Here is a 144,179-nt window from a genome sequence, read left to right on the forward strand (position 1 = left end):
TACCAGGTGTTTGTATTCATGATCCCTCCTTCAAACCACATATCCAAGCCCTTTCCACTTCCTGCCGACTTCAACTCACACACCACCTCATTTACACCTTTGGCCTGGGACAGCTCATAGAATAGATATCACCTCCCTACTAACCAGAATCCCTCAATGTCTGTCCACTATTTCATCCTTCTTGTCCGCTAGATTTCTGAAACTTAACATGGACAAAACAGAATTCATCATCTTTCCCCCCATCTCACGTGACCCCCCCAACGAACCTATCCATTACAGTAAATGGCTGCCCACTCTCCCCAGTCCCACAAGCTTGCTGCCTCGGGGTAATCATTGACGCTGATCTCTCCTTCAAACCACATATCAAAGCCCTTTCCACTTCCTGCCGACTTCAACTCAAAAATATTTCACAAATCCGTTCATTCCTCAAGCAAGAATCTGCAAAAACCCTAGTCCATGCCCTCATCATCTCTCGCCTTGACTACTGCAACCTCCTGCTCTGTGACCTCCCCTCGAACACTCTCGCACCCCTCCAATCTATTCTAAACTCTGCTGCCCGACTAATCCACCTGTCCCCCTGCTATTCCCCAGCTTCTCCCCTCTATCAATCCCTTCACTGGCTCCCCATTGCCCAGAGACTCCAGTACAAAACCCTTACCATGACGTACAAAGCCATCCACAACCTGTCTCCTCCATACATCTGTGACCTTGTCTCCCGGTACTTACCTGCACGCAACCTCCAATCCTCACAAGACCTCCTTCTCTACTCCCCTCTTATCTCCTCTTCCCACAATCGTATACAAGATTTCTCTCGCGTATCACCCCTACTCTGGAACCCTCTACCACAACACATCAGACTCTCGCCTACCATCGAAACCTTCAAAAAGAGCCTGAAGACCTACCTCTTCCGACAAGCCTACAACCTGCAGTAACCACCGATCAACCAAACCGCTGCATGACCAGCTCTATCCTCACCTACTGTATTCTCACCCATCCCTTGTAGATTGTGAGCCTTCGCGGGCAGGGTCCTCTCTCCTCCTGTACCAGTTATGACTTGTATTGTTTAAGATTATTGTACTTGTTTTTTTATGCATACCCCTCCTCACATGTAAAGCGCCATGGAATAAATGGCGCTATAACAATAAATAATAATAATAATTCATGAGTCCAGTAGGTGGTCCTGCTCGGTGACTGTCAGCTGTCTCTGCATGCACGGAAGGCTGTCAGTCATTGAAGACTCATTCACAAACAGTAGGGATTTCAATAGATAAAATGCAGTTTTAGGGTATGTGCACACGACCGGATTTCTTGCAGAAATTTCCTGAAGAAAAACGGAAATTTTCTGCAAGAAATCCGCATTTTTTTTTTTGCGTTTTTTTAGCATTCTGCAAGCGTAATTAGCTTGCAGAATGCTAAAGTTTTCCAAGCGATCTGTAGCATCGCTTGGAAAACTGACTGACAAGTTGGTCACACTTGTCAAACATACTGTTTGACAAGTGTGACCAACTTTTACTATAGATGCTGCTTATGCAGCATCTATAGTAAAAGATAGAATGTTTAAAAATAATAAAAAAAATAAAAAAATGGTTATACTCACCCTCTGCAGACAGCCGATCTCAGCGGCGTCCGTTCCTATAGATGCCGGTGTGGTTCAGGACCTTCGATGACGTCGCGGCTTGTGATTGGTCGCGTGAGTCACATGAGCGGTCACGTGACCAATCACAAGACAGCGACGTCACCACAGGTCCTGAACTATCTATAGGAACGGAAGAGAGATCATGCACCGGAGAAGCGGGAACACTTCGGGGGCCATCAGAGGGTGAGTATATCACTATTTTTTATTTTAATTCTTTTTTTTTACCAATTATATGGTGCCTAGTCCGTGGAGGAGAGTCTCCTCTCCTCCACCCTGGGTACCAACCGCACATAATCTGCTTACTTCCCGCATGATGTGCACAGCCCCGTGCGGGAAGTAAGCAGATCAATGCACTCCTAGGTGTGCGGAATCCCCGCAATTCTGCATTTTTAATGAACATGTTGCTTTTTTTTCCGCGATGCGATCTTTTCGCGGAAAAAAATGCAACATTTGCACAAAAAATGCGGAATACCCTGTAAATAATAGGAGGCATATGTTAGTGTTTTTTTCGCGTTTTTATCACGTTTTTATAGCGAAAAAACGCGAAAAAAACGCGAAAAAAAACGCGAAAAATCCTGAACGTGTGCACATGGCCTAACAAACTTTTCCCACAAAAATTTATATCAATTTGATCAGTGCTCACTGCTCTGTAGCATCCTGGCTGCAGATCAGATACCATTTTCAACATGACACGTTCCCTTTGACCTTGTTAGTCCTTATGCTGATACAGACGGCCCTGGGTTCCTCCTGGTGCAGAACAATGCCCAGGCTCATGTGGCCATTGTATGTAGTTTTTGGGTGACGTACACTGATGCCATTGACTGGCTAGCATTCCCCAGACCAGAATAACAGAACCTCTGGGACATAATGAGGCAGTAAATCCAACACTACCATGTACTGCCAAAGACTGTCTTGGAGTCTTGTATGAGTTGTCGTGATGAAATTAACCAATAGAAACCAATCACAGACGGATCCAGTTTGAAGTTATTGATTCGCTAATTGTTGTTATTTTCAACTTTAATTTTTTGCTTTCTTAAAAAATTATTATTTTTTTATATTAGGAAATTTTTTCCAGCATAGACCATTACGAAACATTGCCAGTTGCTTTATAAGGGGAGTACAGATGATGCCAGTGAAAGGGTCAGCTCAGCACCTGTGTTTAACTAACTCTGGAGACAAGTTGTTGCAGATTGTTGTGATAAGAACACCACTCAGGAGGACACATTCTGACCATTTCACTGCCATCATCTGTACTCCAAATGAATATTCATTTAATCAGATCTATTTAATAAATTCAATAAACTGACATCTGTATAGAAGCTAAATATTCAATTGTTGTTGTTCAAGGCATTCACATATGAGAAACAAAAACCCTCCCCTTCTGCCCCATAAACCCCCTTTAATAGCCCCTCCCCTAATATGGCTTCTGCCTCTTAATCCATTTTCTTTCATACATACATCAAACTTGGAGAGCATTTTTACCTGCGTGCCATTTAAGTATCTTACTTGTTTTTTGCTTTACACCACACTATAGTAGCACACCCATTTACCATACATTTTCAAAATGTTTATGTTCTGACTAGATGGCAGCCCGATTCTAAAGAATCGGGAGTCTAGAATCCATATATACTTTATTTATTCAAATGTAAGAATAATACAATTAATAAATAATAGTAAGAAAGAACAAAAAATGGCTGCACTCACCAGCTCTTGACAATTCTTGTTATTTAAGGTACAGTTACACAGGATCCATGAACATGCTTATGAGGGGAGTGATGAAAGACATCAGTCAACAACTTTGCGTGTTGTGGCAAATGCCACAACAACGGTTCTTTGCTTAAGAACAATAATGTAAATAATAAATAATATGTATCAATAACTATGTATATTGGTATGTTCTATGACATTTTAAAATATTTCATTATTATGTGGAAAAGCTCTTAGTACCCATACTGGCGCATACTTGTGTGCCCATCAGGTATTTTCACAGTAAAATTTTCACAGGTGGGGCCCCTCGTCCTCCGATTTGGTGGGCGGAGACCCTCGGCCTCCGATTTGGTGGGCGGGGACCCTCGGCCTCCGATTTGGTGGGCGGGGACCCTCGGCCTCCGATTTGGTGGGCGGGGCCCCTCGGCCTCTGATTTGGTGGGCGGGGCCCCTCGGCCTCCGATTTGGTGGGCGGGGCCCCTCGGCCTCCGATGTGGTGGGCGGGGCCCCTCGGCCTCCGATGTGGTGGGCGGGGCCCCTCGGCCTCCGATGTGGTGGTCGGGGCCCCTCGGCCTCCGCTTTGGTGGGCGGGGCCCCTCGGCCTCCGCTTTGGTGGGCGGGGCCGCTCGGCCTTCGATTTGTTGGGCGGGGCTCCTCGGCCTCCGATTTGGTTGGCGGGGCCCCTCGGCCTCCGATTTGGTTGGCGGGGCCCCTTATCCTCCGATTTGGTGGGCGGGGACCCTTGGCCTCCGATTTGGTGGGCGGGGACCCTCGGCCTCCGATTTGGTGGGCGGGGACCCTCGGCCTCCGATGTGGTGGGCGGGGCCCCTCGGCCTTCGATTTGGTGGGCGGGGCTCCTCGGCCTCCGATTTGGTTGGCGGGGCCCCTCGGCCTCCGATTTGGTGTGTGCTCTGCCTGGGGCCACTGTGCTCTGCCTGGGGCCCCATATGCTGCCTGGGGCCCCTGTGCTCTGCCTGGGGCCCCATATGCTGCCTGGGGCCCCTGTGCTCTGCCTGGGGCCCCATGTTCTGCCTGGGGCCCCTGTGCTCTGCCTGGGGCCACTGTGCTCTGCCTGGGGCCCCTGTGCTCTGCCTGGGGCCACTGTGCTCTGCCTGGGGCCCCTGTGCTCTGCCTGGGACCACTGTGCTCTGCCTGGGGCCCCATATGCTGCCTGGGGCCCCTGTGCTCTGCCTGGGGCCACTGTGCTCTGCCTGGGGCCCCATATGCTGCCTGGGGCCACTGTGCTCTGCCTGGGGCCCCATATGCTGCCTGGGGCCACTGTGCTCTGCCTGGGGCCCCATATGCTGCCTGGGGCCCCTGTGCTCTGCCTGGGGCCCCATATGCTGCCTGGGGCCCCTGTGCTCTGCCTGGGGCCCCATGTTCTGCCTGGGGCCCCTGTGCTCTGCCTGGGGCCCCATATGCTGCCTGGGGCCCCTGTGCTCTGCCTGGGGCCCCATGTTCTGCCTGGGGCCCCTGTGCTCTGCCTGGGGCCACCGTGCTCTGCCTGGGGCCCCATATGCTGCCTGGGGCCCCTGTGCTCTGCCTGGGGCCCCATATGTGCCTGGGGCCCCTGTGCTCTGCCTGGGGCCCCATATGCTGCCTGGGGCCCCTGTGCTCTGCCTGGGGCCCCATGTTCTGCCTGGGGCCCCTGTGCTCTGCCTGGGGCCCCATATGCTGCCTGGGGCCCCTGTGCTCTGCCTGGGGCCACTGTGCTCTGCCTGGGGCCCCATAGGCTGCCTGGGGCCCCTGTGCTCTGCCTGGGACCACTGTGCTCTGCCTGGGGCCCCATATGCTGCCTGGGGCCCCTGTGCTCTGCCTGGGTGTAGGACACTGGTGACGTCACTTATCTCCGGACATTAGCTCCGGACATTAGCTCCGGACAAAGCCACGGAAGTTGGCACAAATTGCAGGAAGTAGTATTCTAGGCAATTATATATTAGATATCAATGCAGCTAAAAGGAGGCAAATAGACTGGGGAAAAAGCAATGGTCTGGCACCCACCTACATGCAGTGTGTTACACAAATGAAGACACATTCCCTAATAAAGTGATTTGCAAAGTTACAGAACTCTCTACTCTGGAGAAGTTAAAGAAAAGTTTAGTTACTTATTTTTTTGAGTAGTGTATGACTAAATACACCCATACATTTGGTCAGCACCCCATTCTAGGTTTTCTAGTGTCCATTGCTTAGTAGGCAACACATTATTACACTTCCATGGCAGGTACAATGCAGTACTATTCGTGTAGTGCAGTGTCAGAAGTAATCTGATCATAGTGACATGATGCTAGTACAGAAAAAGAACCATAACTGTGAAAACTGGAAACTTGGGCCGAAAGGTGGCAGATGCGTTTTAACAATGATAAATGTAAGGTTATGCACATGGGAAGAAGGAATCAATATCACCATTACACAGTGAACGGGAAACCACTGCGTAAATCTGACATGGAGAAGGACTTGCTGCTCCAGGTAAGTTTATCTTTAACTAGGAGCCCCTAGTGCCAGGCAGCGGCTGCCAAGGCAAACAGGATCATGGGGTGCATTAAAGGGAACCTGTCACCCCGTTTTTTTCGATATGAGATAAAAATATGGTTCAATAGGGCCTGAGCTCTGCTTTACATCAGTACCTTTCATATCCCAGATTCCCCACCTTTGCTGAGAAAATGCCTTAGTAATCTCTCCGTTTTCGTATGTGTCCCTTAGTGACGGAGCCAAATTTTTTCAAATTTGACCAGTGTCCCTTTATGTAGTAATAACTCTGGAACGCTTCAACAAATCCCAGTGATTTTCAGAAGGTTTTTTCGTGGCACATTATACTTTAACCCCATCGGCACCCCAAAATCATGATTGTGTTGACCTGATGTTTGCCATGGCAATTCATGGCCAAGTAATGGCCTTAAGAGTCTGCAGGCTATAGCGACATGTTCAGAAGTTAGGCTACTTTCACACTAGCGTCGGTACGGGGCCGTCGCGCTGCGTCGGCCCGACGTACCGACGCATACTGTGCAAGCGCCGCACAACGGGGGCAGCGGATGCTGTTTTTCCACGCATCCGCTGCCCCATTGTGAGCTCCGGGGAGGTGGGGGCGGAGTTCCGGCTGCGCATGCGCGGTCGGAAATGGCGGACCGTCGGCACAAAAAAAGTTACATGTAACGTTTTTTGCTGCCGGCGGTCCGCCACACCACGACGCAACCGTCGCAGGACGGTTGCAACGTGTGTGCATACGTCGCAATGCGTCGCCAATGTAAATCTATGGGGGAAAAAACGCATCCTGCAGACAACTTTGCAGGATGCGTTTTTTCGCCAAAACGACGCATTGCGATGTTTGCAAAAAAACGCTAGTGTGAAAGTAGCCTTAGCAACATTTAGGAGGTAAAAAAATTTACATTTTTGCTTCCTGTTATTTCACTTTGTTTTAATTTCTGAAAAGCACCTGAATGGTTAATAAACTACCTGACAGCAGTTTTGAATACGCTGAGGGGTGCCGATTTTAAACTGATCTAATTTTTGGGGGATTTTACAACATATAGGTCCCTAAAAAAGTAAGTTTTGTAAATTTCCTTGAAAATATTAAAAATTGCTGCTACAGTTTTAAACATTCTAGCGTCCTAACAAAATAAAAGGATGTTTTAAAAATGGCTGATGTAAAGCAGACATGAGGGACATGTTATTTAATGACTATTTTCTGTGATATGACTATGTAGATCAAAGGGATAATCAAAGTTTGAAAATTGCTAAATTTTGAAATTTTTTGACAAATTTCTGATATTTTCTGCCTTTATTTATAAAAATATCGACAAATTTATGAATAACAAAGTAAAATTTGTCACGAAAAAACAGTCTCCTAATCAATGAGATGTGTTGAAGCGTTCCAGTTATTACCACATAAAGTGACACTGGTCAGACTAGAAAAATTTGGCCCTGTCATTAAGGGGTTAGTGGACACGGAGGTACACTATGAACATCACAAAAAGTACTACTGTAATAAACAAGTAGTTTGAAAGAAAATGCTAGAAATGCGTGTCTAAGAACATTTTCTGTAACTTTAAGCTGTAAACATTAAGGATATGATTACATCACAGCGCTCACTGGTTAGCCACGTCATGCCTCGGTGGCTGTGAAAAGAACCCATAAGGAAATGTGTGATTACAAGCAAGTTGATTACTTTTTATTAATGGATGTGAGGTTTTGCCACTAAAATGAAATGTGTGGACAACCGTAAGTAATCTTTTATTTATTTGAACTAAACTGATCTGGAGAGATCAAAATCACCTCTGGAAGTGAAATTTGCAGAACTTTGCAGTTAGAGCTTCATGAAATGGGTTGCCATGTATGTGCTGATGCGCACAATACCAAGATCACCATGTGCAATGAAAGCATCAGCTGAAGAGGTGGAAAAAGTCTTTATTACTTACCGGTAAAGGGATTTTTCGGAACCCATGACAGCACCACGAGAGAGGGGACCCTCCCACCAAGGACAGGAAACCCACATGCTAAAAAAAGGCAGTACCTCTTCCTCAAATCAGTTAGAGTACAGAGCATGAGAGGACCCCCAATGGTTATTACAGTAAAAATAACAAAACAACTAACCCCACCTAAACCACTAAAGGTGCGGAAACAATGCAGCGAAAGGAGTGTTCACCCACTTGTGATGGGAGGGAATATAAGGGTGCTGTCAAGGGTTCAAAAAAATCCCGTTACAAGTAAGACTTCATTCAATCACCCATGACAGCACCACAGGAGATTTACAGAGAACTATAATAATTTATGGAGGGATCAGGTCGGAAGACACATCCATATACAATCTATAGTGCCTATAGACATGTACCTTACTACAGATCTCCTAACATCCAAAGTATGCAGTTTTTCTCCTTCTGGTTCTTTGGGTTGAAACAAAAGGAGGGGAGGATGATTTCTTGTAGCCTATGGAACCGCAAAATTACTTTGGGAAGGTAGGTTGGGTTAAGCTTAAAGGCTACCACTATCATATAGGACCTGGGTGAGTAGTGGGACTATAGAAAGAGCCTGAATATCACTGACTTCTGGCTGATGTTAATACCATTAGCAAAGCTGTTTTAGGTGACTAAACCTTCAGAGATGTAGATTCCACGGGTTCAGAGGGAATGTCTGTTATGGCTGTCAGGACCAAATTTAAGTCCCATGGTACTAAATTTACTTTAGAAAAGGGCCTAAATCTTAATGAAGCGCTTATAAATCGTGAAACCCAGTAATTACTAGCTAGATCACAGCTGTACAGTGCCCCGCAAGATGCCACCTGCACTTTTTAAGTACTGGTGGACATGCCTAAACTCCAGGCCTTTCGCAAAAATTCCAAGATCTTCTCCACTGGAGTCCTCTCTTCAACCCTAGAACCTGAAGAGGACAAACATTTTCTCCAAGTCCTATCATATGTCCTGGTCGTGACATAGCAGAGTGGATACGAGATTTGGGGGAAAAAAAAACCTCTCAATTAACAGAACCTTTTCAAATTCCACGCCGTCAAATCGAGACTGGCTGCTTCCGTATGGAACACTGGCCCCTAAGAAAGCAGATTCGGCACCTCCGGAAAAACCCATGGATTGGACACAGACATCATTCTTAGGGTACCGTCACACAGTGCCATTTTCATCGCTACGACGGCACGATTCGTGACGTTGCAGCGTCGTATAAGTATCGCTCCAGCGTCGTATACTGCGGTCACACGTTGCAATACACGGCGCTGGAGCGATAATTTCATGACGTATTTGCGATGTAGAACCCGTTGGTTACTGTGCGCACATCGTATACAACCTGTGTCACACAATGCAATCATGCCGCTACAGCGGGACACTAGACGACGAAAGAAAGTTTCAAACGATCTGCTACGACGTACGATTCTCAGCGGGGATCCGGATCGCAGTAGCGTGTCAGACACAGCGATATCGTAAATGCATCGCTGGAATGTCACGAATCGTGCCGTCGTAGCGATCAAAATTGCACTGTGTGACGGTACCCTTAGCCACGAGAACCATGCTCTTTTTGGCCAGAAGGGGGCAATTGACACAATCCTTGCCCTGTTCTCCCCAATCTTCTTTATGACTAGCAGGATCAGGGCTTTTGGAGAGAAGACGTTCACCAAGCACAGGGGGCCAGAAATGTGTCTACTACTAGGGGATTCTCCATGGGGTCCAGGGAAAAAAAACAAACATCTTTACTTTCCTGCTTAATCTGTTTGCAAAAAAAAAAAAAGTCTACATCTGGGAAAACACCACATCCAAACTATCTGACAGAAGATGTACTGACTCAGCTCCCACTCCCCTTGTTTAAAAGGATTGTGGCTTAAGAAGTCCGCTCTGGTGTTTTCTTTCATTTTTATATGCAGAGCTGTGAGTGAGAGAGGACATGACCCGCCTCCAGCTGAAGTAACGACTGTCAACGCCATCAAAGTTCTGGAACGAGTTCTCCCTGGCAATTTATATAAGCCACTGATACTTGATTGTCAGAAAGGATCCAGATATGCTGACACTATAGCGACACAAGGAATTTACTCACAGCCCGCTCTACTGCCAGCAATTCCTTTGCATTATATGACAGTGATTTCTCACTCCTGGTCAAAATTCATTGGACCACCTCCCTTCCAAAATGATTCCCCCATCCCGTGGGGCTTGCATCTGTGGTGACAATCCGTGTGATATCCACAACCCAGGGAACTCCCCTGCACAGGTTTGATTAATTCTTCCACCACCAAAGGGACTGTACCGCCTGAGGGGATAGTGTCATCCTGCCTTCCAGGTGCCCCCTAAGGGAAGATGCGCCTTGCAACACATCCCACTGCAAACTGCTGGAATGGAATTGAGCCCCCAGAAAGCATGGGGTCAGGGTACCCAAGAGGGACATTGCCCTTCTAAGGGAAATGGAGGGGACTTCTATTGCTTTCTCCACCAGGTACTGGATCTTTTTTATCTTAGACACCGGGAGGTGACGCTCCTGCACTTCCGAGGTCAAAAAATGCCCCAGAAACTCTTGAGCTGTCTGGGGAACTTATCTAGATTTGTTTAAATTCAGTAACAAGCCCAGGCGCTCTACGGTAGCCATCATCACTTCTACCTGATTACTACACTGGTGGGTAGAATTACCTACCACCAGGAAATCAACCAGATATGGAATAATTTTGATATATTTTTCCCTAGATATGAGCCATTATCTCCGTGACTACCTTCGTGAAGACCCTAGGGGCTACTGCCAGCCCAAATGGGAGAGTAATAAACTGAAAGTGCCTAACCACCCCGTTCATGGCTAATGTGACTCAAAGGTATCTCTAATATTCCATATGTATGGACACATAATACGCATCCTTCAAATCCAGTGCTGCCATGAAACAACCAGGAAAAAGCTATTTTATTGCCGATTTAACGGATTCCATTTTAAAAGGACTGCATTTTCAGGAACTTGTTTAGGGCCTTTATATTAACTATAGTGCTGAAGGAGTTGTCTCGGTTGGTTATCAGAAAAAGAGTGGAGTAGAACACCCCCTCCCTGTTTCAGATTCCGGGACTTCCAGAAAGACGGTTTTCTGAACTAACGGACGGACCTGTCTGTAGAGCCAATTGCTCCTTCCATGAAGAATGAGGAGGGGTCAACACAAATCTTTCATGTGGGAGTGACAGGAACTCTAATCTAAATCCTTATCTAATCGGGTTGAGGATCCAGACACTGACCAAAATACCCTCCGAGGCAGGGAAAAAGGAAGAAACCGTTCCCCCTACCTGGGAGGGAGTCACAGACCTGTTTTTCTGGCTTCTTGGGATAAGGATGCGAACATGAGGCCTCTAACTTTTCTTCTATGATCTTCCCACTTGTCCTACTCCTTGAAAGGCCTCCTCCGGACAAACTTCCTTATTCGGAAGGATCGTTTGTAGTTCAGCGTTCTCCAGGATCTCATCCATTGCAGGGTCAAAGAGATACTCCCCCTTACAAGGTATCAAACACAGCCTCGACCTGGCCTGGCTATCCCCCAACCAGTATTTCAGCCATAAAGCCCTACGGGGTGCATTGGAAAGGGCGGCTGACCTTGCAGCCAACCTTACAGAGTCATCCGATAGGAAGCCAGCTGCACCCTGCATAAGCAGAATGGTGGCTAAGATGTCATCCCTTGCCACCCTGTCTTAACTGGGATTCTAGCCTATCCAGCCAGATCATCAAGGACCTGGCCGTGCACGTTGCTGTTACAGACTGCTTTAGAGCACCAGCAGATTTCTCCCGAATCCCCTTAAGAAAGGTGTCCGCTTTCCTATCCAGGGCATCTCTAAGAGCCCCCATATCATCCAAGGGCAGACAAGATCTTTTGGAAGCCTTGATATCGCAACATCCAGCTGAGGCTTTGTCCCATAAAGACGAAGACGGCTTGTCAAAGGGGTATTTTCTCTTGAAAGAAAGGGGTAGGAAGCCCTAGCTTTCCGGATGTCAGGAAATAGAAAGAAGTTCTGACTACTTCAATTACACATACAGAGCTCTCAGATGCAGTTTCCTGTGCATTCGTGTGTAATCTTAAACCCCTCATTTCCCCCTCCTTCAAGAATTTTTATGGCTTTGAGCTGCGAAAGCAGGCCTCCTTAAACTCCTCATTCCCCTCTCCCACCGAATACCAGCCAAAACTGGTACAGAAAGTATGGGATTCTATTGTCTATTGTTCTCTTAAAGTTATATATATTGGCACCGATCAGGGCTAGAGATATAAGGGTTATATATTCCGGATGTCCATCGAGAGATCTATAGCTCACGGAAATCGTTAGGAGCTAGACCCAAACGAGTGTAAGGGTACCGTCTCACAGTGGCACTTTTGTCGCTACGACGGTACGATCCGTGACGTTCCAGCGATATCCATACGATATCGCTGTGTCTGACACGCAGCAGCAATCAGGGACCCTGCTGAGAATCGTACGTCGTAGCAGATCGTTTGGAACTTTATTTCGTCACTGGATCTCCCGCTGTCATCGCTGGATCGGTGTGTGTGACACCGATCCAGCGATGCGTTCGCTTGTAACCAGGGTAAACATCGGGTTACTAAGCGCAGGGCCGCGCTTAGTAACCCGATGTTTACCCTGGTTACCATCGTAAATGTAAAAAAAAAAAAAAAAAACCGTACATACTCACATTCCGGTGTCCGTCAGGTCCCTAGCCGTCTGCTTCCCGCACTGACTGACTGCCGGCCGGAAAGTAAAAGCAGAGCACAGCGGTGACGTCACCGCTGTGCTCTGCTTTCACTTTACGGCTGGCACTCAGTCAGTGCGGGAAGCAGACGGCTAGGGACCTGACGGACACCGGAATGTGAGTATGTACGGTTTGTTTTTTTTACATTTACGATGGTAACCAGGGTAAACATCGGGTTACTAAGCGCGGCCCTGCGCTTAGTAACCCGATGTTTACCCTGGTTACCCGGGGACTTCGGCATCGTTGGTCGCTGGAGAGCTGTCTGTGTGACAGCTCCCCAGCGACCACACAACGACTTACCAACGATCACGGCCAGATCGTATCGCTGGTCGTGATCGTTGGTAAATCGTTTTGTGTAACGGTACCCTAAGGAGCAGGTTTCTCCGCCAGCGGGTCATGTAACTACGCCGCGTTTACACTTAAAAGAATCCCCCCGACGGGGTGCACATCCTGATCATTGTATCTTTCGTATACGAGGTTCATACAGCGAGCTATGTATAAAAATGGTTGCCGTAACTAAGAAAAGGGGATGATTCATCCTCTAAGTGATGTCACCACAGGGGGAGTGCCTTGGTTTTAGTCTGAGAAATAAGTGAGTGAAGCAGCAGTCTTCATGTGTCTTGTCTGGGGCTAGCTGAGAGACAGGGGTGATAAATCCGGATATATGCTTGCCCATCCCCCACAGCACACGGCCAGCCATGAGATGAAATGACATAACGCAATGTAAGTGTTCTCTTCAACTTTAATCCTATTTTATTTGTAATTGTACTGTACATACGATACTTGTCTTCTTTATAATCTCTTTTTATACTTCTGTAAACACTGCCTACTTTTTTTGGAGTAAAATATAAAATTACTAGCTTTGTCTCTCCTTGCTCTATAACGACGTCCTCTGAGGTGAATTACGCTACTAATCTGGGTTGGCTCCGGACCTGTTAATAATTAAGAAATCGGAGCTGGTTGCAGTGGGATTTGTCCTGTGCGTTTGGGAGGCTTTGCAGCGACGGCGGCGTTGATAATTATTGTTCCCGCCTGAGTGTGCAGTGTGCCCATTAGCTAGTACAAAGTAAGGCAGCCTTTCTGGCAACTAATTATCCTAGGTGCAGTATCGTGTCTGACCTGAGGGTAGGAGGGGCGCCAGAGAGCTGCAAGTTCCAAACCGGAACTGGGAAGTGGGATATAGATAAATCTCCTTCAGAAAGGAACCATGGGCAACCAAACAACCCCGGTTCACGGCAAATTGGTGTGAGTGGTGGGGATGATAAAGGTATCCTCCCCGTGACACCGGCTTTTTCCATTCTTTTGTATTAGGGCCCTGATCTTTTCGTTCAGTGGCAAAGACCTTCATTTTCTCTGGTCTAGGCCTCAGAACATTATATCCTGTACTGATTTCTCAAGCCTAGTGTCCATAATGCCCACAGTGGATCTGACCAATTTCACTAGCCTATCCACTTCCTCAAGAGGAAAACAATGGTGCCCTGGACCCACTATCTGATGATGAGGAAGGTGGGGAGGCACCCAAGTCATTGCTGTAGTCAGATTTAGAGGAAACGTCAGACGTCGGGGAGGCCTCCCTAACTCTTCTTCTCTTATCTAACTCTTTCTTGGAGAGGGATCTAAGGGACTCTTTAATTTCTGCCCATAGGATGGCCCTTAAGCCGGTGGTGAAGCTAGGGGTGTCTTCCGTAACTGTCTGCTCTATAAAAGATTGGCAGAGCCTCTTCTGGACAAGAGTCGGGTAACAAGGTCTTACACAAAGCATATTTTGTGCTTGTTTTTAGCCACATACTTCTTTCCCTGGCAATAAATGACAAGAAAGAAGGGGAACCGCATTACCTGTGCTGACCAGAACCCCAAGCATTTCTGGACCGACTGGCTATTATCTTGATACACCTGGTGTTTCTTCATTAGTCATGCCCCCTCTAGTAGGGAGTGTATAACCACATCATCCCCACACCTTCCGGTGTGAATTTTCTTGGTGCAGTCACACCCTGTGAGTCACCGGAGCCATCCCAGGAGAAGTCATCAGGCACACCTCCCCTGTCTCCACCCACCTCTGGCTCCAGGCGCACGACACGTCTAATTTCAGTGACGCAATGCAGGGAGCTCAGAAAGGGGAAGACACTGCTACGCTTGCTGGAGCCACGCCAGAGACACCCATCCTCAGTCAGGGAACACCGCTAATGAATGCAGTCCCACTGAAGCCACCGTGGAGCTTCCAGGCATCCTGCACAGGTAAGCCTACACAGGTTCCGACATCAAGGACAGGAAACCAACTTAAGCAAGGGAGAGGTACCGCCCATTTTAGCATGTAGGTTTTCTGTCCTTGGTGGGCATCTCATGATGCCGTCATGGGTGGTCGCATAAATTTACCATTACTGGACTCTGGAGCGGTGGAAACATGTTCTCTGAAGTAATGAATCCCATTTTACTGGAAGTGTCAATCAGAGCTAGTGGTTTGGCAGAAGTGTAGAGAATGCCAACTACCAGAATGCATAGTGTCTTATGGAAAAAACAAATACGGGGCCACTTTTCACTCCAAAATGCTGTAGAAAGTCTTACCAGAATCACCTATATGGACTCCATACCATCACAACTATGAGCTCAATGGACATCACCTTCCTAAGCCATAAACAATTGCTCCCCTTATAATACTATAGCTGTATATGTGAATTCACTGATTAGGACTTTGGAATGGGGATGTCCAATGAGCTCATAGTTGTGATGGTAAGGTGTCCACCTGTTTCACACCCAGCACATAACACTGGCCATGACCTAGTGTTAAAGGTATACTTGCTCAAGATTCTCTTGAATGAAAACTAATGTTTATGGAAAAAGTAAGCCATCTCCTCATTACATAAACTTTAATACCAAAAGCGTAGTCAAGTGCTTGAAAGGAAATGGATGTAGACTTAAAAGTCAAAATGAATTAAATGACTAATGTTTGGTTATAGATGAATTATAATGAATACTACTGAATAAACCAGTAGAACAAAACGAGCAGTCTTTATGGCTTTAATATGTTTTATTTACAATACCAGGGGACTAATCAGAAGAGAATATGATAAAATTATTTTCTGCTGAAAAGCCTCAGCTATAATTTAAAGTTTGCACATTAAAAACATTACATGTAAAAAAAAAAGATGGATAAAAGAAAAGCTCATATACATGGAGAAGAGTGTGACAGAACACAAGGGTCCACTTGAGAAACATTTCCTAGAAAGAGAAATTACAGGTTACCATATGTTTGCTGCAATGTATAAATAATAATAATAAAAAAAAAAAAAAAAATATATATATATATATATATATATATATATATATATATATATATATATATATATATATATATACACATATACATATACACATACATACATACACACGCACACACATATATACACACACACAGTACAGACCAAAAGTTTGGACACACCTTCTCATTTAAAGATTTTTCTGTATTTTCAGGACTATGAAAATTGTACATTCACACTGAAGGCATCAAAACTATGAATTAACACATTTGGAATTATGTCCTTAACAAAAAAGTGTGGAACAACTGAAAATAGGTCTTATACTCTAGGTTCTTCAAAGTAGCCACCTTTTGCTTTGATGCCTGCTTTGCACACTCTTGGCATTCTCTTGATGAGCTTCAAAAGGTAGTCACCGGGAATGGTTTTCACTTCACAGGTGTGCCCTGTCAGGTTTAATAAGTGGGATTTCTTGCCTTATAAATGGTGTTGGGACAATCAGTTGTGTTGAGCAGAAGTCTGGTGGATACACAGCTGATAGTCCTACTGAATAGACTGTTAGGCTGTCATCACACTAGCAGTATTTGGTCAGTATTTTACATCAGTATTTGTAAGCCAAAACCAGGAGTGGGTGATAAATGCAGGAGTGGTGCATATGTTTCTATTATACTTTTCCTCTAATTGTTCCACTCCTGGTTTTGGCTTACAAATACTGATGTAAAATACTGACCAAATGCTGCTAGTGTGACGACAGCCTTAGACTCTTGATGAGCTTCAAGAGGTAGTCACTGGGAATGGTCTTCCAACAATCTTGAAGGAGTTCCCAGAGATGCTTAACACTTGTTGGCCCTTTTGCCTTCACTCTGCGGTCCAGCTCACCCCAAACCATCTCGATTGGGTTCAGGTCTGGTGACTGTGGAGGCCAGGTAATCTGGCGTAGCACCCCACCACTCTCCTTCTTGGTCAAATAGCCCTTACACAGCCTGGAGGTGTGTTTGGGGTCATTGTCCTGTTGAAAAATAAATGATGGTCCAACTAAACGCAAACTGGATGGAATAGCATGCCACTGCATGATGCTGTGGTAGCCATGCTGGTTCAGTATGCCTTCAATTTTGAATAAATCCCCAACAGTGTCACCAGCAAAGCACCCCCACACCATCACACCTCCTCCTCCATGCTTCACAGTGGGAACCAGGCATGTAGAGTCCATCCGTTCACCTTTTCTGCGTTGCACAAAGACACGGTGGTTTGATCCAAAGATCTCAAATTTGGACTCATCAGACCAAAGCACAGATTTCCACTGGTCTAATGTCCATTCCTTGCGTTCTTTAGCCCAAACAAATCTCTTCTGCTTGTTGCCTGTCCTTAGCAGTGGTTTCCTAGCAGCTATTTTACCATGAAGGCCTGCTGCACAAAGTCTCCTCTTAACAGTTGTTGTAGAGATGTGTCTGCTGCTAGAACTCTGTGTGGCATTGACCTGGTCTCTAATCTGAGCTGCTGTTAACCTGCGATTTCTGAGGCTGGTGACTCGAATACACTTATCCTCAGAAGCAGAGGTGACTCTTGGTCTTCCTTTCCTGGGGCGGTCCTCATGTGAGCCGGTTTCTTTGTAGCGCTTGATGGTTTTTGCCACTGCACTTGGGGACACTTTCAAAGTTTTCCCAATTTTTCGGACTGACTGACCTTCATTTCTTAAAGTAATGATGGCCACTCGTTTTTCTTTACTTAGCTGCTTTTTTCTTGCCATAATACAAATTCTAACAGTCTATTCAGTAGGACTATCAGCTGTGTATCCACCAGACGTCTGCACAACACAACTGATGGTACCAACCCCATTTATAAGGCAAGAAATCCCACTTATTAAACCTGACAGGGCACACCTGTGAAGTGAAAACCATTCCCGGTCATCAAAGCAAAAGGTGGCTATCTTGAAGAACCTAGAATATAAGACATAATTTCAGTTGTTTCACACTTTTTTGTTACGTATATAATTCCACATGTGTTAATTCATAGTTTTGATGCCTTCAGTGTGAATGTGCAATTTTCATAGTCATGAAAATACAAAAAAAATCTTTAAATGAGAAGGTGTGTCCAAACTTTTGGTCTGTACTACACACACACACACACACACACACACACACACACACACACACACACACACACACACACACACATTTATTTTGTTTTAATGCCTCTAAAGAATATAATAAGTGGCTGTAAAGGTCAGTCCGCTCTATAACATAGGTACAAATATGAACCATTAAATAGTTGGGTAAGATATAATTATTACAATCACATGTAAAGAAAACCATAAAGAGTTTAGTTAAATTAAGCAATTATGGGTAAAATCTCCAACAATTGAGAAAATATGTAAATTCTGAATTTAACATACCTTATGAGAGGAGAGAAATGAGAGCATCTAGAAATTTGCTTCGGTCTTCCGTCCTTAATTCAATTACTAAAAACGATGTAAACAAAAAAAAAATCATCATCATTAACCTGCAACTCCTAAAGTCCAAATTCACTATGAGCTTGAAAATACATTATTAGTTATCATCAGATCTATTCACATGCTCAGGGATGAAAAGCAACTTCTCCAGAAGTCAACCCCCCACTACTTCCTCTCGGCTATTTTGCTGGTAAAATTCCAACCACTCAAAACATGTTAAGAGGGACATGGGTCATACTGAACTAACAGTCTGACCTCATTAAAGCAACTGCAGCAGCTACTGTGCAGCCAGCCGCAATGCTTAATCTCAAAAGTTTGATTTAGAGCTCATAATTCATCAAGAATGGTCTTCACTCACTTGACATATCAAACTGATTGTGAAGTGTTCGAGAACTTGTACTCTCCGCAGCTTTCTCAAAGGCTCGACCAAAGAAACTAGAGATAAAAAGGTTTAAAAAAAAAAAAAAGAAAAGAAAAAGGTAGATGAGTATTCCAGTAGCATTATGCATTTAGGACCTTAAAAATGAAAACGATAAATTTAAATTTTACACAAACTCAAAGCCTACAGTATAGTGTATTAAAAAGTTACTAAACCATAAAATGCGAAAATTAGTTACAAAAAAAGAAAAATTACAGTCAGAAGACTAACATATACAATTGTTCTGTATTGAAAATGTTCATGATTAAGGATGCTTCATAATTGAAACATGTAGATCTACATTGTCTTTTGCAGAATTTTTTACAGGATATTCAATGTCGGAATTTTAACAAAGCTGGGATTTTGCCTTGCTTACTGAAAAGTCCTGCATATAATGCCAGTTACTTGAGCGAGTGGTGAAGGCTGCTGCCGATTGGCTGCAGCGGTTACGTGATACAGATGTTGAGTGCAGAGGCGCAAGGCTGTTGCAGTAGGTAAGTATCTGGTGGTGGACACCCCCTTTTAAAAAGATAAGGAAACAAATCCTGTGTTCACAAAGGCTAATCTGTACCCCAAATAAAAGGATCTTACTTCTTTTTGTCAGAACTCTCAACTTCTGGAGGAATTCCCACCATAATCACTGTCCCCTTCTCAATATCTAGCGGAGCAGCCAAGACCAGAGGGAGAAGCTTACATCGTTTGTTTTTAGTCTAATATTAAGAAAATAAAAATAGAACAGTCATTTCAGACATGGATATCACAACATATTTGGCAAACCATTCATCTTTTAAAACCAAAACTGAACATCCAGGGTGTGGAGACTCAAACAAATATGCTAAATAGTCAATATTTTTTCCAAAGAGAACTTTTGAACCCTTTTCAAGTGCAATTGACAGGAGGATATCCCTCAAGATTGGAGGAAGCATGGTTTCCCAGTCAACGGAAAGAAGTCTTTACAGTAAGCACAGCCAAGGAAAAGCTCACAATTGAAGGAGAGCAGTGCACAGCCTTAAATTGGACAGTTTTAGAAAAGAACACATTTAAAGAGCTGGAAATGCAGCAATCAGTCATGAAGTCAGGAAAGACCTCATCCTCTTTCTGACAGTCAACCGGCAATTGTCTTTCAAAGTTTATTTCGATTCAAATTCTGTTTGTCCTTCCCTCGCAGTTAGCGCAAAATTCTAATTCTTTTATGAAATAGCTTTGTACTCTTGCCCTTAACAGAACATTGTGGACAGGGTTATCTCCGTCTCCGTACTAGCCAGTCACACATTCAGCTATGTTTATTGTACTTGTAGTTTGTGTTATGTATTAGGTTTGAAATAATAATAAAAATATTCGAGGTTAGAGTGAATCAGAGCCAGTAACTAAACAATGGCTATATGGTCACCTAGTATCTTTGCAATCTACAGGCATACAAAAGGGCGACTATGGATTTTCAGTTTGCGAGAATGTTTGGACCTGCAAACAGTCAATGAGCGGGTTAGCTGCTGTTTAGACTTTACCTGACCAAAAATATTTGAAGGAAAAAAAATATATATAGTCAACAAATGCTATACTCATTGTCACAGATGTGACATACATAACGTGCAAGTTAAAAACCAATTAGCCATATTTTTACATAATATTTGAAGTAACATCAAATATATACTCACAGAACTGACAAAGGATTTCAGCAAGTATTTGCAAAGCAGACTCAATGACACAGGTTTTGAAAACATCTTGACATCTGGAGTTCCCTAAACATAACAAATAAACAAATTTTGAGCTCATTTTAAAGATTAAAGGGCTATTACCCAAAATAATTTACGGATTTTTTTTTTTGTTGTTTACATAGAAACTGTGTGCCCAATTCAAAGCTTTTCCGCCAGACAGCGTTGGACTGGAGTAGTTTGGGCCCACCAGAGAAAATCATTCTAAGGGCCCACCATGCTTAAGGGGTACTAGCTGCAGAGTCTTCCCTTAGTTTCCATCTAGTTAAGCACCCTTATTGGCAGCAGATCATTTTGTGTAAACAAGACAAGTGCTGCCGAGAACAATGATATTCTATAAGCACAAAAAGATTTTATTATTTAGACATGTGCCACATACACACAATAGACACGACACATACACACCAGTCACACACTAGACACAGGATTAGAGATGAGCGAACCCCTAGATGTCCGGGTCCGGCCGAACAGTTAAAAATGAGTCCAGGTTCGGGTACCAGAACAGTACCTGGACCCCAATTATTTGAATGGGTGGCCCATACATCCAGTGTTTACCACTCTGTCAGATGCAAGACAGAGCGGCAAACACTGCTTCTGATCGTTACCTAACAAACACCATACTGGTAGTAGGTGAAAAAGAGGCATAGGCAAATATAAAAACATATATACTTTATTGACAATTAATAAAACAGACAAGACAAGGATATTCATGCAAGACTGATTACAGGCAGAACAGGACAATATATCAACATACTAATGGGTAATTAGAGCCGTTGGACTAACTTACTATATAATATCAAATCAGCCAATTAAGAGGTAAATATGCACAACTTTAATGCACTCTATATGGATTATTACAAAAAAGGGGGATTTCTATATAAAGCTTCCCATAAAAAGAATTATTACTTATTTCTAATGGGGGCCAAAAAATCTCCAGATTAAATCTCCAGCATCACAATATTAGAAAGTGTCTAGTGCATCTGAGATAAGGTGCTCTATCATATCCTCATTCCTAATGGCAAGAATAAACTCTCCCAAGCAGCATAACAATATTGGAAAGTGGCTAGTGCATCTGAAGTAAAGTGCTATGACCTATCGTTATTACCAATGGCAGGTAGCAATAATATAATTAACGAAATCCTAAACGGCATATTACTTACATAAGTATGTTTTCCAGCCTGCGTGCTCCTCAGTCACCCCGACAGCGCCGTTTCGCCTCTGTGGCTTCCTCAAAATAGGGGCATATGTGTACGCTGTAAAAGGCATATGCCTTTATACCCCCACCCACAGCTGAATCTCATGTCGGCGTGCCCGGCATGTAGTTGCGCATGCGCTGATGACGGACTTCCCTAGAGACAAATAGTGACCTCCTATCCTCCGCGCCTGGAACGCAAAGCGTGACACGCTCTGCGTCGCCTAATTTGAGCGGAGGAGGAGAGCACGGGGTCGTCCCCAATAGCGCATGCGTCAGCCGGGCAGCGAGATCTTTGAATATGCTTCAGGTAATACTAAAAACGCATGGACAGTGGGCATTTTGTAATATTAACAAACAATACATAGATCCCTAGCATAGAAATAAACAAATAGACAAAAGATATATATATATATATAATATTAAAAATAAATAGTGAACTGTGCTTAATCCAATAAATTACAAACCACATCAATGTTATAAATAAAACACACAATTAAATAACAGTGACAGAGTAATAAATATATATAGTATATAAACAATAAAGTGATACCGTGCCTATAATTCATGTCAGTTATATACCCAATACAAGGTACCATAATCTGACATCTATAATAATATAATACAATAGAATGCATCAGTGAAATATAAATTAAATAAAATCAATGAAGTGATATTATGATACTGAAAAATAAATACCCAGATTATACACCCTGAAACAACATGCCATAATATGACAAAGAATAATATTTAAAAACAACATGTCCCACTGGATTTATAATACACAAAATTAATAATAAAAATGTCTTCTTATGCAAATAGGATATCGATTCAGGGAAGAATTAATTTCAATTAATCTTCACATTATTGTTTCTTTATTTTACAGAAGTCCCTTTCATCTATACGTATTACTTCCTTCCGATACGAATCCTCCTAAAGCTAGGAATAAAATCAATACAATAATTAAAAACAACATACACACAAACAATTTAAAAACAGGAAAGACAGGGGAAAAAAGAAAAGTAACAGATAAAATTACCTATAATATATTAAAGATCTCTCTTTACAGGAATGCGTTGAACCCTAGACTCTCATTCAGACCATTAGGGGCCATAGTACCTAGTAGGTAGATCCACCTACTCTCCTTTTGAGCAAGGATCCTTCCAAGATTACCTCCCCTAGGGCCGAGGCATACTTGATCAATGGCCCGAATCTCGAGCCCTGTTGGATCACTCCTGTGATACACTCTAAAGTGCTTTGGCAGTGTTTTAAGGGACTTAATATCCTCTATTGCTGCTGACTTCTCAATGTCCCTTATGTGCTCTCTTGTCCTCACTCTTAGTTCTCGTGTAGTCAATCCTATATAAATTTTCTTACAAGGACAGCGTGCGTGATATATGTATGTAATATGTAGATATGTAAAGTAATTACAAATGTCTTCAGAAAGCCAACAGCCACGAATACGTTGTTATCTGCATCCTCTGCTCATCATAGGTCCACTTTGAATGGGATCCCCACTGGACAATTTATGAGGATAAAAAGGATTTGCACTACTGAAGAAGCCTTCCTTGAACAAGCGGAGGACCTTACTCGCAGACTGCAGGACCGAGGATATAGCAATAGACAAATAAAAAGAGGCTTCAAAAAAGCATCAAAATGCACCAGAGAAGATTTGTTATATCATCAAAAGAGGAAAAACACAACAGGGACAGCCAATCAGGTGAGATTTATCACGGAGTATAATAAGCAATGGCCTGAGCTTGTCACTATTATGAATAAATACTGGGGAGTATTACAGTCAGACCCAATACTTAAAAAGGTGCTGTCAAATTATCCGTTAATGACACCAAAACGGTCAAGGAACCTGAATGACATGTTGGTACATAGTCATTATTCAGGTCCAGCAGCTTTCAGTACGAGGAGTGAAGTAAGGGGTTTCTTTCCATGTTCCTCATGTAGGGCCTGTAGGAATCATGTCAAAAGCACTATTTTTGAGAATTTTGATGGATCTAAAGTGTATAAAATTTGGAAGTCCCTTACATGTGCATCAAAGGGCGTGATATATCATGCACGCTGTCCTTGTAAGAAAATTTATATAGGATTGACTACACGAGAACTAAGAGTGAGGACAAGAGAGCACATAAGGGACATTGAGAAGTCAGCAGCAATAGAGGATATTAAGTCCCTTAAAACACTGCCAAAGCACTTTAGAGTGTATCACAGGAGTGATCCAACAGGGCTCGAGATTCGGGCCATTGATCAAGTATGCCTCGGCCCTAGGGGAGGTAATCTTGGAAGGATCCTGGCTCAAAAGGAGAGTAGGTGGATCTACCTACTAGGTACTATGGCCCCTAATGGTCTGAATGAGAGTCTAGGGTTCAACTCATTCCTGTAAAGAGAGATCTTTAATATATTATAGGTAATTTTATCTGTTACTTTTCTTTTTTTCCCCTGTCTTTCCTGTTTTTAAATGGTTTGTGTGTATGTTGTTTTTAATTATTGTATTGATTTTATTCCTAGCTTTAGGAGGATTCGTATCGGAAGGAAGTAATACGTATAGATGAAAGGGACTTCTGTAAAATAAAGAAACAATAATGTGAAGATTAATTGAAATTAATTCTTCCCTGAATCGATATCCTATTTGCATAAGAAGACATTTTTATTATTAATTTTGTGTATTATAAATCCAGTGGGACATGTTGTTTTTAAATATTATTCTTTGTCATATTATGGCATGTTGTTTCAGGGTGTATAATCTGGGTATTTATTTTTCAGTATCATAATATCACTTCATTGATTTTATTTAATTTATATTTCACTGATGCATTCTATTGTATTATATTACTATAGATGTCAGATTATGGTACCTTGTATTGGGTATATAACTGACATGAATTATAGGCACGGTATCACTTTATTGTTTATATACTATATATATTTATTACTCTGTCACTGTTATTTAATTGTGTGTTTTATTTATAACATTGATGTGGTTTGTAATTTATTGGATTAAGCACAGTTCACTATTTATTTTTAATATTATATATATATCTTTTGTCTATTTGTTTATTTCTATGCTAGGGATCTATGTATTGTTTGTTAATATTACAAAATGCCCACTGTCCATGCGTTTTTAGTATTACCTGAAGCATATTCAAAGATCTCGCTGCCCGGCTGACGCATGCGCTATTGGGGACGACCCCGTGCTCTCCTCCTCCGCTCAAATTAGGCGACGCAGAGCGTGTCACGCTTTGCGTTCCAGGCGCGGAGGATAGGAGGTCACTATTTGTCTCTAGGGAAGTCCGTCATCGGCGCATGCGCAACTACATGCCGGGCACGCCGACATGAGATTCAGCTGTGGGTGGGGGTATAAAGGCATATGCCTTTTACAGCGTACACATATGCCCCTATTTTGAGGAAGCCACAGAGGCGAAACGGCGCTGTCGGGGTGACTGAGGAGCACGCAGGCTGGAAAACATACTTATGTAAGTAATATGCCGTTTAGGATTTCGTTAATTATATTATTGCTACCTGCCATTGGTAATAACGATAGGTCATAGCACTTTACTTCAGATGCACTAGCCACTTTCCAATATTGTTATGCTGCTTGGGAGAGTTTATTCTTGCCATTAGGAATGAGGATATGATAGAGCACCTTATCTCAGATGCACTAGACACTTTCTAATATTGTGATGCTGGAGATTTAATCTGGAGATTTTTTGGCCCCCATTAGAAATAAGTAATAATTCTTTTTATGGGAAGCTTTATATAGAAATCCCCCTTTTTTGTAATAATCCATATAGAGTGCATTAAAGTTGTGCATATTTACCTCTTAATTGGCTGATTTGATATTATATAGTAAGTTAGTCCAACGGCTCTAATTACCCATTAGTATGTCGATATATTGTCCTGTTCTGCCTGTAATCAGTCTTGCATGAATATCCTTGTCTTGTCTGTTTTATTAATTGTCAATAAAGTATATATGTTTTTATATTTGCCTATGCCTCTTTTTCACCTACTACCAGTATGGTGTTTGTTAGGTAATGTTGTTTTTTGAGGTGGTGAATCCACTATTGGATTGTGTTTATGTATAAAACTGCTTCTGATCGGCGGTAAAATCATTACCACCAGTCAGACAGCTGATGTTCACACGCTGTTAAATGATGCGAGCCCGCAGCTGTGATCGGAGGTATAAAGTTTACCTCTGGTCACTGGCGTTGGCTAACCTCATTGAGGTTACGGCAAGTCACTTAAGCTTGTGTTCCCAGCCAGGCCCCTGAACTGTGGTGACCTTGGTGAGATCGTCCCACGGTGCAGAGGCGGTGAACACACCAATGGGCTTTTTCTCACTCCCCCTCTTCTCCACACAGCCCCTGATCACCCTCTTTTTCCCACAAAGCTCATCATCCCCCCTTTTCCACACAGCCCCTTCATCACCCCCCTTTTCCACAAAGCTCATCATCCCTCCTTCTCCACACAGCCCCTCATCATCCTTCCTTCTACACTTAGCCCCCCTCATCATCCCTCCTTCTCCACACAGCCCCCTCATCATCCCTCCTTCTCCACAGCCCCTTCAGCATCCCTCCTTCTCCACACAGCCCCCATCATCATCCCTCCTCCACACAGCCCCCTCATCATCCCTCCATCACACAGCCCCTCATCTCTCCTTCTCCACACAGCCCCTTCATCATCCCTCCTTCTCCACAGCCCCCTCATCATCTCTCCTTCTCCACACAGCCCCATCATCCCTCCTTCATGACACAGCCCCTCATCATCTCTCCTTCTCCACACAGCCCCTCATCATCCCTCCTTCATCACACAGCCCCTCATCATCTCTCCTTCTCCACACAGCCCCTCATCATCCCTCCTTCTCCACACAGCCCTCTCATCATCCCTCCTTCTCCACACAGCCCCCTCATCATCCCTCCTTCTCCACACAGCGCCCTCATCATCCCTCCTCCACACAGCCCCTCATCATCCCTCCTTCATCACACAGCCCCTCATCATCTCTCCTCCTCCACACAGCCCCCTCATCATCTCTCCTTCTCCACACAGTCCCTCATCATCCCTCCTTCTCCACACAGCCCCTCATCCTCTCTCCTTCTCCACACAGCCCCCTCATCATCCCTCCTTCTCCACACAGCCCCCTCACCTCTCCTTCTCCACACAGCCCCCTCATCATCCCTCCATCATCACACAGCCCCTCATCATCTCTCCTCCTCCACACAGCCCCCTCATCATCTCTCCTTCTCCACACAGTCCCTCATCATCCCTCCTTCTCCACAGCCCCTCATCATCCCTCCTTTTCCACACAGCCCCTCATCATCTCTCCTTCTCCACCCAGCCCCCTCATCATCCTTCCTTCTCCACACAGCCCCCTCATCATCTCTCCTTCTCCACACAGCCCCTTTCAAGTTACATCAAATAAATACATCCTCTGACCACTCACACTGAATTCTGAGCAAGGATCCATTGTGCAGACCCTCATTCCTCTCCTCACACAGTTCCATAGTGCAGCCCCCTCGGTCCCCTACTCACAGGGCTCCAGCAGCCTCAGTCAGCACAGCGCTGCTTCCTGCTATCAGGTCACTGGTCTGATGGACGCCCAAAAATCAACTCCGTTCTAGACGCTGTGTGCAGTGTCTCACAGCCTGTGGCTCTGTGCTGTGCGTGGTGCGTTATTATATACCCGGTGCTGGCTGTCTGCACTGCTCAGCACCAAGTGATGTGAGAGCTTTCTATCACCTGCTGCTGCCGCTTCTTTTGATCTCATGAGCACTGCGCAGCTGAGAGAGCAGCGCCACGACATCAGTAGAAGCCGCAGCAGGTGATGAGAAAGCTCTCACCTCACATCACTTGTTACTGAGCAGTGCAGGCGGCCAGCACTGGGTATGGAATAACCCACTCACTACTGGGTGCATGCAATCATAATACACTAAAATACAGGAGAGAGCAGGAGTCTGCTGAGGGCCCACTGGGGGGGCAGGCCCACCAGAGGATTCTCAGATCTCCCGGTGGGCCAGTCCGACCCTGCCGCCAGAATTCTGGCCTAAAAAGCTTTGAAAAGCTTCCTCACAGGTCGTGTACTCTTCATACACACCCCCTGAGGAAGCAGGGTGAAACGTGCTTTATGTCTCAGCACACATGGGTCAGCAACACTGTAAAGGTATTTTGCATTCTAATGTCTACTATTGATGTCATTTTATAGGATATCTCACAATGATTATTATCATTGGGATTTTGAGGATATATCCACTTGCACTTTATTTTCACATCACTACATGTTCTAATAAATTAGGGATTTTTTTTAGGCAATTTATTCTTTTTTACCATTAGTTTGTATATTTAATTATTATACTTGTATACTTACCAGCAGCTCTCAGTCCCATACACAAGAGCGCTCAACTCTGCTGCAGGTTCGTCTGTTCGCTATGAGAGCGCTGCTACCAGACCCCTCTGGCTGTGGTTTCTCTCACTGTAATCCACAGCCAGAAATCAGACATGTCTATCTTAAACTTCCCAACATCAACTGTCGGGAAGTGTTGGAAGGTCCCTACAGATGTTAGACTCTTGGCTGAACCCACCAATATTAAAAAGATCGGCTGATGTTAATTTTAGCGGTAATACTCAGTTGAACCCTGCAGGTGAGCATGGCTTTCATCTGCATGCGGTACCGTAGAATAAGGATGTATCCCAAAATTTGTGCGTGTAAATGAACAAGTGAGCAAATTAAAATCAGTCTCATTTGCCTGAAAACTGATCTGCCTGACAATTACAGCAGTTTTTAGAGCGTAAAACAGGATCTGATGAGAATTGGTTCTCGTCTACATTAAATTTCGGTGGTTGTAATCGAGAAACCAATTTTTATCATTGCCAGGTCAGTCAGATTGGTCAGAAAACTGTGTGAAAACTCAGAGTGGCCCTGAATGTTTGATACCAACCTCCATAAGATAACAATACAGGAAAGGGCCCTGCGATAGAATAAGATTGGTGCAAATACAACTGGCTACAGTCTGTTGAATGGCACGTAATAGCTTCTTAGAGAGCTCCAGGCCATTGTGCAGCTTATCAAGGTTGCTCCTGTAAAACAATTAAAAATGTTACAAACGATAATTTTCTCTGCTCCCAACATACAGAAACCGTTAATAATGGTGCAGGTGCCACAAATCGTTTTAGTTAAATCATTTTGGTAATTGTCACATAACCCATTATGCCTTGGACACATTCTACGGGGCTATAAAAAAAATTTTTGTAATGTGTTATGTAAAAAAAAAAAAAAAAAGCGCAGCATACATATTCCACAGGTCGCTCAGGTCTGAGCAGATAGCTGTAACAGCAGTGGTCGGCACTAGCTCTGATCGCTGTTAACCATTTAGTTTGCACTGTCAATCACTGACAGTGGCATTTGATCGGCATTTGCTCCCAGCAGACCTCTGCAATGAAATTGTGGGTAGGCGATCGGTTACCATAAAAGCTGGGGATAGCATCGTCACGTTCAAGGAAATTCTAACAAAAACATAAAATTATTTTTACTTTAAAAATATAATTAATCAAAACACTAGAACTGATGTTCTTTTGATTGGCACATTTCCCCAAACAAATGTAATATAAAGCAGTCAAATTTGTTGGATGCACCCCAAAATTGTGCCAAAATCGTATAGCTTAGTGCTGGAGAAAAAAAAAAAACTCACAGCACCATGGACAGAATAATAAAAATGTTACAAGTCACATAAAATGGTGCGAAATTTTTTTTGGGGGAGGTTCAAAATGTTTTTAACCAGTGAAATACGAAACAAAAAAAAGTATAAAGTTAGAATTACCTGAATTGCACTGACCTGGAGAAACCCATTGCCATTTCAATTCTACTATACAGTGAACTCCGCAAAAAAAAAAAGGCAGAGTTTCACCATTCAGGCACCTTGAATTTTTTTTCTGTTTTTCACTGCATTATATGGTACAAATCGCCTCTGCAGAGAGGACGATGACTTGAACTCTAGTGCCATCTATTGGGGAAGCCATCCTAAAAGTCAAGATCAACCCTTTAAACGAGGCAAAGGCGAAATGTTCCCCTTATACGCTATAAAATTAATGAATGTTGTTCAAACTATAACTAGTACTGCAAAAAAAGGCTCTTGGAACAAAGGGAGGAAAATGAAAGCGCAAAAATGAAAAATGCCTGGAACCTGAAAAGGATTAAAAAGTAAAAAAGCATACCCTGCAGCATACATTTTAAGGATGGTGGCCCTTGCATGGCATGGCTTTACATTCACCGCATACATTTGCCAGATTCTCCACTAGATAAAGCCTGAATGCTGCAGTATAATGAAAGGATTATACCATTTTCTTCTTGGGTATAAGTGCGGTAAGATGTAAACATTATCTACCTGGACAGGCTGTCTAAAGCCTTGATGAAGTTATCCGTCCCATGCTCGTCTTTCTCCGGGTTTTCCAAAAGAGAAATGACAGCAAACACGATGTCAGTGGCCAGAAACCTATTCTTAAATCCAAACTGCACACTGAAGGTCTGCACCCTGATGTCCTTCATCCTGTCAGTAAAAGAACAAGATTTTTAGCTCATTTTCTTACTGATGAAATAGCTTGCTGTTCTCAATAATATGGTCTCTGTATAATTAGGGGAGTCTCAGAGTTTGGTATTCCTACAATAAACAGCGACACCTACAGGCGTGGCACTGAGCCTACATATCTAAGAGTTCAAGAACTGACTTTGTAGCTAAAGAATTTGCCAACTCTTATTTTTGTGCATTCTACACTAAGAATTGGATCAGCTACAATTCTTCGCCATTCACACAAAGTACAGTAGTAGTAGTAGTAGTAGCCTCGTCTTCACATTCACATGGATAAGCTTATAGCTCCCTTTTCCGTACTTAAAATTGTTGTGGATAGAAGAGGTTACATGGCAGATTTATCAACAGCGTCTTACACACGGCTCTTTTACATTGAGATGTTTGCAGCATGATGCATAAACCTTTACGACAGATCGTTCAAAGGGCGTCAGGTTTGCAAGAGTCTGAGATCGGGTTCAGAAATTTCATCCAGAAAAACGTCCAATTCCTATTCCTGTTTTTTCTAATACACCCTTTACCCTTGTATGGGTTAAGGATGAAGTTACACTGTGCAGTCAGACTGGAATATTTGCTGCGATTTTGCAAACGTAAACGCTGAAAAGAAATGTAATATGAAGGCATCATCTAAAGAAGCCCAATCATGAAGGAGGGGAATTACAACCGTTACCTCCCAGAATTGGGAGTTAGATCCCACTCTGGACACAAGATGGAAACTAAACTCCTGCTTTTATTTAGAACGATCTAAACGCTAATCTAAAGAGGTCTTGTTACTGGCGCCCCCAATCAAGGCGGCGAACCTGACAAGTGCTCCCCTCCTACCTACAGAAACTGATGTACTGTCATGTTGTCTGACTAATGTGAATAATTAAACAAGACAAAAAAAATACTAATGTCATTTACCCAAATTTGTTGGCAGATTCTTCAATCATTTCCCGCAGATTTTCCTTTAGGGAAATGTCCATGGAGTGAAACTTCTGTTTCACTTGCTTTAAAGGAAGCCTGAAAGACAGCACACAGATTTTACTTTACTTTTCAGAAGACAATGAAAAGTAAAGGGTGGAAAACGCAGATTTAAGCATGGGAAATGCAAGAAATACCCGAGCACTCAGATGAATCAAGTGAGGCAACATAGCAAGCGGCAAAGATGGTTAAAGGGAATCTATCAGCAGGTTTTAGCTACCCCATCTCAGAGTGTGATTTAGAGGCAGACCCGGATTCCAGTGATTTCTCACTTACTGGGCTGCTTACTTGTAGTTTTTTTTTTAAATCACAACTTCCCCTGCTGCAGATCTACAAGTTCTCTGAATGCTGAGCTCAGAATAACCCTGCCATTAGCACTGTAACAGCTTTTTAGCCGCTACTACATTTCAGATTATTGCTCATCTAAACCCCTTCTCCTCCACATTACCCCATGCTGTATTAACACCCACTTACTTTCCTTTTTGCGCTCTCTGGAACTGTTAATCAGAAATTGTTGTGACCTTTGGTTTATTCCAGAAATCTTTCATTAAAAACCATCGGAGTTAAAAAAAAAAATAAATAAAAAATAATAATAAAAAAAAAAAATTCCCATATGGTCATTTACCCCATGTCTGCCAAGAATTCTTGAAGCTTTTTTTGTCCTTGCACAGACCAGAGCTTGAGACTGGAAGACGTATAGCTCGAGTTGCAGATGCTTTCATATAACGACCAGTGCTGGTATAAAGAAAGACGCATACTAACACCACAAATGTTAAAGAAAACTAAATTGACCAATCAGGCGTGAAAAACTAGGCAGTCCATATCAATTTCCACATCAGCATTTGACAAAATTTATCCAATGTCAGATTTACAATGCAATCATTCAGTTAGGATGCAAAATTTTTTAGACAAAAAAAAGGAAACTTGAGAAAATCTTAGCTGAGCTTGGTCTTAACATTTACAACAAACGAAGCATACTTCTGACAAAACGTTCAATATTTTGAAGTTTTTCGGAAATAGTGATTGCTGTTGCATATACCAACAAGCAAATTAAAGAGGTTCTTCTGTTGCAGCAAAAAATGGTCATTTTTTATATAATGAAAAGGTAAAACATTTTCTGTATCAATACATGACAGATTTCAACATCTCTGCTTGCAGTAATTTAATAGGTCCCCTTACGATTTATTCTTCAGGGGTACAAATTTGTGTTGGGTGTAACGTACTAGCACAATGGCAGTGTGTCCATCACAGGAACAATTATTAAAGAATAACTGGGAAAGTTCCAATTGAAGAACAGCAAGGAGTTCTTGAAAGTTGTGGTATTGGTACAAAAAAGTAAGTAGAATAATTTAGTATGAGCAAGTTTAAAAGCTGTAAATTATCTTGTCCGGATATTCAAATACTTTTGGCATTTTGATACACAGAGCTTTAAGTTTGATGCCAATTTAATACTCTTCGCTATTTGGCAATATCAGAAAGAAGTTATATATACATTTTTAATATTCTCTTGACTATTTTGCTTTTATTTGTTTGCTGAAATATCACTGGGTGGAAGAAACTGGTAACACACACTGTAGAGCTAATTAGGTTCTAATAAGTTCCAGCACTCATGTTATTGCCAGGACTTGAGCAGCACAGCCACTAAATGAACCCTGTGCCATGTATATTATTGAGTGCCATGTATATTATTGAGTGCCATGTATAGCGATCATTGTCTATGACAGTAGAGTAATGTGTGGAACGACTCAACATGTAAATGTCTGACAGTGAGCAGGAGACTAAAACGTAAAGGATACTCATACTCAAAGGCTATCCTCATGCAGTCGATAGAAAGGGAGTTCTCCTCATCCTCATTGCGGTGGTTGTGTCTAGAAACATGGCGCTGGAGTGTGCCCACATCAGTCACATATTTCATCCTGCAAAACAACATTATGCGTATTTGTACAAAACATATCGAACACTGGTAAATTATTATTCCAGCTCAAGTTGGTGTCGTTAATATATACATACACAATATGTGTGTGTACACATATATATATATATATATAGATACACATTATTATATACCCATCTATCTATCTATATATATATATAGCAGTAACATACATGGGCGTGTTTGTTTATGTGTATAATATCTATATCTCTCTAATAAATGTAAAAATAAGGTAAAATATAGAATTATAGAATGGTAGAGTTGGAAGGGACCTCCAGGGTCATCGTGTCCAACCCCCTCCTCAATGCAGCATTCACTACACCATCTCCGGTGTCTGTCCAGCCTCTGTTTGAAGACTTCAATTCTAGAATCATACATATGTGTAAATATAATACCTAGGAATCACTATTCAAATTTGTTATATTTTAAAATCAATACATCTTAATGGTTAACATATATTTTATAGAGACCGATATAGTAAACTTACTGAGTAATTCTGTCTTGTACCCACTGGTCAGTCAGACCAACAATAGACCACCTAAGTGAGGGAATGGAAAAAATGAAAGCTGATGTTTTTATTGATACCATTTTGATGCAGATACGATTGGGCGATTCTGAATGCGGAGATACCAAATATGTGTATGTTTGGTTTTTCATTATTGTTTTATTTTGAATGGGGTGAAATTAATCTTTATAATAATCTTTATTTTTATATAGCGCTAACATATTCCGCAGCGCTTTACAGTTTGCACACATTATCATCACTGTCCCCGATGGGGCTCACAATCTAAATTCCCCATCAGTATGTCTTTGAAATTGAACTTTTTTATTTTTTTAAATATTTTTATCCAAGAAGTATCGTTTCTCCTTGCGGAGATTGACATGTTAAGTGCAGCGCCCCAGAGTCCTGGTCGTTGCAGTACTGTCGCTCTGCCACTAAGGGGAGTGATGGTACGTCTGATGGCACTTAAGGAGCTCACCTGACCAGGTATCACAGACACCAATACACGTCACATTCTGGCCACCAGGGGAAGCAAAGGGTTCTATGTATTAGGCCACTCCTCACAATCTGGTAAAACTGGGGGCCGATAGGAAGTTAGTCAGAAGCTGACTGGGTTGGATCCAGGCAACATCCTGTGGCAGAGGGTGTTGCAGGGGAAGATTCAGGGGGGTCTCTGTCAGGGGTGGGATCCTGACAGTGGCCTAGCGAACAGAACAGAACGTTACGGAGCCACGCCTGCACTTGAATGCGGTGGCATCCTAAGGAAGGAAACGAAGCGAGGTTTACTGTGGAGAAGTGAGAAACGAGATCGCAGCAAAAAGGAGATAAAGCCAGTAGGAGTCGTGCCTTAAGATCATGGCAACATCCTACTGAGGTGCGTAGCCGGAACGCCGAGGAAGTATTTGGCTCCAAGCATTACTTCAAACAGCGGCAGGGCAGTTAATTATAAGTTGGCTGCCTCACCTAAATCACCTAAGCAGACATAGGGGGCAATTTTGGGAGAGGGGCGACGCTAGGGTCCCGGAAGAACTCCAGGCCTACCCGTCATACGGGTGCGTCCTATCCATATCATCTGGGGGACAGAGAAAGAACATCAGAATAGATACGAGTTGTGAGAGAAGAACATCAGAAACAGACACAACAGTTGTGAGGACTATCCCGTGGTGCTCAGCAGGGAAGTACAACACACAGGCGCTAGAAGGTAGGCACTGATTTCCACCTGCAAAGGAAACTCTGGAGGTGCCATCGGACCGGCCGGTCTCAGCCAGCCCTGTTAGCAGTGCTCTGGATTGTGGATCCTGAAGCCTTCAGTAAAGAGACTGCAACCCTGTGTCCTCGTTATTCATCGCGACTTGCACCACGCACCACCATCACACCTTTCATTGGATGCCCCTTAGCAGGGTCACGGACCGGGTCTAGCCACCGTGACAACCCCAGGACCGAGACAGAGAGGCCCGGTATCGAGTACCCCGCGGCCCTGCGTCTGGGGGCGCTCCACTAAGCATGCCGAGATGAGGAGACAAAGCCGCAATGCTCCTCTGGGAAATATGCTCATTATGCAAATTGTCTCTTCAGAGAGTAGAACTAGAACTCTAGTGCCACCTATTGGAAGTAGCAATCCTAACAGTCAATGTCGACCCTTTAAAGAGCCTTGTCACATGACTTAGGATAAAAGCCAAACCAGAATCTCAATTTGCAGACACTGTTTCGGGGTACTGCCCCTCGTCAGTGCAAAGTGGAGATCTGGTTTGGCTGACACTCAGACTAGAAGCAGCACTTGTCTGATCTGCTCTGCTAGATACAGGCGATGATCAGATCGCATAGAGGTCTGATGGAGAACTCTGGTTGTCATGCCAACCCATTAGTGACCAGCGATCAAGAGAAATGGTCACCGATAGGCAGGATGTCTGGCGTGCTCGCCGGAAGCGCGAGTTTAATGACACCGTCAGAAATAGACAGCGGCATTTAACAGGTTAACAGCTGTGGTTGGATCACGATTCCACCCGCAGCTGTTAGAGGCACATGTCAGCTGTTCAAAACAGCTGACATATGCCAGAAAAGATTTGGGCTCAGAGTCGAAGCCCACATCAAAGGGAGGGAGTCTGACGTGGGCGTATTATTACGCCTAACGTCGGAAAGGGGTTAAATTAAAAGCATCCTTCAACAAAAGAGTGTGCGGTGAATTCCTCCGTATATGGAGTAAGGTTTATTGTGTAACGCATACAGCACTCGTCAGACACTTGACATTTATGAAGAGGTGTGCACCTCTTCATGGATAAGGTGTGTGACTGTGCAACACCCCCACACTCTCACATCAAGGCCATCCAGAAAAAAAAATGCTGGTCTTGATGAATCAGGGCCTATATCTGGCCATTATGTGACTAATATCCTGCATTCTCACCAGTTTTCCCCTTTGCATGTCATATCTGTAACCCGTAATCTGTTCGGAGCAGAAAGCAGTAAATGAGTTGCATTGATTTTTCCCATAGACAACGTAGCACAGAGGGAAATAATGCCTGCCCTTCATTCACATTTTAGCTCCCAGAGAATAGCTGCAGCACCAAGGAGAATATTATACAGCAGAGCTGAGCTGTGTTGGTCTGAATCAACCTCTGACGTATGTTTTACTGCCTACCTCTGTTCCCTTCCCTGCTCCTCACCACTCTCCTGTGTCACATAACATCTGCAGTCTGTCAACTCGGATCAAGATGGAGCTGCTATTCCACAATGAATTCACAAATGAGTTCAGGAGGCAAGGGGAGGGTAAGAAGTGCCTGAAAATTCATGAAGGTGGCCAATTCTGATAAGATACAAAGTTTCTTACAAATCTCCTGTACTATTGATCTATGCAAAGTTTGTTGAAAGTACAGGTCTGCTTGAAGCCTGACCTAACTGCAACTCTCACTTTTCTTTTGCAGTAGTAGTTCCACATTTCCTATGTACGAGCTACTGTACATCACTTACCACAACATGTCATTAGAATCCTTTGACATGATCCAGGCCAATTCAAACATCATCATAGCGGACTAGCAAAGCAAGAAGTAAACACAAGATATAAGCACAGAATGATCACACAGTCAAAAATAATAACTAATAGTTACATAAAAGCTTTAAAGGGGATTTCCCATCTCCAAGATCATATCCCAATATGTAGCAGGTGTAATAATATTAGAAAATATCTCCAATTATCAGGACTAGAAATACCAACAGAGTATGAATATAAAACTATGAATACCAAATAAAATCTATTACCCAAAAAAAGTATTCAAGAAAAACTATAAAATAATGAATAATTATAATTTTATTAATAATTATAAAATCATGATTACACAAAAATCAGTTAAAAATATTGTAATAATATTATGCACATGCAAAAAACAATTGATGAGATAAAAAGAATTTATTAAAATTAATTTAAAAATTACAATTAAAAAAACCAACAATAGGTATATAACAAAAGTGTAGCAGGGGACAAGGAACACCAGACTGTATGGTAGACAATAACAAATAAGGTATCAGTTTTTCTGATTCGTTGTTGCTTACACCATGTTCAGGCATTGCAGAAGCTTAGGTATCCATGGATACAACCACTTACAGCTAACTAACTACATGAATAGTCGTAACCATAATATTAACAAATACCTGCAATTACCTGGTGTTTCGAATTTTTTTCTCGCTACGCTGTTTAGCGATCAGGTTAATCCTATTTTTTTATTGATAGATCGGGCAATTCTGAATGCGGCGATACCAGATATGTGTAGGTTTGATTTTTTTTCAATGTTTTATTTTGAATGGGGCAAAAGGGGGGGTGATTTAAACTTTTATATTTTTATACATTTTTTTTTTTTTTTTACTTTTGCCATGCTTCAATAGCCTCCATGGGAGGCTAGAAGCTGGCATAGCCTGATCGGCTCTGCTACATATGAGCGATCGTCAGATTGCCCCTATGTAGTAGATTTACTGCGTTGCTATGAGCGCCGACCACAGGGTGGCGCTCACAGCAATCCGTCATCAACAACCATAGAGGTCTTTAAGGAGACCTCTGGTTGTCATGCCGACACATCACTGACCCCCGATCACGTGATGCGTTTCACAGCGGCATTTAACTAGTTAATAGCGGCGGGTGGATCGTGATTCACATCTCAAAGATCCGATCCCAACATATAGTAAGTCTAATAATAATATTAACAAATACCTACAATTAGAAATGTAATATAGTTTTTCTGATTCGTTATGTCTCTTTCCTCATGTGCAGGCATTGCATGACCTTAGGTATCCATAGGTACGACCACTGATATACTGAGTTAGCTAGTTGCTAGTGGTTGTAACCATGGATACCAGAGTTCCTGCAATGCCTGCACATGAGAAAGGGGACATTAGGGAATCAGAAAAACCATACTACATTTCTAATTGAAGGAATTTACTAATATTATTACACCTACTACATCTTGTGATAACATCTTGGAGATGGAAATACCCCTTTAAGTGAAAAAGAATTGTTTACAAAAAAATATATACTGTGCCTAGCAACCCTCACCCCACTCCTATGCCCTCCTGCCATCCCGAAATAAGGGTGCAAAAAGATTATATAAGAGGGTCAGGATGTGGACAAACCACTACTCACAGATGTTCCATGGTATTCATACTGCTCATAGTCAAAAAGGATCTCCCTCCTGTAAGTTAGAAATAAAATTATAAGTGTTTAAGACGAAGTACCGGTCAAACAATTGGACACACCTGTTCCTGCAATGGTTTTCCTCGTTTTTATTGGAATGTGCACATTGTAGATTCTGACTGAGGGCCGCAAAACCACAAAGGAATACATATAACCACAAAGGAATACATATAGAAATACGTGTGAAAATAACCCATAATATGCATTCAAGGAAATCTGTCAGGTGATTTTTGTGTAGTATACTAATAGCATCCTTAAAAACTTAGTTACTTACCGGTAATGGGAATTTTTGGAACCCATGACTAGAGAAGAGCGATCCTTTCAAGGTTCGGTGAATGTCCCAAGGTTCGCCGAACATACCCGAACCCAATTGAATTCAATGAGGCAAAACAAAATGCATACAAAACACCTTCAAGGGGTCAAAACAGCTCCAATTAGGGGCGTACACCAGGAAAATCAACTGATGAAGAGTATAAATAGTATAATTGCGCAGCAAGGATGCATTGGACAGGGCTTGGACCAGCATTTGTAGCTTAAACATTGATCAGTAACAGGTGGATGAGTGACAGGCCTTGGTCTACCCTATCATCTAGGATTTGGGTGAATGGTGGGGCCATAGATTGAGCCTCAATATCACTGACTCTTCTGGCTGACGTCAATGCTACTATCAGAGCCGTTATAAGTGAAAGAACCTTCAGGGATGCAGATTCCATGGGTTCAAAAAGAAAGTCTGTTAAGGCTGTCAGGACCAAATTTAACCCCTTCATGACCCAGCCTATTTTGGCCTTAATGACCTTGCCGTTTTTTGCAATTCTGACCAGTGTCCCTTTATGAGGTAATAACTCAGGAACGCTTCAACGGATCCTAGCGATTCTGAGATTGTTTTTTCGTGACATATTGGGCTTCATGTTAGTGGTAAATTTAGGTCGATAATTTCTGAGTTTATTTGTGAAAAAAATGGAAATTTGGCGAAGATTTTGAAAATTTCGCAATTTTCACATTTTGAATTTTTATTCTGTTAAACCAGAGAGTTATGTGACACAAAATAGTTAATAAATAACATTTCCCACATGTCTACTTTACATCAGCACAATTTTGGAAACAAATTTTTTTTTTGCTAGGAAGTTATAAGGGTTAAAATTTGACCAGTGATTTCTCATTTTTACAACAAAATTTACAAAACCATTTTTTTTAGGGACCACCTCACATTTGAAGTCAGTTGGAGGGTTCTATATGGCTGAAAATACCCAAAAGTGACCCCATTCTAAAAACTTCACCCCTCAAGGTGCTCAAAACCACATTCAAGAAGTTTATTAACCCTTCAGGTGTTTCACAGCAGCAGAAGCAACATGGAAGTAAAAAATGAACATTTAACTTTTTAGTCACAAAAATGATCTTTTAGCGAAAATTTTTTTATTTTCCCAAGGGTAAAAGGAGAAACTGGACCACGAACGTTGTTGTCCAATTTGTCCTGAGTACGCTGATACCTCATATGTGGGAGTAAACCACTGTTTGGGCGCACGGCAGGGCTCGGAAGGGAAGGAGCGCCATTTGACTTTTTCAATGAAAAATTGGCTCCAATCTTTAGCGGACACCATGTCGCGTTTGGAGAGCCCCCGTGTGCCTAAACATTGGAGCTCCCCCACAAGTGACCCCATTTTGGAAACTAGACCCCCCAAGGAACTTATCTAGAAGCATAGTGAGCACTTTAAACCCCCAGGTGCTTCACAAATTGATCCGTAAAAATGAAACAGTACTTTTTTTTTTTCACAAAAAAATTATTTTAGCCTCAATTTTTTCATTTTCACATGGGCAACAGGATAAAATGGATCCTAAAATTTTTTGGACAATTTCTCCTGAGTACACCGATACCTCACATGTGGGGGTAAACCACTGTTTGGGCACATGGTAAGGCTCGGAAGGGAAGGAGCGCCATTTGACTTTTTGAATGAAAAATTATCTCCATCGCTAGCCGACACCATGTCGCGTTTGGAGAGCCCCTGTGTGCCTAAACATTGGAGCTCCCCTACAAGTGACCCCATTTTGGAAACTAGACCCCCCAAGGAACTTATCTAGATGCATAGTGAGCACTTATAACCCCCAGGTGCTTCACAGAAGTTTATAACGCAGAGCCGTGAAAATAAAAAATAATTTTTCTTTCCTCAAAAATGTTTAGCCCAGAATTTTTTATTTTCCCAAGGGTAATAGGAGAAATTGGACCCCAAATGTTGTTGTCCAGTTTGTCCTGATTACGATGATACCCCATATGTGGGGGTAAACCACTGTTTGGGCGCACGGCAGGGCTCGGAAGGGAAGGCACGCCATTTGGCTTTTTGAATGGAAAATTAGCTCCAATCATTAGCGGACACCATGTCGCGTTTGGAGAGCCCCTGTGTGCCTAAACATTGGAGCTCCCGCACAAGTGACCCCATTTTGGAAACTAGACCTCCCAAGGAACTAATCTAGATGCGTGGTGAGCACTTTGAACCCCCAAGTGCTTCACAGAAGTTTATAACGCAGAGCCATGAAAATAAAAAATAAATTTTCTTTTCTCAAAAATGATTTTTTAGCCCACAATTTTTTATTTTCCCAAGGGTAACAGGAGAAATTGGACCCCAAAAGTTGTTGTCCAGTTTCTCCTGAGTACGCTGATACCCCATATGTGGGGGTAAACCACTGTTTTGGCACACATCGGGGTTCGGAAGGGAAGTAGTGACGTTTTGAAATGCACTTTGATGTAATGCTCTGCGGGCGTCAGGTTGCGTTTGCAGAGCCCCTGATGTGCCTAAACAGTAGAAACACCCCACAAGTGACCCCATTTTGGAAACTAGACCCCTGAAGGAACTTATCTAGATGTGTGGTGAGCACTTTCAACCCCCAAGTGCTTCACAGAAGTTTATAACGCAGAGCCGTGAAAATAAAAAATAATTGTTCTTTCCTCAAAAATTATGTTTTAGCAAGTAATTTTTTATTTTTGCAAGGGTAACAGGAGAAATTGGACCCCAACAGTTGTTGCCCAGTTTGTCCTGAGTACGCTGGTACCCCAAATGTGGGGGTAAACCACTATTTGGGCGCATGTCGGGGCTTGGAAGGGAGGGAGCACCATTTGACTTTTTGAACGCAAGATTGGCTGGAATCAATGGTGGCGCCATGTTGCGTTTGGAGACCCCTGATGTGCCTAAACAGTGGAAACCCCTCAATTCTAACTTCAACACTAACCCCAACACACCCCTAATCCTAATCCCAACTGTAGCCATAACCCTAATCACAACCCTAACCCCAACACACCCCTAACCACAACCCTAACCCCAACACACCCGTAACCCTAATTCCAACCCTATCCCTAATCCTAACCCTAATCCCAACCCTAACCCTAATCCCAACCCTAACCACAACTGTAACCCCAACACACCCCTAACCCTATCCGTAACCCTAACCACAAGCCTAATCTTAACCCTATTTCCAACCCTAGCCCTAATTCCAACCCTAACTCTAATTCCAACCCTAAGGCTATGTGCCCACGTTGCGGATTCGTGTGAGATTCTTCCGCACGATTTTTGAAAAATCTGCAGGTAAAAGGCACTGCGTTTTACCTGCGGATTTACAGTGTTTTTTTGTGCGGATTTCACCTGCGGATTCCTATTGAGGAACAGGTGTAAAACGCTGCGGAATCCGCACAAAGAATTGACATGCTGCAGAAAATACAACGCAGCGTTTCTGCACGGAATTTTCCGCACCATGGGCACAGCGGATTTGGTTTTCCATAGGTGTACATGGTACTGTAAACCTGATGGAAAACTGCTACGAATTTGCAGCGGCCAATCCGCTGCGGATCCGCGGCCAATCCGCTGCGGATCCGCGGCCAAATCCGCACTGTGTGCACATGCCATAACCCTAACCCTACCCCTAACCCTACCCGTAACCCTAACCCTACCCCTAACCCTACCCCTAGTTCTAACCCTAACCCTAGTGGAAAAGGAAAAAAAAATATTTTCTTTATTTTATTATTGTCCCTACCTATGGGGGTGATAAAGGGGGGGTTTATTTATTATTTTTTTTATTTTGATCGCTGTGATAGAACCTACCACAGCGATCAAAATGTACTTGTAACGAATCTGCCGGCCGATTCGGCGGGCGCACTGAGCATGCGCCCGCCATTTTGGAAGATGACGGCGCCCATGGAGAAGACGGACCGACACCGGGAGCCTCGGTAAGTATAAGGGGGGGGGGGGAGATCGGGGCACGGGGGGGGGGGCGTCGAAGCACGGGGGGGTGACATAGGAGCACGGGGGGAGCGGACAGGAGGACGGGGGAGTGGAGCACAGGACGGAGGGGACTACGGGACAGATTGGTGGCTTGGGGGGGCGATCGGTGGCTTGGGGGGGCGATCGGTGGGGAGGGGTCACTTCAGTATTTCCAGCCATGGCCGATGATATTGCAGCATCGGCCATGGCTGGATTGTAATATTTCACCAGTTTTTTAGGTGAAATATTACAAATCGCTCTGATTGGCAGTTTCACTTTCAACAGCCAATCAGAGCGATCGTAGCCACGGGGGGGTGAAGCCACCCCCCCTGGGCTGAAGCACCACTCCCCCTGTCCCTGCAGATCGGGTGAAATTGGAGTTAACCCTTTCACCCGATCTGCAGGGACGCGATCATTCCATGACGCATACGCTGCGTCACAGTTCGGATTGGCACCGGCTTTCATGACGCAGCGTATGCGTCAAAGGTCGGGAAGGGGTTAAGTGCCACGGTATTAAATTTACTTTAGAAATGGGCCTATATCTTAATGATACTGTTTTAAATAGTGAAACTCAATAATTACTAACCAGATCACAGCTGTACAGCGCCCCACGTGCCGCCACCTACACTTTTAGGGTACTGGTGGAAAACCCCTATCTCAAGGCCTTTCTGCAAAAATTCCAAGAAATTCCCCACTGGAGCTCCCTCTTTGACCCTGAAGAGGATAAACATTTTCTCCAAGTCCTAGCATATATCCTGGCCGTGACTGCTGGCACCTGCCTGCAGAAAGTTTTTTTTTTCCCTTCAGTATATACAGATATTCATTATGCAAACTAGGGGGCGGGTCAGTGAGGGATCAGTGACCTGTCAGCAGTCTGCATTATGAATACCTAATCAGAGCACCACATGAAGACCCCCCACAGGCCCGCCCCGGGGCACGAGCATATCATTAACACAAAACTGAAAATAAAGATAGAAAAAGAACCACAAAACGGATTTGATCAACCAAGGTATCATTTTAATCAGTATAACGGCGCCAACCTGACATGACACTGTGTGTAGGTTACTGCGCACAATCCTGTTGACAGGTTCCCTTTAAGAAATGTGTCTGCTTCTCTTTCCCGGGGATCTCTCAATGCCCCCATATCATGAAAGGGGAGAGAAGCTCTTTTGGAAGCCTTGGCTATTGCAATGTCCAGCTTAGGGGCTTTCTCCCTTAACGACTAAGATGACTCGTCAAAGGGGTATTTTCTCTTGAAAGAAGGTGGTAGGGAGCCCTTCCTTTCAATCTTCTTCCATTCTTTTTGCACTAAAGCCCTGATATTTTCATTCAATGGGAAGGACCTTCGTTTCCTCTGGTCTAGGACTCGGAACATTATATTCTGCACTGACTTCTCAGGTCTAGTATCCATAATGCCCATAGTGGATCTAATTTCACTAGCCTGTCCACTTCCTCAAGAGGAAAACAATGGCGCCCTGACTCACTATCTGATGCGGAGTTCAGTAAGGAAGAAGCACCAAGTCATCACCGAAGTCAGATTTAGTGGAAACGTCAGATGTCGGGGATGCCTCCCTAAGGCTTCTTTCACACTTGCGTCGGTACGGCTCCGTCGCTAAGCGTTGGCGCGATGTACCGACGCACGTTGTGAAAATTTGGCACGACGTGGGCAGCGGTTGCAGTTTTTCAACGCATCCGCTGCCCATTCTGAAGTCCGGGGAGGAGGGGACGGAGTTCCGGCCGCGCATGCGCGGTAGAAAATGGCAGACATGACATATATGAAAAAACGTTCCCTTGAACGTTTTTTCGTGCCGACGGTATGCCAAAACACGACGGATCCAGTGCACGATGGACGCGACGTATGGCCATACGTCACGATGCGTCGGCAATACAAGTCAATGGGCAAAAAATGCATCCTTCGGGAAAATTTGCAGGATCCGTTTTTTTGCCCAAAACAACGAATTGCGACGGATTAAAAAAAAAAGCAAGTGTGAAAGTAGCCTAACCCTTCTATCCTTCTTCCCTTTCTGTACCTCTTTCTGGGAAAGGGATCTAAGGGACTCTAATCTCTGCTCTTATGATGGACCTTAAACCGGTGGTAAAGCTAGGGGTCTTCTTCCACCACTGTCTGCTCTGTACAGGACTAACAGAGCCTCTTCTGGCTTATCGGGCAATAAGGTCTTACGCAGAGCATATTCTTTGTGCTTGGTTTTAGCCACATACTTCTTTACCTGGCAATAAATGACAAGAAAGAAGGGGAACCACCTTACAAAGTGAACTTTCACAAAGATCAGTTACCATCTTGCCGTAATCAATTGGTACCTCTGATTATAGGACAGACATCTCACCCGGGAGATCATCCATGGAGGCTGTGGATTTGTCCACTTTGCTGGAGCTTCCCTGACTGGATCTGCTCTCCCTAGACAACTCCCGTCTCTCTGTGGTTCGACTGCCCCCTCTACTGACACGGGAATGACGATGCTCCACTCGCTCCTGGAGCTTCCCATGCGGCTGCTCCAAATCTGTCTCAAATCTTACAAGTGATATAGGAAGCCCTGAGCAGAGGCGCCACCTTACCTTTATATTAGTATCTGTGCTCACAGGTACCTCCGGCTCAAGTCTGACACCTCCTCATGCCGTCATCATCACATCTCCCACAGGGAGCATCTTCCCGCATCCTCCACACACCTACCGGTGTAACACTCTGGTGCAGTCACCCCCTGGGCACGTCACTGGACAACGTCATCAGCTGCGCCCCCTGGCCGCGTCACCACTCATCACTTCTGGTTTCAGCCACGCGTCGCGGGGAGGCCATAACAGGGCAAGCCACTGCTACACTCGCCTGCGCCATGCCAGAGCCGTCCATCCCCAGTCAGGGAATGCCGCTCACCTTGCGCCATCTCACGTGTGAAGTAGCCTTGGACCCACCATAGTGCTTCTAGACATCCTGCACCAGCTGAGGCAGAGAAGGGATCCCTGCCTGAGACGGCCGGGCCAGATCTGGGAAGGTACTTTCGTCTTCTAAGTCTTCACAGGTAAGCCTGCACAGGTTCCCCCATCAAGAACAGGAATCCAACTGATGCGAGGGAGAGGTGCTGCCTTTTTAGTCTATAGGTTTCCGGTCCTTGGTGGTGAGATCCCGTCTCATGTTGCTGTCAACGGTGATTGATAAATAGGGCTTGGGCAGCATTTTCAAGATATGCAACTTGTTTCTCTACGTGGCCCCGTTGTGTTCCTGTAAGCCCCAGACAAATTTATTGTCATACACCTCTCTGCACTGGCATCACTGATTCAGTCAGACTGCTGTGCTACTCGCCCGAGGATCGCATTGCAATCCTCCGACTGGCTGTATGCTCTCCTGACCTGAGAGTGGCAGCTGAATAGAAATACATGCTGTCACGCTCACGTCATGAGAGCAAATGGCCAGTCCGAGGATTGCTTTGTGATCCTCGGGAGAATAAGACGGCAATCTGACTAAATCAGTGAAACCGGCTGGGAGGGGTGAACATTTATTTGGCATTTACATACGCTTCACTTGCCAGAGCGGATTTAAATGTGAAATGAATATTCACTTCTTCACCCGCCGATAATCTAGCCCACCCATCCCAGCCAGCGTCACTGATTAGGAGCAGTCAAACTGCCGAGTTACTCGCCCGGGGATCATATCGCAATCCTTGGACTGGCCGTCTGCTCTCCTAACCTCAGCGTGACAGCATGTATTTCTATGCAGCTGTAACCCTCAGGTCAGGAGAGCTGATGGCCTGTCAAAGGATTGTGATGTGATCCTCAGGCATACAGCAGTGCAGAATGGTGGGCGGCATTATGGTTGAGGGAAAGGGTGAATATTCATTTTCCATTTACATATGATTGACTTGCCAGCGCACGATAATAAATTTGCCCGGGGCTTACATGAACACAATGGGGCAACATAGATAAATAAAGGTTAAATATCCTGAAATAGGATTTGGATAGCCCTTTCAGGATACCATTAGTATACTACACAAATATCCATTGACAGATTCCCTATAAACCTTAGATTTCCCAAAGCACATCTCTTATACTCTTTTACAACCTCTTGCTATTCTCTAAAACCGCTTCATCAGATCTTCACCTAGAATGGTTTTCCAATAGTTATGAAGGAATTCCCAGAGGTGCAAAGCATTAGCAATATTAAACTGAATTTAATTGGTCTTTAACCCCTTCACCCCCAAGGGTGGTTTGCACGTTATGGACCGGGCCAATTTTTACAATTCTGACCACTGTCCCTTTATGAGGTTATAACTCTGGAACGCTTCAACGGATCCCGGTGATTCTGACATTGTTTTCTCGTGACATATTGTACTTCATGATAGTGGTAAAATTTCTTTGATATTGCCTGCGTTTATTTGTGAAAAAAACGGATATTTGGCGAAAATTTTGCAATTTTTCAACTTTGAATTTTTATGCAATTAAATCACAGTGATATGTCACACAAAATACTAATAAGTAACATTTCCCACATGTCTACTTTACATCAGCCCAATTTTGGAACCAAAATTTTTTTTTGTTAGGGAGTTATAAGGGTTAAAATTTGACCAGCAATTTCTCATTTTCACAACACCATTTTTTTTTTAGGGACCACATCTCATTTGAAGTAATTTTGAGGGGTCTATATGATAGAAAATACCCACGTGTGACACCATTCTAAAAACTGCACCCCTCAAGGTGCTCAAAACCACATTCAAGAAGTTTATTAACCCTTCAGGTGTTTCACAGGTATTTTTGGAATGTTTAAATAAAAATGAGCATTTAACTTTTTTTTCACACAAAATTTACTTCAGCTCCAATTTGTTTTATTTTACCAAGGGTAACAGGAGAAAATGGACGCCAAAAGATGTTGTACAATTTGTCCTGAGTACGCCAATACCCCATATGTGGGGGTAAACCACTGTTTGGGCGCATGACAGAGCTCGGAAGCGAAGGAGCGCCATTTGACTTTTCAATGCAAAATTGACTGGAATTGAGATGGGACACCATGTTGCGTTTGGAGAGCCCCTGATATGCCTAAACATTGAAACCCCCCACAAGTGACACCATTTTGGAAAGTAGACCCCCTAAGGAGCTTATCTAGAGGTTTGGTGAGCACTTTGACCCACCAAGTGCTTCACAGAAGTTTATAATGCAGAACCGTAAAAATAAAAAATCATATTTTTTCACAAAAATTATCTTTTCACCCCCAATTTTTTATTTTCCCAAGAGTAAGAGAAGAAATTGGACCCCAAAAGATGTTTTACAATTTGTCCTGAGTACGCTGATACCCCATATGTGGGGGTAAACCACTGTTTGGGCGCATGGCAGAGCTCGGAAGGGAAGGAGCGCCATTTGACTTTTCACTGCAAAATTGACAGGAATTGAGATGGGACGCCATGTTGCGTTTGGAGAGCCACTGATGTGCCTAAACATTGAAACCCCCCCACAAGTGACACCATTTTGGAAAGTAAACCCCCTAAGGAACTTATCTAGAGGTGTAGTGAGCACTTTGACCCACCAACTGCTTCACAGAAGTTTATAATGCAGAGCCGTAAAAATAAAACAAACATTTTTTTCCCACAAAAATTATTTTTTAGCCCCCAGTTTTGTATTTTCCTGAGGGTAACAGGAGAAATTGGACCCCAAAAGTTGTTGTCCAATTTGTCCTGAGTACGCTGATACCCCATATGTGGGGGGGAACCACTGTTTGGGTGCATGGGAGGGCTCGGAAGGGATGGAGCGCCATTTTGAATGCAGACTTAGATGGAATGGTCTGCAGGCGTCACATTGCGTTTGCAGAGCCCTAATGTACCTAAACAGTAAAAAAAAAAACACAAGTGACACCATTTTGGAAAGTAGACCCCCTAAGCAACTCATCTAGATGTGTTGTGAGAGTTTTGAACCCTCAAGTGTTTCACTACAGTTTATAACGCATAGCCGTGAAAAAAAAAAAAAAACATTTTCACCCCAAAATTATTTTTTAGCCCCCAGTTTTGTATTTTCCCAAGGGTAACAGGAGAAATTGGACCCCAAAAGTTGTTGTCCAATTTGTCCCGAGTACGCTGATACCCCATATGTGGGGGGGAACCACTGTTTGGACGCATGGGAGGGCTCGGAAGGGAAGGAGCGCCATTTGGAATGCAGACTTAGATGGAATGGTTTGCAGGCGTCAGATTGCATTTGCAGAGGCCCTAATGTACCTAAACAGTAGAAACCCACCACAAGTGACACCATTTTGGAAAGTAGACCCCCTAAGGAACTCATCTAGATGTGTTGTGAGAGCTTTGAACCCCCAATTGTTTCACTACAGTTTATAACGCAGAGCCATGCAAATAAAAAATATTTTTTTTCCACAAAAATTATTTTTTAGCCTCCAGTTTTGTATTTTCCCAAGGGTAACAGGAGAAATTGGACCCCAAAAGTTGTTCTCCAATGTGTTCCGAGTACGCTGATACCCCGTTTACTTTTTCAACGCAGAATTGGCTGAAATTGAGATCGGACGCCATGTCGCGTTTGGAGAGCCCCTGATGTGCCTAAACAGTGGAAACCCCCCAATTATAACTGAAACCCTAATCCAAACACACCCCTAACCCTAATTCCAACGGTAACCGTAACCACACCTCTAACCCAGACACACCCCTAACCCTAATCCCAACCCTATTCCCAACCGTAGATGTAGTCCAAACCCTAACCCTAACTTTAGCCCCAACCCTTAACCCTAACTTTAGCCCCAACCCTAACTGTAGCCTTAACCCTAACCCTAGCCCCAACCCTAACCCTAGCCCCAACCCTAACCCCAACCCTAACCCTAGCCCCAACCCTAACCCTAACCCTAATGGTAAAATGGAAATAAATACATTTTTTTAATTTTTTTATTTTTCCCTAACTAAGGGGGTGATGAAAGGGGGTTTGATTTACTTTTATAGCGGGTTTTTTAGCGGATTTTTATGATTGGCGGCTGTCACACACTGAAAGAAGCTTTTTATTGCAAAAAATATTTTTTGCGTTACCACATTTTGAGAGCTATAATTTTTTCATATTTGAGTCCACAGAGTCATGTGAGGTCTTGTTTTTTGCGGAACGAGTTGACGTTTTTATTGATAACATGTTCAGGCACGGGAGATTTTTTGATCGCTTTTTATTCCGATTTTTGTGAGGCAGAATGATCAAAAACCAGCTATTCATGAATTTCTTTTGGGGGAGGCGTTTATACCGTTCCGCGTTTGGTAAAATTGATAAAGCAGTTTTACTCTTCGGGTCAGTACGATTACAGCAATACCTCATTTACATCATTTTTTTTATGTTTTGGCGCTTCTATACGATAAAAACTATTTTATAGAAAAAATAATTATTTTGGCATCGCTTTATTCTGAGGACTATAACTTTTTTATTTTTTCGCTGATGATGCTGTATGGCGGCTCGTTTTTTGCGGGACAAGATGACGTTTGCAGCGGTACCATGTTTATTTATATCCGTCTTTTTGATCGCGTGTTATTCCACTTTTTGTTTGGCGGTATGAGAATAAAGCGTTGTTTTTTGCCTCGTTTTTTTTTATTTATTTTTTTTTTACGGTGTTTACTGCAGGGGTTAACTAGTGATATGGTTTTATAGGTGGGGTCGTTACGGACGCGGCGATACTAAATATGTGTACTTTTATTGTTTGGTTTTTTTTATTTAGATAAAGGAATGTATTTATGGGAATATTATTTTTTTTTTTTCTTTATTTAGGAATTTTTTTTTTTATTTTTTTTTTTACACATGTGGGAATTTTTTTTACTTTTTTACTTTGTCCCAGGGGGGGACATTACAGATCTCCGATCTCACTTACAGCCGTGCAGGCTGCAGCTTTCATCTGCAGCCTGCTCGGCACCCGGAAGTGATCCCTGCAGGACCCGGATGCAGCCCCGCGGCCATTTTGGATCCGGGGCCTGCAGGGATAGGAGGTAGGAGACCCCCGGAGCAACGCTATCACATCGTGTTGCTCCGGGGGTCTCAGGGAAGCACGCAGGGAGCCCCCTCCCTGCGCGATGCTTCCCTGTACCGCCGGCACACCGCGATCATGTTTGATCGCGGTGTGCCGGGGGTTAATGTGCCGGGGGCGGTCCGTGACCGCTCCTGGCACATAGTGCCGGATGTCAGCTGCGATAGGCAGCTGACACCCGGCCGCGATCGGCCGCGCTCCCCCCGTGAGCGCGGCCGATCGTGCTGGACGTACTATTCCGTCCTTGGGAATTAGGGCCCACCCCACATGGACGGAATAGTACGTCCGATGACAGAAAGGGGTTAATATTTACGAACTATAGAGCATCACAATATATAAATCTAATCATCCTCATCTTACCTACGTGCCTCCCACTCTCTTCTCTGACGTCTTCTCTCAATTCGTCTTTCTACAGCTCCCTTTGAAAGAAAAGTAAAAGTAAATGAATCATTTTAGAGGTTTTGCAATCACATCCAACATGCTTAGAATTTAGTTACATAGCATACCATGTGCATGACTGGTGGGTATCAGCGAACACATCATCTGCACCATTCACTCCCTGATGCTGAAGTGAGTGGCGCCAGAGAACACCTTTAATCCCTTGATGCATATTTACGTTGCATATGTTGTGTTCCCGACTTTGATCTGGTTTTATTGCCACATCTTTGCAATAAGATGCATTAAGAGGCGATCAAAACTTCTACACCAAAATGGTATCAATAAATACCATCAGGTCAGGGGACAAAAAAAAGCCAACACCCAGCCCCAGAGACTGAAAAATGAAAACGCTACGGGTCTTGGAAAATGACCTCAAACGCAAAAAGTTTTTCATACAAATTTCAGATTTTTTTTTCACCACTTAAATGAAAAACAAACTATTCATGTTTGGTATCTTTGTACCTGTACTGACCTGGAGAATCATATTACCAGGTCAGTTTTACCATACAGGTAACATGGCAAATAAAAATTGTGTAATTCAAAAGTACAACTCATCCTGCAAAAAACAAGCTTTCATATGGCTATGTTGACAGAAATATAAAAAAAAGTTATGGCTCTTGGAAGAAGAGGTCGCAAAAGCAAAAACCAACGTGCTGAAGGTGTTATCAAAAAGATCCAAATGCATAATGTGTGATTAACTATTTAATTTTACGGTACCTCATCAAAGCGCCTGCGCTTTCCAGATGGCTCGGAGCCTTCACTTTCATTCCCAGAATCGTCTTCCTCCTCTTCATCTTCATCATCCCGGAAAATGTCATCATAGGCAGGTATTTCAAGATCATCATCCTGTTTAATAAGTAACTTTATCTGTGTAACACATAAATAATTATTCTCAATGTACTCCTGATTGCAAAACAAAAATAAAATATTAATTCTATTAATTATCATACATTCCAGACATACCTGGGTATCATTGTATACATTTACTACATCTATTGGTCGGTGGGTGTCACATATGAAAAAAACGGTCTCTTCCTGAGGTTGCAGAGTTTCCAAAAGATCAACGTTTGCACCACAATTTAACAGGACAAAGTACTGGAACTAAAAAAAAAAAATAAAAAAATTAAAAAAAAAAAAGAAAAGATTACAGTGGAAGCTGTTATACATTTTTTATTTTTTTTTTACAATGTTGATCAGAATAACAAGAGGAAACTTATGAATGAAGTCTGCAAACAAGGATTTAAAGTTAAACTGTCAGATCCTATAACTGTTCAAACCTGCTATGGAGAAAGATGTTCAGAATCCTGTATCCCAATATCGTCTTTTAAGTGGCTCTTTACAACAGCATTTGTCTAAAAATCTAAGTTTCTTACCGGTAATGGGATTTTCCAGAGCCCATGACAGCACCACCTGAGAGAGGATCCTCCCATCCAGGGCAGGAAACCTAATGAAATGAAAGGGTGGCACCTCTACTGCACATCAGTTAATTTACAGAGCACGAGAGGACCTCCAAACAATTAATACATGCCTTCACCAAGTTATCACCACACTCTATAACTCTAAATGTAATCACTCCACCTGAAAAGTGCACCCACAACCGGTGATGGGGGGGGGGGGGGGGGATTGGTAATTAGCAGTGCTGTCATGGGCTCTGGAAAATCCCATTACCAATAAGTAACAGATTTTTCCTTCACCCATGACACCACCACCTGAGAGATTTATATAGAATTAACAATCCAGCTTAGGGGGAGGGAGCACCGCTTGTACATCCAGCCTGAAGTGCCTATAGAAGGTTGAAGGAGAGGATCAAGTTGCTGCCTTACATATCTGGTTGATACCCCCACCTTCTCTGCCCAAGAAGTCACAATCGCTCGAGTACAGTGATGCCTTCTGGTATTGACACACTACTGGCCACATAAGCTATACTAATAGCCTCCCCAATCCACCTTGCTAAGGTACTCAGACTTTAAACCCTTTCCTAGCTCCCTGAAAGGACATGAACAACGATTGGGTTTCCTCCACTTAGTAGCTTCTATATATTTAACTAGCTGAAGAGCCCGGCGTTGCCTGGGCATAGTAAATATCTGTGGTTAGTTATAGCACCTCACTTCTCTTATTTTCCCATCACGCCTCTCATTTTCCCCCTCACATCTCTCATTTTCTCCCTCACACCTCTCACTTTCTCCCTCACACCTCTCATTTTCCCCCTCACACCTCTCATTTTCCCCCTCACACCTCTCATTTTCCCCCTCACACCTCTCATTCCCCCCTAACACTTGTCATTTCGACCTCACATCTGTCATTTTCCGATCACTCCACTATTTTCCCTCACTCCTCTCATTTTGCACTCACACCTTTTCATTTTCACCTCACACCTCTCATTTTCACCTCAGTATATACATGTTTGTCATCTCCCTTATATATAGTATACACCTGTATGTCATCTCCTGTATGTAGTATATACCTGTATGTCATCTCCCCTGTATATAGTATATACCTGCTGTGTGTCATCTCCCCTGTATACAGTATATACCTGTATGTCATCTCCTCCTATATATAGTATATACCTGTATGTAATCTCCTTCTGTATATAGTATATACCTGTGTGTCATCTCACCTATATATAGTATATATCTGTGTGTCATCTCCTCCTGTATATAGTATATACCTGTATGTCATCTCCTCCTATACATAGCATATACCTGTATGTCATCTCCTCCTGTATATACTATATACCTGTAGGTAATCTGCTCCTGTATATAGTATATACCTGTGTGTCATCTCCTCCTGTATATAGTATATACCTGTATGTCATCTCCTCCTGTATGTAGTATGTACCTGTATGTCATCTCCTCTATATAGTATATACATGGGTGTCATCTCTCCTGTATATAGTATATATCTGTGTGTCATCTCCTCCTGTATATAGCATATACCTGTGTGTCATCTCCCCTGTAAATAGTATATACCTGTGTGTCATCTCCTCCTGTATATAGTATATATCTGTATGTCATCTCCTCCTGTATTAGACCTCGTTCACACGTTATTTGGTCAGTATTTTTACCTCAGTATTTGTAGGCTAAATTGGCAGCCTGATAAATCAGCAGTATATATTAGCCCACACATACACATAATAGACTGGTCATGTGACTGAGAGCTGCCGGATTCCTATATGGTACATTTGTTGCTCTTGTAGTTTGTCTGCTTATTAATCAGATTTTTATTTTTGAAGGATAATACCAGACTTGTGTGTGTTTTAGGGCGAGTTTCGTGTGTCAAGTTGTGTGTGTTGAGTTGCATGTGGCGACATGCATGTAGCGACTTTTGTGAGATGAGTTTTGTGTGGCGACATGCGTGTAGCAACTTTTTGTGTGTCGAGTTGCATGTGACAGGTTAGTGTAGCAAGTTGTGTGCAGCAAGTTTTGCGCATGGCGAGTTTTATGTGTGGTGCCTTTTGAGTATGTGCAAGTTTTGTGTGAGGCAACTTTTGCATGTGTTGGAACTTTTGTGCATGTGGCAATTTTTCCGCGTGTGCAAGTTTTGCATGTGGCGAGTTTTCCATGAGGTGAGTTTTGCACGTGTGGCGAGTTTTGCATGTGGAGAGTTTTGCGCTGCGACTTTTGTGTTTCGACTTTTATGTGGCGAGGTTGGTGTATGTGTGGTGAAATGTGTGCTGAGGGTGGTATATGTGTTCGAGCACGTGGTAGTGTGTGGCGCATTTTGTGTGTGTGTTCATATCCCCGTGGTGGTGTGGTGATTATCCCATGTCGGGGCCCCACCTTAGCAACTGTACAGTATATACTCTTTGGCGCCATCGCTCTCATTCTTTAAGTCCCCCTTGTTCACATCTGGCAGATGTTAATTTGCCTCCAACACTTTTCCTTTCATTTTTTCCCCATTATGTAGATAGGGGCAAAATTGTTTGGTGAATTGGAAAGCGAGGGGTTAAAATTTCACCTCACAACATAGCTTTGACGCTCTCGGGGTCCAGACGTGTGACTGTGCAAAATTTTGTGCCTGTAGCTGCGACGGTTCAGATGCCAATCCCGGACATACACACACACATACATACACACATTCAGCTTTATATATTAGACTAGCTGTACTACCCGGCTTCGCCCGGGTTAATGACTGCTGTTAGCAAAATAGAATGTGTTAACAAAAATTTATTCTGCACACAAAAACCACAAAACAAATAGATAGAAATGTAATTATTAAAAGGCAAAAACCAAGCTAATAGAAGAATTTCACAACATATATTAGCTTTGTGATACTGAGAATGTCTTTGTTGCCTATATTAACCAATCAGAGCTCAGGTTAATTAACTGTAGCAAAATAGAAGCTGAGCTGTGATTGGTTGCTATTGGCAGCCTGATAAATCCCCAGCCAACAGGAAGCCCTCCCCCCTGGCAGTATATATTAGCTCACACATACACATAATAGACAGGTCATGTGACTGACAGCTGCCGTATTTCCTATATGGTACATTTGTTGCTCTTGTAGTTTGTCTGCTTATTAATCAGATTTTTATTTTTGAAGGACAATACCAGACTTGTGTGTGTTTTAGGGCGAGTTTCATGTGTCAAGTTGTGTGTGTTGAGTTGCGTGTGGCGACATGCATGTAGCGACTTTTGTGAGATGAGTTTTGTGTGGCGACATGCGTGTAGCAACATTTTGTGTGTCGAGTTGCATGTGACAGGTTAGTGTAGCAAGTTGTGTGCAGCAAGATTTGTGCATGGCGAGTTTTGCGCGTGGCGAGTTTTATGTGTGGTGCGTTTTGAGTATGTGCAAGTTTTGTGTGAGGCAACTTTTGCATGTGGTGCAACTTTTGTACATGTGGCAATTTTTCTGTGTGTGCAAGTTTTGCATGAGGTGAGTTTTCCATGAGGTGAGTTTTGCGCGTTGCGAGTTTTGAGTGGTGACTTTTGTGTTTCGACTTTTATGTGGCGAGGTTGGTGTGTGTGTGGTGAATTGTGTGCTGAGGGTCGTATATGTGTTCAAGCACGTGGTAGTGTGTGGTGCATTTTGTGTTTGTGTTCATATCCCCGTGTGTGGTGAGTATCCCATGTCAGGGCTCCACCTTAGCAACTGTACGGTATATACTCTTTGTCGCCATCGCTCTCATTCTTTAAGTCCTCATTGTTCACATCTGGCAGCTGTCAATTTTCCTCCAACACTTTTCCCTTCACTTTTTCCCCATTATGTAGATAGGGGCAAAATTGTTTGGTGAATTGGAACGCGCGGGGTTAAAATTTCACCTCACAACATAGCCTATGACGCTCCCGGGGTCCAGACGTGTGACTGTGCAAAATTTTGTGGCTGTAGCTGCGACGGTGCAGATGCCAATCCCGGACATACACACATACATACATACACACATTCAGCTTTATATATTAGATATACCTGTATGTAATCTCCTGTATATAGTATATATCTGTGTGTCATCTCCTCCTGTATATAGTATATACCTGTATGTCATCTCCTCCTATACATAGCATATACCTGTATGTCATCTCCTCCTGTATATACTATATACCTGTAGGTAATCTGCTCCTGTATATAGTATATACCTGTGTGTCATCTCCTCCTGTATGTAGTATGTACCTGCATGTCATCTCCTCCTCTATATAGTATATACCTGTGTGTCATCTCCTCCTGTATATAGTATATACCTGTGTGTTATCTCCCCTGTAAATAGTATATACCTGTGTGTCATCTCCTCCTGTATATAGTATATAGCTGTATGTCATCTCCTCCTGTATTAGCCCTCGTTCACACGTTATTTGGTCAGTATTTTTACCTCAGTATTTTTAAGCTAAAATGGCAGCCTGATAAATCCCCAGCCAACAGTAAGCCCACCCCCTGGCAGTATATATTAGCTCACACATACACATAATAGACTGGTCATGTGACTGACAGCTGCCGGGTTCCTATATGGTACATTTGTTGCTCTTGTAGTTTGTCTGCTTATTAATCAGATTTTTATTTTTGAAGGATAATACCAGACTTGTGTGTGTTTTAGGGCGAGTTTCGTGTGTCAAGTTGTGTGTGTTGAGTTGCGTGTGGCGACATGCATGTAGGGACTTTTGTGAGATGAGTTTTGTGTGGCGACATGCGTGTAGCAACTTTTTGTGTGTCGAGTTGCATGTGACAGGTTAGTGTAGCAAGTTGTGTGCAGCAAGTTTTGCGCATGGCGAGTTTTGCGCGTGGCGAGTTTTATGTGTGGTGCCTTTTGAGTATGTGCAAGTTTTGTGTGAGGCAACTTTTGCATGTGTTGCAACTTTTGTGCATGTGGCAATTTTTCTGCGTGTGCAAGATTTGCGTGTGGCGAGTTTCCCATGAGGTGAGTTTTGCACGTGTGGCGAGTTTTGCATGTGGAGAGTTTTGCGCGTGGCGAGTTTTGAGCGGCGACTTTTGTGTTTCTACTTTTATGTGGCGAGGTTGGTGTATGTGTGGTGAAATGTGCGCTGAGGGTGGTATATGTGTTTGAGCACGTGGTAGTCTGTGGCGCATTTTGTGTGTGTGTTCATATCCCCGTGGTGGTGTGGCGATTATCCCATGTTGGGGCACCACCTTAGCAACTGTACAGTATATACTCTTTGGCGCCATCGCTGTCATTCTTTAAGTCCCCCTTGTTCACATCTGGCAGCTGTTAATTTGCCTCCAACACTTTTCCTTTCATTTTTTCCCCATTATGTAGATAGGGGCAAAATTGTTTGGTGAATTGGAAAGCGCGGGGTTAAAATTTCACCTCACAACATAGCTTTGACGCTCTCGGGGCCCAGACGTGTGACTGTGCAAAATTTTGTGCCTGTAGCTGCGACGCCTCCAACACTTTTCCTTTCACTTTTTCCCCATTATGTAGATAGGGGCAAAATTGTTTGGTGAATTGGAAAGCGCGGGGTTAAAATTTCACCTCACAACATAGCCTATGACGCTCTCGGGGTCCAGACGTGTGACTGTGCAAAATTTTGTGGCTGTAGCTGCGACGGTTCAGATGCCAATCCCGGACATACATACATACATACATACACACACACACACACACATTCAGCTTTATATATTAGACTAGCTGAAGAGCCTGGCGTTGCATGGGCATAGTAAATATCTGTGGTTAGTTATAGCATAAAGGAACAAAGTCCAGCTCACCATACCGACATTCCCCAGGTCTCGGAGCACGGAACCGCTGTGTCAGGGCGTGAACAACAGGAAAAAGGAAGGAGATCCAGCTCAACGATATAGTGAAAAGTCCATAGTTTTATTTCACCTCGAAAATAGCATCGTGTAAGGACAAAACATCAGCATACAAAAGAGTTAAAAGCCAAGATCAACGCGTTTCCGGTGACTAAGCACCCTTAATCATGATTAAGGGTGCTTAGTCACCGGAAACGCGTTGATCTTGGCTTTTAACTCTTTTGTATGCTGATGTTTTGTCCTTACACGATGCTATTTTCGAGGTGAAATAAAACTATGGACTTTTCACTATATCGTTGAGCTGGATCTCCTTCCTTTTTCCGGTTAGTTATAGCACCTCACTTCTCTTATTTTCCCATCACGCCTCTCATTTTCTCCCTCACACCTCTCATTTTCCCCCTCACTCCTCTCATTCCCCCCTAACACTTGTCATTTCGACCTCACATCTGTCATTTTCCGATCACTCCACTATTGTCCCTCACTCCTCTCATTTTGCACTCACACCTTTTCATTTTCACCTCACACCTCTCATTTTCACCTCAGTATATACATGTTTGTCATCTCCCTTATATATAGTATCCACCTGTATGTCATCTCCTGTATATAGTATATACCTGTATGTCATCTCCCCTGTATATAGTATATACCTGCTGTGTGTCATCTCCCCTGTATATAGTATATACCTGTATGTCATCTCCTCCTATATATAGTATATACCTGTATGTAATCTCCTTCTGTATATAGTATATACCTGTATGTCATCTCCTCCTATACATAGCATATACCTGTATGTCATCTCCTCCTGTATATACTATATACCTGTAGGTAATCTGCTCCTGTATATAGTATATACCTGTGTGTCATCTCCTCCTGTATATAGTATATACCTGTATGTCATCTCCCCTGTATGTAGTATATACCAGTGTGTCATCTCCCCTGTATATAGTATATATGTGTGTGTCATCTCCTCTTGTATATAGTATATACCTGTGTGTCATCTCCCCTGTAAATAGTATATATCTGTATGTCATCTCCTCCTGTATTAGACCTCGTTCACACGTTATTTGGTCAGTATTTTTACCTCAGTATTTGTAGGCTAAATTGGCAGCCTGATAAATCCCCAGCCAACAGTAAGCCCACCCCCTGGCAGTATATATTAGCTCACACATACACATAATAGACAGGTCATGTGACTGACAGCTGCCGGATTCCTATATGGTACATTTGTTGCTCTTGTAGTTTGTCTGCTTATTAATCAGATTTTTATTTTTGAAGGATAATACCAGACTTGTGTGTGTTTTAGGGCGAGTTTCGTGTGTCAAGTTGTGTGTGTTGAGTTGCGTGTGGCGACATGCATGTAGCGACTTTTGTGAGATGATTTTTGTGTGGCGACATGCGTGTAGCAACTTTTTGTGTGTCGAGTTGCATGTGACAGGTTAGTGTAGCAAGTTGTGTGCAGCAAGTTTTGCGCATGGCGAGTTTTGCGCGTGGTGAGTTTTATGTGTGGTGCCTTTTGAGCATGTGCAAGTTTTGTGTGAGGCAACTTTTGCATGTGTTGCAACTTTTGTGCATGTGGCAATTTTTCCACGTGTGCAAGTTTTGCGTGTGGCGAGTTTTCCATGAGGTGAGTTTTGCACGTGTGGCGAGTTTTGCATGTGGAGAGTTTTGCGCGTGGCGAGTTTTGAGCGGCGACTTTTGTGTTTCGACTTTTATGTGGCGAGGTTGGTGTATGTGTGGTGAAATGTGCGCTGAGGGTGGTATATGTGTTCGAGCACGTGGTAGTGTGTGGCACATTTTGTGTGTGTGTTCATATCCCCGTGGTGGTGTGGTGATTATCCCATGTCGGGGCCCCACCTTAGCAACTGTACAGTATATACTCTTTGGCGCCATCGCTCTCATTCTTTAAGTCCCCCTTGTTCACATCTGGCAGCTGTTAATTTGCCTCCAACACTTTTCCTTTCATTTTTTCCCTATTATGTAGATAGGGGCAAAATTGTTTGGTGAATTGGAAAGCGCGGGGTTAAAATTTCACCTCACAACATAGCTTTGACGCTCTCGGGGTCCAGACGTGTGACTGTGCAAAATTTTGTGCCTGTAGCTGCGATGGTTCAGATGCCAATCCCGGACATACACACACACAGCTTTATATATTAGATTAGGGCTCTTCTGACATCTAATGTATGGAACTACTCTTCTTTGGGTTTTGGTGTAAGTTACAAACAGAGGAAAGAACAATCTCCTCAGTCCCATGGATCCTCTTAGCCATCTTTGGTAGGTAGACCAGGTTAGGTCTCAAGACCACTCTATCTTCCAGCATCTGAGTGTATGAGGGATTTTCTGTTTTACTGTCAAGGCCTGAATATCACTGACCCTATGACCCGATGTAAATGCTACGAGTATTATGACGTCAAGGGTGAGATTCTTGATGGAGGCTTACTGTAAAGGCTCAAAGGGGCTTTTAGTCGGAGCTTCTAGAACTAGGATTTAAATCCCAAAGGAGGAATCTTTGGACTAGGGATCGGTCTAGATCGATTACCGGATTTATTAAACCGCACAATCCAATTACTGGCTGCTAGATTACAATTGTACAGCGCCCCCAAGGCCGAAACCTGAACCTTAAGGGTGTTGGTGGACAACCCCAGCTCTAATCCTTTTTGGAGAAACTAGTATAGATCTTACTGGAACTTCTAGTTTCTCCACTTAACTAGATAGAAACGTCTTCCATGTTCTACCATATATTTTAGTGGTTACAGGCTTTCTGCTTTTTAAAATGGTAGATACTAAACCTTGAGAGAACCCTTGCCCTGTCAACAACTCCATCTCAAAATCCAGGCTGTTAAATGGAGACCTGAAACCTGTGAGTGAGACTGGGCCCTGGGAGACTAGATCCGTGACTTCCGGCAGAATCCAGTCATCTGAAACAGACATCTGCCTCATCCAATAAAACCATGGTCTTGGGCTAGAATAGAGCTATTAATATCTCCTTTGCCCGATCTTCCCCAGAACTGAGGAATGGTATCCTCACTATGGGATGAAAGATATAGACTAGGCCAGGTTTCTGGAAGGTGTCCACCGCATAAGGCTCCTTCCTTGGTTCTAGACAGCAGAATCTGTCCACTTTCCTTGTCTCCTCCACACTTATTCGCTCCTCACCCAACTGCCTCCAAGACTTCTCCCGCATATCCCCCATCCTTTGCCCCAACACGTCTGACTGTCAACCACATTCGGATCCTTTAGACGGAACCTGAAAACCCACCTCTTCAGGAAAGCTTACAGCCTGCACTGACCCCGCTGCCTCCTCACCACTACCGGAGCTACCGCCTCACCAACACCGGAGCTCCTGCAACCCTCAACCTACTGTCTCCTTCCCCACCCTGTAGAATGTAAGCACGCAAGAGCAGGGTCCTCGCCCCTCTGTATCAGTCTGTAATTGTTAGTTTGCTTACTGTAAGTGATATCTGTAATTTGCATGTAACCCCTTCTCATGTACAGCACCATGGAATCAATGGTGCTATATAAATAAATAATAATAATAAATAACTTTCCTGTTCCCCGTTGGCGAACAAGTCTATTTCTGGAACCCCCTCACAGAACTATAACCTGTTTGAACACTACAGGGTATAGGAACCATTCTCCCTGCCTTATCTGGTTACGACTCAGGAAATTTGGATCATCATTTTTCTTTCCCTTTAAGGCTAGGTTCACATTGAGTTAATGGCAATCCGCTGACGGCATCCGTTACATAGCGGCACTAACGCTATGTAACGGATGCGTTAGCACACCCATTGACTGCCATTATGTGGCGCATCGCTGACGCATGTCATAATCGGCATGCGTTAGCGATGTGCCGTCATTCGGTGATGGACACTCGGACGCGGTCTGCAGCGTTTTCGGGTCCGTCACCGCTAGCACAGATGGAGCATCTGCGCTAGCGCGATCGCATATGCGATCTTTAAAAGGCACTTGCGTTGCGCAGTCCGTTTAACGCATGCGTTGAACGGACTGCATTAACGCAATGTGAACCTAGCCTAAGTGAAGTGGAGTCAGGGAAGAGAGGTTATTCTGCCATACACAAAAAGGTCTCCAGTTGGCCTCATCAAGGAGCGAAATCTTGTTTCCCCTTGATGGTTTAAATATGCCACCATCACTCGGTTGTCTGACAATATCCAAACACGACAGCCCCTAAGGATAGGGAGAAACTTCTCTAATGCCATTCTCATGGCTAATAGCTTTCTCATATTGGAAGAATCCCTTCCTTCCTGGTTCATCCACACACCCTGGACAACACACTGTTAGATGTGTTCCCCATCCAGCCGTACTTGCACCTGGTGATATAACATTACTGGAGTTACCCATAGGTCCCCTGCTGATAGAAAATCTCTCTAACCACCACAGCAGAGAGTCTGTTCCAAATGCTCTACTAATCGTACTTGCCCTTTCAACAATGTAGGTGCCAGGAATGGAGCTGGGCCCATAATACTGCAGGGATGCATGAGGCCAGGGTTCCCACTAATGACATAGCCCTCCTGAGAGATATGATCCGGCTGCTGTTCACTGAGTAAGCTAAGGACATTATCTTGTACTACTTCTCTTCTGGAAGAAAATACATCTGGACTGTTGAGTCTAGTATGAGACCTAGAAAGGTATGCTTCTTTAATGGTTTCAACCTTCATTTTTCCAGATTTAAAAGCCATCTCAACTCGGCTGAGATATCCTGACTCTTAGAAGCTGGGTGTCCCAGTACTCTACTGACCTTCCTATGATGAAAAAAAAAAATAAAAATAATCGACCAGATAAGGAATGATCAGTGTTGTTTGCTCCCTAAGAGGAGTCATCTCCGCCACAATTTTGGTATATACCCTTGGTGCTATAAAGGTCAAAGGGAAGGGCTCTGAAAAGGTCTTAGGCTATGTGCACACATTAACATTGGTGGTGCACTACACTGCGGATTTTGTTGCGTTTCCGCAGCGTTTTTGGATGCGCGGAATTGCATCAAATCCGCAGTGTAGTGCACCACCAACGTTAATCAACGGGAAATTGAGAATTGGTGTGCACATGCTGCAGAAAAATCCACACGGATTTGCAGCGTTTTATTTTCCGCAGCATTTCAATCCTTTTTGAGGATCTGCAGCGTTTAAGCACCCGTTGACTACCACTGAGTCAGGCAAATCCGCAGGTTTAAAAAGATCTGTGGTTTTGCTGTGGGGTTGCGTGCGAAAAACGCTGCAGATCAGGAGGAGGAAGAGTGTGTGGGCGGAGACTGTGTATGTGAGATGAATGTGTGTGTGTGTGTATGTGAGATGAATGTGTATGTGAGATGAATGTGTGCGTGTGTGTGTGTGTGCGTGCGTGTGTGTGTGTACAGGCATCATCTGATGGGACTACTAGTCCCATCCGGCTGTGCCTGCTACAGTGACAGCTAGCTGGATAATGGGAGTAATCCCATCATCCGGCTACTGTATTCAAGTGTACAAAACAAACAAAAAAAACAAACAAACCCCAAAAAAACAAACACATGTGCAGCACATAAATATACACATACAGTACACACATACACATACAGCACATGCATATACACACATACAGTACATACTCACCACACAGCTAATCCCCGACGCCCTCAACCTGTAAAAAAAATAAATAAACCAACAGTATACTCCCTGTTCTGACATAATCCATTTGATAAGGAGTGTCCCATGATGATCTCCCGTGTAGAGCTGTCACATCGACAGATGTGACCGCTCTCCAGGGGCTCCGGTGATACAATGACGGCAGGTATCCTCCCGCAGTGGATCACTCCGCCGTCTGACGGCACTGGAGTTCATGCTGTCTCCTGCAACACTGTGTGAGAAAATTCTTACGCAGCAGTGCCATTAAGTGAGAGCATGATCTCCAGTGAACCCTCAGTGATAACACTGCAGGAGCAATTATCTCCTGTCAGTGTGTCACTGGAGGCCCTGTAGAGCGGTCACATCTCCTGATGTGACAGCTCTATAGGGGGGAGATCGTGGTGGAACACTCCTTATTAAATGGACTATGTAGGACCAGGGAGTATTTGTGTTAATATTTTATTTTTATTACAGGAGACAAAGGGCGTCGCATGGATTAGCTGCTTAATAAAGATGGCAAACTGTGTAGTGTTTTATTTCATTAAAATACTTTATTCTGGCTGTGTGTTTATTTAACCCCTTAACAACTATAGGATTAGTAATGGATAGGTATCTTATTGACGCTTCTCCATTACTAAGCCGGATTGATGTCACCTTACAATACAAAGGTGACATCAACCCCACAAATTTTACCCCATATGCCACCACTACAGGGCAGTGGGAAGAGAGAGGCTAAGTGTCGGAATTGGTGTATCTTAGAGATGCGCCGTTTCTGAGGTGGCTGAGAGTTGATGTTTGTAGCTGGGAGAGCCAATATCCATGGCCCCTATCTAGGCTATTAATATCAGCCTGCAGCTGTCTGCGTAGCCTTTTCTGGCTATTATAGGGGGACTCCCCCATCATTTTTTTTTTCGGGGGTCCCCCTATTGTAATAACCAGTAAAGGCTAAATATACAGCTGCGGGCTGATATTCATAGCCTGGGAAGATCCATGGGTATTACCCCCTTCCTAGGCTATAAACATAGGCCCCCAGTCACTGGCTTTCCCTCTCTGGTGCAGAAAATTGTGCAGGAGCCCAAGCCATTTTTTCCAATTTTTTAAAAAATTAAACAGATATTACTTTTAAGGCCAGGGCCGGGTGCGGAGGTGCAAGACTCGTGCGAGTTTCTCGCAACTGTAACCTAGGCCTAACGCAGATTTTGTGTGTGTGTCTTTATTTAACTCTATGCTTATTACTAAACATCGGGCTTGGTATTATCCATCTATCTATAGATCTATCTATCTATCTGTGTGTGTAAACATTCTTCAATGGAGTATGTAAAAGAAGAGGTTACACAAAGAAAGGACATCACAATTCTTTTTTTTTTAAATAACAGATCTTTATTTAGCTTACAAAAATGCACACAAATCCGCATAAAAAAAAAAACACGCATGACAATATGCATCAAAAACGCGCAGATTTTAACTACTTTTTCTGCCAAGAGATGCAGAATCTAAATTCCACAGGCAAATCTGCAACGGGTGCACATACCCTTCGTTTCCCTTCCATAGGTTGGTCCATTAGAAATTTTTGAGTATGGCTCTCATGAATTGGTACGTGGTAGTATGCATCCTTCAAATCCAATACTACCATGTAGTAGACTGGGAATAGAAGTTTTATTGCAGTCCTTATAGATGCCATCTTGAAGGGACGATGAATCAAAAAACTGTTTATGCTTTTTAATTTGATAAATATAATGAACGTTTCTTCCGTTTTTTAATCAAAAAAAGAGGGGGGAATAGAATCCCTTGCTGCCGCCTTCTTTTGCCACTTCTGCAAGGACTTCCCTTCTGGACTAGATTCAGAACCTCCGTTTCCAAGGCCAACTGTACTTCGTATGACCTCTTGGCGGATATTGTTACTAGGGACCATTAAGGAATCGAGAGAAATTCCAGCTTCAAACTGTCTTATTATATTTAAAATCCAGCCACAGGACGAAATTCTCCTTTCAGGCCGGAAGAAAGGAGGAGAGCCTTCCTCCCACTTGGATGATGGTGTCACTTCTCTCCTCTTATTTTCCCAATTCCCCTAACTTTTGGGAGGCTTTCTTTTGATGTATTTCATCCCCTGAAAGGACCTATTTCTGAATATGGTCACTGGCAAATTGGAGAAACCCTTCTTTTTGTCAAAAGCCTTCTCTTGGATGACATCTGTTTGACCAAAGAGGAATTCTCCTTCACAGAGAATGAAGCATAATTCGGATTTTCACTGCACATCTCGTGGCCAGTATTTTAACCATAATGCTCTTCTAGCTGAGTTAGGGAGCGCAGCAGATCTTGCTGCCACAATCTCATTGAGTCCGTTGAGGCGTCTCCTCGAAAGGCTGCTACCCTCTGTACTGAGGGCAGATTAGGCAGGATCCTTTCCCTAGGTACATTGTCCTTAAGTTGTTCCCCTATCTACTGAAGCCAGACCATCATAGATCTTGCTGCACAAGTCCCTGCTATGAGGGGTCTCACAGTGCCCGCTGATGTCTTCTAGGTGCCTCTCAGGTAGCTATCTGCCTTGCTATCTAATTGGTCCCTAAGAATACCTACGTCTTCAAAAAAGGAGATTTTTTTTTTTTTTTTTGAAGATTCAGCTACTGCTATATCAGTCTTTTTGCTTTTATCCCAGAATGAGGTAGCCTCCTACTCAAATGGATATTCCCTTTTCAAGGATGAAGTCAAAGAGGCCTTCTCATCTGGACTTTTAATCTTCTTGTTAACCGGGAATGCATGTGTCCTTCTAAGTTGCAGGCCCCCGACCATAATATCCTCAATTGATTTAGGGTATTTTGTATCTACAAGCCCCATGGTGGTTCTAATTGCTTTAGTTAACCTGTGTCTCCAACGGGGAAGCACCGACATCATCTTCAGATGATGAAGAGGATACTGAATCAGAGTCGCCCACTACTCTAGGCGATTCATCTGAATCTGACGATAATCGTCTAGGCCTCTTTTTTTTTTTTTCTTTCTTTTCATTTGTCTGCATCAGTGTTTTGATTGAGTCTTTAACCTGTGCTTTAATGATCGACTTTAGATTTAATGCAAATCAAGGGCCTCCTCATAGATTGTTTTTTGAACGCAAGACGTACACATGCATTTCTGCCAATTGGATGGTAATAGGGACTTACAAAGCGCAAATTCTTTATTTTTACACTTTGCAACAGCTTTCCGAGGCCACCATTTAGAAAAAAATCAAGGGGGCCCCCATAAGAAAAGTGAACTGTCTCGAAGGTCACTGACCACCTGTTGTTACTCAATTATACTGGATCTGGAGGATGGAGCAGGTCACAGGGTTGTTTCTCCCTAGGAGTCTCTGGACCTCTGGCTACTCTTACTGATGCGACTGCCACTGGTGTGTTTGCTTCTATGGCTATGCTGACAACGCTTCTGTTGGTCTTGCTGCTGCTCCTCTATCATAGATGAGAGCTGGAGCTTCACTACCTCCACCTCAGCTTGCACTGCTCTTTTAAATGTGGTGTCTACAGAATCTTCCTGTCTTCACCTGCCCACGGAAGTGAAATCACTTCCTGCATGTCACCTAACAACATCATCCAGATGCGCCACCCTAAGTGGAGCTCTCTAACCTGACCAGCATGCAGGGTGACAGGCAGGGAGCGCCATATTGCAGCGGGTTGTGCACATGTGCCAAGTAGTTCCCAGTGCCATAGTCATCAGGGCGCACCATGTGACGCGCCGTGTTGAATTCCTGCATTCACTAGGTGTGCAGCATGACAGAGTCTACAATTTCGTGGATAGCCGTTCGCACGAGCAGACCCGGTGTGTTGGCAGAGAATCCTGCCAGACCCCTTGCTACCCACGTTCGTCTACCGCATCGGCCATTGAAAGAGCTGGGATGGTGATTCCAGACCCGACTCACCGGTGTCAAAGAGAGATAAGCCACTCTTCCAGCTATCAGGTCAGTCCTGGGACATTCTTCCAGCTGCAGCGACGTTCTTCCAAGTTCCAGCTGCATCTTTTTCTTGAGGTCTCCCATCAAGGACAGGAAACCGAACTGATGCGGAGGAGAGGTGCCTCCCTTTTAGTTCAGTAGGTTTCCTGTCCTGGATGGCCGGATCCTCTCTCAGGTGGTGCTGTCATGGGTGAAGGAAAAAAATGAAGTTTTAGTCTGCAGTGTCACATATGCTAAGGAGGCAGACCTAGTTCAGCGGTGCAAGGCATTGCTTCTTCTAGAAGAGTCCTGCCTGAGACCCACAGGCATGATCGACATCCTTGATGCAATCCCCATTTTGATAAGACAGCCAAAAATCTTGTGCGATATGCTGGCGACTCTACTAAGATAAGGATCATTTTGAAGATGTCAATTGCATCCAAGGAGGCATGATTAGAAGATCCAAGACAATATAAGTGGTGGCCCACTGGACTAGACCTGACGCCATGGCATATGCAACTATTAGAATACAGGATTTGATATATCTACCACTATAGTAGTAGTTTGGGGAATTGACAGGTTCACTTTAAAAGTTTTCCAGTCAAAACACAATAAATTACAAAATATTAAATACTAACCAACTTAAGCAATTTTCACAAAAAATTATGCTGCTCTCAGATTAGGTGGCAAAAACCTGGTGACATTTTAGGTGTAATTTTTGCTACAGACAACTTTTTTTATGTCTTGCATAAGAGACAGACTTTTTAAAAAAATAAATAAATAAATAAAACTGCATAGCTGGTAAGACACATTATGTATTCGCTAATCGAAAATTATGGGTTTGCCATAGAAGGCAAGAGGCAGAAGAACTTATTAAACATCAGTAAGCAAACAATTAAAATTGATAGACATCAAAAGAAGCATTGTAAATGCAGACAGCTTATGGAGGCATTTACTATACAGAAGAAAAAAAATGTAACGGAAAGTGAAGGAAAATAACACTGTATCCATGAATTTTACCTGTTCTTTATGTTCAAGGAAAATAACTTCAAGTTCTTGCCATCCAGAAATCGGAATTAATGTATACTGGACATGATCACACTGAAATAAAGACTGATAAAACAGTATATTATTATTTACAGTATATTTATATTATATTTATTTATAGTATAATGAATATAATATTTAGGATAGTCATCTGAGCTGATCCAGATGTACTGTACAGCAGAAGAGCAGACACGGAGCATTCAGATCAGTGCCACCTGCACATGTCTACACAGAAGTCACCAGAGTTTATAGAGACTTCTGCCTAATGAATAGATCAGTTTCGAAAAGGCTCAAGCAACTAATCAACGTATATAGAGAATTTGTATAGTGGCATGAAGACACAGGAATATAGGAAAGCTGTAGACTGAGAAAACACACTTCTAAAGGTTCTGTTTATACAGTAGTATTAAATAGGGTTAGTGTTAAGTTTTAAACGGCCCTAGTACCAACATATTGATGAAAGTCGCCCTGATAAGGTCAAGGGACCATAGAAAATGTTGCACTGGTGTAGTTTTCTTGCATCTTCGCCTGCTGGAATCTGACCCAGGAGTTAGATGCTAATTATTTGGCTTTTAGCTAGAGATGTAATGTGGCTTAGCACATACAAACTAAACATATATAATAAGGAAAATGCCCTTACCTGCAATATTTTACATGCACACAAAGCATCAACATCAGGAGCGACAATGAGAAGCACCCGCTGTGTAAAAGAAATGCAAAGTTACAAAAATGGTAAGATAACTGTACGTCATTTCCAATATCACAGTAGAGACCATAACTGTGCACGATAGATCCTAACAGATGGAACCAACAGGGTGAACATCACAATCATGCACCCACCCTAGATCCTCTTATATACATATACCGTATGTTTTGGGGGGTTGTTCTCAGCAAAAACAATAAAGACAATCTGTGTGTGAAAAACCGCTATAAACCTGCAGATATAGGTTTAATCTGCAGGTTAATAGCGTTCTGAACAGGGCTGTGGAGTCGCAGTCGTGGAGTCGGAGTTAGTTTTGGTTGGAGTCGGAGTCGGTAGAAATGTACCGACTCCAGCTTTAAAAAAAAATGTATTAATATTTCATAATTGAACTTTCATATGAATTTTATAAATGTTACTCAAATATATATGTTCTATCAATCTATGAACAACAGTGATAAGCAGTTCTGCTGGAGATAGACACATTTCTTACTTCTTGTGTGTCACTGTTCTCCAAGTGCTGCCCTTATCTAATCTTATACTTGGTTAACCTCATGCTGCCCCAACCCCCCTACTTACAATGTATGAAACTGAAAGTGAAAATGTGTTGCAAATTCTTAGTAGTAAAGCTCCTCCTCTAGACTAGATGTTTACTAGGTGTGCTTCTTCCAAGCATCTCACAGCTGCTACTCAGAAGAGGAAGACTGTAAGAAGTATTATCCTTTCAACAAACTTTGCATCAGTTAACTGAGTACATGAGGAATAACAGTATTACTGACCACTATATCAGTTGTACGACCTGGCAATAATTTTGTACAATTGTTTTTAGGAAAAACAATTGTCATTTGGATTGTGAATGCAGAATTAAAAACCTGAGAATGTCAAAGAAGCGTCACTTTAAATCAACTGTATTTGAACATTTCACCATCACTCAAGATAGAAAACATTATGTCAGTGTATGACAAATGATCCAGACGAAAACAAATGCTGTGAAGCCAAGATCAGTGCATATTCAGGCAAAGATAAAAATGCTCCTACCAGAGCTTCTAATCTAAAGAGACATTTACAGCACTTTCATCCAGAAGTACTGAAAGCAGTGGATGAGAAAGACTGCATCCAAACCAATGAACCAGTGCCCAGCTCTTCCAGCCAAACAAAGGAGCAGAGAACTTTGCAGCCATCAGTTGCATAATATTTTGTCAGTGACAAAGTTACTGTGACAATGACAGTAGATATATTTAAAAAACAGATCATAGAGCTTGTTGTAAAGGATAGTGTGCCTATTTCATTATTTTCACGACCAGCTTTTGTGTGTCTGAATTGGGAAATGGCCCGCAAGCTTGGTGTTTCTCTGGAGAGAGAGAGTATTAGAAAATTAGTAATCGAAGAAGCTTTTAAACAAAAGGAAGAACTTAAAAAAACTCTCAAGGGACGCTTTCTGTTTCTTAAAATGGATGCCTGCACACGTCACAGAGTGAACTATTTTGCCATCAATGTCCGATTTGTTTGTGACAAAAATGAAATAGTTACCAAGACATTGGCAGTAAAAGACACCAAAGCTCATCACACCAGTGAGTTTCTCCAGGTCTTGGTGGAAAAGGTTCTGCAAGACTATGAACTTAAAAAAGAGCAAGTTCTTTTTTATTATTATTATTATTCATTTTTATAGCGCCATTTATTCCATGGCGCTTTACATGTGAAGTACGGGGCAAATATAGACAAACATTAAACATGAGCAAAAACAAGGCACACGGGTACATAAGGAGGGAGGACCCTGCCCGCGAGGGCTCACAGTTTGCAGGGGATGGGTGATGATACACTAGGAGAGGGTAGAGCTGGTTGTGCGGCAGTTCAGTAGGTTCAGGATCACTGCAGGCTGTAGGCTTGTCGGAAGAGGTGAGTCTTCAGGCTCTTTTTGAAAGTTTCTATGGTAGGCGAGAGTCTGATGTGCTGGGGTAGAGAGTTCCAGAGTATGGGGGAAGCACGGGAGAAGTCTTTCTGTCGTAACTGACAATGCTTCAAATATGATAAGTACTATTAAGCTAATGAATGAGAGTAATGATGGTGACCAGCAGCTAGAAGAACATTCTGGGTCCACAGACACAGAAATGTTTGAAATAGAGGAACACAGTATTGTAACTGAGGAGCAAACTGAAGTTGCTTCAGATGAACAGCAACATGATAGTTTAGATGATCTTGTTGAAACTGTGTCAATACGTTCTTTCATTCATCACATGCGCTGTGTTGTGCATACGCTACAGCTGGCTATAAGAGACAGTCTGCAAGAAGGACATGCTGCTGCACTGATTGGCAAGGTGAGAAAATTGGCTACTGATGCCAGAACCCCTAAAGTTGACTCAATTTTGAATAGACGTGCTGGAAAAGGGGCAATTATTGATCAAGCCACACGATGGGGCAGTACTTACTTAATGATTCAGAGCTTGGTTGAACTGAAAACCTTTCTTGTAGATATGGCTAACCCTCAACTGACGCTAAATGAAAGTCAGTGGAATCAGGTGACTGAGCTGGAAAAATTGCTAGAGCACCCATTTACAGTGACTAAAAAATTACAAGCAGAGGACTTAACTCCAGGTATTTTCTTAAAGGAGTGGAAGAACCTGATGTTTCGCCTGTCCCAAAGAGGGTTAATTGCAAGTGGCATTGCTACATCAATGAAACGGAGAGAGGAGCTACTATTACAAAATATCATTTTTTTGGCAGCTGTTTATGTAGACCCAATGCATCGGATTCTTCTAGATGATCAACAGCTAACTAAAGGAAAAGAAGCTCTGTATGACATAGCAGTAAGGATGAAAGGGTTTTAGAACAGTCAGGAGGAACAAGAAGAATTTGGTCGTCCTGCCACATCTTCACCCTCCTCAACTGATGAAGAATTTAATTTCGAAAAATATTTGGATCACAAGGACCGTGCAAAGCATTCCCGCATAGAGGAGTCATCCCCATCAATGAACACAGCCAGTACATTTCAGCAGAATTTTTCATGTGCACTAAAAGAAATTGAGAAATTTGACCATTCATCAAAAATAACAGTGCAGCAAGTGATTCCTCTGTATCGTGACATTGTCAGAGATGTTGCCCGAGTGGTTACTGCTTTGCCACCAACCCAAGTTAGTGTAGAGAGGTTGTTCTCTGCTCTCAAAATAATTAGATCAGATTTGAGGGCATCCACGAAGGAGGATCTGACAGAGGCAATACTTTTTCTGAGGACAAATTTATAGATTTCTTCTTATTAACTGCATAACAGTGTTTATTGCATATTTACTTACAAGAGTTTAGAAAAGTTTATAAAAGTTATTTGCTATATTCTAATTGTATTCTAATAAATATAGTTTTTGCTCTAAGTGGTCTGATTACTTATATGATGGTGAGAAACTGAATAAGCACGATGTTAATATTTTACAACAGTAAATTTATTGTTATGAACTGGCCTTTTATGAAGGAGTCGGAGTCGGAGCCGGAGTCGGAACCTGATAAAATCCAGGAGTCGGAGTCGCAACTGTGGCTTACCGACTCCACAGCCCTGGTTCTGAAGACATACTGCTGCTACACTGAGAGCCTCACTGCCAGGAGGAAATTAACTTTACTCTTCCCGGCAGCCTCAGGCTTTCGGTCATACGACTGTATTTTTGGTCCGGGTGCTCACAGTATAAAAAAATATGCCGCACTCAAACCAATGTTATTCAGTGGGACAGAGCGGATGAAAAAACAAAACAAACAAAAAAACAAAACGGATGATGGGACTCGCCCATTCAAGTTGAAAACAGTGTAGCATGCATTTTTTTGGATACATTACAATTCTGTAACATCGGAAACTGTACATGGTCCTGTAAATGATTAATTGCTACTGCTGTAAAAACAAGGACTGCATAAGTGAGAAAAAAAAAAAAATCATCCGACTTTTCTGGATTAAATTCTGAATGATTTTCTATACACTGGTATCATCTGTACCTATACCTACCCATAAACTCAAAGTCACAGACTGAAAGCCCACAAGGGCAGGTTCCTCTCCCCTCTGTACCACTCTGTCTCTGTAAATTATCTGTATTTTGTATGCAATCCCTTTTTACACGTACAGCACCGTGGAGTCAATGGTGCTTTAAAAATAAATAATAATAATAATAATAAAAGAAGTGACCTAACCATTCTTCAGGTGGCTTCTGCATGGAAGACGCTCACTATTTTACAGTGGGGCAAAAAAGTATTTAGTCAGTCAGCAATAGTGCAAGTTCCACCACTTAAAAAGATGAGAGGCGTCTGTAATTTACATCATAGGTAGACCTCAACTATGGGAGACAAACTGAGACAAAAAAATCCAGAAAATAACATTGTCTGTTTTTTTATCATTTTATTTGCATATTATGGTGGAAAATAAGTATTTGGTCAGAAACAAACAATCAAGATTTCTGGCTCTCACAGACCTGTAACTTCTTCTTTAAGAGTCTCCTCTTTCCTCCACTCATTACCTGTAGTAATGGCACCTGTTTAAACTTGTTATCAGTATAAAAAGACACCTGTGCACACCCTCAAACAGTCTGACTCCAAACTCCACTATGGTGAAGACCAAAGAGCTGTCAAAGGACACCAGAAACAAAATTGTAGCCCTGCACCAGGCTGGGAAGACTGAATCTGCAATAGCCAACCAGCTTGGAGTGAAGAAATCAACAGTGGGAGCAATAATTAGAAAATGGAAGACATTCAAGACCACTGATAATCTCCCTCGATCTGGGGCTCCACGCAAAATCCCACCCCGTGGGGTCAGAATGATCACAAGAACGGTGAGCAAAAATCCCAGAACCACGCGGGGGGACCTAGTGAATGAACTGCAGAGAGCTGGGACCAATGTAACAAGGCCTACCATAAGTAACACACTACGCCACCATGGACTCAGATCCTGCAGTGCCAGACGTGTCCCACTGCTTAAGCCAGTACATGTCCGGGCCCGTCTGAAGTTTGCTAGAGAGCATTTGGATGATCCAGAGGAGTTTTGGGAGAATGTCCTATGGTCTGATGAAACCAAACTGGAACTGTTTGGTAGAAACACAACTTGTCGTGTTTGGAGGAAAAAGAATACTGAGTTGCATCCATCAAACACCATACCTACTGTAAAGCATGGTGGTGGAAACATCATGCTTTGGGGCTGTTTCTCTGCAAAGGGGCCAGGACGACTGATCCGGGTACATGAAAGAATGAATGGGGCCATGTATCGTGAGATTTTGAGTGCAAACCTCCTTCCATCAGCAAGGGCATTGAAGATGAAACGTGGCTGGGTCTTTCAACATGACAATGATCCAAAGCACACCGCCAGGGCAACGAAGGAGTGGCTTCGTAAGAAGCATTTCAAGGTCCTGGAGTGGCCTAGCCAGTCTCCAGATCTCAACCCTATTGAAAACCTTTGGAGGGAGTTGAAAGTCCGTGTTGCCAAGCGAAAAGCCAAAAACATCACTGCTCTAGAGGAGATCTGCATGGAGGAATGGGCCAACATACCAACAACAGTGTGTGGCAACCTTGTGAAGACTTACAGAAAACGTTTGACCTCTGTCATTGCCAACAAAGGATATATTACAAAGTATTGAGATGAAATTTTGTTTCTGACCAAATACTTATTTTCCACCATAATATGCAAATAAAATGATAAAAAAAACAGACAATGTGATTTTCTGGATTTTTTTTTCTCAGTTTGTCTCCCATAGTTGAGGTCTACCTATGATGTAAATTACAGACGCCTCTCATCTTTTTAAGTGGTGGAACTTGCACTATTGCTGACTGACTAAATACTTTTTTGCCCCACTGTATATACAATTTACAAAAAAAGCCATTGGCGCCAATGAACATGTTGGATATTATTCAGTGAGGGAAATGACCTGGCAATCTGGTTGTCAGAAAAGAATACCGGTACTTAATAGTATGTTGTGGTAGATGTGGTCTCGTCCGAAGTGCTGGTTTCAATAACGCTTGGTATTGGGGATTTTTTTTTTCAGTTGTATGTGGAGGCTCTGGAAGATTGAGGCCTAGAGAAAGCGGAGGTCTGTGGCCTACAAGTGAGTGTGACCCACCCACATGATAGCATATTGGGACTGGGACACGATATTCTTGTAAGGTGCCAGGGCGTTAGGAGACAGCAGCTCAGTCACTTTACAATATGCCTGTGCCAAATGAAGAGCACAACTACGGCTCTCAGAACAAAGCACCCTTAAAGGGGTCTTCAATCCCCTGTCGCTCCACCACTGCCTTTAGAGCCAGGCTCTGATTATATGCCTGCAGTGGTGATGTGGACAATACAGCGCAGAGTGCAGTGGGAGGAACGGGCACGTGTGGTACACGGCACAACACTGGAGGATCAAGGGAAAATACCAGGGGCGGACAAGCTGCACTGGGGCCCTGCAGGGCAGCTAATAATGAGGGCAATGTGATTTGATTCTCCGGCCCCGAGGAGCCCATGGCCAGATTGCCCTCATATGTGGCGGGCAGGGAGCGATCCCTGGAGCTCCGCTGCCTACAGCTAATAATGGCAGCAGAGCGGAGCTGCGGGGATCCGTCCTCTGCTTCCTGCCCGGTGGTTTCTGTCTGACACAGCTTTGCGGCTGGATGACATCAGAATTCAGCGTGCCTGTGTCAGAAAGAAAGCTGCCGGTGACAATGATGCCGTGGAGGAACGTGCGGAGAGTTGAGTGGAGTGTTTGTGCTTTTTTTTTTTTTAACAATCTATTGGGGGGGGGGGGGGTAGAGATCACAATGATGGGAGTGGTGGTGGAGAGGGCAATGATGGGGGTTGGTGGTGGGGAAGAGGGCAATGATGGGGGTTGGTGGGGGGGGGTTAGGACAATGGTAGAGGTGGGGGATTGGGATGGGAGTAAGGGGAACTTGTAGTGGACTTACGAACAGGGGAAGGAGGACGTTAGATATGGATGTAAAATGAATTGGGTGGTGGGAGGCTGTCAAGCCCCTGATAGTGTCCTCCGCCATCTCACAATTCATTGTGATACTATCAGGGACTTAAAATTTATTGGGGAGTGGGAGAGGCGGTGATAAGGTGCATGGGACCATCTATAATGAACTGAAAGGTGGAAGAAGACGCTGTGAGGGACTTGTAATGAATTGGGAGGTGGTGGAGGATACTCAGTACCTGATAATGTCTTCTCCCACTCCCAAATTCATTATGATGCTATCAAGGACTTATACTGAATGGAGGAATACAGGACAGGGACTAAGGCTATGTGCACACACTCCGCGTTTGTAGGAGAAAATTCCGCTGCATATCCTAATGTGTTGCCAGGAAGAACGATGAGTAAAGCACATTTATTTTTGCAACGTTTTTGCCATGCTTTTATTGCATATTTTCCCCCACTCATTGTTATCGGTGAAATACGCTGCAAGAATTTACATTATGCAGGTTTTAATCTGCAAAGAAAAAATAAGCAGTGTGTTCAGGAGACTTCAGGGATCTCATTCACTTTTCCTGTACTGTAAAACCTTGCATATTTCCCATGCACACAGAGCCTTAGGGTATGTGCACACGTTGCGGATTCTGCTGCGGATTTTTCCGCAGCGGATTTGGAAAATCCACAGTGCAAAACCACTGCGGTTTTCACTGCGGATTTTATCGCGGTTTCTTCTGCGGATTCCTCTGCGGGTTTTCAACTGCACTTTCCTATTGGTGCAGGTTGAAAACCGCTGCGGAATCCGCAGAAAGAATTGACATGCTGCGGAAAATAATCCGCTGCGTTTCTGCACGGATTTTTCCGCAGCATGTGCACAGCGGTTTTTTTTTCCCCATAGGTTTACATGGTACTGTAAACTTTGGGAAAACTCCTGCGGATCCGCAGCGTCAAATCCGCTGCGGATCCGCAGCAAAATCTGCAGTGTGTGCACATACCCTTATAGTTAATTGGGGAGAGTCACAGACACTGAATAGTTTATATTATTGGGAGTCAGATTATAGTTAATGGGGGACACAGCGCTGCTTATCACTTTCTATTTTTAATATAATAATGGTGGGGTACATATCTGTATTCGGGGGAGACACATGTATGTATACAATGTATGTGACCTTATTGTTTTCAGGGCTGCGAAGATCATCGTGACAAGACGAGTCATAGCTGGGAGATGTCGACATGAAGGTCTGATCAGATAGAGAACAAACAGGGAAGCGGCTCTTATCAGACGAGATGTCAGAGGTAAGTGCCTGGATGTAAATATTATTCTGTATCTGCACTGTGTGACGTGGAGTGATAATGTTATCTGTAAAATCCCTTATTCTACATTCTCACATTTGTGTGAAACGTCCATGTGTTGCCAGATTTTTTTACTGAACAGCACACAGACTCAGAGTTTTATAGGTCCACTCACACATACATGAAAGTCACGGATCTGAGCATGAGATCCATGACAATCAGAGAATGTTCTGTTCTGATTTTGAGGATGAGAATAGGACATGATCAATGCGTCTGTAAAAGCGGGTAGCACACCGACACTGCACACGGATACAGGAATGTAGCCTTAAGTATAGCACAGTCCCTTAGTATATAGTGCACTCTACTATATATAGCAGTCCCTTAGTATATAGTGCACTCTATTATGTATAGCACAGTCCCTTAGTTTATAGTGTACTCACTTATGTATAACAATCCCTTAGTACATAGTGTACTCACTTATGTGTAGCATAGTCCTTTAGTATATAGTGTACTCACTATATAGCACAGTCCCTTAGTATATAGTGTACTCACTTATGTATTCCACGTCCCTTAGTATATAGTGAACTCATTTATTATAGATAGCAGTCCCTTAGTATATAGTGTACTCACTAATTATAGATAGCACAGTCCCTTAGTATATAGTGCACTCATTTTTTATATATAGCACAGATCCTTAGTATATAGTGTACTCACTTATGTATAGCACAGTCCTTTAATATATAGTGCACTCACTTATTAAATATAGCACAGTTCCTTAGTATATAGTGTACTCACTTATGTATAACACGTCCTTAGTTACATAGTTTCCTCTATTATGTATAACACCTCCATTATTATATACCACCCTCTCCAGTTATATATGGTGCCGTCCCTTATTATATAACGTCTGCTGTTATGTACAGTGCTGTCTCTTACATAGTGTATTCTTGTTATTTTTGTTATTCACAGCACCCTCTTTTATTACATAGTCCCCTCTCTTGTTAGATATAAAATGACTGCTGATGGAGCAGCCGGTGACCAGAAGAACCAGTTCATCAGCTCCTCCATTAATAAGAAGCTTTCCTATGCTTCATCAGCCGTCATTGCATTATATAACAAGACAGGATGGTATGTAATAAAGACAAGGCGCTATATAATCCGATATGGTACGGTGCTGTACATAAGAGAGGGCACTGTATAAGGGACGACAATATACATAATAAAGGAGACTATGTTAGGCTGGTTTCACACTTGCGTTTTTATCTGCATGCGTTTTTAAAAAAAAACGCATGTGTGGAAAACGCATGTAAACGCGGTAAAACGCATGCGTTTTTTAGACGCATGCGTTTTTATAGAAAAACACAAGAAAACACAAGAAAACCCTAACCCTACCCCTACCCCTAACCCTAAACGTGACTGAAATACGTGGCACTGAAATACGTGCAACTGAAATACGTGGTACTTAAATACGTGGCACTTAAATACGTGGCACTTAAATACGTGGCACGTGGCACTTAACTACGTGGCACGTGGCACTTAAATACGTGGCATGTGGCACTTAAATACGTGGCACGTGGCACTTAAATACGTGGCACGTGGCACTTAAATACGTGGCACTTAAATACGTGGCAATATGACTGTCAGAAAATGTTCATTAAACGGTTAGGGGTGAGGTTAGGGGTAGAGTTAGGGTTAGGGTTTGGATCCCTTTATCACCTTGATGGTGGTGGGTGGCTTTTCAGTGTGTTTTCTGGTTTTTTTCTATAAAAACGCATGCGTTTTTAGCGCAAACAAACGCATGTGCTTAAAAACGCATGCGTTTACATAGACAGCAATGCATTTTTTTGCCGCGAAAAAACGCATGCGTTTTTTCGCGGCAAAAAAACGCGCAAGAAAATACTGCAGGTAGCATTTTTGAAAATGAACGCATGCAGACAAAAAACGCATGCGTTTGAAAACGCGACCAAACGCATGTGCAAAAAAACGCATGCGTTTTCAATGTTAAATATAGGAAAAAAACGCATGCGTTTTTTGTGCAAAAAACGCTGCAGACAAAAACGCAAGTGTGAAACCAGCCTAATATAAATACATGTATATATACAGTATATATGTGTGTGGCGTGGCTATATATATCTTTGTTGCCATAAGAGGAGGGGGGCCCTGACACATTTCGTGCACAGGTGCCCCAAGCTCTCAGTGTCCGCCCCTGGATAATACACTATCACGCTGGCGTTTTATGTTTTTTCTTGGCAATCCCCCTTAATAATGTAAAGGGGGTGTCCAGTCATAATCATCACTATCTCCTAGGGTAAATCACATAGAGTAGGGTTGTCAGGGACAGCTCAGCTGTGCGGGGGTGCAGCACTGGTGACGTCACAGCTGACAACACTATAGTGTGTCATTATAAAGATGTAATCGAATGTCGAGAATCGAATGTGACAAACAGGAGCACCGGTAGCACGTCACAGCCTGCGGCGGGGGCTGGTGGCAGCGCGGCTCACCTGGTTTATAATGACGTCGTAGAACTCCTTGCGGAGATCACTGACAAACATCTCTGCGGCTGGCGGGCGTCCTCGAAACTGGCGCTAAAACCCGAGTTTTGCCACTGGCCAATCACAGGGCGCGCTTCTCCCCTGCCGCGACCAGTGACAACACAATAACCCTGGGTGCCTCCAGCCACTCAGCGGGATCAGCAGCCAGTAGGTACAGAGCACTTCCGCCCCCGGTGCAGTGCTTGATGGTTATTGTAGTTTCTCAGCCCTGTACACATCAATGCTGCTTCTGCGCTTAGCTGTGTATTGACTAGACTCCAATAGGGACACTTCCGGGAAGGAAGAGTGACTCAGGCAGGCTGTACAAAAGGTTCTGAGCTGCTCAGGTGGAAGCAGGCGACAATATGGTAAGAAGCGCGACTTCTGTGGGTGTCAGGAGGAGAGTTCCCCATATGTAAATAATGGGCAAATAGTGCCCGGTGCCTGGCTGCTGCCCTGTGCCTGGCTGCTGCCCTGTGCCTGGCTGCTGCCCGGTGCCTAGATGCTGCCCTGTGCCAAGGTGCTGCCCGGTGCCAAGGTGCTGCCATATGCCTAGGTGCCTGGCTGCTGCCCAGTGCCTGGCTGCTGCCCGGTGCCTGGCTGCAGCCCTATGCCTAGGTGCCAGGCTGCTGCCCGGTGCTTGGTTACTGCCCGGTGCCTAGATGCTGCCCTGTGCCTAGGCGCTTCCCTGTGACTGGCTGCTGTCCGGTGCCTAGGTGCTGCGCTATGCCTAGGTGCCTGGCTGCTGCCTTGTGCCTAGATGCTGCCTTGTGCCAAGATGCTACCTTGTGCCTAGGTACCTGGCTGCTGCCCGGTGCCTGGCTGCTGCCCTGTGCCTGGCTGCTGCCCTATGCCTAGGTGCCTGGCTGCTGCCCAGTGCCTGGCTGCTGCCCGGTGCCTGGCTGCTGCCCGGTGCCTGGCTGCTGCCCTGTGCCTGGCTGTTGTCCGGTGCCTAGGTGCTGCCTTATGCCTAGGTGCCTGGCTGCTGCCCGGTGCCTAGGTTCCTGGCTGCTGCCCAGTGCCTGGCTGCTGCCCTGTGTCTGGCTGCTGCCCGGTGCTTGGCAGGTGCCTAGGTGCTGCGCTATGCCTAGGTGCCTGGCTGCTGCCTTGTGCCAAGATGCTACCTTGTGCCTAGGTGCCTGGCTGCTGCCCGGTGCCTGGCTGCTGCCCGGTGCCTGGCTGCTGCCCTATGCCTAGGTGCCTGGCTGCTGCCCAGTGCCTGGCTGCTGCCCTGTGTCTGGCTGCTGCCCGGTGCTTGGCAGGTGCCTAGGTGCTGCCCTATGCCTAGGTGCTTGGCTGCTGCCCGGTGCTTGGCTACTGCTCTGTGCCTAGATGCTGCCCTGTGCCTAGGTGCCTGCCTGCTGCCCTGTGCCTAGGTACTTGGCTGCTGCCCTGTGCCTGGCTGCTGCTCGGTGCCTAGGTGCTGCTCGGTGCCTGGTTGCTGCCCGGTGCCTAGGTGCCTTGCTGCTGCCCTGTGCCTTTCTGCTGCCCGGTGCTTGGCTGCTGCCCGGTGCCTAGCTGCTGCCCAGTGCCTAGGTGCTTGGCTGCTGCCCGGTGCTTGGCTACTGCCCTGTGAATAGATGCTGCCTGGTGCCTGGCTGCTGCCCGGTGCCTTTCTGCTGCCCGGTGCTTAGGTGCTTGGCTGCTGCCCTGTGCCTAGATGCTGCCCTGTGCCTAGCTGCTGCCCGGTGCCTGGCTGCTGCCCGGTGCCTGGCTGCTGCCCTATGCCTAGGTGCCTGGCTGGTGCCTGGCTGCTGCCCGGTGCCTAGGTGCTGCCCTGTGCCTAGGTGCTGTCCTGTGCCTGGATGCTGTCCGCTGCCTAGGTGCTGCCCTATGCCTAGGTGCTTGGCTGCTGCCCGGTGCCTGGCTGCTGCCCGGTGCCTGGCTGCTGCCCGGTGCCTGGCTGCTGCCCGGTGCTTAGGTGCTTGGCAGCTGCCTGGTGCCTAGATGCTGCCCTGTGCCTGGCTGCTGTCCAGTGCCTAGGTGCTTGGCTGCTGCCCGGTGCTTGGCTACTGCCCTGTGCCTAGATGCTGCCCGGTGCCTAGGTGCCTGGCTGCTGCCCTGTGCCTGGCTGCTACCCGGTGCCTAGGTACCTGGCTGCTGCCCTGTGCCTGGCTGCTGCCCTGTGCCTGGCTGCTGCCCTGTGCCTAGGTGCTGCCCTGTGCCTAGGTGCTGCCCTGTGCCTGGCTGCTGCCCTATGCCTAGGTGCTTCGCTGCTGCCTTGTGCCTAGGTGCTGCCCTATGCCTAGGTGCCTGGCTGCTGCCCTGTGACTAGGTGCACAGCTAATGATGCCACTTTGTATTGCTCCTGAGTGTTATGTGAGTTGTCCACCATCTTAATTATGGGCTTCATAACGTTTACTGATCACTTTCAGTAGTGTGGTTGGCAAGTGTTGGAGTGACAGTAATCGTCACCCCACCCCAGATGGGTGTGGCACCAGTGCCTTAATAGTGGCATGCATCAAATTAAGGGGTATCCATACAGAAGCCCATTCCATTGTTAAGTCTCTTACAAGTCAAAAATATGTCCAGAAAAAGTGTGGATGGTGCTGTGGAGAAGCAGGTCCCAAGTCATCTATTCAGTTACACTGTCACAGATGGGATCATCCAAGTACCGTTATTGGTTCCTTCAGTCAGTGCCATGTACTTTGTAAGTATAGATGGCCTGGGTCCCATTATGGGCCACTGGTCCATTCAATCTCTCCCAGCAGTAGTCTTGCACCTGGAGAGAGTGGGGGCTGGGATCTCACTAGTTGGATCCCCCAATCTGACGTTTATTACTTGATGCAATTGGAAGCAAAGAGATCCCATTGATTATTATTTTTATTAAGTTCATTAGGTCAGTTTTTCAAACTGAAGAAAAAGTTATACATGATGCGCTTTTCTTTCCATTCTAAAATCTTTAACATAAAAGAATCCAATCCGATCCCATAATAATCAATGGGGCCACTCTGCTGATCTTTGTGTCAGTTATACAATGCGCCTGTTTTTTTACATTAATTTCCCTTGTCCTGTGCTTTAAAACTAAATCAGATAAACGGAATGTTACAACACTGCTGAACCATGTAATAAAAAAGCAACAACAAAGCTGTCGCATAACAAGCACAAACATCACATGTATGTTTGAGGAGGGATGTAACACTAAAAATAAAGAATGCTCTATATTCACCTCTAGATCAAAGCTTCTCTCTAATGGATCTATCTTTAACAGATCAAATTGGAAGCATACAGGATCCTATTTAGTTCAAATCCAAGAGGATTTTGTGTCAAATACTTAACTTTTTAGGAGGCTGAAGTTGGTTTCTTATTCGTTCAGTTTCTTATTCGGCAATTATTTCTTGTCTGTTTTTATTAGGTTTACCAACAAAAAATAATCATCACAATAATAACATACAATTCAGCGAGGTGCTCAGATGTGAATACACTTAAACAGCTACAAAAATGGGCATCAAAGTGGGCACCAAAGGTCGTTAAAGAATTAAATGACTTTGGGCCACTGATCTCACACTAAGGGCTCATTTCCACATGCGAGGCACACGTCCGTATCTCGCATGTGGAAACCAAGCTCTGGCGCCGGCACTTTGGAGCGGAGCTGTGCAGCTCCATATGTTCCTATGCGGCCGCACGCTCCGCTCTGGAGTGCCGGCTCCACAGCTTGGTTTCCACATGCGAGATACGGACGTGTTTCTCGCAAATGGAAACAAGCCCTAAGAGTACACATATAGTGATACCCTGTATCAAACCCAGGTCCCTCCAGCCTGGCCCAAATGGGTTCTGGGCATCAGAATTGGCATCAAAGTGGTCAAACAGCCCATTTTCACACATTTGAATAAGTAACTGATGTTTTTAAGGGGTTAAATGACTTTGGGCCACTGATATCACAGTGCAGACATACAGAACAGGGACTCCCCACATCAAAACCAGATCTCTTCAGCCTGGCCCAAATGGATTCTGGGCATCAGAACTGGCATCAAAGTGGGCACACAGTTAATTTTGGCCATTTGAGTAAGTAACTGGTGTATTTAAAGGGACTCTGTCACCTGAATTTGGAGGGAACAATTTTCAGCCATAGAGGCGGGGTTTTTGGGTGTTTGATTCACCCTTTCCTTACCCGCTGGCTGCATGCTGGCTGCAATATTGGATTGAAGTTCATTCTCTGTCCTCCATAGTACACGCCTGCGTAAGGCAACATTGCCTTGTGCAGGCATGTACTACGGAGGTCAGATAATGAACTTCAATCCAATATTGCAGCCAGCATGCAACCAGCGGGTAAGGAAAGGGTGAATCAAACACTCGAAAACCCCGCCTCTATGGCTGAAAATTGTTCCCTCCAAATTCAGGTGACAGAGTCCCTTTAAGGGGTTAAAAGACATCTATGTAGTCTTAGTATGAGATCAGTGACCCAAAGTCATTTGACCTCTTAAAAACATCAGTTACTTATTCAAATCTGTGAAAATTGGCTGTTTAACCATTCTGATGCCAATTGTGATGCCCAGAACACATTTGGGCCAGTCTGTAGGGACCTGGTTTTGATGCAGGGCATTAATGACTGTGCAATCATAGTGTGAGATCAGTGGCCCAAAGTCATTTGACCCCTTAACCCCTTTACCCCCAAGGGTGGTTTGCACGTTAATGACCGGGCCAATTTTTGCAATTCTGACCACTGTCCCTTTATGAGGTTATAACTCTGGAACGCTTCAACGGATCCTGATGATTCTGACATTGTTTTTCTCGTGACATATTGTACTTCATGATAGTGGTAAAATTTCTTTGATATTACCTGCGTTTATTTGTGGAAAAAACGGAAATTTGGCGAAAAAAAACACATTCAAGAAGTTTATTAAATTTGGCTCAAAAACACATTCTAGAAGTTTATTAACCCTTCAGATGTTTCACAGGAATTTTTGGAATGTTTAAAAAAAAAAATGAACATTTAACTTTTTTTCACAAAAAATTTACTTCAGCTCCAATTTGTTTTATTTTACCAAGGGTAACAGGAGAAATTGGACCCCAAAAGTTGTTGTACAATTTGTCCTGAGTACGCTGATACCCCATATGTGAGGGTAAACCACTGTTTGGGCGCATGGCAGAGCTCTTAAGGGAAGGAGCGCCATTTGACTTTCAATGCAAAATTGACTAATTGAGATGGGACGCCATGTCGCATTTGGAGAGCCCCTGATGTGCCTAAACATTGAAACCCCCCACAAGTGACACCATTTTGGAAAGAAGACCCCCTAAGGAACTTATCTAGATGTGTGGTGAGCACTTTGTCCCACCAAGTGCTTCACAGAAGTTTATAATGTAGAGCCGTAAAAATAAAAAATCTTATTTTTTCACAAAAATGATCTTTTCGCCACCAATTTTTTATTTTCCCAAGGGTAACAGAAGAAATTGGACCCCAAAAGTTGTTGTAAAATTTGTCCTGAGTACACTGATACCCCATATGTGGGGGTAAACCACTGTTTGGGCGCATGGCAGAGCTCGGAAGGGAAGGAGCGCCGTTTGACTTTTCAATGCAAAATTGACTGGAATTGAGATGGGACACCATGTCGCGTTTGGAGAGCCCCTGATGTGCCTAAACATTGAAACCCCCCACAAGTGACATCGTTTTGGAAAGAAGACCCCCTAAGGAACTTGTCTAGATGTGTTGTGAAAACTTTGAACCTCCAAGTGTTTCACTACAGTTTGACGCAGAGCCATGAAAATAAAAATTCTTTTTTTTCCCACAGAAATTATATTTTAGCCCCCAGTTTTATATTTTCCCAAGGGTAACAGGAGAAATTGGACCCCAAAAGTTGTTGTCCAATTTGTCCTGAGTATGCTGATACCCCATATGTTGGGGTAAACTCCTGTTTGGGCGCACAGGAGAGCTCGGAAAGGAAGGAGCACTGTTTTACTTTTTCAACGCAGAATTGGCTGGAATTGAGATCGGACGCCATGTTGCGTTTGGAGAGCCCCTGATGTGCCTAAACAGTGGAAACCCCCTAATTCTAACTGAAACCCTAACCCAAACACACCCCTAACCATAATCCCAACCATAACCCTAACCACACCCCCAACCCTAATCCCAACCGTAAATGTAATCCAAACCCTAACTTTAGCCCCAACCCTAACCCCAACCTTAAGCCAAATGGCTATCTGTATATAATTGCCTCTTTTCTTGTGCAACATTGTATTTTTATAATGGAATTCTGCAGTCTATGTGGTAAATATGATGTATAAAAGACTGCCTATTTATGCTGTATTATATAGGGGAATATCTATATTTGAGCATGGTGATGATTTCTGCGCTACACCATGTGTGCGCATTGTGGAGTTGCTGGGTGTGATCCCGACACCATGCGCGTGCGTGACATGCTGCTCCGCTGTTACACATATGGTTAAACAGTGTGCTCAATCGCGTGATGTCTCTGCGGGCGGCACGGGCGCAGTATTGTGTGGCTGAAGCGTGTGATCCGATCATGTGATCGGTACATCTAGCGTCTCTTAGGAGGCGAAGCATGCGCGGTGGTGGGCATGGAGACTGGTCTACACGATAATGGCGATGTCTCCATTTCAATGCAGGGCGCTCCTATAGTATGTTTGGTGTAGGGATTGCGATGTGAATCTGAGTATGCCCACCAAATAGGAAATGGCTATCACATCACATGTGCTTTTCTAGGTACTTAAGAGGTACTTGCCAGGCTTACCTTGCAGCCGTATGTCTTGGACAACTCTCTACTGCCATGTTATTTTGAATCTCTCCTGATGAACCCAAGTGTGGGGGAAACGCATTGAGAGCCTGTTTTCTTCATGTGAGGAGTCATCTCATCGTGACCCTCAGCCGCCTGTATACAGTACCACACATCAACAGATAAGTTTAGTTGCATTATCAAGATGTCTGTATCATTGGGGTATGTCTTGCACCTATTGGGTAATTTCTGACAGTTTTATATGGGGTATTGTCGGTGTGCAATTACATCTATTGAATCATAATTTTATGGGGTTGATGATATAGTTGATATGGTTTTCAGTCTGCTGTTGTAGTACTTAGACACCCATTACCCAGGTGTTTGCATAGTGGATATCTTTTATGTGCACAGGCGATGAATGGTAAAGACTGTCCCTTTCTCTCTTACATCATACCCTTTGTTGGTTTCATCTATGCATATGTGAGAAAATATACCATCACATGATTGCTACAGGCCATCTGGCCCTCTGTTTCTGGCTATTACCTTATAGTATGTAATTAGAAGATTAGGGACAGCCATCACACGAGCGTGGGCGCCATTGTCGTATCTCTTAGGGTGCCAACCTCCGCGTCTAGGTAGGCATTGAGTTAGGTGGGTGTCTAGGGAAAGATCACTCGTATCTGCACATCTATTGAGTGAGAGTGTGTCAGCACAACTATATCACTTATTTTGGGTGCTATTATTGGCTATGAGATATTGGAATGGGCTTACCTCTATCTCTTTGTTGAAATAGAGGTTGTTATTGGCTAGGAATCATTCCAGCTACATTAGGGGAAGTGGTCTCCTTATAGCATCCTATAGCCCAGACCATATAGGCAATTCTACTGAGGGGTATCTACACTATGTGTTTCTAATATATTTAATAAAGGTTACATATTTTAACGGGGTTTTTTCAGTAAACTGTTGGCCATATCTACAAACAATGGTTTCAGCTCAAGCAATCGCTCAATTATTAAAGGGAACCTGTCACCTGAATTTGGCGGGACCAGTTTTGGGTCATATGGGCAGGGTTTTCGGGTGTTTGATTCACCCTTTCCTTACCCGCTGGCTGCATGCTGGCCGCAATATTGGATTGAAGTTCATTCTCTGTCCTCCGGAGTACACGCCAGCGCAAGGCTTCACAACAATCTCGATGAGCTGTCTTTTAAACACGTCTGCTGTCCTTGTTACAGTAACTTTGTCACTTAAAAAATATCTTGTAACTGATGTTTGAGGTGCTGCTGTGATCTTTTTCAATCACAGCTTTGTAAACTTCTGGGTGGCAGCGTTGTAAATATCTTTTTAGATTGGAAGCTCTTGAAGGAGAATTTTTATCACTGCCTGAGTATGCACTGATTTTGGTATCACAGCATTTGTATTCATCTAGGTCACTTATACACTGACACACAATGTTTTTTTATCTTTAGTCACTGTACTCAAATTCAGCTGAAGTTCATAAGAACATTCTTAGACATTTTGTGATTATGTAAATTCGCTCTCAAAATAATTTTGTCCTGTAACTAAAATAGGGTATATTGTAATTCTTGCAAGAATAGGGAATCATGCACTGTATAATTTAGGATAGAAATAAAACAATCTTTGCACAACAGGGAGAAGTAAGTATCGCAAGTGTCGGGGCCTGGATCAAGCGGTGGGGGGGCCACTCGCGGGCACAGGCATCAGACCCCCATAGCATGCTGGTGTCCCTGACGGCGAGTGGGCCCCCTCGCTTTCTCAGGGCCCCGGCACTTGCCCGGGTGCTGACGTCGGCCCAGCCTGGATAGCAGTTCTCTATCTTTGTCTTCAAAAATTATGAAAAAGCTGTTGACAGACCTGCATTGAGCATCATGAAAATGTGGTTAGTTATTATTTTCTAAGTGCGGTTTCAGAGTCTGATTAAGGACCGCTATGTTCAGGATTGGCGGCAGGTCTGACCCAAACTTGACAATCTCATGAATGCTCATGAGGTTAGGGTCACACTAGCGTATTTTCTGAGTGAACTGGGTTGATTATGCTATCACACTTTGATCAAACTCTGATCATAGTGTGAACTGATTTTCTCGGATGAGGACAAGATTGGGGAGGAGGGGATTTTACACTCTGTCAGTCAATGGAAACCGGACTGCACTCAGATGTCATCCGATGGCAGTTCAATGTTTTCAACGGACTCCTTGACTTACATGGCCGAGTGCGATCCGAATATTGGATGCGAATTGAACATGCTGTGTTTTTTTTTTTCTTTTTTCCCGAACAGAATCTTCCAAGGAAAAAAAAAAAAACAAGCGTTTGTACAGCCCTATAGACTAACATTGGTCTGAGTAGAATCTGATGTTTTGTCTGATCGCACTCGGACTTAAGATACAGTCGTCTACATGAGCCCTGATGCGGGGGTAGTTCAGGTTTGGAAACCCACGTACATTGTGGTCCATATTCCGACTATGAAACCAGCCTAACAATGACTACTTGCTTTCTTAGATTCATAGTATTATATGCTTATTTTTCTGACTGTATCATACCATTATAATTTTTTCTTATTTCTTTTTCAGTTTTCGTTTAACATGTTTGACCATCCAATACCTCGGGTTTTTCAGAACCGATTTTCCACACAGTACCGCTGCTATTCTGTTTCCATGCTGGCTGGACCAAATGACCGCTCTGATGTAGAAAAAGGAGGGAAAAGTATGTTACAGAGCATTGTCATGGATTGTGTTACATGTGTGTGAGTTTGTATGAACATATGGCTGATTTAGTGTACAGTGGAACCTGAGGATGGTAACCAGCTGGCACTCTATTCATGGATTTTGGCGAATATTTTCCACCAATGCTGTAGCTTTTGCAGTTTTTTTTTTTTTCTACCCAGGAATGATAAATTGATATGTTTGTTAGCAATGTCTACCCACTACATGGTTCCCTCTTTTCTCATCTTATCACTCCCTCCAGGGGATGGCAAAATATTTTAATGGGGTATTTCCATGAATCGGTGTTTATGGGAGTAATGGGGGGATTTACCATTTGCATCATAGTCTTGGTGCCCGAGAAGGCCCAAATGCCGCTCTCCTGCAGAGAAAATACCAATAGTATAAATGTAATATAAGAGGCAAACAGATTTGGCATTGGGGACAATAATCCTGTTATGGCATATCACTAGTATATGACATAACATAATGGATGTGGGAGTGCTACTGTTGAAGTGAAATGTGGTTTCATGTATCGGGACATAAAACGAATGAAAGACATGTAGTCCTTGGAAGGTCTTAAAATCAATGGGAACCTGTCACCCCCCCCCCAGTTGTTTCAAACTAAAAGAGCCACCTTGTGCAGCAGTAATGCTGCATTCTGACAAGGTGGCTCTTTTAGTTCTGGGTGCTGTAACTAGAGAAATAATCAGTTTTGTCAGAAATACCTTGTCTTCAGTCAAGGAGGCCGGCGTTTCCCCCCTGCTTTAGACGCCACACAGCTGTCACTCACATCTTCTTGGTGCCGGGCGCCGCCTCCTCCTCCTCACCGCTGTTTTCAAAAAGTAGCCGGCGCCTGCGCTCTTATCCCCTGCCTGGTGCAGGCGCAGTGAGTGCTGCCCGTCTTTCCTCATATGCAGCCCAGCTGACTGCGCCTGTGCGGCGGCCCTGCCTGTGAATCCCAGCCCCACAATGTGAATAAATTATAAGTCACTGCGGGGCTGGGATTCACAGGCAGGGCGGCCACACAGGCGCAGTCAGCTAGACTGCATATGAGGAAAGACGGGCAGCGCTCACTGCGCCTGCACCAGGCAGGAGAAAAGAGCGCAGGCGCTGGCTATTTTGAAAACAGCGGTGAGGAGGCGGCGCCCGGCGCCAAGAAGATGTGAGTGACAGCTGTGTGGCGTCTGACGCAGGGGGGAAACGCCGGCCTCCTTGACTGAAGACTAGGTATTTCTGACAAATTAAAAAACGTATTATTTCTCTAGTTACAGCACCCAGAACTAAAAGAGCCACCTTGTCAGAATGCAGCAATACTGCTGCACGAGGAGGCTCTTTTAGTTTGAAACGACTGGGGGGGGGGGGGGGTGACAGGTTCCCTTTAAGTACATACAACCTTAGATAAACAACAAATGACAAATTATTACATCGTGTCAGTATTTTTCACAAAAACTAAGCCAAAATTTAGAAGCAGTGTGTGACCAGGAATCACAAGCTTGTAGATTTACCTTTAGCAGCAATAACTGGAAGTCATGGTTTTCTGTATGACTTTATCAGTCTATCTCATCGTTCTGGAGGAATTTTCTTTCTTCCTTATGACATTACTTTTTTTTCATTGAGATTTGTGGACATTCATTTAAACATCTCCAACTTGGTCTTGTCTGCCCAAACTGTATTATTCCAGAAGTCTTATGGCTTGTTCAGATGCAACATTGCTAACTTTAGCCATGATGTCATGTTCTTTTTAGAAAGAAGAGGCTTTCCCCTGGCTACCCTTCCAAACAAGCTAGTTCAGTATTTTTTCTAACTTTACTGTCATGATCATGAGCATTTTACAAGCTGAGGCCTTTAGATTGTGAGCTTTAGCTCTTGTTTTTTTTTTGTACACGATCTGTACAACCCATTAGATTCAATGTTAGTTTGCTGTTGTGTAGTTTATGATTTGGTAACAGAAATATAGGTCTAACTCTTTGCATATTTATTTTCCAGTTATCATGCCTCCATCTGCTCTGGATCAACTAAGTAAGTGTATTGTCCAAGTCGTGGTAATGTAAGGCTCCTTCAACACCTGCATTTTAATAATTTCATGTAATTCATTAATAGGATGAATCATTTACATAACAGATTGAAAAGGCACAGAAGGCCCCCACTGGCTAAAATGTGATCCATCTGATTACCATTATGGTGTCTGTTATTGTACCTGAAAGATTATGCATCTATAGAAATACAATCTAAATATTAGGTAATACGTAATATTTATCTGTGAACCATATCAAGACCATGAGTGAAATATTTTTTAAATCAAATGCAGTATTTACATTACTACTTGGGCTCTGTTCACACCAATGTTTTGCAGTTTTATTTTTCTTATTTCTTTGAAGGAAAAGAGAATTGTAATTCATGTAGAGAACAGATGTATTGAGTTTTATAGGGTCTGTTTGGTGTCTGTTAAGGTATGTGGTATCTTACAGAACCAAAAAAAGATCTGTATGCTACACTATCTTCTGGTTAAAATACTGCACACATTAATTCAGATTGTAGCTGATGTGATTGGTGCCAGTTTGTGCCATTATGTAATGGATCCATCCTTTTACATGAGTTCCATTTCTATGTTGCTAGAACAAAAAAACGTGAAATCTGAACAGAGCCAAACATGTAATGTAAATCCAATATTTGATTTTTAAAATTGGTAAAAAAATCTAGTTCACTTATACTTTGTAAATATGCTCTTTATTATGTATTACCTGTTTTTCTTAGATTTTTGCCCCCACGTATAGACTACCTGTACACTCGATTACAGAATATCCCATTGTAATCTGAATCTCTTACAACATTGAAGACTTTTATTCTGGTTTATTTGCTTGTAGTTTGTTCTGTACTCCCTGTAATAGAAATAAACTCTGACTTTCTGGTGATCTTGTGTTATATGCAGCAGCTAATCAGCGCAAGCAGAGCTAGGCTCTGTTCACATCAGCGTTATTGAGGAGGCGAGCAGGAGAACAAAGTGAAAAAAATAATGACCCTGCCCAATCCCATACATGCTGCACATTGGTGGTGCTAGACAGACCCCAATGACGTTCTTGGGGTCTGTCGTGTTCTGTCATACTTTGGGTCATTTTAGTGGAACTGAATCTCCAACACAGATAACACAGATGTGAATACAAATTTAGTGGGGTGAATTTTTTTTTTGAGTATCTAAGCCAGAGTAGAGTATTTTTATTTAACATATTGTAGTTCCTGCTTTATATTCCGTAACACTGATAATCCCAGTTTTTAATTCTACTAATTGCGTTAAACACAAATGTTTAGATATTTGGTTTGTTTTGTCTCCAGGCAGATTAAATATCACTTACCCAATGCTCTTCAAGTTAACCAACAAAAATTCTGATCGGATGACACATTGTGGTGTTCTTGAGTTTGTAGCAGATGAGGGAATTTGTTATCTCCCACATTGGGTAAGTGAACACTATAAATGTCTTTTACAGAACAATGCTTTTGTTAAAGTGGTTTTACATGCTCATTGTTAACGTCTGCAGTGATTCTATGTGACTGCAGACTTGTGAATCTTCACCACGTGCAGTGTGCGTAATGTCAGGATTCTCCTTGCCAGGAGCCAGTGGGCACGTGGCTGCAAGTATACGTTCTACATACATGCAGTCATGTGCTGACTAGACATGTCTGGCGTCGCTCAATACAGGTGAATTTAGTGAGGCTGGACACGTCTAGTCATATTGTGGCCAGAACTATACAAATCACAAACTTTTAGTCACAAGACCACCCTCCCTACATCTGCTTTGGAGAATCCTCACAGCGCACAGTTGCATGTAAAGACTGTAGACTTGAGCCCCAAGCCTGAACAACCCCTTTTAATATATTAAAGGGAATCTGCAAGCATTATGATGTAGGGGCTGAAACCCTGATTCCATTAATGTGTCACTTACTCGGCCGAGTGTTGATGTTTCAATAAAATCAGTATTTTATCAGCAGGATTATCAGTACAGTACTAGGCCTCTCGTGCCTTATAGTCAACTGCCTCTGTGTATCCCCACCCTGACAACTGATCAGCATCTTTCAGTCAATGTACACAGAAACCTGTGCCTAAGCCATATATAGCACCCACATGTTTGTAGCGATGAGAAGCGATGAGAGCCTGCTTAATTTACGGGTGCGTGTCTCCAGAAGCACAAGGTGGACATAACATACTGGGCACTACAGTGGCAGTTTGCAATTTTCACTCAGCAACATCCACTGCTGCTTGTAACTGGAAAACACCCATTGAGTCAAAATAATCACTATACCTAAAATTCCGAAAGGGGTATAATTTCCAAGATGGGGTCACTTGAGGGGGGATTCTGCTCTTCTGGCACTTAAGGGCTCTGATTATGTAGTCCGCAAACTATTCTTTGATAATTTTGGTTCTCCAAGACTCAAATAGCGCTCAGTGTCTCGCCATGTGGCAAAGCAGTACTGTATTGCCACATTCATCAGATATTGTGTGACACAATTTGGTGCCATTTTTACCCCTTTTCCTGTGTGACAATTGAAAAACCGGGGCTCAAACAAAAATTTTGTGTTTAAAATTTTAATTATTCTTTCTTCACTGCCCAATGGAATAAAATTCTGCGAGGCACGTGTGCATATAATCATAAGTGAATTCATTAGAGGTGTAGTTTCTACAATGGGGTCATTTGGGGGGGGTTTGCTGTTCTGGCACCTCGGGGGCTCTGCCAATGTGACATGGCAGCCTCAAACCATAACAGTAAAATCTGAACACCAATATGGCTCTTCTTCTGTTCTGAGCTTTGCATTATACCTCAAAAGTAGTTTTTGACCGCATATGAGGCAAAGCAACATTTTATTTAAAAAAAAAAATGGGAACTTGCCATTTATTCAGCTTAATATAATACAACTCTGTGAAGTGATTGAGGGTTAAAAAATGTCCAAAATGGAGTCACTTGTGGGGGTTTCTGCTGTGTTTGCATGTCAGGGGCTCTTCAAATGTAACATGGCATCTGCAATTTATTTCAGCCAAAAATGCTCTCCTTCTGAGCCCTGCTGTGTGCCCAGTTTTCCACCATACACAGCATATGGGTGTAGTTGCACAACAAACTACACAGTCCATTTTCTCTTGTTACCCTTCTGAAAATGCAAAATGTAGTACTAAATCGTATTTTTGGGGGGAGAAAGTAAAATTTTCTTTCCTTTTTTTTTTTTTTCTTCCTTTCACAGCGCTTTAATTCCTGTGACGTGCCTGAAGTTTAATACACTTCTTGAATGTGGTTTTGAGGGGTGCAGTTTTTAAAATGGTATCACTTTTGGCTATTTTCTGTCATATAGGCCCCTCAGTCACTTCAAATGTGATGTGGTCCCTAAAAGAAAAAAAAAATGGTTTTGTAAATTTTGTTGGGAAATTGCTGGACAACTTTTAACCCTTCTAACTCCCTAACAAAAAAATTATGTTTTAAAAATGATGCTGATATAAAGTAGACACGTGGGAAATGTTATTTATTAACTACTAGATGGAGGCCCGATGCTATGGCATCGGGAGGGCGGTAATGTCATGATGGGGGCCGGCATGCAGCGCTGTTGTTGCCTAATGGCATCCTGTGATAATCTAATGACTTTTGCATCAGAGGACTCATGTGCTTGACGCCTACGCTTATATGCATTGTTTTTGTCGCAGCAATGCTGTTGCTCTTCAAGAGTCTCATTTGCCATGTTGGCGTTGATATTTGCTTTTTAAAGGGGTTTTCCCACAAACAAGAGTTCGTTTTAAAAATTGTCTGTGTCTGACTGTGTACCGAACATACCACAGCTCCTGACAATACTAACAGTACAGCAGGAGATTGCAGAGGATACATTTTGTGAGGTAAAATATTTCACTGACTGTTTTTAAAAAATAGTCAGTGAAATATTTTACCTCACAAAATGAATCCATTGTGATCCCCTGCTGTAATGTCAGTATTGTCTTTTGCTTCCTCCCCTGCCCAGGAGATGTGGTATGCTCTGTACACGGTCAGACACAGTCCATTTTTAAAATGAACTTTCGTTCGTGGGAAAACCCCTTAAATGTGACTGGCTTCCTCTGCCTGTAGACACGTCGCGCATCTGCCGCCGGGATCAGCCGAATGATTCACTGCACCTGCACGTAATTTGCGCAGGCGCAGTAAATCAGACCGCCACCATCTTTGTGCAGACAGATAGCGGCAGTCACATTAAAATTGCGCATGCCCTCCTCCTGTACAAAGATGGCGGCAGTCAGTGAATCATTTGGCTGATCCTGGAGGTGGCGTGTTCGCGACGGTGTTCCGCTGGTTGTACCGTGTAATAGGCTGCGTGTGTGTGTGTGTGTGTGTGTGTGTGTGTGTGTGTGTGTGTGTGTGTGTGTGTGTGTGTGTGTGGTGCGACGGTGTTCCACTGGTGGTACTGCGCAATAGGTTGGTACCAGCAGCAGTTTCCATATTGAGACACCCATCACTTGGGTGTCCCCATATGGCAGTCGGTGAACTTCCTCCACTTGGAATTCTGGGCTACGGTGACATCTGGACAGAACAGGAAATGAAAACATTACAAGGCAATTATATAAATAGATTATCTCTTCTCCATTATGCCTAAAAATTACTGGAACAACATGTCTATCTTGAACTGTCCTCCCACCTCTCCTCCTGCTCCCTCTTTGACCGGTTACAATCTGGATTCTGACCCCATCACTCAACTGAAACTGCCCTAACTAAAGTCACCAATGACTACTAACTGCCAAGAGCAAGCGACACTACTCTGTCTTCTGCCTTTGACAGTGTGGACCACTCCCTTCTGCTACAGATCCTCTTATCTCTTGGCATCACAGACTTGGCCCTATCCTGGATCTCGTCACATCTGAAAGACCGAACATTCAGTGTCTCTCTCCCCCACACCACCTCCTCACTCCGCCCCTTGTCTGTCGGTGTTCCTCAAGGCTCTGTTCTAGGACCCCTATTCTTCTCCATCTACACCTTCGGCCTGGGACAGCTCATAGAACCTCACAGTAAGCAGTATCATCTCTATGCTGATGACACGCAGATCTACCTATCCGGATCTGACCTCACCTCCTTACCAAAATCCCACACTGTCTGTCTGCTATCTCGGCCTTCTTTTCTGCTCTCTTTCTAAAACTGAACATGGACAAAACAGAATTCATCATCTTTCCCCCATCTCACTGTACCCCTCCACCAGACCTATCTATCAATGTCAATATCTGCTCACTTTCCCCAGTCCCACACGCCCGGTTCCTCGGGGTGATCCTCTACTCTGCCCTTGCTTTCAAGCCACATATCCAAGCCCTTGCTTCCTACTGCTGTCTCAAACTCAAAAAAATCTCCCGGCTCCGTGCATTCCTTGACCGCGACACCACAAAAACACTAGTGCATACCCTTATCTCCCACCTTGACTACTGCAACCTCCTACTCTCTGGCCTCCCCTCTAGCACTCTGGCACCACTCCAGTCCATCCTACACTCTGCTGCCCGACTAATCCACTTGTCTCTCCGCTATTCCCCAGCCTCTCCCATATGCCAAGCCCTTCACTGGCTTCCTATCGCCCAGAGACTCCAGTTCAAAACCCTTACAATGACATACAAAGCCATCCACAACCTGTCTCCTCCATACATCTGTGACATGGTCTCCCGGTACTAACTTACACGCAATATCCGATCCTCTCAAGATGTCCTTCTCTACTCCCCCTTTCATCTCTTCTTCCCACAACCGCATTCAAGACTTCTCCCGTGCTTCCCCCATACTCTGGAACTCTCTACCCCAACACATGAGACTCTCGCCTACCATAGAAACCTTCAAAAAGAACCTGAAGACCCACCTCTTCCGAAAGCCTGCAGTAATCCTCAACCAACTGAACTGCCGCACAACCAGCTCTACCCTCTCCTAGTGTATTCTCATCCATCCCCTGCAGATTGTGAGCCCTCGCGGGCAGGGTCCTCCCTCCTTATGTACCTGTGTGCCTTGTTTTTTGCTCATGTTTAATTGTATTTGTCTATATTTGCCCCCTTTTCACATGTAAAGCGCCATGGAATAAATGGCGCTATAAAAATGTATAATAATAATTTTGTGTGATATAGTTATGTAGTATAATATGGTATAGAAAAAGCAAAAAAAAAAATAAGCTTGAAATTTTCTAAATTTTATCCAAAAGTCCAATATTTTAATAAATAAATGTAAAAAATATCAGCCTAAATGTACTACTAACATAAAGTACAATGTGCTGTGAAAAAAAACAGTGGGATCTGTTGAAGCTTTCCAGAGTTATAACCCCCATAAAATAACACTGGTCAGAATTGAATAATTGGCCTTGTCAGGAAGGTGAATACAGGCTTCAGGGGTGAAGCGGTTAAAGTGTTGTCTAAAACGGTTTCCTATATTATTAGGATTGTGCTTTAGCAGCAGCTTTTTCATTATATTGTATTAGACATCGGTGTTCAGACAAAGCTCCAATTGACCTGAATAGGAGCCGTTATGAACAAAGTATGAATCTCATATTTTCACAAGATCTCTTGATTGTGGAATTTGCCTGTGGCCAGTTTCACACGTCTGACATTTACAGTCCAAGTACAGACTAGTGCGTGCTCTCCAGCAGCGGTTCTCCTGACCTAAAGTCAATGGGCCCCAAGACATAGATATGAAGCTCTAAAGTTCAAGTCTGGAGACTCGTAACCATCCAGACATCGCACTCGTCCTCGGACTGTGACTGTCGGATGTGTGAAATCGTTCTCAGGAATAACAGTAATAATCTTTATTTTTATATAGCGCCAACATATTCCGCAGCGCTTTACAGTTTGCACAACTTATCACTGTCCCCATGGGGGCTCACAATGTAGATTCCCTATCAGTATATCTTAGGAGTGTGGGAGGAAACCGGAGAACCCGGAGGAAACCCACGCAGACAAGGGGAGAACATACAAAAACTCATTGCAGATGGTGTCCTTGGTGGGATTTGAACCCAGTAATTAAGCATCTTTACTAAAGGCGACTGAACAAAGGACAACAGTAATGATGATAATCAGATTTTTCTTTCATGTTGGGGCACCCCTGAAGGCGTCCATGCTGTAGTGTATGCAGTTTTAATACTGACGCCTGTGTTTTCAATTTTTATATACCTGGGTAAAAATAAGTCTTTCCAGAATAAAAAAAAAAAAAAATCGTTTTTTGAAAAAGAAATGCAAATTCCAACAGTTGAGAATGAGTTTTCATCATTCATGACATATAAGCCTGCTAATTTATTGTTCCTCACAGATGATGCAAAATTTGCTTTTGGAAGAAGGCGGTCTTGTGCAAGTGGAAAGCGTCAACCTTCAAGTTGCTACATATTCCAAATTCCAGCCCCAGAGCCCAGATTTCCTAGACATCACAAATCCCAAAGCAGTGTATCCTTCCTTTGTATTGGTGTGAATCCATTTAGATGCCAGCCAGGCTGTTGGCTTATTCCATCAGTTATGTGTTGTAAGCAGCTCATACATTAGTGCACTTCTCTTACTATAACGCACACTATTTTTCTCTGACCTTCCTTGACGCTACAATCAGATTGGAGAACGCATTGAGGAACTTCGCTTGTTTGACCACCGGAGATGTAATTGCTATTAACTACAATGAGAAGGTAATGTGAAATCATGGGCAGCTTGTTTCATTGAATAAAACTCTCAAATATTAATTATGTTTCTATTGGAAGTGAATCTCTAAACATTCTCCTACAGTATGTATTTATTTTTGTTTTGCTGCAAAACGTAACATTTTGCAAATTTTGACATGCATAGAGATTTTTAACACTGTAGGGATGAGATTTCCTGATCTTATCCACTTTGCTAATGTAAAAAGCTGACAATATACTGTGTATGTATATATATATATATATATATATATATATATATATATATATATATATATATATATATATTTTATTTTTTTTTTTCCCTTCTCCCACAATTCTGGAAAATCTTTTAGCATATTCTCTGTCTCAGTTTTAGCTATATCTACTATACAGTTAAATGCAACCACTTGTTTGCTATTATCGGCTATTTGGGTGGGGGGGCGGGATAGTAACTATAACTTGTCTTGGAAAAATAAGTAAGCTTCATGTTTTAGGACTAAAAATATTTTTGAAATCTTGCACATAATCTATGTGTTTTATAATGGTGAAATCATTGGCTTTGCTTTACACTTAAAACGATTCTGATTACAGATTTATGAACTTCGCGTCATGGAGACAAAGCCAGACAAAGCTGTATCCATTATCGAGTGTGACATGAATGTGAGTCTGAAGTAGTATAAATATCCATCCTCACTGTACAAGATCCAAAACAGGCTGGTCTGTTAGACAACTGTCAAATGTGTCACCAGAAAACGACTTATTGTTTAAATCAGATTTTTGTATTATATGTATTTTAACCCATTTACTTCCTATGAAGTGTAATGCCATGGAAAGAAAAAGAAGGTACAGCCTAAATATTTTAGGGTGCGTCATAATGTATCACAACAACAATGGCAAAAGAAAAGAAAGAGATAAACTAATGATGCACACACCTCAAGAAAATGTTATTAAGCAACAATTATAAAACTTATAAAACCAACTATGCAACCTAATCCTTAATCAATAGCAACAATTCAGGTGAAAGCCTAGCATATATATATTGTCATTCCAGGTACTAGTGAATAAAGCGCATAGTATCAATTAGTGCAGGGAAATCATTCCCGACTATGCAGTACAGCTATCCAGCATTTGACATAACGTACGTATAGACAGTTTGACAACCACACAGCCAAGGAAAGGGATTACACTCCCTGGCTATAATGTGTGGTAATAACAATGATATATACAGTGAAAAACGCCGACATAGCAGCCCTGCTGTTATCAGGGCAAAGTTAGGGATAATTCTTCGATAGTAGACCACGATACCTAGAAATGCCCTTACCTGCTTCTTAGAGAGGGGCTGTGGCCAGTCCTGGATTGCTTCCACCTTATTTATTTGAGGTTTTACTTCACCGCAACCTACTACACAGCCCAGATACTTGGCTTCCACCATCCCCATAGCACTTTTTCTTTTTTTCTTTTTTTTTTTTGTGATGAAGCCTGTCTTTCTTAGGGCGTCAAGTATGGCTTGAACTTTGCCAAGATGACTTCCCCAGTCCTTGCTGAATGTGACGATGTCATCCACGTACCCAACTCCTACTTTCACTCCGATGCTAAGATCCGGTCCATGGCTCTCTGAAAAGTGTCCGGATCTCCCTGCAACCCAAACTGCATCCTGACATACTGATAACATCCATCTGGCGTAGAAAAGGCCGTCTTCTCCTTGGCCTCTTTGGTGAGGGGAATTTGCCAGTAACCTTTTAGTTAGGTCCAGGGTGGTGATGTACCAAGCTGGCCCTAGCATCTCAATAAACTCATCAACCCTATGCATTGGGTAGGTGTTTGAACTTCAAAGCTTCATTGAGCTTCCTGTAGTCATTACAGAACCACCACTCCCCATCTGGTTTTGGCAACAACACTATGGGACTGGACCAGCCAATCTTAAGTCATCCCTAGATTCAGTACCCGCTTCACCTCTTTTGAGATCATTTCTCTGCGAGCCTCTGGAATACTATGCGGCTTACGAATGATGCAAACATGAAGCTCTGTGAGAGTACCTCATGCTCTTTAACAGGGGTGGAGGACCTGAGGCCCCAGGGCCATTTACAGCCCTCGATGCCCTTTTATCAGGCCCCCAGGCAGATTCTCAGAGACCACATTCTTGGGCAGGGAGCTGTATTTTGATTGCCACAACCTTTTTAATTTCTTCTTGCTCTGTTAGCACACACAGGTAGTGTTCACTACTGAACACTGAAAGGCGTGCAATGAAAGATTACGTCCTGAAAGTCAGGATGTACTTTGTAGGCGGAGTTTGTGCGGCCCCCGAAGGATGATTTAAATATCCAAATATCCACGCAGCTCCCGTGAGAAACACATTGTGAGGAGTTTCTTAAGGTTATCGCCTCTTTGGTACTGGGTAACATAATCCAGGACCACCAGTATATATTCATGTCCTCTTGTGGACTTCACCAGGGGCCCCATTAAATTAATCGCTATGCATTCGAATGGCACCTCGTGTGGAAGTTGGTCACCGGGAAGGTCAACTGACAGGTGGGACATGACGTTCAAAAGTTTACAATTTTTCTGTGACAACCGGGCCAACAGAACCTCTGGAGGATCGGTTCTTGGATTTTTTTTCTACCCCCAGATACCCACCTAACACGTGTATGGGCCATGTCTAACACCTTGCATCAGTATGGCCCTGGCACCAGTAGCTGCTCTATTACCTCCCCTCTCAGCTTGGTGACCCGGTGTAATAACTCCCCATTTACAGCGAAGTATGGGTATCTTTTTAGTTAATTCCCCGAGTTGATCGATTCCAAAGTTTCCCCCAGACGCCTCCAGGAATGCTGGCTCATCCTTATCACTACCTAACACACAATAGGGAAACCCGTCCTGTGCGGCCTGTAACGAGGTTTCATTAGGAACGACCTGGCTGTTGTCCAGGCAACCAGGTATCCTCCCTTTCCCCCACAAGTCCCTGAACAATGCAAAGTTCTGCCCTATTATAACAGGGTGCAATAAGTCTTTGAGTATGCCCACCTCATGGGATCCAGTGCCACAGTTTGTGTTTATGACCACTCGGGCCACGAGGTAGTCCTTAGCGTCACCATAGATACAGTGGAAGTCCACCATTTTACAAGGAGTCAGCCTATGAGGAATTGTGTCCTTCACTAGGGTTTCCAAACTCCCCAAGTCCAACAGGCCAGTCATTTGCACTCTGTTCACTGATACGGGGCATGCCTGCGGTCCTTCGCCTGGTTGAGGGACAGCACTGCAGGCAGGATGTGCGAAACACAAGCAGCGCCATCCTGTCCTGCAGTCCATTGGCTTGATGGTCATGGAGCAACGGATGGCTATGTGACCTGGGGTATGACACCTCCAACAAATTACACTTTTAGATGGGGCATCTGAAAACAACTGAGACGCCTACTGTGCTCTTGGATGCTCCCCCCCATATATGGCTCTAGTTCCCCTCCTTTGGGTGTCAGGCCCCCTTTGGGAACACCAGTATGGGAATGCTAAGACCCCTTGTTTCCCCAAGGAACTCTCGACCGCCTAGTACCTCTACACCAGGCTCACCAGTCATAAGCATTACGGGCATCTCCCTGGGACCGGGGAGGTTTGTCATGGCAATAGGCCCAGTGGTGCACCTATTGCGCCCTGACAGAGTCACTCCTAAGCATTCCAAGATCCTCAGTTTTTAACTTTGCGTACTCTTTGCGTCTTGCTAGGCCAGGTCATAATATGCCTTCTGCGGTTCCTCTGTTAAATATGGCGCCCACTGCTCCAAAGTCAATTTCTCCATTTCTGTCACCCTTGTGTTTTTCAACGGGAAGAGGAGAGACAGCCGCTGTCACACTCCACTGGCAGTGACTTATCGCTCTGAAAACAGCTGTTGAAATTTCAATTCTCTATATTTTTCTCCCTGCATCATCTACCCAGAGAGAGTATGGAAGCCCGTATACACATCAGATGGTCTATTGGTCTCTCCAAAATTATCATGTTCAGCCGACTTTCAACTGTGTATGTTTCTTAGGGTACTGTCACACAGTGGCACTTTGATCGCTACGACTGTACGATCCGTGACGTTCCAGCGATATCCATACGATATCGCTGTGTCTGACACGCAGCAGCGATCAGGGACCCTGCTGAGAATCGTACGTCGTAGCAGATCGTTTGGAACTTTATTTCGTCGCTGGATCTCCCGCTGTCATCGCTGGATCGTTGTGTGTGACAGCGATCCAGCGATGCGTTCGCTTGTAACCAGGGTAAACATCGGGTTAGTAAGCACAGGGCCGCGCTTAGTAACCTGATGTTTACCGTGGTTACCATCGTAAATGTAAAAAACAAACAAACACTACATACTCACATTCCGGTGTCCTTCAGGTCCCTTGCCGTCTGCTTCCCGCACTGACTGACTGCCGGCCGGAAAGTAAGAGCAGAGCACAGCGGTGACGTCACCGCTGTGATCTGCTTTCACTTTACGGCGGCACTCAGTCAGAGCGGGAAGCAGACGGCAAGGGACCTGAAGGACACCGGAATGTGAGTATGTACGTTTTTTTTTTTTTTACTTTTACGCTGGTAACCAGGGTAAACATCGGGTTACTAAGCGCGGCCCTGCGCTTAGTAACCCGATGTTTACCCTGGTTACCCGGGACCTCGGCATCGTTGGTCGCTGGAGAGCGGTCTGTGTGACAGCTCTCCAGTGACCACACAACGACTTTCCAACGATCACGGCCAGGTCGTATCGCTGGTCGTGATCGTTGGAAAGTTGCAGAGTGTGACAGTACCCTTAGATCAACATTGTTCTTTATAATGCTGTTACAAGCACTGATTTTCATGGCAAATTGTCTACTATCCAGGGATCCAGTATTTGGAAGAGAAGTGCACGCTACAGTGATAATGTTATATGCACCTCTGACTCAGAAACCCTACTCGCATTACGATCAATAGAATATTTTCACGTCAGGAGTATAAATGACAGCACTATTGCAGTGGTATTATTACAGGACATACATTTGAGGATTTTGCACTATTGATCTTATATTTTGGATTTATTACATTTCAGGTGGATTTTGATGCCCCGCTCGGCTACAAAGAACCAGAAAGACACACGCAACACGAAGAGCCAACGGTAACAAATAAAATAAATCCATTTTTGCCTTGTTTAGAATTTTACATTCTTTAGTACTGTATTTTCCCTAACCATGTTGAGCCTGTATACTAAGATTAAATCACTGAACAGACCGCATCCCATGATCCATATTTGACTGAATCCTTTACTTCCTCCTAGGATGTTGAACCAGATCACAGTGAATATGCAACAGACTTAGGATTCAGGGTAAGTTACGGCCAATGGTGTAAATCTTATGGATTATTCGAGTTCCTTTATACTTGCATAGTATCTTGACTTTTATATGGCAGCCTATGTTTCCATTCACAATATTGCACTTTATTGTATTTCCTATGTAGGCGTTCTCAGGATCTGGCAACAGATTGGATGGGAAGAAAAAGGGGATTGATCCCAGCCCTTCTCCATTAAAACCAGGAGATATTCGGAGGTTAGTGTCTGACAGGTTCAACTGAGTAGTGAAGCAAATTCCAACAGCTTGAAAAAAAAAGGGCATATGTATATGTGTGATTTCTATTTTTATAATATAAAAAATATAATCATGCACGCATCAGTGAGCAAAAGATCAGACAATTTGTAGATGTACAGCTACGGTATAAATATCTTTAATTTGATTATAGTTCTGAGATGTACAGTACTTTCTTGTTGCAGAGGAATTCCAAACTATGAGTTCAAGATTGGCACAATTACTTTTATTAGAAATTCACGGCCACAAGCAAAGAAGGTAGAAGAAGTAAGTATGTGTTCAAAGTACCCCACAATACCTGGTAGTCTCCTATTAAAAGGTACAAAAGGGAGTCCCATTTTATATAAATAATGTTTCATCAATGTAGAAATTTAAGTTCCTCCAAAATGTTAACATACTTCAGTATCTCACCAGTTTCCATTTGTTTTCTTTCTCTCGATAAATGATAACATTCTTTACATTCAAAAGCAGCAAACACTTGGTAAACTGGAGTCATTGTACATATAGTCCTAATAGATTATAGCAAAATGAAGATTACACTGGGCTTGTAAGCATTACTTACACATAGTAACTTGGCATGTGGACAGGGTATGCCATTAATGCCCGATATATGCAGGACTCAGCGGTGGAACTTGCCTGTATCTTAAGAACAAGGCTATGTTAGGAATTACTGTAAGAGGTGGCAACACACATAGTTACAATGGTTGAAAAATGTCCATCAAGTTCAACCAAATATTGGTGAATAATAAAGGGAAGGTGCATATGTACAACCATAATGCATAATCTGATCCACCTTAACCCCTCCATGATATATGACTTATAGGTACGTCATAGGTTGTGTCCCTGCACTCCATGTAAGCATCGGCGCTGAGCCTGCACATGACAGCTGATCTGTGGAATTGCAATCCAGCTGCGGCTGTTAACATGTTAAATGCCGCTGTCAATCTTCGATAGCAGCATTTAACAGGGCCGCGCCAGAAACGCGTCACTAATCCCGATCACGTCACATAACCACGGATCACCTATGGGTTGGCATGACAACCCGGGGTCTGCAGGAGACCCCTGATGTTGTCATTGCCGGAATGCTCTGTGCGCTGACCTGTGGCCAGGGCTCATAGCAAGTGATAATATTAGCTACACACAGCAGAACTGCAGCCCTGCTATGTGTAGCACAGGAAATCGTATGATCTCGGGTCTCGGAAATTGGCAAGGGTTTTTGTTTTTTTGCAAACTTCGGATTTTTTTTCTGCCACTTAAATAAAAAAAGAACCTATACATGTTTGGTATCTGATAACAAGTAATGACATGGAGAATTATAATGGCAGGTCAATTTTAACATTTAGTGAACGTGGTAAAAGAAAAAAATTGTGGAATTGCCTTTATTTTTCCACGATTTCTAGTACACAATACGGTAAAACCAATGGTGGTGTTCAGAAGTACAACTCGTCCTCCAATAAACAAGCCCTCACATGGCCATGTGGATCAAAATATAAAAAAATGTTATGGCCCTTTGAAGACAGGGAGCAAAAAACGTAAATGCAAAAAACAGAAACTCCCAAGATCATGAAGTGGTTAAAAAATTGCGTATAAGTAAAACTTTTTTTGTGTAGATATTTCTTGCTTTAAATGCTCAGAAAACTTCAGAGGGGTTTCTTGTGACCTCTTTTTGTAGTAATTCTTCTTATGTTTCTTTGTACATAGGATGATTCTGTCAATCGCTTTATTGCATTCTCTGGAGAAGGTCAGTCCCTGCGGAAGAAGGGCAGGAAGCCCTAGAGTGAAACTCCAAGTGAAAAATAAAAATGATGGAACTTATTTGGTTGTATTTCTTCTTGTGGAGTGAGAAAATCAATCTTGACGCACTTCATTTGGAGTGTTATTACTTACAAGCCTCGGGATGGTGCGGAGGTTCTGGCAAACCAGACAAATCTACTCCTTCTAATAACCTGACATCAGTGTTTCCTAGATTGGCTGCATATGAAAGGAGCCCAGAATATATTAGAATAGCCCAGGCTATTGATACGAGACACTTGAAGTATTTGTATATTCTCAATAAAACCCTTCTGATCTAATGTCTCCATAAATTACCATTTATAGCTGTAGACTTTTGCGGAAAGTGCAGAGTAGAAATTATAGTAGAAAATAAGTTATTCCCATGTTGCACATTTATGGCATATCCAAGAGATAAGCCTGGGCACTTTTCCCCCCTCTAGGACCCTCCTCTATTGGAAAATTGGGGGCTTCTGCATTCCTTGTACTCTTCAGTTATACATTCATGCCTATGGCCCTCAGAATTGAAGTTTATAGGCATTACAGAAATAGTCAAAAGATGTGGATGTTCTTGCAAACTGTTCAAAGCAGAAGCATCCGTGTTACTTATGGTACCCAATCATATCGTTTGTTACATTTTGAAACCTGGTGTGGAAAAATAAAAACCAGTATCTGATTGGTAGATCAGTGTTGATACATAACTAGAGTTTTCTTTGACTATACATGTATGCACAATGCATAGATGCAGCTTTTCTTTTGTAATAAACTGCTCCATACTGCTATTCTGTTTCTTCTTTTTTTAAATCCGTTTATTAAACAGCAGGAAAAAATATTAAACACATTAACTTTACATATAGCCAAGCCAATACAATCACATCATGTCATGATTATAAAGAGAATACAAATGTATACAAAAAGATTCTTATGATGCAGATCTAGACATTTAGGCCCGGTCTAGTAGAACTTGAAGTATTATGCTATGTTTAGAATATTTGCATTAGAACCTTAATAAAACCTAAATAAAAGGAAAAAAAGAACCACAAAACCTTATCTTGCTGCCAATAACCATCTCCACCACAGCAATTATTTGATAGTAAATCAAGGCGTGAGTCATTACATGCTCCATCCCTACCACTTATCATGACGGAATCAGGTTATCTGTCAACGCATCGACATAGTGGAATATGATGAGTTCCAAACATCCCAAATCTTATTAAACTTTCCTAGACAGCCCCTGTTTTGGTATAGAGTTCGCTCATAAGGTATAATTGAATTTATTAAGTCAATCCAGGCCCTGAGACACGGGTGAGTACCCCTCATCCAACACAAAGCTATTACCTTCCGTGCCATAAAAAGTGTCTCCCTTAAAAAGATTTGAATATAATGTCTCTTCCTCCATCACCCCGAATAAGCAAACCAGTGGATTTAGAGGGACGGGCATATGAACAAGGGAGGTCAATAACGAGGTTCTTATTCCAGAAGAATTGAATAATTGGACATCCCCAAATCATATGTATAAAATTAGCCTCCACAGCATGGCATCTTAGACATTCTGAGGATCTAGACTATGCCATTTTAAATAATCATGTCGGTGTTAAATATGATTGATGTAATATATACAATTGAATCATTCTATTATTGGTCGAGGGAGATACCCCCAATGGGGACTCCAAAACCATCTCCCAGTCCTCCTCTTGAAGATCGGGAATTAGGGCTTTCCAGTGGAGTCAGTACCTACAGATAACATGTGTGTACAATGCTGAAATAAGACCACGGGGTCCCTGGGATTTAAGGATTCCTATTAATGGGAAGGATGATATCATTTGCCCAGTATTTACCCCACGTAGATGCGATTGTATTGCCGATCTAAGTTGTAGAAAGCGGAAAAATTGGGACCGCGGAATGTTATATTTAGTTTGAAGTTGTTCAAATGACATTAAAGTGTCTTGTTCATAAAGATTATTAACTGAGACAACACCATACGCTATTCTGTTTCTTTTGTTTCTGTATCCAACAATTGTTACGTTTTTGTTTTTTGATTTTTTGTTTTTTTTACATGGGGATAGGGAGTTTGACTAAGGCTGTGTGCACACGTAGCAGATTCTTTGCGTTTTTTTCGCTATAAAACCGTTAAAAAAACGCTCACATTAAGCATCCTATTTAATAGAATGCAATCCGCATTTGTTGTGCACATGCTGCGTTGTTTTCCTGAGCGGAATCGCATACCAGAAAAAAACGCAGCATGTTCATTAAATTTGCAGAATCACGGGGATTCCGCATACCTAGGAATGCATTGATCTGCTTACTTCCCGCATGGGGCTATGCCCACCATGCGGGAAGTAAGTGGATCATGTGCGGTTGGTACCCAGGGTGGAGGAGAGGAGACTTTCCTCCACGGACTGGGCACCATATAATTGTTAAAAAAAAGAATTAAAATAAAAAATGGTGATATACTCACCTTCTGATGGCCCCGGAGTCTTCCCGCCTTTCAGCGGTGCGCGCAGCCGCTTCCGTTCCCAGGGATGCTGTGTGTGAAGGACCTGCGATGACGTCACGTGACCGCGATGATGTCGCCGTCACGTGACCGTGACGTCATCGCAGGTCCTGCACACAAAGCATCTATAGGAACGGAAGCGGCCGCGTGCAGCGCTGAGGAGATCGGGGGCCATCAGAGGGTGAGTATAACCATTTTTTTTATTATTTTTAACATATCTTTTACTATTGATGCTGCATAGGCAGCATCAATAGTAAAAAGTTGGTCACACTTGTCAAACACTTAGTTTGACAAGCGTGACCATCCTGTCAATCAGTTTTCCAAGCGATGCTACAGATCGCTTGGAAAATGCTAGCATTCTGCAAGCTAATTATGCTTGCAAAACGCTAGGAATATGCATGCCAATTCCGCATGCGATATACCCACGGCAGGAGTTGCAGAATTGCCGCGGAAATTTCCGCGGAAATTCTGCAACGTGTGCACTTAGCCTAAATCTCACCTGTTTTTGCTAGAGCAAAAAGGTTAAAATGTTTAGTAATTAGGAAAGCCTGCAAAATATCCAGGCATGTCCACATGAGGATCAGAAATGGTTACTGCACGCTGCTAAGCAGCTTCCTTTTCCTGCTACTAGACTGCCATGTAAAGTGTGGGAGCGAGCATTGTAGAATTTTACAGTGTTCACTAACGTAATGAAGATGTTTGCTAATAGTGACAAGCAGGATGTTAATTGTTTAGTGTAGCCCACAGCACAAACCTGTGGTGATCTGTACTGCGGGTTATCAGCAAACAATAATAATGGGTTGATTCAGAAAAAATGATGATACTGCAGAGTATCCCCTACTTTCCATCCCATATTGCTTAGAGGTAACAACATGGATTTCTGTCAGTATATTTTTAGACCAAAGAACTGTCAAAATTCATCAATGCGATCCATTACTAAAGGCAGTGTAACTCGTGATCTGGCCATAAACACTATTAAATCTTACGCATCTATCTCTAAGTGATCCTCACGGGAACTCATTTTATTCCCTTGATACACACTGCAATTGATGGATCCTGACAGTGGTTCCATGGCAATGACAACCAAGGGAGTACAGAGGGAACCCTTGTCTGGTCCCTCTTCCCAAAGGAATCAATGGGGACTTAAAACCTTTAAGTAGGACCATCACTTCTGGAGATCGATACAAAACTGAAGTCTTCCTTAAACCTGATCCAAAGCCAAATCACCAAAGGACCTTCTCAACGTAGGCCCACTCGATTAAATCAAATGCCTTAGAACAGACCTGTGCAAAGTGCGTCCCACGGGCCACATCCGGCCCTCTGGCTGTCTCATTCCGGGACGCGGCGTGAGACAGCCGAGGGGCTGGAAAACGGAAGCCCACGGGCCACACTGGGCCCACCCGCTCGCTCTCTCCAGTTGCACTGACTTCATTGGTGGAGGAGGGAATGGGAAACCGGACCGAGGTGAGTACATAATGTGCTTTTTTTTTTTTCTCTTTATGTGCATTGGATGCTTCGGTGAGCATGGGGAGGCTATGGGAGTGTCATGCCGCACATGGGGAGGCTATGGGGATGTCATGCAGGACATGGGAAGGCTATGGGGGTGAAGTACTGCACATGGGGAGGCTATGGGGGGCCTCACGCAGTATATGAGGAAGATATGGGGGCTCATGCTGTATATGGGGAGGCTGTGTGGGTCTCATGCAGTGTATTTGGAGGCTGTTTGGGGCTTCTGCTATATATAGGGGCGTCTGTGTGGGGCTCATGCTGTATATTTGGAGGTTGAGTGGAGCTCATGCTGAATAAGGGGAGGCTGTGTGCGGCCTATGCCGCATATGGGGGAGGCTGTGTGGGGCTCATGCTGCATATGGGGGAGACTGTGTTGGGGCTCATGCCACATGTGGAGGAGGCTGTGTGGGGCTCATGCTGCATATGGGGGTGGCTATGTGAGGCTCATGCTGTATATGGGGGGGCTCTTACAGTATAAAAGGGCCTGTGGGGAGGGTCATACAATAAACAGAAGGGGGTGTACTCTGGTTCAAACGATATATGGGGATGTCGGCATACTTAATTCTGCTCACCATTAAGTGATACAATTAATATTAATATAATTATCAATAATATAATAATGTATTGATATTAATATTCTGCTGTCCCCTGGACTGGGAGTTCAGCAGTTCTCTGAGCCGGCTGTCAAGCTGACAGCCGGCACTGAGAAGTTGAAGCACGCCAGCTCCCAGGGATCAATTGTATAGACACACGTACAATTGAAGCTCTGACCACCATGTCACAGAAATACCAGCAGCGTGATCAGGTCATGTGATCATGCTGCTGACATCACTAGCCGCTGCGCAGAAGAGAGGTGGTAATTGCTCCTGTGGCTGAGGAGCTGAAGACACCGAAGATGTGTGTTGTGGGAGGGGGATTTATTCTTTGCGGTGTGAGTGGGGAGATGGGGTTGGTCACAGTATGAATAGCAAGGGGAAAAAATGTGCGGACACAGTATGGGGAGCAAGGGTGATGGGATGTGTGCGTACACAGTATGAGGAGAGCGAGGGGGTAAATATGTGAGGATACAATTTTGTTAGCGGGGGGGCTTACATGAGGAGGGAAGGGGAAACATGAGACCATATGAAGGGAGGAAAGTGTGAGTTGGCACAGAATAGAGATGGAGTAGTGTGGTGAACAGTAAGGGCACAGCCAGGAGGAGACAGTATGCCAAGCAGGTGAATTGTAATTAAGGGGCACAGTATAGAAACTGGGCAGTATAGGGGGGTGGAGTGTTAGGGTATGTGCACACGCTGCGGATTTTGCTGCGGATCCGCAGCAGTTTTCCCAAAGTTTACAGTACCATGTAAACCTATGGGGAAAAAAACCGCTGTGCACATGCTGCGGAAAAATCCGTGTGGAAACGCAGCGGATTATTTTCCGCAGCATGTCAATTCTTTGTGCGGATTCCGCAGCGGTTTTACACCTGCACCAATAGGAAACTGCAGTTGTAAAACCGCAGTGGAATCTGCAGAAGAAACCGCGATAAAATCCGCAGTGAAAACCGCAGTGGTTTTGCACTGCGGATTTTCCAAATCCGCTGCGGAAAAATCCGCAGCAGAATCCGCAACGTGTGCACATACCCTTAGAGGACAGTGTGAAGGGAGGGCCCAGTATGGAAATGAGGGGGCCATATGGAGAGCATGTACCTTAAGAGGGACAGTGTGAGGGTCATATCTTGTGCAGGGAATATAGTGAGGGGTAATTATTAGTGATGAGCGAATATACTCATTACTCGAGATTTCCGCTCGGGTGTCCTCGGAGTATTTATTTTAGTGCTCGGAAATTTAGTTTTTCTTGCCGCAGCTGAATGATTTACATCTGTTAGCCAGCTTGATTACATAGTGGGATTCCCTAGCAACCTGGCATCCCCCACATGTACTTATGCTGGCTAACAGATGTAAAGCATTCAGCTGCGGCAATAAAGACTAAATCTCCGAGCACTAAAAAAATACTCCGAGGACACCCGAGCGGAAATCTCGAGTAACGAGTATATTCGTCATCACTAGTAATTATTTATTTAGGGGCTCAGCGTAGGGCAGATATTTTTATTCATAAGTATACTAATGACGCTGCTATCTTTAAGGTGGGGTGTGCTGCAGAAGACTGGAGAAGTCTGCAGAGAAGAGCTGGACAAGATGAATAAGAAAAGAAAGAGAGCGACTCCAGAGACATCATCTGTAAGGTACCTGGATGTAAATGGTTTTTTTTTTTTTTTTTCTCAATACTGACTAAGGCTATGTGCACATGCTGCGGATTACTCTGCAGATTTTTCCAGACTGATTTTGGTAAATCCGCAGGTAATCCGCACTGCGGAATTACCGTGGATTGACCGTGGTGTTTTTTGTGCTGATTCCACCTGCGGTTTTACACCTGTGGATTCCTATTATGGATGGAAAACTGCTGCGAATCCGCAGCGGCCAATCCGCAGGCAAATCCGCAACGTGTGCACATACCTTTACAGTACCATGTAAACCTATGGAAAACCAAATCCGCAGTGCCCATGCTGTGGAAAATACCGTGAGAAACGCTGCAGTTTATTTTCCGCAGCATGTCAATTCTTTGTGCGGATTCCACAGCGGTTTACACCTGCTCCATAATAGGAATCCGCAGGTGTAAAACCGCAGGTGGAATCCGCAAAAAAAGCTGCAAATCCGTGGGTAATCTATAGGTAAAACGCAGTGCGACGTTAGACGGACACAAAAATACGTTACTATGTCCTGTTCTCTCCGAATTTTCGATGGATCCAGCAAAAAACGGATGAAACGTGAGTCCATCCGTCGCAATCCGGCGCTAATACAAGTCTATGAGAAAAAAACGGATCCGGCGGCAACTTTTGCTGGATCCGTTTTTTTTCAAAATTTGCCGGATTGTGCCTGACGGCAAAAAACTGATGTGAAAGTAGCCTTATAAATACCGAGGTCACATACTGAAAAAATACTCAATGTGTGACCGTGGCACTAGATGTAAAGTGGAGGCGTCCCGATACTTAATAATATATATATATATATCAGCATTTCTCCAGCAGAGAGAGCTAATGTAGCACAAGTCTCCTCCTGTGGTTACTGCACACAAGCACTAGAAGCCAGCAATCCCAGAGTCTGTCTCCTCCCAGTCATGTGACTGATCACATGGTCCTTACATCATGACAGGTCCTTTACCCCAGTAGTGCGTACCATGGCTGACACCTGGAGGGTGAGTGTGGTGACAGACACCGAGCTAATGTCCTATATGAAGTAGGCACATGGTGATGGCGGCAGCCCCTCATGTACAGCACACACATATGACACCATAGGAAACATGACACACTTTCCTGTAGACTAGAAGTCCTGTCTGTGTCAGAGCTCCATTGATATTGCATGTATGGAAGGAGGCGACATTATTATTATTATATCACCATTTATTCCATGGCGCTTTCCATGTGAGACATTGACTTCTGCCCATCACGGCTATTACATGGATGCGGTGAGAGATGGGAGAGGTTAGTGCCGTCTACACCTAGAAAACGTCTGCAGATTAGTAATCCACATATCTTCTAAAGGGTTTCTATAGTGGAGCGTTCATATAAATGGAGGGAGGTGATGGTGACAGCAGTGACCTTATCATTGTATCTTCCTCTAAGCCTCCCCGAGACTGCGAGGACTATTGGGATGAATGGAAGTACTGCAAGAGCCTGAAGAACCGTTTCCACTACTACTACACCCATGGTGGAAAACCAGCCTGCCAGCAGTGGAAAGCAGACTACACGGCCTGCAGGGAATGGGAGAAGAAGAGGAGTCCAGCAGCCAAGGTGACACTTCGGCCGGGGACACACTTAACGTATAAAAAAACGGTCTGTTTTTCACGGCCGAGAATCGCACAAATGTTTCAAAAACAGTGATCCGTGTGCAGTGCGAGGATGCAATTTCCTCGCATCAAATGATCCGTGTGACATCCGTGTGACATCCGTATGGCATCCGTATGCCGAGATTTTCTCGCAAGCTTGCAAAACCGACATCTAATGGATTTATGTGCTCAAATGTTCGGGAAAACATATATACAGTATATATATATATATATATATATATATATATATATATATATATATATATGTCATTGAGACACATATATATATATTCTGTATTTATATTTCATTCAGCGCGATATCTGTGAAAAGCCGGTAATTCAATTGCCGGCTTTGCATTTCTCCTTCACAAACCCGACAGGATATGAGACATGGTTTTCATACAGTAAACCATCTCATATTCCCATTTTTTTTGCATATTCCACACTACTAATGTTAGTAGTGTGTATGTGCAAAATTTGGCCGCTGTAGCTGCTCAAATAAAGGGTTAAATGGCGGAAAAAATTGGCGTGGGCTCCCGCGCAATTTTCTCCGCCAGAGTGGTAAAGCCAGTGACTGAGGGCAGATATTAATAGCCAGGAGAGGGTCCATGGTTATTGGCCCCCCCGTGGCTAAAAACATCTGCCCCCAGCCACCCCAGAAAAGGCACATCTGGAAGATGCGCCTATTCTGGCACTTGGCCACTCTCTTCCCACTCCCTGTAGCGGTGGGATATGGGGTAATGAAGGGTTAATGCCACCTTGCTATTGGAAGGTGACATTAAGCCAGATTAATAATGGAGAGGCGTCAATTATGTCACCTATCCATTATTAATCCAATTGTTTGAAAGGGTTAAAAAACACACACACACATGATTAAAAAGTATTTTAATGAAATAAACACAGCGGTTGTTTTAATAATTTATTGTTCTCTCATTCCATTTTCAGACCCTCGCTTTGCAAAACAATAAACACACAATATACATACCCTCTCTGATGAACTGTCACGTCCCACGAAGTAATCCATCTGAAGGGGTTAACTAATATTACAGGCAGAGCTGCGATAAACCGCTCGCTCGTACCTGTAATCCCCGGGTGCTGAAAGGAAAGCAGTGATCTATACTTACATTCAGTTGCGGTGATGCGCCCCTGCTGGATGTTCTCATGAACTGCAGCCTGGGAACTTTTTCCCACGCTCCAGGTCATATGAGGACATCCACCAGGGGGCGCATCACCGCGACTGAAGGTAACTATAGGTCATTGACCTACATTTCCTTCAGTCATGGTGATGCGCCCCCTGGTGGATGTCCTCATATGACCTAGAGCCTGGGGAAAAGTTCCCAGGCTGCAGTTCATGAGAACATCCAGCAGGGGCGCATCACCGCGACTGAATGTAAGTACACATCACTGCTTTCCTTTCAGCACCCGGGGATTACAGGCACGAGCGAGTGCATTATCGCAGCTCTGCCTGTAATATTAGTTAACCCCTTCAGATGGATTACTTCGTGGGACGTGACAGTTCATCAGAGAGGGTATGTATATTGTGTGTTTATTGTTTTGCCAAGCGAGGGTCTGAAAATGGAATGAGAGAGCAATAAAATATTAAAACAACCGCTGTGTTTATTTCATTAAAATACTTTTAAATCATGTGTGTGTGTGTTTTTTAACCCTTTCAAACAATTGGATTAATAATGGATAGGTGTCATAATTGACGCCTCTCCATTATTAATCTGGCTTAATGTCACCTTACAATAGCAAGGTGGCATTAACCCTTCATTACCCCATATCCCACCGCTACAGGGAGTGGGAAGAGAGTGGCCAAGTGCCAGAATTGGCGCATCTTCCAGATGTGCCTTTTCTGGGGTGGCTGGGGGCAGATGTTTTTAGCCACGGGGGGGCCAATAACCATGGACCCTCTCCTGGCTATTAATATCTGCCCTCAGTCACTGGCTTTACCATTCTGGCGGAGAAAATTGCGCGGGAGCCCACGCCAATTTTTTCCGCCATTTAACCCTTTATTTGAGCAGCTACAACGGCCAAATTTTGCACATACACACTACTAACATTAGTAGTGTGGAATATGCAAAAAAAAGGGGATATGAGATGGTTTACTGTATGTAAACCATGTCTCATATCCTGTCGGGTTTGTGAAGGAGAAATGCAAAGCCGGTAATTGAATTACCGGCTTTTCTATAGAACACCGCTGCGTATTTCTCGCAATGCACACGCATGGTCCGTGTGTAATCCGATTTTTTCTCGCACCCATAGACTTGCATTGGCGAGTCTCGGCCGAGATACGCTGACAATCGCAGCCTGCTGCGAGTTCCCTCGGATCTGAAATACGGTGGAGAAAATATCGGATGATGGGAGCTGCACCATAGATTAACATTGGGCCGAGTGCTATGCGATTTTTTATCGCATAGCACTCGTCCGTATTACGGTCTAGTGTGACCCCGGCCTTCCTGAAATAATGGCATAGCCTCTAGTTCGTATTCCTGCACTGATAAGATCTGGGTCGGCCATTGCAGTTATTCATCCACCACAATAACACACAGAGCTTTCTAGTCTTTCAGAGCAGCTCCTCTGAAAAAAAAAAAAAAAAACACCTGAAAAATTGCTAAAAAAAAACCCATTTGAAATATTCTACCTCTAATTTTCTATTGAAAAATGACATGCTGTTCATACGTTCAGTCTTTTCATCATTTTTTATTAGCTTTAGGGTTCCAAAAATAGCAAATATTTAAAAGCAGTGAGGTGTCCTTTCTTTAGGGGTTTTCCGCTAAGAAGTCACTCCATATTTACAATAGAAGTCTAATTAGGCTTAATGCATAAAAAATAAATAAACTTGAGAAAATCGCATATATATATATATATATATATATATATATATATATATATATATATATATATATATGTGTTCATGAAAATTTTAGCAAAATCTATAAAAAAAAAAACAAAAAAAAAAAAAAGGTCTTAACAAAAACTGTCTCATAGGAGTGTAACCTGAAGAGCTTTCCACTTTCAAAACCTGTTGGTTTTGGTCACCACAACAACATACTCAGTGTGCACACACTCTTACAGCCTTAGGCCGGCGTCACACTGGCGAGTTTTACGGACGTATGAGCGCATAAACTACGTCCGTAAAATACGCATAACACACGGCCCAATGATTCCCTATGTCCCAGCTCCTATCAGCCGTATTTTACTGATCCGTAATATATGGTCTTGTACGGCCGTAGAAAATCGCAGCATGCTGCGTTTGTCGCCGTATTGTGCAAAAGAATCTCCAATGAAAGTCTATGGGGGCGAGAAAAATACGGATTACACACGGACCAGCAGTGTGACCTGCGAGAAATACGCACCGGTGTTAGAGAGGAAAGCCGGTAATTCAATTGCCGGCTTTTCATTTCTCCTTCCCAAACCCGACAGGATATGAGACATGGTTTACATACAGTAAACCATCTCATATCCCTTTTTTTTTGCATATTCCACACTACTAATGTTAGTAGTGTGTGTGCAAAATTTGGGCGCTGTAGCTGCTGAAATAAAGGGTTAAATTGCAGAAAAAATTGGCGTGGGCTCCCGCTCAATTTTCTCCGACAGAGTGGTAAAGCCAGTGACTGAGGGCAGATATTAATAGCCTAGAGAGGGTCCATGGTTATTGGCCCCCTCGTGGCTAAAAACATCTGCCCCCAGCCACCCCAGAAAAGGCACATCTGGAAGATGCAGCTATTCTGGCACTTGGCCACTCTCTTCCCACTCCCGTGTAGCGGTGGGATATGGGGTAATGAAGGGTTAATGTCACCTTGCTATTGTAAGGTGACATTAAGCCAGATTAATAATGGAGAGGCGTCAATTATGACACCTATCCATTATTAATCCAATAGTACTAAATGGTTAATAAAACACACACATTATTGCAAAGTATTTTAATCAAATAAAGACACATGTTGTTGTAATATTTTATTAGACTCTTAATCCACCTGAAGACCATCGTCCTGAAACAAAGTAAAAAAAACAAACAACAATATTCCATACCTTCCGTCGTTATGTCCCACGATGTAAATCCATCTGAAGGGGTTAAATCATTTTACAGCCAGGAGCTGTGCTAATGCACTCGCTCGTGCCTCTAAACCCTGGGTACTGAAAGGAAAGCTGGGTGACCTGTAGTTACCTTGAGTTGCGGTGATGCGCCCTCTGCTGGATGTCCTCATGAACTGGAGCCTTGGAAAAGTTCCCACACTCGAGTTCATATGAGGACATCCAGCAGAGGGCGCCTCACCGCAACTCAAGGTAACTACAGGTCACCCAGCTTTCCTTTCAGTACCCGGGGGTTTACAGGCACGAGCGAGTGCGTTAGCACAGCTCCTGGCTGTAAAATGATTTAACCCCTTCAGATGGATTTACATCGTGGGACATAACAACGGAAGGTATGGAATATTGTTGTTTGTTTTTTTAACTTTGTTACAGAACGAGGGTCTTCAGGTGGATTAAGAGTCTAATAAAATATTACAACACCATGTGTCGTTATTTCATTAAAATACTTTGTAATCATGTGTGTGTGTTTTATTAACCATTTAGTACTACTGGATTAATAATGGATAGGTGTCATAATTGACGCCTCTCCATTATTAATCTGGCTTAATGTCACCTTACAATAGCAAGGTGACATTAACCCTTCATTACCCCATATCCCACCGCTACACGGGAGTGGGAAGAGAGTGGCCAAGTGCCAGAATAGGCGCATCTTCCAGATGTGCCTTTTCTGGGGTGGCTCGGGGCAGATGTTTGTAGCAAGGGGGGCGCCAATAACCATGGACCCTCTCTAGGCTATTAATATCTGCCCTCAGTCACTGGCTTTACCACTCTGGCGGAGAAAATTGCGCGGGAGCCCACGCAAATTTTTTCCGCGATTTAACCCTTTATTTTACAAGCTACAGCGCCCAAATTTTGCACATACACACTACTAACATTAGTAGTGTGGAATATGCAAAAAAAAAAGGGATATGAGATGGTTTACTGTATGTAAACCATGTCTCATATCATGTCGGGTTTGTGAAGGAGAAATGAAAAGCCGGCAATTGAATTACCGGCTTTTCACATATATCGCGCTGAATTAAATATAAATACAGAATATATATATGTGTCTCAATGACATATATATATATATATATATATACTGTATATATGTTTTAACGAACATTTGAGCACATAAATCCATTAGATGTCGGTTTTGCAAGCCTGCGAGAAAATATCGCAGTACGGATGCCATACGGATTACATATGGAGGATGCCATGCGCAAAATACGCTGACACACCCTGCCTACGGATGACATACGGATCACTATTTTGGGGACTTTTCTGCGTATTACGGCCGTAAAAAATGGACCGTATTTACATACGCTGAGTGTGACGCCGGCCTTACTCTGCATATCTTTACTTTGGTCGTGTTGACATCTGAGAGCAGTAGTGCCATCATGTGCTTGTGAAAATGTCTATGGAAATAACATTTTCTTAGACAAGCTGGTTTACCGTACTGTTTGGTATCCAGTGTAATTTTTGACCTGCCTTACAGTTAGGTGGTCCTAGATCATTGTCCTTACCATGTATTTTTGTATGACATGTTAGGGACCCGTGTGTGAACACAGACTTACAGAACTAATGCCCTGGCAGAAGGTCTACTAACAATTAATGTTGCGGAAAATGAGAATTCAATATTTTCCATCTTTACTTGGCGGATTCTGTTAGTCCTGGAGATAAACAGCAGCAATCTCTGTAATTTAAAATATTTGCACCTACAGCCAATGTCTCTCTCTTCTGCTGCGGCCCACCATGCAGTTAGTGAGGGAACATTGTGGCAACTGGCAGGTATTATGTACTGTTCAAATGAAAGGATCAAGGATCAAGCTCACCCTTCCCAAAATTAGTCAGTTGGGAAGCCCCGAAAGCAGTCCACTGCATGGCAATACCTAAAAAAACGCTTCTCGAAATCTACCGGACTAAGAACGTTGTAGCATTCGAAAAGGGTTGGTTTTTATGGACGCATTCACATCAATATTTTTTCTCTTTTTAAGCTTTTTTTTGTAAGCTGGATTCTTTACCTTTCTTGGACATTAATAACACAGTATTATCACTATTAATGACAATAGGACACGTGCACAATACCTGCCAGACATTAGAAAGGCACCTTGGCACAGTGTCTCTCCAGGTGTGATGTTAGTTTAGACAGAAGAGAATGCTTTAAGGATGTTAAATGTCTAAGGCCAGTTTTCCATAAGACAGATATGTAGAAGGTTCTGCCATACTAAATGTACTCTAATCAGAAGTTTCCGTTTTCTTCTCTAGGAAGCTCTAGTACAGAGTGAGACGGCAAGGCAAAAAGAGAGACTGAATAACAACCCAGTGTGGACGATGAGAAAGCGACCGCCTGTAGATTGGCATGTCCCTCTGGACCGAGATAAACCGCAGCAGGAAGACTCCTGGAACTGAAATGATGGCACTTCCGCCCACCTATCTGGAATGGTGCTGTCATTTCCCTAATTTATTTGTATTTACAGATTTGCATTCTGCTTTAGAACTGTGCATATAAAGACTAAAACATTTTTTTTCCATGAAAACACCGGTGTGCTGAGTAAAAATAAAAAAGACAATTGGCCAATTCATCATTTCTGGGTTTTTTAAGTAACTTCTTGTTTTAGTTTTCTGGTATGTGTTGATGTCTTTTTGCACCAGATACTGCAAAATGAAGTATTTGGACAAGCCACTGACTTATGAAGTCACTGGATAAGGTCTTCAATCGAGGGACATTTGACTGGCGACGAAGACACAACTCGTAAATAGTCTGGTGTATTTTCTGTGGTAACATATGGATTTGAAGCCTGAATGATAAAAAACAAGACAGAAAGAGAATCAATGCCTTTGAAATGTGGTGCAGGAGAAGGATGTTATCAATACCATGGATGGCAAAAACTAACATCAATTTTGGAATAAATCAAGCCAGACACGTCACTCAAAGCAGTGATCACCAAGCTATACAGGACCGGCGTTAGGAGTAAGCAGACTAGGCATTTGCGTAGGGCCCCCGCTCCCCAAAGGCCCACAGCCATGGGCGTGCCACTAATAGCAGCACATGACGCAGCCACTTTGGGGCCCATGAGTCAGGGGGACCCGTCCCTCGCTAACATTCAACTGTATCAGCATCATAGGTGCCGATACAGTTGAAATCAATGATGGAGGAGAGCGCATCCCTCTCCCATCATTTCCCTTCTGCTGCATCACGCGCCCTGCTATGCCAGATAGTGGAGCTGCTGAGACGCGCTGCAGAGATCAGAGCAGCGGGGAAACCTGTTAGAGGTGAGTATCGTATTTTTATTTTATATATAAGTGAAATACTGCAGGGCTGTGGGGCTGCATTATACTCTATGAGGTGGCTGCATTATTCTCTGAGGGTGCTACATTATACTCTATGGGATGGTTACATTATAATCTATGGGGGTTGCATTAACAATCCAATCAGGTGATGAATAGGCAGCATTTTGCTTCTTTAGTATAATACACCCCATAGTCCTCCACACAGTATAATGCAACCCATAGTCCTCTATACCCCATCGCCCTCCATAATATGCTATAATGTGCCCCATAGCACTCCTTATAGTATAATACACTCCACATAGTAACATAGTTAGTAAGGCCGAAAAAAGACATTTGTCCATCCAGTTCAGCCTATATTCCATCATAATAAATCCCCAGATCTACGTCCTTCTACAGAACCTAATAATTGTATGATACAATATTGTTCTGCTCCAGGAAGACATCCAGGCCTCTCTTGAACCCCTCGACTGAATTCGCCATCACCACCTCCTCAGGCAAGCAATTCCAGATTCTCACTGCCCTAACAGTAAAGAATCCTCTTCTATGTTGGTGGAAAAACCTTCTCTCCTCCAGACGCAAAGAATGCCCCCTTGTGCCCGTCACCTTCCTTGGTATAAACAGATCCTCAGCGAGATATTTGTATTGTCCCCTTATATACTTATACATGGTTATTAGATCGCCCCTCAGTCGTCTTTTTTCTAGACTAAATATTCCTAATTTCGCTAATCTATCTGGGTATTTTAGTTCTCCCATCCCAGGTATTAATTTTGTTGCCCTCCTTTGTACTCTCTCTAGTTCCATTATATCCTTCCTGAGCACCGGTGCCCAAAACTGGACACAGTACTCCATGTGCGGTCTAACTAGGGATTTGTACAGAGGCAGTATAATGCTCTCATCATGTGTATCCAGACCTCTTTTAATGCACCCCATGATCCTGTTTGCCTTGGCAGCTGCTGCCTGGCACTGGCTGCTCCAGGTAAGTTTATCATTAACTAGGATCCCCAAGTCCTTCTCCCTGTCAGATTTACCCAGTGGTTTCCCGTTCAGTGTGTAATGGTGATATTGATTCCTTCTTCCCATGTGTATAACCTTACATTTATCATTGTTAAACCTCATCTGCCACCTTTCAGCCCAAGTTTCCAACTTATCCAGATCCATCTGTAGCAGAATACTATCTTCTCTTGTATTAACTGCTTTACATAGTTTTGTATCATCTGCAAATATCAATATTTTACTGTGTAAACCTTCTACCAGATCATTAATGAATATGTTGAAGAGAACAGGTCCCAATACCGACCCCTGCGGTACCCCACTGGTCACAGTGACCCAGTTAGAGACTATACCATTTATAACCACCCTCTGCTTTCTATCACCGCAGGCGCCGGATTTGATTTGAAAACAGTATGGAGGGGGCGGCGCCCGGCGCCGAAGAAGCCTTGAGTGATGGCACTGTGGCGTGTGCAGCAGGGGGGTTAAGACCTGCCTCCAGGATTAAAGACAGGTATTTTTGCTTCAATTATAAAATGCTTTATTTCTGCTTTGACTGCACCAATAACTAAAAGCCTCCTTGTCAGAATGCAGCATTACTGCTGCACAAGGTGGCTCTTTTAGTTTCTAACGGCTGGAGGGGGTGACAGAGTCCCTTTAAAGTTTACTGCTATTAGTGTTTTGGTTTTTGCTGTGTTATAGCACCATCTAGCGGTGGTTAAATTTATAACCTGTGTCTTAGTAATAATTAGAGTGTTGCATTGTGGGATTGTACCAAAGTATCCTGGGAAATAGAAACTCCATTACTTTTCTGTGTACTTCTTGGGACACACGTGTTCATTGCTGTGCTGAACTATCTCACTTAGTTGCCATCCTGGTTAAGTTTATCCGGTAAGATTGTTACCTCTGTTCTTCAAATGTAGTGTTGTACAGAATGTGATCTACTGTATAGCAGCTAGTACTTAGGAAATCTATTATCTGTGACTTACTGTATGTAGTTATATACCAGTTGCATCATACTGTATGCTTTTTCTTTAGAAATACCCTGGTTTAGGGAAAAAGGGAAAAAAAGAGACAAGTGCGGCGCTTCCTCTGAGCGTAATACGTTTTTACCAACAGTTAAAAAAAAATTATTTTAGTTGTGGTTATGCTCACCTTCTATCGGTAAGAAATGCACGTTGAGATTCTCCAGGAATCAATTCTTTAGGCAACTCTTCTCTGTATGTTGTATAATCCAATAAGGTGTGCAGCTCACTTTGGAGAACTATGTGTTGATCCTGCTTCGGATCCACATAGGTGGCGAATTCAAAGGGAAAATAAACTCCAAGCAAATGTGGCGCTAAGCACCTATGGATTTTTTGAATGCATCCACTTCCAGTGAAAAATGTTAATAAAAATTCATTTATTTTCTCAAGATAAAAAAATATATATATATTTGTAAAATATTTTTAAAATACAGTACAACGCGTTTCGGCTGCTATTTTTACAGTGCAGCCTTCATCAGGTAGCAAAAAAAACAAAAAGAACAGACATATAATAAGCACTATAAAGTGATGTTCAACCTCCAAGTTTTCTTATTTATGAGGGTTCCTAGAAGGGATTAGCAGGGCGGGATCGGGGATCAGGTTCTCCTTTCCTGACGAATATCTACATGGTAGCCTCTAAAGAGACTCATTTTTCTTATATATGTACATATAAAAGAGCAATTTAGTACTTCTATTCTATCCAAAATGAGCTTTTAAATACATGGTGTTACATTGTTACGAACAAACATAACATTATAAGTATAGGTATAGGTATACACATAATTATAAATATGATTCGCTCTAATACTTTATCAATTTTACTACTATCATCTCTACATGAATCAATTCATCCCATAAAAAAAATACATTAAAAAAATACATAAAAAATACATTAAAAAAAACCACAACAACAAAAAAGTCCTTTAAAAAAATCTCCCCCCAAAAACTTAATAAAAACAAAAACAAAAAAGGATTCTGTTATATTAACCCATGTGCAATTGACTGAGCTATTTATGACAAACCTTTACACATTCTCTACTACATCATTAAGTCCATTTGGATAAAGGCTTTGTAACCTATATATCCAATATGACTCCTTACAGTTTAATAATTTGTTCCTGTTATTAGCCCCTTTTGGTATATGTGTTGTAAATTCCGTTCTCGGGCTCCCTCCTGTGGTCGTGAATGGTACTTTGGTGAGTTCTGTCCTTGGACACCCTCTGGTGGCTTTGAGTGGAACTGCTGATCTTTGAGGTTGGCTTTCTCAGCTGCCCTCGTTTATTGCTGCTGCTGGCTTCCCTATTTAACTCTGCCCAGGTCGTTAGTCCATGCCAGCTGTCAATGTCTCAGTACTGGTTCAGATCTCTCTTGGATTTCTCTGATGACCTGTCTACTCCAGCAGAAGCTAAGTCCTTGCTAGTCCATTTGCTGTTCATTGGTTTTTGAATATATTTCTCAGTACATGCTATGTTTTTTTTTCCAGCTTGCTATTATGATATTTCCTTGCTAGCTGGAAGCTCTGGGGGTGCAGAGCTGCACCTCCATACCGTGAGTCGGTGTGGAGGTCTTTTTGCACACTCTGCGTGGTTTTTGTAGTTTTTTATACTGACCGCATAGTTCCCTTTCCTATCCTCTGTCTTTCTAGAGAAGATCCAGCCTCCTTTGCTAAAATCTGTTTCATTCCTGTGTTTGTTACTTCCCTCTTAACTCACAGTCAATATTTGTGGGGGGCTACCTTTACTTTGGGGAATTTCTCTGAGGCAAGGTTGTAGGCTGCTATTTCTATCTTTAGGGGTAGTTAGCTCTTAGGCTGTGAAGAGGCATCTAGGGAGAGTTAGGTACGCTCCACGGCTATTTCTAGTGTGTGTGATAGGATTAGGGATTGCGGTCAGTAGAGTTACCACTTCCTCAGAGCTTGTCCCAGGTTTTCCATTTTAACCATCAGGTCATTTCGGGTGCTCCTAACCACCAGGTCCATAACATATATGCTCCAACGGTGTGACCGTGATGCAGAAGCATTTATTGTGCTTCAGCAGGAGGTGACGGGACAGACTATGTTTAATCTGCCCGTTCTTTGCATTATAGCAGTGATTATTCATCCGGGCGCTCAATTCCTGGGAAGTTTGTCCCACGTATTTTGGATAGAATAGAAGTACTAAATTGCTCTTTTATATGTAAAAATAGCAGCCGAAACGCGCTGTACTGTATTTTAAAAATATTTTACAAATATATATATATATTTTTTTATTTTGAGAAAATAAATGAATTTTTATTAACATTTTTCACTGGAAGTGGATGCATTCAAAAAATCCGTAGGTGCTTAGCGCCACATTTGCTTGGAGTTTATTTTCCCTTTGTATGCTTTTTCTGTTAGTTGCAGCTGTGCTATTATTTGGCCCAGTTCTTATCCATCACAATTGTATTCTTATAGTTTTACCGCGCACATGTTTACCAATAAACAAGTTAGACTACAGAGATCAGTCTGCTTATTTGGGAGACAGAAGTGGTTTATACCGTACGTCGGATCACACACCGTATCAACGTGTATGAAGACAGAACAAAGACCAGCAACTCAATGGCTTGATACGATCAAGATAACGGTGGAGAAGGCTCTGGTGGACCTATCTAGGCATGCACAAGATCGATTTTGTTACACAGCGCTCATCCATCAAGTTGCCATTGCTCGAGATTGATCTAAAGGCTGTTAATAATAATAAAAAATACTAACTTCAAAATGAATCACGTGATTTATGAATCTTGTGCTCTTTATTTTATGTCATTTTAGCTAAAACAAATTGCTTATTCCACTAAAATTATGCAAAAGTTGAAAAAAAAATACATAAAATACAGGCAAAAAAGCACACCTGCAATAATGAATCTGGGCCTCATGTTTTTAAGAAAAAATATGCTGCAATCACATTGGCTGTATTGTGGCACCATGTTAGCCAAAAAAATTGATGTAAATAATTTTATGCCCAAAAATGACAAAAGTATTTAATTAGTGATATCTTTAGGCTATGAGCACACGATGCGTTTTTGCTGTGTTTTCTTACATGTGTAAATGCTCCAAAAACGCAATGGAATACTAAAGCAAGGTAATGCAATGACAATCCTGAAGTGTTGTGCACATGATCAGTAAAATTCAGTCGGTATTTGCAGCGTTTTATTTTATGCAGCATGTCAATTCTTTTTGCGTTTCTGCAGCGCTTTTGACTCATTGACGCTCAGTCTCCGCTAGATAAATATCACCAGCACAATGTATTGGGACGCGGTGATTCCGCACGGTTCAATGAACACATGAGGATTCACCTGCGTTCAAAAAACGCCAGCACTTTGGATGCAGCAGACATGTGCTGCGTCCAATGCGCTGCCGATTACTGACCGTGGGGACGTAGCCTCACAGTTGCTGTTTTGTTACAGCATACTGTATGTAGGTTAATTATGTTAATGCTCCTACATAAATAAAGAGACAAAGTCACCAGCCTAATATTAATGAGAGTATCTGTTTGAGGAGGTTGAACAAGGAAATCATCACAATTCTTTTTTTTTACTAATATATATTTAGAATATGAATAAACAACTAAGGGCGCGGTGCACAGTCTCGAGTCTCTGCAGCAAATAGAAGGACAATACCGCCCTATTTGTCCAGTGTAAAACAATTTGTAAAAAAGGGTTTATATTTGCGCTAGGAAACCGAGAGAACATATAAGATATCACAGCCTAATGTGGAAATGAAACTATGCAATATATAAAAGAGTACTACGGTAAGACTAAGGTGCAACAAAAAAAGAATAGGATATCAAATTACCTCTGCATCAAATAAAAGATGGTGGTCCCAACTGAGAACAGTCGTTATGATGTGTAGATGCTGTTGTTTGAGCATGGTTCAATGTCCAACATAGTAAGGCATCTTACCGAAGTCCAGAACAAAGGAAAAGAAAAATGAACCCCAAGAAATTGGGGCTCCGTCCCGGCTGGTAACAGACGCCCCTCTGGGGAATATCAAGCTACCTTCGTCAGAAATCAGCGTATTCCAAAACGCGTTGGATTTTAGTCCGCTGGGCGCTCCGTAGCCAGTTATGTGACGCATCACGTGACCGTGACGTCACGCAAGGTCCTGCAGCCTTTCTGCGCCTTGTCGGCTTTATCCTAGATCCCGTGCAATCTATTGCACGCGGCAACTTGATATTCCCCAGAGGGGCGTCTTTTTCCTATTCTTTTTTTATTGCGACTTAGTCTTGCCGTAGTACTCTTTTATATATTGCATAGTTTCATTTCCACATTAGGTTGTAATATCTTATATGTTCTCTCTGTTTCCTAGCGCAAATATAAACCCCTAATTATATTTAGCTCTATGGATTTAGAAAAATGCATAAAAACGCACGTATTTGCAGGTGATGAGCAGTGCCTGGTTTTCTCCACACATACCGCTTACAATTACCAAAAGGTCTATCTTCGTCTCATCAGACCAGAGAATCTTATTTCTCACAGTCTGGGAGTCCTTCATGTGTTTTTTAGCAAACTCCATGCGGGCTTTCATATGTCTTGCACTGAGGAGAGGCTTCCGTCGGGCCACTCTGCCATACAGGCCTGACTGGTGGATGGCTGCAGTGACAGTTGACTTTGTCGAACTTTCTCCCATCGCCCTACTGCATCTCTGGAGCTCCAGAGATGATCTTGGGGTTCTTCTTTACCTCTCTCACCAAGGCGCTTCTCCCACGATTGCTCAGTTGGGCTGGATGGCCGGGTATTGGAAGACTGCTGGTGGTCCCAAACTTCTTCCATTTAAGGCTTATGGAGGCCACTGTGCTCTTAGGAACCTTGAGTACTGCAGAAATTCTTTTGTAACCTTGGCCAGATCTGTGCCTTGCCACAATTCTGTCTCTGAGCTCCTTGCCCAGTTCCTTTGACCTCATGATTCTCATTTGTTCTGACATGCACTGTGGGGTCTTCTATAGACAGGTGTGTGCCTTTCCAAATCAAGTCCTATCAGTTAAATTAAACACAGCTGGACTCCAATGAAGGAGTAGAACCATCTCAAGGAGGATCACAAGGAAATGGACAGCATGTGAAATATGAGTGTCTGAGCAAAGGGTCTGAATACTTATGACCATGTGATATTTCAGGTTTCTTTTTTATTATATTTGCTAAAATTTCTACATTTCGGTTTTTTTCCAGTGAAGGCGGGGTGAAAGAAAAAAATAACTTTTTTAAATTTACCAAATGGCTGCAATGAAACAAAGAGTGAAAAATTTAAAGGGTTCTGAATACTTTCCATACCTACTGTATGTTAGAGCTTGACTATAGATGATGGATATTTTTATATACCAGAAAATCAAGAAGAACAGCATCCAGTCCGGGTGAAAAACACAAAAATACCTCTTTATTTTGCCATTATGCGACGTTTCGACCAATTGTAGGTCTTTTTCAAGCATGCTTGAAAAAAAAGGTATTTTTGTTCTTTCACCCTTATTGGATGCTGTTCTTCTTGATTTTCTGGTATACATTTTTCCTATTGGGTCCTATGGATTCTGAACGTCCATTCTGATATCTGAAGTGCTGTCGGCAGTTGCTATTGTATTTTGTGATGGATTTTTTTGTGTCTGGAATGAAAGTTGTTCCATCTAACATATGCTTTTGTATGGTGTTGTTTTTAAGGCTGTGTGTACACGTTGCTAATTTTTCACGTTTTTTTCGCGTTTTTTCGCGATAAAAACACTATAAAACCACAAAAAAACAGCATACAATATGCATCCCATCATTTAGAATGAATTCCGCAAATTTTGTGCACATGATGCGTTTTTTACCGCTAAAAAAACGCATCGCGGTAAAAAACGCAGCATGTTCATTAATTTTGCGGGGTTTTTTTTCGGATTTCCCACTATGCATTGGGAAATGTCCGGAAAAAAATGCACCAAAAACGCTGCAAAAACGCATGCATATTTCTTGCAGAAAATTTCAGGTTTTTCTCAGGAATTTTCTGCAAGAAATCCTGAACGTGTGCCCATAGCCTAATAAATAAGGCTGTGTACAGAAAATGTATTTAGGAATTTGAGAAATTCAGAATGAGCTTGAGGGTATGTGCCACGTTCAGGTTTTTTCACGTTTTTTTCGCGATAAACGCTATAAAAACTCATTAAAAACGCATACATTATGCATCCTATCATTTAGAATGCATTCTGCATGTTTTGTGCACATGATGCGTTTTTTTCCACGAAACAAAACGCATTGCGGTAAAAAAAAAAGCAGCATGTTCATTAATTTTGCGGATTTTCCGCGTTTTTCCCGCTATTCTATGCATTGGGGAAAAACGCAAAAAAAACCGCATGCGGATTTCTGGCAGAAATGTCCGGTTTTTGTCAGGAAAATTTCTGCAAAAAATCCTGACGTGTGCACATACCCTGAGGCCATGTGCACACGTTCAGTATTTTTCGCGTTTTTTCGCTATAAAAACGTGATAAAAACTCAAAAAAAAACGCTAACATATGCCTCCCATTATTTTAAGTGTATTCCGCATTTCTTGTGCAAATGTTGCATTTTTTTCCGCGAAAAAATCGCATCGCGGAAAAAAAAGCAACATGTTCATTAAATTTGCGGAAATGAGGGGATTCCGCACACCTAGGAATGCATTGATCTGCTTACTTTCTGCATGTGGCTATGCCCACCATGCCGGAAGTAAGCAGATCATGTGCGGTTGGTACCCAGGGTGGAGGAGAGGAGACTCTCCTCCACGGACTGGGCACCATATAATTGGTAAAAAAAAAATAATTAAAATTAAAAATAGTGATATACTCACCTTCGATGGCCCCCGGAGTCTTCCCGCCTCTCAGCGGTGCATGCTGCCGCTTCAGTTCCTATAGATGGTGTGTGTGAAGGACTCGCGATGACGTCGCGGTCACATGACCGCTATGCCGTCGCGGTCACGTGACCGCGACGTCATCGAAGGTCCTGCACACACCATCTATAGGAACGGACGCCGCTGAGGAGATTGGCTGTCTGCAGAGGGTGAGTATAACCATTTTTTAATTTTTTTATTATTTTTAACATGATATCTTTTTACTATTGATGCTGCATAAGCAGCATCTATAGTAAAAAGTTGGTCACACTTGTCAAACACTATGTTTGACAAGGGTGACCAACCTGTCAGTCAGTTTTCCAAGCGATGCTACAGATCGCTTGGAAAACTTTAGCATTCTGCAAGCTAATTTCGCTTGCAAAATGCTAAATAAAACGCAAAAAAAAACGGGAAAAAAACACAAAAAAAAAAATGCGGATTTCTTGCAGAAAATTTCCGGTTTACTTCAGGAAATTTCTGCAAGAAATCCTGACGTGTGCACATACCCTGACAGTTGGGGGAACTTGTTGAAGTTATTGTGGAAGGTAAACAGATCATCTTTTGAGCCTTTCCAGATTATTAGCAGATGATCAATGTAGCGGAAGTATGCAAGAGGTTTAAGGGTGTGTGTCCACGGTCAGTAAACGCTGCTTGTTTGACGCTGCGCAGAGCTGCAGCGTCAAACACGCAGCGTCCAGATGTTCCAGCATAGTGGAGGGGATTTTATGAAATCCCCTGTCCACTATGCGTGGAAACCCGCACGCGGCGGGCCTGCGACTCCGGACATGCTGCACGTCTTTTCAGATCGCAGCATGTCCGTTCACCTTGCGGGGACGCAGCGTCCCCGCAAGGCATATCACAGGGCCCTATGGGAGGGGGGCGATGATCCCGGATGTGTACAGTTAACACATCCGGCATCATCGCGTCCCAGAAGGGGGCGGGGCTTCGCCGCTCCGGCGATACCGCCGGCCATCCTGAATGTGGACACGCAGCCTTATAGAGCAAGATGACAAACTCCTCATCTAGTTTAGCCATAAACAGGTTAGTATATTGTGGAGAATAGGAACATGTGAAATGCAGTACAAATAGTTTGGGGAATGAGGCCTGTGGAGTGTTTATTTTACTTTTTTTTTTTTTTTGCAGTGGTGTTTTCTTACCAATGCAACACACTCTAGGGTTGGCATTTTTTTTCCAGAGTTTGTGGCATTTTTCTCAAAATGTTTCTTTTTTCCCTGGATAGAAAGTCCATGTGCTAATATGTCAAGTATTTTACCTGATTATTAATTTTATTTTGTGATTTTTTTTATTTTATTTTTTTTTTCATTTTTCTTTACATCTCAAATCATGTGTAAATTTTTTTTACTTATATAATCTATAACTCACAATTTGTAATGCATAAAAAAAGTACTAAAAATATTTACAAAAATGTCCATAAAATAGTTTTTGCAAAAAATGTTTTGTTTTTTTTTTACAATTTTCTTGTAACCCCTTCACTACCTTTGACGAACTTGTACATCAAAGGTAATGTAACAGCCTTTGATGCGGGCTCAAACGCTGAGCCCGCATCTTTCCCCGCACTGATTAAAATCAGCCATCAAGTGCCTCTAATAGCCAAGGGTGGAGCAAAAGTCCGGTCACGGCTGTAAGGCCGGCGTCACACTAGCGAGTTTTACGGACGTAAGAGCGCAGAAAATACGTCCGTAAAACTCGCCAAACAAACGGCACAATTATTCTCAATGGGGCTGCTCCTATCAGCCGTATATTACGGTTCAGTATTAGGGTATGTGTCCACGTTCAGGATTGCATCAGGATTTGGTCAGGATTTTTCATCAGTATTTGTAAGCCAAAACCAGGAGTGGGTGATAAATGCAAAAGTGGAGCATATGTTTCTATTATACTTTTCCTCTAATTGTTCCACTCCTGGTTTTGGCTTACAAATACTGATGGAAAATCCTGACCAAATCCTGATGCAATCCTGAACGTGGACACATACCCTTATACGGCTTTCTACGGCCGTACAAAATCGCAGCATGCTGCATTTGTCAGCATATTGCGCAAAAAAACGCCAATGAAAGTCTATGGGGGCGAGAAAAATACGGATTCCACACGGACCAGCAGTGTGACTTGCGAGAAATATGCAGCGGTGTTAGTGAAAAGCCGGTAATTCAATTGCCGGCTTTTCATTTCTCCTTCCCAAACCCGACAGGATATGAGACATGGTTTACATACAGTAAACCATCTCATATCCCCTTTTTTTTTTTGCATATTCCACACTACTAATGTTAGTAGTGTGTATGTGCAAAATTTGGGCACTGTAGCTGCTAAAATAAAGGGTCAAATCGCGGAAAAAATTGGCGTGGGCTCCCGCGCAATTTTCTCCGCCAGAGTGGTAAAGCCAGTGACTGAGGACAGATATTAATAGCCAGGAGAGGGTCCATGGTTATTGGCCCCCCGTGGCTAAAAACATCTGCCACCAGCCACCCCAGAAAAGGCACATCTGGAAGATGCGCCTATTCTGGCACTTGGCCACTCTCTTCCCACTCCCGTGTAGCGGTGGGATATGGGGTAATGAAGGGTTAATGCCACCTTGCTATTGTAAGGTGACATTAAGCCAGATTAATAATGGAGAGGCGTCAATTATGTCACCTATCCATTATTAATCCAATTGTCTGAAAGGGTTAAAAAACACACACACACATTATTAAAAATTATTTTAATGAAATAAACACACAGGTTGTTTTAATATTTTATTGCTCTCTCAATCCACCTAAGACCCTCGCTTGGCAAAATAATAAACCCACAATACACATACCCTCTGATGAACCGTCACGTCCCACGAGGTAATCCATCTGAAGGGGTTAAAATATTTTACAAGCAGGAGCCCTGCTAATGCAGCTGTGCTCGTGCTTGTAAGCCCCGGCGAATGAAGGAAATGTAGGTCAATTACCTATAGTTACCTTCAGTCGCGGTGATGCGCCCCCTGCAGGTTGTCCTCATGAACTGCAGCCTGGGAACTTTTTCCCACGCTCCAGGTCATATGAGGACATCCACCATATAGCACAGGCAATTGGAAGATTTCAGCTCCAAGTGTACTAAGGGGACTATTAACCCCTTCACAACATGTGCCATATATGTACGGCGCTGTGAGAGGTGCATTTTCCGTAAACTGCATGACGATCCCCTGGGCTCATGCCAAGCGTCGCAGCGATCAAGTATGGGTGTCTGTATGAGAGCTGACACCCTGCAGCAACGCACACGAACCGTGCTAGCGCCAATCAAGGGCGTTTAACCCCTCTGATGTAAATAGTATTAGCGACATTGATCGACATCGCAGAGGGCGGGAGCTCTCCCTCGGCTCCCACTGGCACAACGCAATTGCGATTGTGTTGTGGCGATGGTCTCCATGGTGACAACGGTCCGAAAGATTGCCGCGGGGTCACCCAGGGACAGTGACCTGTAATCTCCTGCTCAGAGCAGGAGCTGAAACGCCTCCTCTCTGTGTGAGAGACGCCAATCTAATGCTGTACAATGCAGATTCATTGCAGGGTATTAGATCAGCGATCAGGGCAGGGAAAGTTGACATCCCATTCTGGGACAAGGTAAAAAGTAAAAAAAAAAAAAAAAAGTTTAAAAAAATTGTAAAAGTATTGAAAAGAAAAGAACAAAAAAAGTGAAAAAATATTAATTCAATAAATACATTTATGTAAAAACAAAAATAAACAAATAAAGTAAACATATTTGGTACTGCCTTGTCCAGATCAACCTGACCTATAAAAAACTGTCACTGTTAACTCCTTCAGTAAACACCTTAAAAATTTAAAATAAACGTGGCAAAAAAACAATGCTTTTTCATCATGCTGCAGAACAAATAGTGGAATAAAATGCGATCAAAAAGTCGAATGTAAAAAAATTGTATAGTTGAAATCGTTATCTTGTCCTGCAAAAAACACACAGCTCCATCAACGCAGAAATAAAAAAGTTATAGCTCTCAGAATAAAGGGATAGAAAAAGTTTGGGTTTTTTTTCAATAAAATCATTTTTATTGTGTAAAAGCACCAAAACATAAAAAAGATATAATTGTGGCGTCACTGTACTGACCCGAAGAATAAAGCTGCCTTATCAATTTTACCACATGCGGAAAGGCATAAAAATCAAACAAAACAACTCCTGAATTGCTGATTTTTGTTCATTCTGCCTGACAAAAAACGGAATAGAAAGCGATAAAAAAAAACATCTGCCTGCAGATGGTACAATGAAAACGTCAACTCATCCTACAAAAAAACAAGCCCTCACATGTCTCCGTCGGTAGAAGTATAGAAAAATTATAGCTCTCAAAATATGGTGATGCAAGATCTTTGTTTTAAAAAAAAAAAAAGTTTTAGTGTATGACAGCAGTCAAACAAACAAATATACACAAAATTGCCCACAGAAAAATCAAATTGATTGGACAGAGAACTCAACTCATAATCAGAACTTCAATAAAAAAGGAGTTCACACTGGCCTTGGGTAAGTTTCCTTCTTTTCTTTAACACTATCTGCATGAACTAAGCCTAGTTTGATTCACTGCCATGCTTTTCCACTGACTACATGTTTTTCTGGTTGTATTCAGCCTCCATAGTGTTTGAGCCATGATTTGTGGTATTGTCTGCACTTGTTTTCATGCTGTGATGTACTTAATATGTGTTATACCTAAGCCTCAGACACTTTTTTTAAGGAAATATAGTAGCAATTTACGTTATTTTGCACAATTAATTGTTTACATAGCTTTGCACTTTATTAACTCAGTGTGTTCCCTTCAGTGTAGCTTGGCAGCCTCTGGGTCTGTTCGTCAAGAAGACACTACACACCAGAGGAGACATTCATTTTCCTTGCCTCAGACAAGGATTCAGCCAGTGAGGAAGATCCCACATTCTTCTATTCCTAATCCTCATCTAGTGAGGAAGGACCCCCAGCAAGGCGTCCTAGGACCCAGGCAACTCTTGCAGCAATCCATCTTATTTGTTTTTTCAGTAAATATATTTATTGAAATTTTGAACAGGAAAAACAATAAAAAGAATCATTACAATGTCCAGAGCTCTGAGAACACAGCACAAGTGTAGTTGAACAAGGACTCTGGCACATAAAGGGTACATGCTTCTCATCTTGAGAATCACCTCGGGACATGGACCTTATATACAGAATACAGAACCTGTAAGAAAAGCAATTGTAGAGATAGGAGAAAAGGAAAGAAAGAAAAAGAGAGAAGAAAAAAGGGGGGGGATGGGAGTGCCTGACGAAGGCACAGCGCCGAAACGCGCGTAGGGGTTGTGGCACCACTCTCTGAGGACGGGTAAGATTGCCTATATTTGTAATTGTTTATATGCATAATGCTCTATACATTGTTGTTAAATTGACTTATGTGGTATGGGTGACGGTCATGGACGCATGTCACGACTCAAGAAGTGGACCCTCTGGGTCACGGCTACAGAGCCCCCGAGGGCGAGCGGACCAGATGGAACCACCCCCTATACAGGGAGTGTTTGGGACAAGCCCAAGGGGGGTGAGGCCGCGACTGCCGGAACCAAAGGGGCGACTAGTATGGGAGCCAGAGGTGGGACAGAGAATACAGGAGAAGTGGTGCCACCCAGGCGCATAGATAAGAGATTAGCCTAGAACGTTAGGTACTAACCAGTATGAAGAGGATTCTCGGAAGATAGGGAGCGATGGAAACACAGGACCGGCTAGGAAGGTAGGAACACTAGGCTGGGAAGATGACTGGAGCACCGGGCAGGCACGGAGGCTGGAACACTGGACTGACACGGAGACTGGACCACAGGACCGGTACGGAGACAGGAACACAGGACTGGTACGGAGACTGGAACACAGGACTGGTACGGAGACAGGAACACAGGACTGGTACGGAGACTGGAACACAGGACTGATACGGAGGCAGGAACACAGGACTGGTACGGAGACTGGAACACAGGACAGGTACGGAGGCTGGAACACTGGTCAGGTACGGAGGCTGGAACACTGGACTGGTACGGAGGCTGGAACACTGGACTGGTGCGGAGGCTGGAACACAGGACAGGTGCGGAGGCTGGAACACAGGACTGACACAGAGGCTGGAACACGGGACTGGTACGGAGGAAGGAGACAATGAGGCAGAGCAGGGCACAGAGTAAACGCAGGGAGCCTAAGAGACCAAGGGGGAACCGGCAAGGAACCGGCAAACACGATAGACGCAAAGGCGTCTAACCCGGGCAGGTGCTGGAGTGAAATACCCGATGGGCGCCGCCATATTGGGGGCGGAGCCATCGGGTCACGAACTCCCAGAGACCCGTGCGGTGCGAGAAGCCCGTCTGCGCATGCGCGGACCGGCAAAGGGACGAGCACCGAGGAAAGCAGGAGCGGAGGAGCGAGGAGGAGCGTCGGGAGCGCGCCGGCCGGAACGGTAAGTATGGTAAGGTGTAACAGTATCCCCTCTCTTACCCCCCCCCCCCCCTCTCTTTAGGGCTGGAAAGGAATTTTTTCAAAATTAAAGGAGCATTGATATTCTCAAGAGGCTCCCAAGACCTTTCACCGGGTCCAAACCCTTTCCAATCAATTAGAAAAAATGTTTTGCCCTTGACAGTCTTTTTGGCGAGAATACTCTTAACCTCAAAAAACGCATCAGAGGAGACTGGTTGAAGAGAACGAGATGGAACAGAATGGAAATGATTGAAAATTGCGGGTTTGAGGAGGGATACATGAAAGACATTAGGAATGCGTAAGGAGGTGGGTAATTTCAATTTGTATGCTACATCATTAACTTGGCTAGAAATCTCAAAGGGACCGATGTATCGTGGGCCCAGCTTCTGAGAAGGAATTTTAAGTCTGATATAGCGAGAGGAAAGCCACACCTTATCGCCAGGTCGATAAGGAGGAGCATCCAAACGCCTTTTGTCGGCAAACCTCTTCATTTTGCTACTGGCTTTTACTAGCGCTTCTTTAGTCTCCTGCCAAATTTGGGAAAACTCCTGGGACAAGGAATCCGCCGCCGGTACGCCTGAGGTGGGGAGAACAGGGAGAGGAATGCCGGGATGTTGCCCAAAAACAATAAAAAAAGGTGACTTAGATGAAGATTCGCTAGTATGGTTGTTGTAGGTGAATTCTGCCCAAGGAAGAAGAGATACCCAGTCATCATGGTGAGCATTAGTAAAATGCCGAAGATAAGAGATGAGGATTTGATTAACACGTTCCACTTGACCGTTGGACTGGGGATGATAAGCAGAAGAAAAATCTAGCGATACCTTCATAAGACCACAGAGCGCTCTCCAAAAACGGGAGGTAAACTGGACTCCTCGGTCAGAGACGATGTACTGAGGGAATCCGTGAAGCCGAAAAACTTGAAGTAAAAAAATCTTCGCAAGGTCAGGAGCAGATGGGAGTCCAGGTAGAGAGATGAAGTGGGCCATCTTGGAAAATCTGTCTACTACCACTAGAATTGCCGTGCAATTAGAGGATCTCGGTAAATCGGTGACAAAGTCCATAGCGATATGAGTCCATGGAACCGAAGGCACAGGAAGTGGAAGTAGAGGCCCAGAAGGCAGCTGTCGAGGAACCTTATTCCGAGCACATGTGGAACAAGAAGCAACAAAATCTAATACATCCTGGCGAAGAGAAGGCCACCAATAATGGCGAGAAATCAGGAAGAGGGTCTTCTTAGCTCCGACATGTCCGGCGAACTGGGAGCGGCGAACTGGGAGGAGTGTCCCCAACGTAAGACCTTCAACTTGTCACAATTAGAGACGAGGGTCTTTCCTGGAGGCGGTGAGATTACATCGAGGGGAGCCAAAGAGACAATCTTAGTTGGATCAAGAATATGTGCGGGTCTCTCTTCTACATCAGATGGTAGAAAAGACCGAGACAGAGCGTCAGCCCTGATGTTCTTGTCTCCAGGCCGGAAGTGTAGCTCGAAATCGAAGCGTCCGAAGAACATGGACCATCTAGCCTGTCGAGGATTCAGTCTTTGGGCTGACTGAACATAGGCTAGATTCTTGTGGTCAGTGAAAATAACAAAAGGATGAACAGCCCCTTCAAGAAGATACCGCCACTCCTCCAGGGCCAACTTGATGGCTAACAATTCCTTGTCACCGATGGAATAATTGCGTTCCGGGGGAGAAAAAGCTTTGGAGAAAAAGCCACAGGAAACCAACCGTCCAGAATTGGATCTCTGTAAAAGCACAGCTCCGGCTCCAAAAGATGATGCGTCCACTTCAAGGATAAAAGGCCTGTTGGAATCGGGACGATGAAGCACCGAGGCAGAAGCAAATTCTTGTTTCAGAGTTTGGAAAGCTGTCTCTGCCTCCGGAGGCCAGAGATTAGGATCAACCCCTTTACGGACCAGAGCAGAGATTGGCTTAGACAATGAGGAGAATTGAGGGATAAATTGTCTGTAGTAATTGGCAAAGCCAAGGAACCGCTGGATAGCTTTTGTTCCCGAAGGACGGGGCCAATTCAAAACGGCAGACACCTTTTCGGGATCCATTCTTAGACCCTCCTCAGAAACAATATATCCTAGGAAAGGCACAGAAGACTGCTCAAAAACACATTTTTCGAACTTTGCAAAGAGATGATTCTCCCTTAGGCGAAGTAAGACTCGGCGAACGTCTCGGCGATGAGTGGAAAGATCAGGAGAGAAGACGAGGATGTCATCCAAGTAGACAACTACACAGGTGTAGAGGCAGTCACGAAAGATGTCATTGACGAACTCCTGGAACATCGCTGGAGCATTACAAAGCCCAAACGGCATTACCAGATACTCATAGTGACCGTCCCGAGTATTGAATGCGGTCTTCCACTCGTCTCCCGCACGGATACGAACCAAGTTATAAGATCCTCGAAGATCAAGCTTGGTAAAAATTCGTGCACCTCTCAGTCGGTCGAAGAGTTCAGAGATAAGCGGTAAAGGGTATTTGTTCTTCACAGTGATGTTGTTTAACCCTCTGTAATCTATACACGGACGAAGGGAACCATCCTTCTTCTTCACAAAAAAGAAACCCGCACCTGCTGGAGAGGAAGATTTCCGAATAAAGCCTCTGGCAAGATTTTCTTGAACATAGTCCGACATAGCTTGAGTTTCTGCAGGCGAGAGCGGATAGATTCTTCCCCTAGGAGGCAGGGCACCAGGAACAAGGTCAATGGGACAGTCGTAAGGTCGGTGCGGCGGAAGAGACTCCGCCTCCTTTTTGTCAAAAACATCAGAAAAAGAAGAATAAGCAGAGGGCAGCCCGGAGAGGACGGGAGAGGAACAAGGGACACCAACAGGGCGCACCGGCAGCAGACAACGAGACCGACAGGAATCTCCCCAATGAAGAATATTGCCCCTACGCCAATCCAGGAAAGGTTCGTGAAGACGCAACCACGGGAGACCGAGAAGAACAGGGTGAGAGATGTTGGCCAAAACTAAAAACGAAATTTTCTCTCTATGAAGGGCCCCAACCTGAAGTTCCACAAAGTGCGTGACTTGAGTAATAGTCTCCTGCAGGGGTCTCCCGTCTACAGAAGCAAGAAGAAGAGGGTTCTCTAACGGTCTAACGGGAACTGAGAATTTAGTTACCTCCTCTAGCCTAATAAAATTTCCCGCAGCCCCAGAGTCTAAATAAGCCTCAAGAGAGAAACGTTTGTCATGTACGTGCAATAAAACGGGCAAAGTGAGGGGTTGAGAGGTTTCATTTGTACCTAGGGAGGCCTCTCTTACCTGACCTAGGCGGAGGAGTTTTCCGGACGGTCAGGACAGGCACGAAGGAGATGTGAGGAACTGCCACAGTAAAAACAGAGACCCTGGGCACGCCTTTCCTTACGACGTTGTTCAGAGAGTTTGACACGATCCACCTGCATCGGTTCAGGGGCAGAAACTGAAGCGGTGACCCTAGGACGAGGGCTGAGAGGCCTGCGAGAGGTCATAGAAGAACGCGGAAATTTTTTCTCCCGGGCTCTCTCCTGAAAGCGAAGATCAATTCGCGTAGCTAAAGAAATTAAATCCTCCAAAATTGTAGGAGTATCCCGGCCAGCTAATTCATCCTTAATACGACTGGAAAGCCCCCGCCAGAAAGCCCCGACCAACGCCTCATTATTCCAACCCAAATCGGTAGCTAAAGTTCGGAACTGAATTGCATATTGCCCTACGGTTAGGGACCCCTGCTGTAGATTGAACAAGGCCTCGGTGGTGGAAGCCAAACGACCTGGCTCATCGAACACTCGACGAAAGGTCTCTAAAAATGGTGTGAGCTGGAGGACCACAGGGTCATCTCGCTCCCAAAGTGGATTAACCCATGCTAAGGCTTCCCCCTCCAAATGTGAAACAATAAACGCCACCTTGGCCCGATCCGTGGGATACTGCAAGGGAAGGAGTTCAAAGTGAAGACGGCACTGATTGAGAAATCCCCGACATTGTTTGGGATCACCATTAAAACGAGGGGGCTTAGCCAAACGAGGAGTGGGATGAGGTGCAAGAGCTGGTGCGGGAACAGACGCGGCAGCTTGGAGAGAAAGTAGACGACTATCAACAGAAGCCATATACCCCAAAATATGGGACTGAGCGTCGCGCTGCTGCGCCAGTTCTTGTTGCAAGCTGGCCAGCTGAGAGGCATTTCCCGGATCGGAGGACTGGAGGGCCGAGAGACGGGAGTCCATAGACTTCATGAAGGACATCATACCAGACTGGTTTTCTCGCAAGAAAACTAACTCCTTCTGAGCGGCTGCGGCTCCGGCGGGATCCATGGCCTTTGCGTACTGTCACGACTCCAGAAGTGGACCCTCTTGGTCACGGCTACAGAGCCCCCGAGGGCGAGCGGACCAGATGGAACCACCCCCTATACAGGGAGTGTTTGGGACAAGCCCAAGGGGGGTGAGGCCGCGACTGCCGGAACCAAAGGGGCGACTAGTATGGGAGCCAGAGGTGGGACAGAGAATACAGGAGAAGTGGTGCCACCCAGGCGCATAGATAAGAGATTAGCCTAGAACGTTAGGTACTAACCAGTATGAAGAGGATTCTCGGAAGATAGGGAGCGATGGAAACACAGGACCGGCTAGGAAGGTAGGAACACTAGGCTGGGAAGATGACTGGAGCACCGGGCAGGCACGGAGGCTGGAACACTGGACTGACACGGAGACTGGACCACAGGACCGGTACGGAAACAGGAACACAGGACTGGTACGGAGACTGGAACACAGGACTGGTACGGAGACTGGAACACAGGACTGGTACGGAGACTGGAACACAGGACTGGTACGGAGACAGGAACACAGGACTGGTACGGAGACTGGAACACAGGACTGATACGGAGGCAGGAACACAGGACTGGTACGGAGACTGGAACACAGGACAGGTACGGAGGCTGGAACACTGGTCAGGTACGGAGGCTGGAACACTGGACTGGTACGGAGGCTGGAACACTGGACTGGTGCAGAGGCTGGAACACAGGACAGGTGCGGAGGCTGGAACACAGGACTGACACAGAGGCTGGAACACGGGACTGGTACGGAGGAAGGAGACAATGAGGCAGAGCAGGGCACAGAGTAAACGCAGGGAGCCTAAGAGACCAAGGGGGAACCGGCAAGGAACCGGCAAACACGATAGACGCAAAGGCGTCTAACCCGGGCAGGTGCTGGAGTGAAATACCCGATGGGCGCCGCCATATTGGGGGCGGAGCCATCGGGTCACGAACTCCCAGAGACCCGTGCGGTGCGAGAAGTCCGTCTGCGCATGCGCGGACCGGCAAAGGGACGAGCACCGAGGAAAGCAGGAGCGGAGGAGCGAGGAGGAGCGTCGGGAGCGCGCCGGCCGGAACGGTAAGTATGGTAAGGTGTAACAACGCACACTATGTTGGTTTGTATAACTGTTGATTGTGAGATATAATAATGATGCGCCCTTAACCCTATACCTATAACAACACTGGAATAACAATGTGTTTTAAATGCATGACTCTTTTTAGTACTTTACCCGCTCAGTAGTGGTGCCTATATAACATCTGCTTGGCTCACTTCGAGTACACTGGTGGCTAATATAATATCTCTTTTAGATTTTGTATTGTATAATTATTTTATTGCTTAAATAAAGTCTGTTTAATAATAAGTTCTATATACACATTTTTTTTCTATATGATTTAATTTGAATAGCGTTGAACATACGCATTTTTCTCCAGTTACTGAGGACACTGTTTTCTTCCCTCTTGTCTCATTAGGGTTTGTGTTATACTATGCATGCGTCCTTATAGCTGGGGGTAACCATTTGATTCTCAAGAATACAGAACCTGTAAGAAAAGCAATTGTAGAGATAGGAGAAAAGGAAAGAAAGAAAAAGAGAGAAGAAAAAAGGGGGGGGGGATGGGAGTAAGGAGGGAGAGGGGAGGGGGGGTTAAGGAAGACCCAGCAATGTACACGCCCACGTATTGAGAATTATAAGTATGTACGCAGCCAAGTCAGGAACCCCATGCTCTCCTTGAAGGATTGCCAGAGGAACCAAGTGCGTCCCTGGTCATATGCAGCATCACCATCACCCGCCACCAGCGACTCCAGACGATGTAATCTATCCATTTCAGCTATCCATTCCTCCGTGGAGGAGACCTCAGTGGACCTCCAATGTCGGGGGAATAACTGCCCTGGCAGCTATTAGGCAAAATCTCAGGATCCCCTTTTTAACGGAAGCTATCGAACTGGGTATCAGGGACAGTAGGGCCATTTGGGGGGGGTTCGTGGCGGACCCCAGTCATCAAGTGAAAGGCATCGAAGACTGAGTTCCAGAAGGCTTGCAGGGGACCACAGGACCACCAAACATGAAGCATAGAGCCCGTGGCGGAGCCACATCTCCAGCAGGCATCCGAGATCTCCGGGTTAATCCTGTGGAGAATGGTGGGACACCTACACCAGTGTGTCAGTAATTTATAATTCCTCTCCTGCGCCTGACTGGACATCGTCATCTTATGTGCAAGAGTGAAGATTTTCAGACTATCCGCCTCAGAAAAGGTGATCCCCAGGTCCCTCTCCCAAGCCTCCATAAATCCAAGCGTAGTAGGGGGAAGTGAATTCAAGACCAGGCCATAGAGCACCGAAACCACGCGGGAGGGACCCTCGGTAGGGAGCATCAGGGACTCAAATGGCGTCAGCGCCCCCATCGGCACACTGGAAAGAAAGCTCCGCAATTGCAGAATCTCTAGCCAGGACAGCGGTGTCGTAAGACCAGAACCTCGTAACCCCCGCACGCCGGAGAGCCCCGCAAGCTTATCCTTCACCTGACCCAGTCCCACCCCACCAAGCCGTGACCAACACAGATACGTAGATCTATTCATTGCTGGGGGAAAGGCCGGATTATCAAAAAGGGGACTCAGTCTGCTCAATCGGGAGGTCATAGTATATGTGCTGCCGAAGCGAGCACGCAATCCATCTTATTTGGATTGTACCATCCGAAAATTATCAGCCTGTTATTACAGATTTCATCGGCAGTTTAGGAATCCAGTTTAATGGGACAGGCCTCACTGAAATTAACTTCAAATTCCGTCAGTGAGGAAGTAATAAATCTTATGGTGGCCCAGACAAACTTGTATGTCCATACATTTTTTACCCAAAATCCCACGTCATCATTCGCCAGATGGACCCCCGTAAATACAGCAGAGATTAAGACATTTTGGGGAATTTTGTTGCCTATGGG

General features: G+C 43.6%; 3 protein-coding genes across 5 annotated transcripts; 2 read left to right on the top strand and 1 right to left on the bottom strand.

Annotated features, from left to right (window-relative positions):
* Nucleotides 1–15,377: 15,377 nt before the first annotated feature.
* Nucleotides 15,378–80,174, bottom strand: CDC45 (cell division cycle 45). Its single transcript, XM_077293410.1, has 19 exons — nucleotides 80,035–80,174; nucleotides 69,282–69,341; nucleotides 68,615–68,707; nucleotides 51,839–51,976; nucleotides 51,593–51,742; nucleotides 50,798–50,856; nucleotides 38,156–38,204; nucleotides 36,496–36,557; nucleotides 33,517–33,567; nucleotides 32,893–33,012; nucleotides 31,722–31,853; nucleotides 31,037–31,135; nucleotides 29,936–30,097; nucleotides 28,493–28,631; nucleotides 20,303–20,386; nucleotides 19,239–19,357; nucleotides 18,588–18,664; nucleotides 18,173–18,238; nucleotides 15,378–15,745 (listed from the first exon to the last, which is right to left on the bottom strand). The coding sequence occupies exons 1-18, from the start codon at nucleotides 80,083–80,085 to the stop codon at nucleotides 18,174–18,176; spliced, it is 1,710 nt and encodes a 569-aa protein (XP_077149525.1). The 5' UTR covers nucleotides 80,086–80,174; the 3' UTR covers nucleotides 15,378–15,745; nucleotide 18,173.
* On the top strand, nucleotides 80,102–107,210 carry UFD1 (ubiquitin recognition factor in ER associated degradation 1). 3 transcript variants are annotated; one of them, XM_077293412.1, is made up of 12 exons: nucleotides 80,102–80,232; nucleotides 89,321–89,453; nucleotides 91,439–91,471; nucleotides 92,783–92,904; nucleotides 98,728–98,858; nucleotides 99,016–99,088; nucleotides 99,671–99,739; nucleotides 104,130–104,195; nucleotides 104,355–104,402; nucleotides 104,534–104,622; nucleotides 104,844–104,925; nucleotides 106,360–107,210. In XM_077293412.1, exons 2-12 carry the CDS (start codon nucleotides 89,333–89,335, stop codon nucleotides 106,432–106,434), a joined length of 909 nt encoding a protein of 302 aa, XP_077149527.1. In that variant the 5' UTR covers nucleotides 80,102–80,232; nucleotides 89,321–89,332; the 3' UTR covers nucleotides 106,435–107,210. The 3 variants fall into 3 exon arrangements, with proteins under 3 accessions (XP_077149527.1, XP_077149526.1, XP_077149528.1); XM_077293411.1 differs by having other exon boundaries at nucleotides 80,107–80,236; XM_077293413.1 differs by lacking the exon at nucleotides 80,102–80,232 and adding an exon at nucleotides 80,285–80,432.
* A 6,349-nt stretch (nucleotides 107,211–113,559) lies between these two features.
* Nucleotides 113,560–120,952, top strand: C1H22orf39 (chromosome 1 C22orf39 homolog). The gene is made up of 3 exons (XM_077280844.1): nucleotides 113,560–113,665; nucleotides 114,093–114,260; nucleotides 120,638–120,952. The coding sequence occupies exons 1-3, from the start codon at nucleotides 113,648–113,650 to the stop codon at nucleotides 120,779–120,781; spliced, it is 330 nt and encodes a 109-aa protein (XP_077136959.1). The 5' UTR covers nucleotides 113,560–113,647; the 3' UTR covers nucleotides 120,782–120,952.
* Nucleotides 120,953–144,179: the final 23,227 nt, after the last annotated feature.

This window comes from Ranitomeya variabilis, chromosome 1 (assembly GCF_051348905.1).
Source record: "Ranitomeya variabilis isolate aRanVar5 chromosome 1, aRanVar5.hap1, whole genome shotgun sequence".
In the NCBI taxonomy this organism is placed as follows: Eukaryota; Metazoa; Chordata; class Amphibia; order Anura; family Dendrobatidae; genus Ranitomeya; species Ranitomeya variabilis.

Coding starts and splice junctions, on each gene's coding strand:
- C1H22orf39 (XM_077280844.1), top strand. Junction 114,261..120,637: donor AGAGGAGTCCAGCAGCCAAG/GTGACACTTCGG, acceptor TTTCTTCTCTAG/GAAGCTCTAGTACAGAGTGA.
- UFD1 (XM_077293413.1), top strand. Junction 98,859..99,015: donor ATCACAAATCCCAAAGCAGT/GTATCCTTCCTT, acceptor CGCTACAATCAG/ATTGGAGAACGCATTGAGGA. Junction 99,740..104,129: donor TTATCGAGTGTGACATGAAT/GTGAGTCTGAAG, acceptor ATTACATTTCAG/GTGGATTTTGATGCCCCGCT.
- CDC45 (XM_077293410.1), bottom strand. CDS start 80,085: ATGTTTGTCAGTGATCTCCGCAAGGAGTTCTACGACGTCATTATAAAC. Junction 31,854..32,892: donor AGGATAGCCTTTGAGTATGA/GTATCCTTTACG, acceptor TTGTGGTGTTAG/TATGCGTCTTTCTTTATACC. Junction 20,387..28,492: donor TGTATTGTTATCTTATGGAG/GTTGGTATCAAA, acceptor TGTTATGTTTAG/GGAACTCCAGATGTCAAGAT.